The 121,896-nt window shown below is 37.3% G+C and overlaps 1 protein-coding gene across 1 annotated transcript; it reads left to right on the top strand.

The window, feature by feature from the left end:
• Positions 1-1,827: 1,827 nt before the first annotated feature.
• Positions 1,828-69,275, top strand: gabra3 (gamma-aminobutyric acid type A receptor subunit alpha3). Its single transcript, XM_088925088.1, has 6 exons — positions 1,828-2,042; positions 34,415-34,497; positions 41,966-42,109; positions 46,416-46,568; positions 51,305-51,516; positions 63,021-69,275. The coding sequence occupies exons 1-6, from the start codon at positions 1,888-1,890 to the stop codon at positions 63,327-63,329; spliced, it is 1,056 nt and encodes a 351-aa protein (XP_088781214.1). The 5' UTR covers positions 1,828-1,887; the 3' UTR covers positions 63,330-69,275.
• The last annotated feature ends 52,621 nt before the right edge of the window (positions 69,276-121,896 follow it).

Here is a 121,896-nt window from a genome sequence, read left to right as displayed (position 1 = left end):
TGATGAAAATGTTTGAGATTGAGAAAAACATCTATGTGGATAATGGACAAATAATGGAAAAAAAACTTAAAATAATGCTCCATATACCACAAAAAGCTCTGAAATATTTTTCTTTGCATCAAGTACTCCTTGAATTTCATTGAAGTTAGCATATAATTGTATTGAACTTACAATAAACAAGAGCCTGAAGCCTTTTTTGGAGGCATGACAAATAACTTAAGCCTCCTCTCTCAGCTGCAAAGGATAGATGCATTTGTTGCTCAAAAGGAGCCCTAGCATTAGATGCTTCAGATGTGCTTGTCTTTGGCATAACAGCGAACTATGTTTTTTGGCAAACATGTTTATTGTGCTTTAAATCTGCTGGTGTGTGTTTAAATGAGAGAGTTACCAGTTCTTTTTTGACCTTTTAAACAAGCAAAAACATTTGACCTTTTTCAACTGGAGTTCATAATAAAAGGAATGTCAATGGCTTCAATCAACCTCAGCTATGAACAATTTGTAATCATTCCTGATGTCATTTCCTCACTTAGCAAACTATAAGTACTATACATAATCCTCTTCTATACCTTGCTAAATGCCTTTTGCGTCCCTCCTCTGCCCCATCTACTGTAAATCTCTGCAGCTGCCCCTTAGTCACTCCTCATTTCTCATGGGGTCCTGTCCCCCTTGTCCTATGACCAGGAGGCTGGCCCTCAGCCAAGCAAGTTAAGCTAAATTTATTGTAACTTCAACGCTTTATACTGTAAATCTTCCAATCTTTCAATTCTTGGGTGCTCTTATTATGTTAATGGCCAGTTTGGGTGTCTTCCGTTATCAGTACAATTCATCAGCAGTGGTATTTAAAAAGAAGAAAATGGTCCATGAATTTGTCACCACTTTCCCCAAGGGAGAACAGTGTCTACATCTTCCTCTACAAAATCATTGGCAGATATTGCAGAACAAGGCACTTAATTGAAAAAGAACACTTGCAGTCTTCCAATTCATTAAGATCCTTCTTTATTTCTCTGTTTAATAGTCTCTGATTCGTTCTTCCCCTCTCCTCTTGATTTCTTTGTTATTTCTTATTTTTTATTTTAGTCACAGAACTTCAACGTTCTGGTTTTACATGATGCACTAAAACCTCAACAGCCCCAAAAATATTCACAATATTACATTTTAAATTATAATTTCCCAACTGCTCTTAATGGTCCAGGACTGCTATAAGGGAGCTCTACCCTGATGTTGAAAGTGATAACTATTTGATTGAGGAGAACCTTACATTATTTCCTACCGATTATTAAGTAATAACATACTGTATGATGAAGTGTTCAGATACCATGATCTGGCTTTAACAGAGGAGCAATTTGTTTAAATTATTGTTTTGTATTCAGTTAAAATAGCAATAAGTAATGTTGCCACGATTCCTTAAAAAAGAAACATTACAAATTACAATGAAAAAAACAGATTATGGAGTGAAGAAACAAGTCAATTTAAGACTGTTGACTTGCTGTTAGTGTATTTTCATTTTTTAGACACATGGTGAAAAAGAGAATTCTGAAACAAAGATGTATATTACACCACTAGCAATAGGAATACAAATAAACACATTTCAGATTTTTTATTACTCACAAACAGGACAAAACCAATGACAATTTTGCATTGATACAAAAATAAAATAAGCTTTGCAATAAATCCTCTAAAAGAGGAAAACAAGCCTTTAAACATTTTCTCAGTGCTAGAGATGTTGACAAATACAAAACGTTTTATCCCGTTTAAAATAAATATTTTTCTTTTTATTTAATCAAAATCCTAAAAAGTCAATAATTTTTTTCTTCTTTCCAGGAATACACAGTTGATGTCTTCTTCCGTCAGAGTTGGAGAGATGAGCGTCTTAAGTTTCAAGGTCCCATGCAGGTTCTAGCACTGAATAACCTCCTGGCCAGCAAAATCTGGACACCTGATACATTTTTCCACAATGGAAAGAAATCTGTCGCCCATAACATGACCACTCCTAATAAACTCCTGAGACTGGTAGACAATGGAACCCTGCTGTACACCATGAGGTAAGACCTAAAGGCATCACTTCAACTTTCTGATGTCTCATTTTTCAGCTGTAGTACTGTATATTCTGGGCCCTCAGTAATAATAAACCACTGAATTTATTTTTAATGACAATAAGGAAACATATCCTGTATAAAAAATATTGCTGCTAAAGTCTAAATATACAAAGTTATGGCTGGTAGGAGAGCTGGTAGTTAATGCCATGAAAGTGAATATGATTCTTTTATTGAAGAAGTTAAGTACATAACAGACTTAAGGTGATTTGGAAGATCGCTGCAAGTTTGATGAATAATCTAAGGAATAAGTTCTTTCAACTTGCCCAGATGTTAGGATTTATCTGCCTTTTTGGCCTCATCCAGGCCTTGTTCTGTCTTGCAAAGGTTGTTATTCTCAACAGAACCATCAGTCTAACATCCTTGCTTGAGCAATCAAACCAGGGCTTGGAGAGTCTATTCAGAGAATGTTTCTTAGCACAGCTTCCTGACTCTCATACGGTCAGAGCCACCATAGCTAACTTTAGTCGGTTAGTGTAGATTTATTTATGTGAAAAGTACTATTATATTGCACATTCAAATGGCAGAGAAGGAGAGATTAAGAGGCTTTTTAATCATCCTCAAAGCCAACATTTCCATTGCTCCTGCCATTTGAGACCTACTACATCTCCATTAAAACCAATGATTTAGTTAATCCTCAATCAACAAACAGCATGGAGCTGATCAATAACTCCAGTGTCATTACTACAAGTAAACCTCCTAATAATTTAAAGCCGTTGTGTCATAATGGACATATCACACTATATTTCCTTTTTTCTAACCGACGGATTCCATTTGGCTTTCAGCTCCTAGCCTGTGCCCCTATTCTAGCCAGAACCTTTTCCTACTTTTTCTTTTCACTGCTCACCTCCTCAACCCTTGTGTTTGCTGATCTGTACCCGTGGCTTTTGAGAGCTGCTTTCTAAACCCTTTGGTTCCTTTTCATGGGTCTTGCAATTTGGGCTTCATACTTTTCATACTTGAGACTCCCTCCTATGGGCTATATTCAGCAGCGTTTCTTTTTGCCAGGAATGCAGTTAGCTTCTCCCAGGATTGGTGGTTTCCCCCATTACTGGCAAGTCTGGTCTGATTAATTCTCATAATCACCTTTCACTTTCACTCTCTGGTCTCTTGTGTATCCAGCCATAGCACCACAATATATTGTTATTCCTTTTGATGTGGCTCATTCTATCCACACTGATCCAGGCAGGTCAATGCTAAAAGACCCAACACATACTGAGAGGTTACATTTTTACATCTACAGATGCAGCCATTCAAAGTGCGCGTCACAGACACGTACCGCAGGTGGCGTCGCTCAGTGTGACGCAAGATGACGCGTGGCACCGCAGTACGTGATTGGTTGACCAACAGGGGCACTCGTGGTCCGTTGGTCTGTCGTAGAAAGACTTACAGTAAACGTCTTTGCTGTGCCCGTTGTAGATATTGAATTTTACCACTGAAGGGAAATCTTAGTAGCTGAGCATAAAAAGAATAGGAGCATACTGTAACGCGTGTGAAGGCCATAAACGATATTAATTTTGGAACATAAACATACAGTATATAGCTGGTCTTGGTACTTTAAAGAAAAAAATACACACCAGTATTCCATTTCTCCCTAAACATTTTAAGCTTTGAAGTCTTTAACTAACGTGATACCGGAGTCAACAAGCATACTTTTAGAATTTGATTAAAAGGGAATATAATATGGAATCGCGTATCTAAAGAATTTAATAATGGTATTCGTGTGCTGCGACAGGGCTGTGTAGGGCTGTTTCGCCTGCTTGTTCATACGAGCTGTCTCGTAGCCGACTGGTCTAGGTGCGTGACTACCAACTGGCAGGTTGTGTGTTTGAATCCAGCTGGTGCTGGACTTTTCTTTTAACAAACATTTCTTCGAAAAAATAGAATAGCGATATTATGGACAATCAATTGACTTTTATATTTCAAAATATCGCAACATGATCGATATTTGCGATATTTTGAACATATCTTCCCTTCTGACAGCGGTTCCTACTTCTATTGTGTGTGTGTGTGTGCAACAGAGTAAATTTTTATAGAGAAATGGAGGCTGGACAGTATGCGTTACAATATAAACATTTATATTGATTTAAATCGTGTTCTGATTTAAATCGCAAACGCGTGTTTAATTATGTGTTTTTTAATCATAATCAGGCTAATGCATTTCTACATTTTCTGTATGAACCAGCTTAGAGGTTCATACAGAAAGACAGCTTGTGTTTAAATTGAGTGTAAGGTAATTTATGCTTCTAAAGCATGGTCAGCATTTATTATTGTACTGTGCTGTAAACTTTTTCTGTGCCTAGTCACATTATTTTATAGCGTTTTTATTGCGTTATTAAATCCGGTGGCGCTGTGTGTTACAGTAGTTTCCTGACTCCCATGTCACATGGTCTGTGATTGAATCCCATAGAACTATGACTTTATTTTTTAACAAACATTTCTTTGAAAAAATGAAACGTTTCCCTTGGTCAGAGATTAAATAAAACCTCACTCGCACCAAACAAATTTATATTTCTAAATATCACAAAATACGTTCATTGTCTTCCAATCGAGTCGAGTTGACATTGGAAGCCTGCCACACCCGGACTGTTAAACCAACGCATTAGCACGTCAAAGCCCATCGAGGGTATTGAGCCAGTATTGGCTTTAGTATTCCCCCCCTCTCCCCTCAATTCAATTCAATTCAAGGTGTTTTATTTGCATGACAGATGGGTACAAGCAGTGTTGGGTATGTATATTGTAACGCTTACGGCAGACAGGCACTGTGTAAGAGCTGGCGCACCAGAGCAGCGCACCGAGGGAGCGTCTGCATTTCTAACTTAGCTTTTAAAATTAGTCAAGCAATATGAAGCATCTCCTTTTACTTAGTGCCTGAGCATAAAAAGAATAGGAGCATACTGCAACGCGTGTGAAGGCCATAAACGATATTAATTTTGGAACATAAACATACAGTATATGGCTGGTCTTGGTACTTTAAAGAAAAAAATACACACCAGTATTCCATTTCCATTTTCCCTAAACATTTTAAGCATCGAAGTCTTTAACTAACACGATACCAGAATACACCCTGGACATAGCGCCAGTCCATCACAGGACAGACAGACACAAACACACACACACCAGGGCCAGTTTTCCCATAAACCAATTAACTTACCAGTATGTTTTGGAGTGCGAGAGGGAGTCATATCACACATATGGAGAAAAACCATGTAACCCAGAGAGAACATGTAAACCCCACACACACAGGATGGCAGGAATTGAACCTAGGACCCCAGTGCTGCAAGATAGCAATGCTAACCACTTTGCCACCATTATAAATGGATGGATATCTTAGTTATCTTTCTAGTTCACAGGTTTGCATGCATAATTTAATTTTGAAAGCCACTGAGACATCAGGTACTACTGTTGTATTTATGAAAAAGAAACAAAACAAAACACATACTAACAACTGTGCCATCCTACTCCTTAGCTAATACATTTTATTATTCATAAACAGTTAACATTGTTAGCAAAATATTTTGAATTATATTTAACCCTATTTTTTCTTTAGTTTTGTATTTAACTTATTATATGATAGTCAGACTTAATGTATATTTGAACAATGAAAATATATTTTTACAAGATTTTACATTAAGCACTTAAAATTAATATGGTTAATAATAGTAAACTGTAACATGCTGTAACAAGATCGGTTAAACTGCGAAGAAAATGCTTTCAGAGAAAATGTTTCAGGTGTGAAGAACATAGATCTCCAATGCAATTTCAACCAAACCTGTTCCCACACACCCTGCCCACACTACCATTAGAATATACACAAAGCACTCAAATCTTTCGAGCTAATGATCAGATGACCCGAGAGAGAGCGAGAGAAACACCAAGGGGTGCGGAACCAGGGAACTATTTACATGGAAAACGGGCGATCTCCCCAGACTGTCCGCCCGTTTCACTGTTACCTGGATACCTCTTTATTTAGAACTCACAAACACTGATTTTTAGTTTAGAAGGATTCAAGTAGGGTTTTAGATGAAAGGCAGCGACCTTAATCAAGCCCAAATCACAATTGAACCCATTCAGAGCCTACATTACATTTTAGCGTTTCATTCTGAGCAGAAGACCCTCACACCTGAAGAAGGGGGAGGTGTTTTTCGCTGGAAATCTCGCCTGCTTCTACTTTACAACCGGAGTGCTGGCTGTGACGAATTAAACCGGTATTACAGGTTTCAATCACAGACCATGTGACATGGGAGTCAGGAAACTAACAGCACAGTCCCAGCACGAAACGAAACTAAAACGCATACCGTTTCGCGCTTCTTATTAGTTGCTCAAAGTAATTTGACCGTAATTTGACCGTATGAAATGCATAATATAAACCTAGAAACATATACGTGAGCAGTACTTAAGCACTGTAGTATCGGTGTTAAGACATACCTCTCAAATACTGTAAATCAAGTTAAAAATATCTCAAGACAGATTCTGGTCATAATGAAACCATGTTTCGTGTATGTTTTCTTTAAAGTACCGAGACCAGCCATATACTGTATGTTTATGTTCCAAAATTAATATCGTTTATGGCCTTCACACGCGTTGCAGTATGCTCCTATTCTTTTTATGCTCAGCTACTAAGATTTCCCTTCAGTGGTAAAATTAGATATTGTAACGCTTACGGCCAACAGGTACTGTGTAAGAGCCGGCGTACCAGAGCAGGTGACGTCACCGCCCTTCCCTGTGATAGCAGGACTACAGCTACTGGGCTGTAGGGAGATCTCTCTTTAGCTCACGGGGCTAGGTCGCTGCAGAGAGACGCGGAAGTCCCGGGTTCGAGCCTCAGTCGGGATGGGGCCGACCAGATGCGGCAAGGGCGCCCGCCTGAGCCCCCGTTGCGTTACATTGGTGTCAGAAGCGGGGTGGGATAGCCCTTCGCCGGGGACGGCGATTTAAGCGGGGGAGAGTGTAACGCTTACGGCCGACAGGTACTGTGTAAGAGCCGGCGTACCAGAGCAGGTGACGTCACCGCCCTTCCCTGTGATAGCAGGACTACAGCTACTGGGCTGTAGGGAGATCTCTCTTTAGCTCACGGGGCTAGGTCGCTGCAGAGAGACGCGGAAGTCCCGGGTTCGAGCCCCGGACGGTGTGGGGCCGACCTGATGCGGCAAAGGGCGCCCGCCGGAGCCCCCGTTGCGTTACATTGGTGTCAGAAGCGGGGTGGGATAGCCCTTCGCCGGGGACGGCGATTTAAGCGGGGGAGAGTGTAACGCTTACGGCCGACAGGTACTGTGTAAGAGCCGGCGTACCAGAGCAGGTGACGTCACCGCCCTTCCCTGTGATAGCAGGACTACAGCTACTGGGCTGTAGAGAGATCTCTCTTTAGCTCACGGGGCTGGGTCGCTGCAGAGAGACGCGGAAGTCCCGGGTTCGAGCCCCGGACAGTGTGGGGCCGACCTGATGCGGCAAGGGCGCCCGCCTGAGCCCCCGTTGCGTTACAATATGAATAGTCAATACTTAAACGGGCACAGTTAAGACATTAAATATACATATACATACTGTATACAGTACAGTTTGCATACGGTAATATGTTTATGTTCCTAAATCAATCTCTTTTATGAGCATGTGTAAGGCATGGTGAATCGATTCTCAAAAATTACTGTACTTTGCATGATTGGAAAAAAATGTGTGATTGCGAAATGCTGTTGTGTTACTTTTACAAAGACGGTCAATGAAAAAAAGAATGTGGACCAGGGCAATACTTTGAGTTTACAGCTTGTCCAAGGTCATTTATTATTAATACTATTATTAATATCTTCGTTAAAGACTTTGATGGCTACAGCTCAAACATGAGAGGTTGAGCTTTATTAGCTCCACCTTGCGGAAATTCCGGATACTATTATTTTGCTAGCGGTATTTACCGGTAACTTGCGGTATTTACCGGTAACTTGCGGTAGACTGCGTACAGCATACCGGAAAATAATGCGGTATCGCCCGCGCATTTTGAATGGCTGCATCTGTACATTCAGTACAGTATACTTTTCTCTGAGAATATTATTTGTCCCCTCATCACTCAGGGTGACCTGTGTCTTACCTGTGAAGCTCCCTATGCTTTTTCCTCTCTTGCTCTGTTTGAGCAATAACTTAACTGATCATCTCTGAGCCCTTCGCTTAGAGATGTTTAGAGATCTGAACATCAAGTTACACCGCACTTGACGGCACCATATAACTCCTAGTCATATTTTTTCACACCTCGATCCTAGCTTCCCCGACCTTCTTCGAGGTCACGCTCAAGGTCTTACAGCATCTCTTGCTCATTAAGGCTTGTCACTGCCTCTGTCCCTAGCCCTTCACTGGCAGGCTCGTAGCATCAGGACACAAAGCCCGTAACAGTCCAGACAAACATGCCAGCACCTCAATATCTCTGGGCAGGCCAGATCTACTGCAGTACCCCACATGTAGTGGAAGAACTGCTAACAACGTGGCCTCATAACATACTGTTTAGCAGTAACATTCTTCCTTACTTCTCTGTCCTGCACTGGAAACAGACTGCACTCTGTCTGCAGGCGGGCAGATCGTATAAGTAATGCTGCCCGGTGCTGTAAATCCCTGACTCTGTAAAACTGCTGCCCCTTAAAGACACACACCTGGAGAGAAGCACTGCCCCTCGGCGATGCTGCCCTGGGCGGCATTACACTCCCTCCCCTTGGGACAGAGCTTGGGGAGAAGCAAACGCCCTTATAAACCCTGTCTCAGGCAGCATCACAATATATATATAACCTGCATTAAATAAAAATAAATTTTGTCTTTATGCAGCAGATACTTCAATTACAAAAAAAACAAATAAAAAGATAAGCTTGATAGAGCCAAGTTTTATAAATCAGACATTTTCTGTCCTAGGCCTATTATCATTTCATTAAATATGGCATATGTTTCTGAAACTCCTTAGGCTAAGATTAACATTTAAATTCAGATAGATTATTAATGTGCTTCTATCCTGTTGCTTTTATGAATGCCAGTTAACTTGTTCAGTGCCATTTCAGAATTTATAGTCAGGACTGTGCAGTAATATTAAGGGTTGAACTGAAAGTCTTGGATATTTCTCCTATGATTTCAGCTGTTGTATAGTGCCAATGAGTCAGAATGTGCCATGGGAGGTATTGGTTTACCATGCCATTCACAATGTGTGAAATCTACTCTTTTACACTGATTTGTCTGTACCATGAAATATATTGGAAAGCTGCTACAGCTACAGTATATAAACCATTAAGTACTTTATCATATGACCTTGAGCCAAGGGTCCGAGAGAGATAAGGTACTACCTGTTTTCATCCAGTTCCTAAGAATTGTATAAATCATAACTGAGACAGTAATCATTTCATTTAAGTAGACACAAATTCATTTTAAATGAAAACATAAACACCCTATGGCTTTCTAGAATCAGGGCTGAAGACCTGTTTTTGTTTGCTACCATCTTGTAGCCTGATCTCATCAGAACTCAGAACTTAAGCAAAGAAAGTTCTCAAGGGAAAACTTGATTGTAGCTAAAAATGATGTTAGGGGATTAGTAGGTGGCATTTTTCCTTCTGGACTAGAATGCCTGAGCCAGTATGCTGGCAAAGTGTCACTACTACAGGAGGTGACCTTGTCATTTAGGATCCCACAACCATTTGGTTGAGTTGGAATGTTAACTGGATTCCTGGATAAATTCCAATTTAGGCTTGAACAATCCATTAAATAAAGCTTTCTTCAGTTTGAAGTACAGAAGCACCACCAAGAACAAACTATGTTCTGACAATAGAATTAATCACCTCCCTGCATAATTTCTCTGTGCAATGTTAATTAATAATAGGCTAAACATGTTAAATATTTCAGTAATACCCCTACATATTACTTTATTTAATCTATGTCTATCATGTACAAGTGTGAAACATTTTAAGCATTATGTAATAAATAAGTATTATTGTAAAAGGTGCAAAAGGGTATCTAGGGGAACAATTTGTATTTAATTCTGATAAAAATGAATTCCATAAATAAGATAAATTGCTGATAAAGTTTAGTTGGCTCTACAAGAGATGTAAAATAAGCATTACTTTCTGTGCGACCCAACTGCCAGGCAAATTCGATAAAAAATAAACTAATGTATTCAGACCATTAAGATTTTTTTTTCATTGAAAAAGTATAATTCAATTTCATTGAAACTAATTGAAACAGTATCAGACTTATTGTGCAATTAACATTGGAAAATCTTTTTATACTGTATTATTGTATTTAATAAAATATTTTATTTAACACAAATATTTTATTTATTTTATATAGTGATAATTGACTTGAAACATTTTAACAGAGAATCTAAGAAATACAGTGGCAACATGTAGAGAATTGCTTAATGGATAAAAGCAGTGGTTACTAATCAAATTCTCTGAGCCCTGGAAAAATGGAAGAGGTGTACACTTAGATGTATGCATTCACATATTCTGATGACAAAGATAAAGCAAGATGTCTTTGTTATGATGCAGCTATAAGATGGAAAAAAGTTGTGTCTGCTGGAGGCAAAGGAATCTCTATCCCCAAAAGCTGGGAAAGTAGCTGTGTTGGCTAACAGAGATAGCCAAACAGGGCATGTGCTATGCAGGCTGACAAAAATTGCCTAACACGGGATGTGCTGTTAAAGCCGACAGAGATAGCCAAACAGGGAATGCACTGTCCAGCTGGGCTGATCAGTGTGTGAAGGCTTGGCGCAGAGCATGAAAGGGGATCTGCATGGCCAAGCAACGCTGGAGGACCAGGATATTGCACAACGCCACTGGTTTGATTCAGTGCTGAGCTGGAGTAGTGACCAGACATAGAAACAGAGCCAGGTGGCAGCACGGTTCAGAATCATGATTGTGATGAGAGCACATCCCTGGTGTGGAAGGATGCTCAATGACAGAAGACTGGACCAGACATACAGTATCAGGGTTTTAATATCCCAGATCTAATGGGATGATTACCCATTAAGTGAGGACAGGTGGCTGGGACAGCTGCCCCAAACAAGTTCTCATGGCACCTTGAGTTATTCAACTCTGTGTGCAAACGCTGGGCGTAACAGTCTTACATTGATAGCTCAAAGGCCATATTAGTGATATTTGTGTTTCAAATAATAAGCAGATAGATTTGTTAATTAAGTAGACTTGTTTGTTGGGATAACAAAATACTTACAGTAGTTCAAATAATGTGTTTTCTTTAAAAAAATCAAGTAAAAATACCAGTGTGTGTTTCGTGTGTTAATTTTAAATTGCCAATTGAATTGATTCAGAATCTGTATGACTAAGACTGTGAGGGAGAGGATCATAGATGGAATCTACATCAATACAGAATCCCTGTGTTTCCTGAAGATATAAAGAAAATAAATGGACCAGGAAAACCAAATCCCAGAAACAGCATTATAGGTCAGCTGAAACTACACCAGGGTTGAAAAGTATATGAAAGCAGAAAAAAACTGGAAGAAAATTCTACTCCTTTCAAATAGAAGAGTCTCTTGCAGACCAATTGGGAACAAACAGAGAGGCAGTTAGAATTTGAAAATTTTAGAAAGAAGACCCCAGACTTTTTATTGTTATGACATGTTTAAATAAGTACAGGAAGGAAAGTAGTTTGCAGTTTTATTATTCTGAGAACAAACTCTTTATTTAAAGATTAAGACCTCTCCTTTTTAAGAGTCTCAGGTGCCCCTTCCTCCAGAGATAGTACAAGCCATTCAAAAATAACATTTTAATTAATACAAAAACAGCAAAGTCTACTACTATGACCTGCTTGAGTGATGACGATTGCCTGGTGGCAATTAATGTATTTGAAACATGCCTATTACCCAGAGAATAAAATATTCTACTTCAACAATGAGCAAAGCAGCCCAGAGAAACCACTAGCCAAATCTTTGAGCCAAGTGGCTCTATTAGGGACATGTCTTGGCAGGCAGAGGTTAGATAAGAGCCCAAGCAAGAGCAGAAGAGCAGAAGAGCTGTCTGTAGAGGACATTCACTGATATCATTAACAACTGTAAATGAAATCACTATCTTCTATGGAGACACCATAGAACTACTGAGTTTGCAACTCAACTGGTGGAATGTTTTATATAACGGGAGCCAGTCGATCAGAACCCAATGCAGACGGTATAATCCAGAAGTAAGTAAGGAGTCCAAAGAGTCCAGGGGGGAAATCCGGGGCGAAGTTCACAGTCCAAAACCGGTTGATCCATCCATGACGAGACAAAACATGGTTAAAAACCGGAACGGGGTTCGGTACAGGGACAGAGAATAAAAACAGGTTAACGAGGCCAGGCGCTCCGAGACCTGGACCCAGATGGTCAGGACGCCGTGATGAAGCCTCCGTCAGGTCACTCCTGGACCCTTCCAGGCGTCCATCTCCCAATGCTGAGCCAGGAATAGTGAGAGCGCCAGGCTTAAATAAGGAGGGGCAGAACAGGGGGCAGGGGCATGTCATTAGCTAAAATACAAAAGAGCCAGAGCGCCCTTAAGAGGAGCGATTACTGTCATGACTTGTCATGAAGTTTTATTCAGCAACGAATGCTGTTTTTGCCCTTGCAAGACCTCCTGAAAGACAATGTGTCTGGAGATGTCATGGTGAATACTACAGTATATTGACTGCTGCATTGCTCAAGCCAACTGATAGGGCAGTGGAAATATGATGAAGTGGAATGGAGTTTCCTTAACACAACAATGTTTTTGATGCAGCTTGGCATCTGCTTTACAGCACAAAGATACATTGATAAAGACCTTGAGCCAACAGTTTTTTTAATCCTGCAAGTCAAGCCAAAAGTGTTGATTTTTTAGCATGATGAAGCATGACTACACAGCACAGATTACAATGGCAAGGCTTTAATAAAAAATGTTAAGGCCTTGTCATGGCTAGCTGTCTCTCTTGAACAGCTTTCAAAGAAACAGTTGTGGGATTAATTTGCCAATGCCATCAACGGAAGACAATTGTGACGGGCCAACTCTTGCCAGCTGGCTAAAGCTGCATAGAAAGATTGGGAGAGAATCCCACAGCAATCCATCCAGAGACTGATCAGATCTGCCAACACTGCCATGACTGTGGTCATACCCAGTATTAATTGAGTAACATTTTTGTTTTGACATTGTTCCATTTTTAATACTGAAAACACATGACTCTTTAGTTTGAATGTTATTTTCAGTGTTTTGTAAGCTGTTATATACAGTACTGTATATCTTACATATATTATTAAATCCATCAGATGTGTGCTTCAGTGTATATTCACTCCTGATTATTCCATTTATTTCTAATTCCTCATGACTCCTAATATATATTATATTCTCCTTTAGCATAACAAACCCATAATCTTGTGTACAGTAAATACCAGGTCACAGTCAATTAAAAAAGATTAATTTGATTGAAGTAGATAAATTGAGTTACAATTAGAAAGGCCCATGTACCCACTGCTTTAATCAAGGGGAATTTGTGATTTTGTAATTCAGAAAATGAGCAATGAATCACTACACTGAGCATAGAGGATGGTGACTTATTCCTTCCAATGTCTTCCTTAAAATTGGCATTATGGTTAAATACTTATAATAAACTTTGTTTTATATAGCACCTTTAAAAGTAGCTTCTCAAAGTGCTATACATAGAAAAACAGTTAAAATAAAAGAAAACAGTTTACATAGACAGGAGATAACACAATCTGCACAAATAAACACAAGGGCTTAGAAATGTAATAGAAGATACAATGAGCAGACACAAACACTAATTAAATAAAAGTCTTCTGAAGAACAAAGATCTGAGTCTGGATTTGAATGTGTTCAGGGTAGGTGACTATCTTATAATCTTGGGGATGGACTTGTAGGCCCTGTCACCCATATAATGTAAATGAACTGGGGGGACAAACAGAAGACCCGTATGAAAGAAATGAAAGTTAATATAAGATTACTTTATTGGCCATATACAATTTTTTGTATAAGGAATTTGTCTTTTCTCATACCCCACTTGCTCTCCATGAGACACACAGACAGGGGAAGAAGCTTAGGGTCAGAGCGCAGGGTCAGCCATTTATAAATAGCTCCTCTGGAGCAGTTGGGGTTAAGGGCCTTGCTCAGGGGTCCAACAGAGTAGGATTCTTCTGCTGGCCACGGGATACAAACCAGCAACTTTCCAGCCACAGGCACAGATCCTTAGACACAGAGCCACCGCACCGCCCACCATCCAGATGTGAGGTGGGGAGTAGGAAAATAATAAATTAGAATAGTACCGAGGTGCCAAGCCATGTAGAATCTTATAGGTAAGTATAAGATTTTGAAGTCTACACAAAACCTGACAGTGCAATGATCCAGGACATGAGTAATGTGATCACTTGCATGTGACTTGGTCGGGATTCTGGCTGCTGAACATACTGAAGTTTGTTCAGTGTAGATTTAGATACTACAGCAAATAGGGCGTTTCAGTAATCAATTCTAAAGAACATGAATTTGTTGACCTGCTTCTGCGCTACAATCACACACAATATAGGACATAGTATGGTGATATTTCTGAGATGGAAAAATGATGTTTTGACAATATTTTGAACATGTATGCCAAAACTCAAGCCTCTATAAAATATGACCCCTGAATTCTTCCATTTAGATTGAAATTCAAGTACAGTGCAACCAACAGACAGGGTTACTGCATTGGCTTGGGAGATGCCGAGGAGCATGACTTCAGTATTGTCACAGTTTAAATGAAGGTAATTTTGAGTCATCCATGTTTTTATGTCAGAGATGTAATTAGAGAGTGCAGAAACAGCTACTACAGTATCAGTGTATGTATGCGCGTAGATTTGAGTATCATCATTATAGAAATGATAATCCAGACCATGTGTTTTTATGTGACCACGTGGGAATATGTACTGTAAATGCTGCATAGTAGGGGGCCCAGTATCGAGCCCCAAGGGACACCTGACTTAATGAACCCAAACTCAGAACGTAAACCCCCAAGAAAGATCAGAAGGGTAAGAGTTGAACCATTTAAGAGCAATAGTAGAAACTCAATATAAGAAAGTAAGATGTCGTGATTAACAGTGTCAAAAGCAGCACTGAGGTCTAGGAGAATAAGAATAGATAGAGGACAGGAATCAGCAGCCATAAGAAGATAGTTAACTTTAACAAGGGCAGTTTCTGTGCTGTGTAATTGTCTGAAATCAAATTTGAAGTGTTCAAAAAAGTTTTTTTCAGTGAGATGGTTGTTTAATTAAATTGCAACAGCACTGCAACTCTGGACCTGTCAGGTCCCTGGAGTTCTTCTGAACATATTCTGTGTGTACATGAGCATTCGCAATCTTCTTGCCACTTTGAAACACTGGAAATATGACTTTAGTAAAGGTCTGCATATTAACACATATGTATAGTGTTAGAAATAATTCTGATTTTTGATTTGCATATATATGCATAGTAATGAAAAAAGTATATGATTCACCTGCATGAGTAAAGATGAATGTAGTCTTAGTGTGCTGCAGGAAAAATAATTCAGTATTCTGAATACCACATTAAAGTTGAATGCATATTAGATACATAAATGCAATTATTTAAGTGTTTGTTCCTTGATACATGCTTAATATGGAATGTTAATCTGGTGACATGCTTTAGCACAAGACCTGCCAGGCTGATATTGAGACAGCTTTTTCTCTTTTCTTTCTTGGTACAGTGTGGTAAATTCAGTGACTCCTGGGAAAGAATAATACAAAAAGGGCATTAAAAATGCTACAAGTGCTTTTTTTTTCCAATGCTTATTAGGTGTGTTTGTAATGCTTCTCAGTATATCACATGATGAGTCTGTAAAACAAAAGTTTTAGCTAATGAAATCCATTCAATGTGACAGATTACAACCTGCCTCCATATTTCAGCAGATACTGCATGAAAGATGAGGGTACAAGAAACTGGTAATGTTCGTAGTAGGAGCAGTTGAGGCAAACAGAAGCAAAATCAAAATAAATTATATTAAGAGCTTCAGGGTGTTTTCTCTCCATGACAAATGATTTTCCAGTAGAGATCTTGACAGCGATCTTGCCGCAAGTATGAGTGTTGGTGTTACTTCTAGAACAGATTTACAGTATATTAGTTTAAAGTGTTCCCAAAAGAGCTGCAGAATCCATTAACAAGAAGAGATATCCTGGCTGCGTTATGTCTATGCAAAGATACTGCAGTGTGATTCTCTTGAGTAATACAGTAAATGGAATCGTGCAATACAGTATTTTTTCTGCCTTATTATTTCAGCTCTGTTCACTGAGCATTGTGCCTTTGAGCACTGTGTATATTTTTCTGTGTCAGATGTGCTAGAATCCACAAGTATTGTGCCATTGTAATGTTGAGGTTGCAGTCTCTAATGCAACTAAACTGATTCAATCTGCACTGGTAAGCAGGTTTGTAGAATGGGACAAAAAGAAAAATCAATTCTCTATAAGACTCAACTGAGAAAGAGAGCCACAGATTAGTTTTGTTTGTCAAGACAGTGGTAGGCAAACAGAATGCGCCTCCCTGTGAAACTATGCCAGAAAATGCTTGTCAGAAGCACATGCAGATGTTGGATAGCTTAGGTTACACTTTAGGAGGCGTCATACATTATGCGATGTACTAAACTGACAGCACAGGGAATCACAGGTGGCACAGCTACAGCCCTTTTAGTTTTTACACATCTGCTTTAATTTGAATTAAAGAATGTGATTCAGCTGAATAACTGAAGATAAATCAAAGCCTGCTGAAGTGGAGACAAACATCAAATACTTTCATTCAATGAATACCATATTAAATACTGAGCTCATACAGCATAATATATCTTAAAGCAACAACTGTTAAGTGCTCATTTTTGTATACAGACTAAATATTGTTTGTGAATTTAGAGTCTTTCCTTGCATAGGAACTGGCAAAGTAGTTGAGATAGCTCTTGCTTATTGCCTGATTGAGTCAGCAGGGATTGACTATCATTGTCTGAAGTCTGTTTGTGGAAGAAATTTAGCTTGCAGCAATCTGCTGCCCTTGTGTACTGATGATGTGTATGTTAGCTTGTTTATAACAGTAAAAATCATATAACTTTGACAAATTACTCCAGAGTTTTTTATTTTCTGTAAGAATTTCATCTGCATTTTCTTTCGTTCTCCTGTGAGAGGTTTTTATTTTAATTGTGCAGCATTCTAGCCAAACATTCTTTATAAAATGGTGTGCCAGTAGTGATTCAGAAGAAGTGCACAGGGAAAAGGAATTATAGTTTCAGCATCTTGTGACATTCAAATCCAGCTTTGTTCCCAAAAAAACATTTGATTGTTACCCTAAGTTCCCTGGTGGATGTCTATCATGTATCACAAAGCAGTCTCAGGCTTTGGCACATTGATACAAACCTTACTTGGCAGAGACTCAGGACAGTTGAAAAGTATACAGGTTAGATTTTAATTGCACCTTCACAACTATAACTGGAAGGTCTCTTGGTGCCTGATAGCATTGTGCTTTTTTAAGCTAATATTATATTGTGTATCCTTTCATAATGATGAAAGTCACAGACGTAGAAAGGAAAAGCAAACCCATTTAAAATAGTGGTAATTATTTGTTTTAACTATGTCAAATTAAAAAAAAATGTTATAAATTGACAAACCATTATTTTTAATACAATTATTTTGGAGCCACATTCAAGTATGGTTTAAGAATGCCAAATTTGCATTTTACTCTTTTATTACTTTGTATTTCATGACTAATTCCTAACTATAATATCTGATATTATCGACACAACTAATCATTATTTTTTTCTATTGTTTATTATATAGGCTTATTATTATGACTGTTAATATGATGAAGTATTAACCAATTGAAGGCTACCAAACAAACCATAAGATTTGCTGTTTTTTAATTGAACCCACAAGCCACCAGATATGAAACCTGAGATGTACCCACTATACTGTTCTTCCCCTCATGTATAGGTATTATATGATCTAATTCCAAACCAAAGATCGTGTGTGTACATAAATATTATCAAGTGTATGCCAAATTGTACACAAGGCATCAGTGTATAAAGATAATATTTATTTAAACAGAAAAATAACATGAAAAATATCTAAACTGTGGCTAACAGCAGCCTCTAACATACATTTTTTGCTTCCCATCTAAGTAAAACCAAGGTCAGGTTTCGTAACTGGCAAGTGCAGAAGATTGGTAACACACAACCAAGGTCAAATGTGTCATTTGCTCTCTGGATCTGATGTATCATTCTTTTTCATGAGCTGTACTGCACAAAAGATAAAAGCTTATCAATACACGGATGCAACTGCAAAGGGAAAAATGTTTTGTCTTCAAGTTAAATGAGCCTGTTTGTATTCCACTCTCCTTCCAAGTACAGTACATGTTTCTGGTCTCTTTTACAGATACTTTATCTGAGAGTAGGGTGATATTTCAGGTTACACTGTGATTATTGATGCTGAGTCTCCTGTGTTTATGTTTTGTTTCTCAGAGCCTGACCTACTCAAAGATAGCAAAAAACATGAAGCATATGTTGGGAGAAAATATGCGGGAGGCTCTTAAATATAATGTACTTGTATACACATATTTGTGAGATATTCACTTCATCTGCCCCAAATACTGTATGATTCACATCTACTACAGAAAGACATTCAGATGTTTTTGATGCACTCCTTTATTTATTTCGTTATGAATATAGCTTCTGGTTTTCAATTATTTTATTTCTGAGTATAAGAAGATTAATACATGTAATTAGTCCACAAAATAACCGACTAAGAACCGGACATGGCCGTTTCCGGGCCACCCTACACAAGTGAGGTCTCACTGATGACCCAACTTGCGAATGCGGCGATGGCAAGGAGCAGATGGCCGACCACATCCTATACTCCTGCCCTCGCTTCAGATGCCCCGGCAACTTTATCGATTTGGATGATGCAAGCCGCGACTGGCTGAGGCACCTGACTGTGACAATATAACTATGTAACTTCTGCATGTTAAGCTCATACGAATATATATATATAGTCTGCAAAATCATGGCTTGCTCATTAATACTCTAAAAATATATTACATGTTAAACACAGTTACTGTTATACTCAGCTCATTATAGAACTGTTGAAGGTCCCACTTAATTTTCAATAGTAACACTGGTGACATTGACTGCTGGCATCCAAAGCTGTTCAACTCACATTTAATTCCTTCAATATCCTAATTTAGTCCAGTGTACTTGCTGTTTTATGTTCGAGCTTTGATTATTTTCCCCATTTTTGACAAATAGATCAATTAACAAATGTTATTATGCACATTTTGTCTAAAATGTTAAAAACCAAGTTTGGGTGAATACTCATCTCTTAAAAAATATCATAGGTCACAGATCATCATTTAAAATGTATTATTCTAATTCTAAAATGAAGGGGGGTATACCTTTAAAGAATAAATTAAGTTTATTTAGAAATTCTGATTATGAACAGTGATAATGAGGAAATAAACTGATTGAATTTTATGAATCTTGTATTTTTGGTTACCTTGACATATTTTCAAAGAACCTTTATCTCTTCAAAGGCAAATTTAAACAATTTTGCTTACATCCTATGCCCAATCATCTGGATTTATACAGTAGTATATTGAAAAGTAAAAATAACTCTTCTTCATCAGTATCTTTTTCCTTTTCTACTTCTTTTTTGTCTTGTAAAAGATACTATTATTTTTAAAAGCCAGGAAATTAAAAAGTAATTTGAGTTTTCCTTCTGTTATGTTGGAACGCATCAATAGTTTTTGATGAGCTACTGTAAGTCTTTGTAGACCCATATCTTTCTTCACCTTCATTTCACTCTGCAGTTCTTATAGGAATAGACAGTTATTAAAAAAATTAGGTTAGATGGTGTACTCTGCATCACTGTCCTTCTGTTTGCTTAACTATGCACTGTAGGGCACTGTTCCAGTTAGCTATCAACTCTAAGCCATTAACTGAGAAGTCCTTGTCAAGTTTTAGTATCACGGATGTCAGAAGGGCTGAACCGTGGAATGGCTGGAGAGCGAAAAAGACCCAATGCGTAGCGGTGAGACGGGGGTTAGCCCGGGCTCAGCTGTTCAGGAAATGCCGTATAGAAACCTATGCCTTCAGGTAGCGGACATGGGGCAACCTGGTGCTACATTAGGCGGGTTTCAGGACATCCGAACCTCAGTGCTGAGCGAGGAGCAGAGCAGAAGCAGGAAGTAAATAGGCTACACAACAAGACACACAAGAAAGACATGAATAATCACAGGGAACTAGGAACAGGAGAGAAGTAGAGCGCCCTCTAGGTGTACAGGCCGTGACATTTAGTGCAAGACTGCTACCTACGTGACCACAAAGTCCTGACAACAGCCTCCAACATGCCGACTGTTATCTCATATTAACATCCCAGGAAACACCTGCCACCTTCCGCATATTGCCCACCTGGAGGCAAGGATAGAAGAGCAATTCAGGGCATAATATCTTCCGTGGCAAACTGCCACAGTTACTCCCAGACCTACTGTATTGGAAGATTGACTGTGAGTTCTCTTTCCCTGGGACCTCTGGGGTTCAGGGATCTTTGGAATGCTTCAGAGCATGACTGCTACAGTACCAATTAAGTCCCCCAAAAAAGAGCAGAATCTAGTTAAAGCAAAGAAGTATAACAAACTAAAAACATTAAAATATTTGAAAGGCCATGAGAAAGACAGCAATGTTGCAATAAAAGTTAAAAAAAAATAATTTGACACACCTGAAGAAGGTTCCAAGGCCAAAAGATGTTCTTTTGCCTTTTTTTACTTTTTAGTATGGAATTAAACTCTATGTTATAATATACTGTATAAAGTTAAAAAGTTTTTTCTTTCTATATATATAGTATTATCATAGAAGAGGCAGAAGTGTTATGGGTATTAGAAACACTTACTGTATAATAAAAAATAACTAGGAACTGAAAGCATTCTACCCATTGTAATTAAGAAACACGAAATATTATTCATTTGCAATTACCAAAACGTTTTCAATAGTCATGGGTAATGGCCCATTATTAGCCCACTGGAAAATTGCTATTATACTACCCATTCATAACGGATGGCAAAACCAAATGGATTACAGATCAACAATTCTTAACTCCTGTTATGAACTATATAAGGTTATGAAAATGATAACTTAATCGACTTGAGGATCATTTGTATGGATTCTGGGGGATACTCAGCATAGATTTAGAAAAGGTAGGACTGTAATTTACAGCAGTAATGTATAGGCAGAGCTTATGGTATATTTTGATTTTTAGAAAGCTTTATGATAAATTTACTCAAAAGATTGGTTTACCAAAAGATAAGTTCTCAAATTGACGTGATAGATATTCAAAGAGCTGATTCATAAATAGAAAACAGAATAAACAGAATACAGATAAGGAGTGAAATCTCAAATTGGGGTGATGTAGTCACATAGATTTGTATTAGGACCATAGCTCTTCCTATTTTATTTAAAAAGTTCTTAATTCTGTAATAGTTATTCGTCTAGTGAAGTTCACAGTTGATATTAAAATACTGCAGGAAGATTAGCAAATACTATGGCTGCAAAGAGAAGTCAGGAATGTTTAAATAGAATGTGTGACTTGGAAAGCACCTGGACCCAATTCAAATATTCAAAACCCTTCAAGCTATTGACACAGTAAATCCTATGTACTTCTTTAGAATGAACAGTGAAACATGAACCAGGTAGCACAAATGGAAACCAAGAGTAAATTAATTTAAACCTGAAAAGAGGAAGAACATTTTTATGCAAAAGTTTGACTCCTATTGTCAAAGCAGTTATCATCGATTCTTTTGATTCTACAGGAGCAGACTGTTTGATCAATTAGCTACTAAAAAGCAAATGACCTAAATGGATTTAATGGCCTTCTCTTGTTCTTATATTTGTGGCAAAACATCTGAAAAAACAGATGAACCAGCGAGCTGATCTCTAGGTACTTGTTCTGGTTTCACACATTGTAAGTACTATATAAAGCATTTATCCATGTAGATGCCATGAGATTAAGTGACTTCAGTTAAGGTCAGGGAAACTAGGAAATCTTTCAACACAAATTAAAAGAATAACTTTGTCTGACATGATGATAACCTAGTAAGTTCTCAAACTGGAGAGCGGGTCAGAAGCAGCAGGAGAGATGTTAGATCCATTAGAAGACACAGCAACTGGAGTGGTGAGAATTACATATGTAAGTTTGTAAGCTAGGTGAAGTGCAGGCAGCTGCTGTGAAATCCTTTAGCCAAAGAGCAGGATCACAAAATAGTAAAACATCTATTTTAGAGCAGTTCATGTCATAAGACATGTAATTTTGGGTAGGCGTTTGGTAAATTAATTTGGAATAACATCACTCCAAAACGAGTCCAAGGACCCAACAGTGGAGAGAGCAAAACCCACTCAGATGGGAAACCAAATTCAAATATGTAAGACATAATTGATTGCTCAAGGTACTGTAGCTTTAAAAATATACTCCACGCCATTCACTGGATGTGATTAAAAAGATGCTAGTTTAGGGATTTGTTTGAATTGGCACAATTGCAGTTGTTACCGTACTGTAAATTGCATGAGTTTGGTTTTTAGAAGCATCACATGAAATACATTTATTTAAACATAAGTATGTACATAAAAGCAAAGTAAAATCCTGAATGTCTGCCTGGATGCAAACAGCAGCTTGCTATGTGAAGGTTATCAAGCTCTAGCAGATACCAAGAACAGATACAAAGCTAGGATTATGCATTTACCATTAGCCATTGGTCACACAAACTCATTAATCAGTCTCACTAACATATGCAACATTCAGATACATATGCTGTAAGTAAATACTATTATTTAAATGAATTAAATTTATATCGGCATGTATTAATAATAATAATAATTGCTTACACTTATATAGCGGTTTTCTGGATACTCCACTCAAAGCACTTTACAGGTAATGGGGACTCCCCTCCACCACCACCAATGTGCAGCATCCACCAGGATGATGTGACGGCAGCCATAGTGCACCAGAACACTCACCACGCATCAGCTATCCTTGGGGAGGAGAGCAGAGTAATGAAGCCAATTCATAGATGGGGATTATTAGGAGGCCATGATTGGTAAGGGCCAATGGGAAATTACACCCCTACTCTTTTAGAGAAACGCCCTGGGATTTTTAATGACCACAGAGAGTCAGGACCTCGGTTTTACGTCTCATCTGAAGGACAGATTAGGGTAGGGTATTCGGGTAGCAATTGAATTCTTGAGATCAATAATATTGACTATTGAATTAGACTCATCCACATCTGTAGATTCGTAACTCCCGTGCAGAAAGATAAAAGAACCAGCTGCCAAGAACCGTCGCAGCATTGTCCAAGCCATGCTGTGCTGTCTTGATGGCACTCCAGTCCTGATGCAGCTCGAGGCGTCAGGGAAAGAGAGAATAGAAGGATCCCTCTGTAGCCTCGCGCTGACAGTCGATTGTCTCCAGTGGGATATCTAGGTTAGAATTGAGATGAACTAGGACAAAGTCTGGGCAGAGAGGGATGACTGCTTGGACTGCTCACTGGTCGCATTGTCCTTTCTGGCTGCAGGGTAGACCTTGGACAGAATTCTGTCTTTAAGTACAGACTTAAAGACAGAAAGTTTAGACCACAGTTGTGGCAGTGACATGATTCTGTTGTCATCTAGCCAAGTTGGTTCAGCAGAGGAAAGCTTTTTAACTGGGGAAAATATGGTTGTTGATTGATTAAAATGTCACAGGATGTAGTGGGCCCTTACACCCTAGAAGTACCTGGTTGGTTGGTCATCTTGGATGATTGATCAGAACCTGTGACTTTAAGACCATCATATAGATATGACTATGGCTCTGCCAGACACCCTAAATCCAACATGCATCAAAGGGAGTGCTGGTACTGGTTGGTGTCACTGTCCTTGGAGATGCTACTTACAGTATGAAGAACAACTTCATCTCCTTACATTCTAGCACACAAAGATAATTATCTAGTATTTAGTATTGCTAGCTTAGTATTGCTGCTACCCTAGTTAGTTCTCTGACAGTGTTTTGCGTCACAAATCTGGAAAAAAGATATTCCTTCCAGGACTGTCACTTTGCTAGTCTCTTGTGAAATAAAATAAACAGGATATAAAAGAAAATATAAAAAATATATCTTCATTTTAACTATCCATTTTCTAACTGCTGTATTCAATACAGGGTCACGGGGGAATTGGAATTTATCATGGCAAGCAATGGGCACAAGGCAGATTAACACCCTCGATGGGATGCCAATCCATCACAGGGCAGGCAGGCACAAACATACACTGACACCAGGGTCAATTTTCCTTGGAGCCAATTAACCTACTAGTATGTATTTGGGCTGGTAGAGGACCCAAAGGAGCTGGAGCACTGGGGAAAAACCCACATGAATAGTTGGATAGCATACAAACTCTGTGCTGTAACGGGAGCCGGTCCTGACTCCCATGTAGTCCGTATTTAGGACCCTATGCAGATGGTAAAATCCGGAAGAGACGGGAGAAGGGCAACAGGGAAACACGACATGATCAGGATAGGATGACTGACAGGATGGCGTGATGGCAGTGTTCCAGTGCTCGGGGGGCGTGTCCAAAACAATCCAGAAGGGGAAACCAGGTAGCTGTCCAAAGTCCATTCGGGGAGATCCATCAAAACAGACATAGGAACAGGGACGAGGAATCGGGAACACGGAAGTCAAATCATAACGGAGCCAGGTGCTCCGAGCCCTGGACCTAGATGGTCAGGATGCCAGGGAATGAGACCCACCCTCGGGCTACCCGTGAGCCCGGGGAATATGAAAGCCTTGTGGCTTCCATCTTCCAATGCTGAGCACAGAGCTTCAGAGGGTTTAAATAATACACACAAAACCAGGGAAAGGTGAACGTAAAAATGAAACTAAAATATAAAAAGGGTCGGTGCGTCCTCTAGGGGAGGGATGACAATCATGACGTGTGCAGGTAGCACCCCAGGAACTGAACCCAGGGCTCTAGTGCTGTGAGGAAGCAATGCTTCCTGTATGATTCTATTTTCTGCTTCTCTATCCCAAAAGTTACACACTCAACTACTGTACAGGCTAATTTTCTCTATTTAGGGCTCGTCAGTGTAATATACTGTAGTTAAGTTTTGACTTTGCTCTTTTAGATATACTGTCCTTCCTTTGACCTGGGGCTTCAATCATTGTGAAAAGCTGAAAAATAATATATATGTACAGACAGTAAAGACAATCCACAGTGAGAATGTGTGGGATGTCTGACAAAGATAGATAATACTTTTGGTGTCATCAAAGACAACAGTTTTCAAGGAGAGGATATATGTGCAGTAAATAGAGATCTGATGCAGTCTTTACCTCTTGAAGAAGTGCTCTTGTATTTCCAACATATTTGCCTTTTTGCCTGTTGGCAATTTTGTCCCTATTACAGGCCAGATACTGTCTTTTCACTTTGTTAAATTGTCCTTAAGAACTGCAGCCTCATTAAACTCATCACAGTTTTCAGCTTAGAGCTGTCTGTCCCAGTTTGCCAAGTCTGTGGATCTTTTGTGATAAAGCAGGCAGTCTATTGCCTTTCCTGGTCCTCACTCCAGAGCAGAAAACCCCAAAAGAAACAATGTCCTGGTGCCAGGTGGCCACACTGTAGTAGCTGTTGTAGTGGTGTACATTTTTCACCTGCTCACAATTATTCTGCAAAGCCTGCTAAAGATCCAGTGCGGAGCAACCTTTTGAGTCAGATTGGGAGGTCTTTCTTTCTATAATATCAGACAGGATGAATTAAGAACCAACGGGTTCTCACTGCTTCCTTATTCCTGTGTATGGGCACACCATCATGCAGAGAGTCAGTGCCACGGTGTGATCTCCCACTGGTCCTGGAGGCATTGCCACAGCCTTCCCTGGACTCTTTCCTATCTGCAGCCTCACAGGACCTACCCCTGGGGATGGCATTCCTCCTGGCCATCATATTGGCCTAACACACAGGAGAACTCAATATACTCACTGTCAATACCAGACAATCCCTTATGGGCTTCTGACCAGCTCTCTGTATCCTCTGGGGGACAGAGGGCAGATGTGCTGCTGCATCAGATACTACTGGCTAGATTTATCATGGTTTTTACCTAATAAACCTAATAACACTCTAACCTTCACCCTAGTGGTCTAGAGCCATGATGACCCCCTGGGCCTCCAAGCCCAGCAAAAATGATTTAATAATTTTTATTTATTTTAAACATTATTTTATTTTTATCCTCCACTTTCTCCTTTGCATTATTATCATAACCATCATAACATATCATAACAAACTCTAGATTTCTGTCATAATATTTGTTAACACCATGTTCTTGTATATGGTTGTAAATTTTTTTTTTGGCCATTATATTTTTTCCTTCCTTTGTAAGATTTCTTTGTAATAATGAAACAGCAAAGAGCAAAAAGGTTTTGCAATTTTGCCTTGTACATTTAATATTCTATTTAGCCTTCCCCACTATTAGCAGCATCTCTATATCAACTGAATTAAAATCATTATGAAACAATAAGCATTAATGTTGACAGCTGTCTATTACTTACATAATGTAACACTATTCTTCTGGTAGTAGATACATTAACAGAATGCATGCCTTCACGCTTAATGAGAAGTGGCTAGTCTGATGCGGTACAGATTTGCAATCAATTGCAACAAGGACTCTAGGGAACCCAGCCTTCTGATGAAACTCTTAACTAGTTAAGCTATGCTCTTACAGCTTGTGAGATAGGGAAAACAAATCCCTTAGCATGTTTCACTTAAGCCCCAGTAACCTACTGAAATAACAACTGAAATCCAGTCTGGAACGGACAGGTCTCTGAAAGAAGCCAGTGGCAATAAGATTATGCTGAAGTCACCTTCTATGCAACATGCAATATGGTGACTTCAGCATAATCTTTAATAAGGGTCTCCTTTGTGTCTGCCTGTAATAATGGACAGATATTATTCACTTCATATTGTGCTTGTTAAATCATCTGCATCTGTGCATCTTCTTTTATATTTAAGTCTGGAATTTTCAAATAACATATTTTTCTCTACCTTTCTTTATTTTTATTATATTTTTTCTTTAATTTTCAGATAATTTCTTTACATTTCGTATTTGCAATATTTATAGATATTATAAATGTGTATTCCATAAATATATATCTGCACATGTAAATATAATATATCATATACGGTATATACATCTCTAACATACACTTAACTTTAAGTCTATACACTTCATTATTCTTATATGGTAAAGCTTAAATTTTTAATTTGCATGCTAAATTCTGGAATCAGAATTTCATTTCATTTCTTGTTATTGAAGTTAATAAGTTGCAGAATTGCTTGCCTTGAGGATTGCCTTCTCCCTGAGACGGCTCTTTTAAAATGCAAATATAAGGCCCTGATGTTCTATCATCATCAAAATCATTCCACAAGGAAGTGACAATGACAATCCCTCAAAAGCTCTTGCTAGCTGTTGTTGCTGGTTAGTGCTAAAACCTAACACAAACGTATTGTAATGAAAATATGCTTTGCCCTACCTTTGAGCAGAGTAATTCGGCACTAAATCAAAAAATGTGCCCTAACGTTAATGTTTCACTTAGAAATCAGATTCCAGCCCATTCTCTCTTGAAAAGTAGCAGAATGAGAATATTCACAAAACAGAATGGAAATGAACAAACAATTCTCGGTGACCAGATTAGTTCAACCTAATTCATAGGTAACCTTTCATTTTTGTTTTGTAATGGAGCTTCACAATGTAAAACACTCAGGCTGTTTTCTAACTGCACTAAAAATAAGGCTGTTGCCAAGGTTTCTAAGCAACAAGGTCTCATTGCTCAGCTTCTTAGGGCATTGTACAAGTGCCAGCTCTATTCTTGGGGTGGGGTGGTGGCTCTGTGGCTAAGGATCTGCCCTTGCAGCTGGCAGGGGAGTCCTACACCATTGGGCCCCTGAACAAGGCCCTTAACCCCAAGTGCTTCAGGGGTGCTATATAAATGGCTGACCCTGTGCTCTGACCCCAAGTTTCTTTCCCTGTCTGTGTGTCTCATGGAGAGCAATTTGGGGTATGTGAAAGGACAAATTCCTAATACCAAAAATTGTGATCTTATCTTCATAGCACCTCTTCATTAATAATTGTTATTTTTCTTTAGTATTTAATCATCAGGTGGCATCATCAGATTTTTAGGCATTGTATTATCTATCAGATAAGTGCAGATCGTACGTCTGGTAAATTAGGGGAAGCCCCTTAACCAAATCATAATGTGATTTTTTTCTAAACCGCAGTTTGGTTTAATGTATCAGGAAATTAATTGAAATGTGCATCAGTTCTTTGCAGTGCACAACATTTAAGCTTCACTTCCACAAGTCATTTTTAATTACCATAATTACTAGGATACACCCACATTTAATTCCAGTAGGCTGTCTTCACTCCTACACCTTACATTATAACCCAAAGAGGATCAGCTCTGAGAATAATACTAAAATAACTCTTCAGGACAAAACCAGTCACATTAAAGATCTTAACAAGACCTAGAAAAAATATTTAATATCCAATTTGTGGTATACAGTATATGTTTGCATTACATGTAAATCTATACACATTACAGTTGTTCACAAATGTGTTTTAATATAAAAATACTGTAATCTCTTGACCAGCCACTGTTTTAAGTCCAGTGTTTTGATTCAGTGAACATATGAACAGTGTTTCATTCGTAAAAATATGGTATTTTCCTTTTTATTCTATTTTAACCTGCTAGATTTATAATCAAAAAGAGCCAATTTAAGCACCAAATTAAGCTGCTTGAATCAACGAGAAAGCTGAGAGACAGATAATTACGACATCTAGTGGCCTTGTGAATTTGGTTTCTTTGTGTGATTTGCTCATTTGACAATTATTCATTTTAATATAATTACATTAATAGGTATGACTCTTTAATTACAGGGTACTAATATCTCTTCAAAATATGTTTAATTTCTTTTAGAAAGTTTCCATTTGTCCTTAATTGTAATGTTGAAAAGGGCCAAAGAGTATGTGTAGAAATGGAATCACTATAGTATGATATGAACTCTGGCTCATTTGCATTACAGGAACTGAAACTGTGAAGATATATAGCATTGAACAATTTATAAAACGATAACACAGTGAACATTATGGTGTTAGTGGTAACAGTGGCACAGTTTAGATGTACTGTATACAAATATAGAGTGTAATAGATAAAATAAGAAGGCACACAAAATGTTAGAGTATGAACTTAGAATAAGGAGAAATCATGTTAGCCTTTCATTGTTAAAGTACTTATAAAGATTGTGCTGGATTCAAGTGAATGAGAAATGACCTTGTATAATCGTAAAGGGTTTAAAGGGATATCCTATGGTAACAGCTAACTGGAACTGAATATCTGTAAACAGAAGGCAACAACTTGACTGGATTCAAGTATTCAAATTTCTGAATGTTATGGACAAAGTAAACCTAAAAAAAAACTTCAGGCATCATGATCAATATATTGATTTAATTAAACTACTAGGTAGCAGGAGAATGACTTGAGCCTTTTTTAGATGGCTGAGCTCCCCTGCTTGTAGACATGAGGAGCTACATGCACCTTCGGGATATTAATTAATTAATATCAGCTATGAAGTACTCCTTTCCCTAAGAGTGAAGTTAATTTGCAATGCCAAGAACATTATAACCATTATGTTTGAAAATTACCCTAGAGGTAAAATACGTTACTTCATTAAAGACTTCAGGATGTAGTAAAGACTTTTAAATTAAAAATCATTTTAAAGGGTTGTTCTAAATAACAGGAAAGTTTGTCTTTATGTATGTGATGTACTGTATAGCCTTACAAAGTATTTTAGCAACAGACAGCTGAATGCTGACAAAAGCCTTATCTTAACACAAACAAACCCACTTACATTCTTCAGAAGTTCAAAAATTAAAAAAATACTGCAGAATATACAGTATCACTAACACAAAGCTATTAACTATAAATATTGTTAGTTTTTTTAGAGAAAGTTCTCCCTATAGAAAACATTATTATTATTAGAAGTAGTAGTAGTAGTATTAGTTTGAGTTTGAGTCGTACGGTCTTCTTTGAGCTCAAGGTGTCCTGGTAATGAAATTTGTCTGACTAAGCTATTCCAGACTGAAACTTGAAATCTCCTGCCAGGAAGACCAGCAGTCTCAGTGTTCTTTGGTCTCACAGAAAGGAGCTCTCTACAGTGCAAACAGGTTTTCCATAAATGCTCATATGCTTGCACAGCAGCCCATATAGTAATGCCTGCTGATCACCTGCCTTTAGAAAGTGGAATGTTACATCTTCGGAACTGTATGATCTATTCTGACTTTTTTCATTTATGAATTGATTTACATTTTTGTACCTCTATTAGTATTGCCTTTTAACACAACTCAAAGTTGTTATAGCAACACCTGCAGCAGTGTCAGACATTTCATACTGTATATATTGTTTTATACAGTATATCACTATACATCACGTATCAGTGTATTAGTGAATACCCTTACCAATATATTAGAATAGGCGAATCATTTAATAAGATTTGACCATTTTCCAAAAATATGCATTTTTGGAGGCAGTTTTTACATTTACTTTTTTTCAAATTATTTCTATATGAAAACATGACTGTCAATTCAGAAACAAAACAAACTCATTTTTTGATAGAACCCAACCGAGTGAACTTGGTAACAGGTTTTCTGCAGTTAAATCAGATGTAGGAAATTTTCAACAGCTGTTATTTCAGATAATTATTATTTGCTGCCTTCTTTCTATCAGTCTTTGTTTTGGGATTTAAATGTAAAGTTAAAGAATGATAAATGTAATTTAAGAATTACAGCCATTGCTGAGATTAAGGTCTTTGCTTAATCGCTGTGCACAGCAATCAAGTGACGCTAATCAACTGTTCACTCCTTCTGCCACCAATCAGACTGCATAGCTCAGAGTGCATATCTCAATGGAGGTATGAATCTCATCATAAAACTCACTGCAAATTAAGTCAACTTATTTTAAATTAACTGAAAATAAGCACAGTAAAAATAAGACTACAATGTTTTATTTAAATTATTTTATTACATACTGGTAATTAAATAACAATATTCACGTTCAAAAAACACTTCATATTCTTAATATGCATTTGGTCTCAAACTGTCTTGGGGATTATGGGTCAATATAAGGAACAGTTAAATTCCTGTTTTCTATGATTGGATTCCTGCAGCTATTGCTGTTGTATTTTAATTAGAAACTGATTAAGGTAATTGATTACTGATCACCTAAAAGGAATACAGTAGGAGATCTGATTTTTATAAATTAGTCCAATACAATAAAGATTAAATGTGAAAAGAAATTCAAAGGACACTTCAAACTTCCAAACTTGTCCATGTCTTGTCTCTGGCCTACAGGATATGGTAGGTTTGCCACCTGCTCTCATAATTTCAGGACAACTTTATAAAGTTGCCCCTAAAGTGTGTGAACTACGTTTTGGTCTTTTGCTAAATTTATTTATTAAATTATAAATTATAAATTAATAAAATATTGGAGTTCACAATACAGTTAAAGGTAGTGATAATACCATAGTTTGTCATGGAATACAATAAAATTCCTATGGAATTTTTACATTAATTTATTTTTTCATGATTCCTCCTTCAGTTTTTGGCATTCTTCTATTAATTAACAATGAATCATATGAATTTGAATACACACCAATCAAGTGAATAGTAATCATAGTTCTTTCTGCAGCTGATTAGTATTGCTTTTCTGACAAGGGAGAGTCTGAGCAAATCAGGTTATTAATTATTTTATAACAGGATGGAAAACCAAAAAATGAGCTACCTGTAAATGGATGAAATGACATTCTCTTAAAAATAAAGCAAAATTGAAATGTAACTGCAAAATATAAAAATATTGAAGTATATGCAGTATATTGCAATATTTTAGTCATACAAATAGTGCAATATCATTGATGAAACAACAGTCTAGAGCTCAGTTTAGGTTAAAATGTTGATACTGTACATTTAGGGGCAAATTTTCAAACATCAGGCTCTGGGCTACAATCCTGGTACTGGCACCACATTGCCTGTTACAAATACTGGGATGTGCCATTATACATTTGGAGTTATTTACAGTGTAGCACAGGGGTGGCCAAATTAGTCTTGGGAAGCCATAATCATGCATTTTTTTAAAAATTATCCCATTAGATATCAGCTAAAGCACTTTTGAACCATATAACTGACTAAACTGAACAAAACTTGCTTGGTTCCAGGTATTAACAAATGGATGATTTAGGGGTCACTTGTAAGATCTTCTGGCTTATACTGTAATTCTCCAAGAACACTGTTGGCCAACCAGGGTCTAATTACTACTCCTCACCTGTGAATCTTTTGCTTGTAACATGTTGTAAAGGAACTGTGGTTAAAGCCTTTTTATGTCCTTTTTATCCGCTGATGTTAATGTAGTAAAATAAGATTAGAAGATGGAAACACTTTGAAACAGAAGCTCAAACACTCAAATTATGAAGGAACAAGTAAAGGTTTATTGCTTGCTGAAAAGAGAAAAAAATAGAAGAAAAGAAACCCACCTGAAGAAAGCTTTCCAGCCAAAATGTAGTGTTTCTTTTTTTCTCTTTTCAGCATGGAATAAATCTTTACTTGTTCCTTTGCAGAGTGTGCATACTGACGAAGCTACCTGCTTGAACAACTCAAATGATCAAGATGAAATTATTTAAAATTGTACAAGCGAAACTAATATTGAAGCTAATAAACACCCTTCTTTAAAAATCTCTTATTTAAAAAACATGATTAAACTATTTGGTGATTGCATAGAAAATGTAACTGTCAAGGGACTAAGAAATCACCCCTTTTGGAAAAATTGAAGCACATTTAATGATTTTTTTTAAATACATACTTTCTGTAGAACTTTACGTGTTGACACTGCAGTGATGTATATTCTCTTAAATGTCAATTACGTTGTAGTCAACATTTTGATCCACTGCTTTATTATCTCTGGAGAATGAAATATTAACCAGTGCACTTTTCATAATAAATGGAAGATATTAACTGGGTTCAACAAGTCAGTCACACACAGCTGTACTTAATCACTATCATTACGAAATTAGCTACAGTATATATATATATCGACCAAACACCTCTTTTCACATTTGTCTCCCTCCTCCACTCCATCTCCAACTTACAGCTACCCCTTGATTAATTCTGTCTGAATGTTAGATAATTTGCTAATCAATTGTTCAAACCTGATATGCAGAAAAACATCCTTATTAAAAAGGAAAGTTACAGAAACCTCAGGAAGTCTGTGCTCTTTTATTTCTGCATCCAGAAAATGCCTCTTTAACAGAATCAACGAGTCACTGACCATGAAACTGACAAATTACCAGCAGCAGTGTTACAGCAAAAGAAGGAATCTTGAAGCAGGATGACAGGGAACCATGTTCAAGTAGGCGTTTCTTTTTCAGCTAAATAAAAATGCCAGGTCAATCTCATGAATTAAAATGATTTTACAAGCAGATGGGCTGAATGCAGGACTTTCAACTGAGGCATTCCAGGAAAGGAGATATATGTAGTCTTCCTAAAAGTGCCGATATTAACATGGAATTGGGGTTTTGCATTTCCTACAGATGTAGCCCTATGCTTAAGGGACACATTGTGTTTCTCACAAAGCTACAAAAATTCAACTATTTCAAATACCCCTTTTTTTATTTTTCTTTGCCACGTCTATTAATAGACCACAGTATTTAATGTATGTATTACTGTATGTGTTCAACCCTAAGCAACTTTCTGAATTTCATATAATGTGCAACACCATATACACACTAGAAGACCTGGGATTTAAACAAAAAAATGGGACCTCGCTTTGGTATCTGCAACAACAGAAAGGATTCAAGTGTACATTCTATCTTAGGTGACAGCTGTACCACTCAAAATAAAATCTCTCATGTAGCTGTACCACTCAAAATAAAATCTCTCATGTACTGTAAACACTAGATGTGTCACACAACATAATTATTACCTATACCCTATTAGAAATTACTGCAAATTCATAATATCCATCCATTCATCCTTTTTCTAACCACTTTATCCGATACACAGTCCCACACACCATTGCTAATTTTCCCAGAAGCCAATTAACCTACCAGTACTGTATGTCTTTGGGCTGTGGGAGGAAACTGGATGAAAATTCACATGGATATTTGGAGAACATACAAACTCTAGAACTGAATCCAGGCCCCCAGTGCTACGAGGCATCAATGCTAACCACTGCATTGCCATGCCACTCTAATTCATTCTATATATATCTTTTATTTTGCAGGTTAACAATACATGCCGAATGCCCCATGCACCTGGAAGATTTTCCAATGGATGCACATGCATGTCCATTAAAGTTTGGAAGTTGTAAGTTTCTATATTTTAAGCTTGCAGCTTTAGCTAAATACGAATAATGTATGTATGTATGCATACACATTTGAATATTTAGACGCTGCTAAATATAGACTCACACTATCAAATATTCCTGTCATTTTATTAAATTCATGAATACAGTATGTGCATGCATTATCTACAGTAGTTGGTATCAGAGTTTCCTTTCAGGCATGGATTATGACATGATCATAGGAGAGAGTGGGGTGGACTTTCTCTTATACATTGATTTTGGCATTGTCAAAAGATTGCTGATAATGAGTTTTTTTCTGAAATTATATACTGCACATTTAAAAAGCAACACCAATATCCAAACCAGCCAATTCGATTGTATGATAATTTAAAAGAGATACATGCTAATTGCTATAATTTATCAGCTGTTAATTGGCATTTGATGGGAAATGATGGCTCTAATTAATTTAACAAGTTATGTTTCTCACTTTTAATTTGCATTTTGTTCCCTAGACCACTTCTCTTACTTAGAAGGTTGTGTTTGTTAGAAAAGCCTTGCTTCCTGGTAGCTATTTCCCACAACAGCAAATTATGCTAACATTATTGATTGACCTTTTTATAATACTGTATGTTTTGATTAATGGAATACTATTATATGGTAATTTAGACAGTAAGTGACATACTGTACATGATCTGGAACAGATTTTTTTTTTAATTGTGATATAGTAATTCATTAGCAGCCTACTGCCTTAATTTCAGATAATTACTGCATTGGTTTTATTAGCAAATTCTGTTTGAAAATAATTTGTCCATCAAAGAAAAAAACAGTAGTAGTGCATTATACTACAAAATGGTGATGATGAAACATTTTGTAATGAAATTTCAACCTCCAAAACCTACTAAATTAAAAATGTTCTATTTACTTTTAAGTGAAACTGTAATATATTGTACTGAACACTTATATTGTACAAAAGAACTTTGAACCTTAACACTCACCTATGCCATAAGATATTTTTGCACGTTGCACATTGCACAACCCGTTTAATACTTCTTAAAAGTAATACATTTATTTTGGGGCTCCTTGACTTTGTGTCCTAGTCACCAGATGTTATTTACTGTATATGTGCTTAATATTTATATTGTAATTGAGAACCAATCTTGCAACATGGCTTGAATCATAGCCCTTGAGGTACAGTATCTATTCTATTCAATAATGTACAATTTCAAATTTCAGTTCATAGAATGCACTGTGTATTTTCTATTACATTTTAATGTATCTATATTGCAACTGTTTATCACTTTTTCAAAATAATACAAGTCTGTCAGGTAATTAAATAGACATTTTATTCCCTGGGAAGCCTATGATAAAAACATAAATTTCCCAGCACTTTGTCTGTTTTTAAAAGCACCTTTACTGTCCAGAAAGACATCACAGTTAAAAGTGATGTGCATATTAACAGAAACTAAATATCTTCATGCACTGACAATACATTAATTCAAATTCATCATAAAAGGCTATTAATGTAAAAACAAGCACATCAATTGAGTGTAATTGTCTAATAACAGAATTCAAATTCAGTAACAAAAGCAGTGACTGTTATTGTTCATAAAAGTTAATGACAGCAATGACCTTGTTATTATTTTTGTTAAGAGAGGACACGTTAATATCACAGTCTGCAGGAAACAGCAAAACTAAGATAAATGTTTATTCAATAACAAAATAATATACAACCATTCACTGGAAAAATATATGTGAATTATAGTGATAAATCTAGTGTATAATCACATTTGGTTAAGTAAATCACAGCAGAGTGAGACAATAATTTTCATCTGGTTATTAACAATAAATCTCTGCTTTAAGTGTCAAATTAATTATATTTCCCTTAGTACTCCGTCATTACTTAAACAGATGAAAGAAGGCTCACATGTTGTTATTGTTACTACTGTACTGTATGTAAAGATTTTCTCTATTTTGTAATGCACCTTCCCTTTTCATTAAGATATACTGTATGATATCAAAACTAGATTTTTATTTCCCATTTTTATTCATGTAAATCCATCATGTTTTAATTTCCTTAAATTGTTAAAATTAAAATAGAACATCTATCCAAGCAAGTCTCTAAATTGTTATGCCACTGCTAGTATTTGAGAGAAGCAATTCATGAAGATTCAGCAGAAGAGAAAGATTTGCTTTGTCACATCCTTTTTATATAAAACCAATCAACATTACCATTTTAGTGAGCACAAAAGTCATTTTTGTGCTCTTAGAAATCTAATGTTGTTAGTTGTGCTTAAGGTAAGTAAAATATAGGAAGCTCCATATTGCAAATAGATTTTTTACATCCTTGTGTCATACAACAGTGTTTGAAGGATGACTTGATGAGTGTTAAACCTTTTGTTCCCACAGACATAATGTACTGTTGACATCACACAATGTTTATTTCTTACAGTATAGTCCTGAAATACAAAATACTAAACGTTGAAAAGTACCATTACCTTTACAGGGTTTGTAAAACATGTTTGTGCCCTGTGTTGTTATGAGTCAGAGATATAGTAAAGTGGATCCTATGTGAAGTATGGGATAGCATAAACAAAAGAAGAGATGGTTTATCGGGCAAAGCTGCCAAATCCAAAATCCAAGAATCGCAGTCGTATAGAAACAGCGAGTCCAGAAACTAATAAGTCCACAAACCAGGAAAATCACACTGAAAAACCGGAGGTTGAGCTCAACGCCGGGTAAACCCAAATACTGAGCGGAGATGTAAGCCCACGCCAGTCTTTAGTATAGAAAGACTGGAGGTGTGGTGGTGAACAGGTATGGTGAGTGGTTAGGTGATTGGATGAGAAGAACAGTTTCTTAAAGGGGACATGTTTAAATTACTGGAAACCTTTGGGGTGGCTCCTGATGCCCTTGAGGGACAGTTGGGGAAATCACGGCGAAAGTCCTGGATGAGCATCTGGTCCAGAATATCCCTTTCAGGTGCCCAGGAGCGTTCCTCTGGTCCATATCCTTCCCAGTCCAGAAGATTTTGAAGTGTACCACGGTGCCACTGGGAATCCAGTGGTCGAGACAGAGGGGATCCGAGGAAGAGTTTAAGTAGGGAAATGTGAAAGGTGGGGTGAACCCTAAGAGTGGGTGGTAGGGCCAGGTGGTAAGTCACTGGGGTAACTTGGGAAAGAATAAAGAATGGCCCAGTGTAGAAAGGACCCAATTTGTGGGAGGCTTGTCTCAAAGGTAAGTTTTGGGTGGGTTACCAGACAAATTGCCCTTGACGGAAGCGGGGTACAAGTAACCGTGGGTACCTGGGAATCTGGGAATCTGGAATTGAGACAGAGATGAGGCCTGGTTGATATCCTAGGGCACATTGAAAATGACAGATTGATTGCTGTAGTAGAAAGTGAATTATGGGCATATTCAGGCCAGGGAAGAAGTGAGGCCCAATTGTCCTGGGTGGAAGAGACATAAGCACGCAAGAACGTTTGAAGATCTTGGTTAATGTGCTCTGACTGGCCGTTAGCTTGAGGATGAGAGTGACAGGGGCTCCAAGGGGCTTGCAGAAAGCTTTCCAAAATCGTAATGTAAATTGAGGTCCTCAGCCCGAGACTACATCCTTGGGGATGCCATGTAGCCCTAAGACATGGGCAACAAAAAGATCAGCTAGTTCCCATGCTGTTGGTAAAGAAGGGAGAGGAATGAAGTGAGCCGATTTAGAGAACCTGTCCACAATAACCAAAATCGTCATTTGCCCTTGACTTTCAGGTAGGTCTGCGAAAACGTCTACGGAAATATGTGACCAGAGGCGTTCAAGGAATGGACAAGGGTTGTAAGAGGCCAGCCAATATGAGACAGGGGGACTTAATTCTTGCACACACATGACAAGCTCTGACATATTCTGTTACATATTCTTTTATGGTTGGCCACCGAAGATCTGACTGAGTTGGTGACAAACAGTCAAAGGACATTGCGGGGAAATCAAGTGGCCAGTCAACGCACGTCTGACCTCTTCCTCAATATTCCATCGAATTAGAGCTATGAACTTATTAGATGGGAGGGTGGGTCCAGGATCTTGTTCCATCTCAGAAGGGTTGTGAAGGTAGGAAAGGGCATCTGCTTTAGTGTTCTTGGATCCCGGGGTGTAATAAAAAAAGTGGAAGTGAGAGAAAAATAGTGACCATCTGGCTTCATGTGGATTTAATCATCTAGCAGATTACAGGTAGGCTAGGTTTTTATGATCTGTGTATATGATGAATGGGTGTTGAGCCCCCTCGAGCTAGTGTCTCCATTCTTCAAGGGCCAGCTTGATAGCGAGGAGTTCGCGATTTCCCACATCATAATTGATTTCCGCTGGCGATAATTTCCTGGAAAAGAAGGCACAAGGATGAAAGATGCCTTTTTTCCCCATGACGTTGTGAAAGTACAGGTCCCTGTAGTAATGAGGAATCTCAGAGATTTCAGACTGCGAGAGATCAGCTAGAGCTACCTTCACAGGTAAATGGCAGCATGATGATTGACATTGAGGCCCCCAGGCCAGAAGTTCATTTTTTATAACCAGGAGATGTGTGGATTATGTTTATGTAACCAAGGATATCCTAAAAGAATATATCCTAAAAGTGTGAGGGGTATTCCAGGAGAAGTAGTTGTATTTATTGCACCGATCTGAAGTGAGATAGGGATTGTTTGCCAAGCAATCTGCCCAGAGGACACAGGAGAGCCATCAACAGATTGAAATTGGAGCAGTGGCTGGACAGGCAGTAGTGGAATGTTCCAGGCTTTAACAAGGGAAGTTGCCTGCTGCTCCTGAATCAACAAAAGCGAGAAGGGACATCTGATTATTGACCCAAGAGAGTACTGCAGGAAGAAAGAGGCCAGGCAAAGATTTATATGAAGATGCCATTTCACTCACTGGAAAAACGGTCTGAGAGTGTTGATGATGAGAATTTCGGTGTTTGATTGCACAGGATGCCCGGAGATGTCCCAAGTGTCCACAATAGAGGCAGGGGCCTTCTCTTTGATGTTTCCCCTTTTCTTCTGGTAGATGTTGAACATGTGCAATTACCATTGGTTGATCAGATTCCGAGAGATTAGATGGTGCAGAATGTGAGAAAGCGGAAGTTCGTGCTTGTAATTTTTCCTATGTCTCTGTTGGAGCCTGCTGTCTAGTGCCACTACCTGGGTAATCACATCATCCAGTGTCTTTCCTTTAATAGGCACTAGAGTCAGGAATGAAAAATAAGGGCCTCATCATTCCAGGAAGTCTGAACTGCCAGAATACCGAATTCAATGGAATAATCTTGAGCTGGACATATACCCTGTTGTAGTGTTGATAAGGGAGTAACAGCCTGCTCCTCTGAGTCTGGTCGGTCATAAACTGTCTTTAGTTTTTCCTGAAAGAGGTGAATGTCATCTATGTCTGGTGCCCCTTGATCCAATAAATTGGTAGCCCAGTCCCAAAATCCTCCAGGGAATAGAGAAATGATAAAGGCAACTTTTTCCCGTGAAGTATAATTTTTGTATAATTTGTGTAATTGAAGTATAATTTTTGGCATGAAGTTTGAATATTAATTCACATTGTACCAAAAACCCACAACATTTAGCAGTTCTTCCATTGTACCTTTCAGGAGTAACGAGTGGAGAAAAGTACGGGGTGGGGTTAGGAGAAGGAGTAGCAGCAGGGATTGCAGGATCAGACGGTTCCGGTGGGGTTGATGCAGTTGAGAGTTTATCCATACAGTATGTGCAGAGAGCTGTTGCATGGAGGCTTGTAATTGCATTAAAGTTTGTGAGTGTTGTTCCAGGAGGGTTCGCATGGAATTCAACTCTGCAGGGTCCATGATATACGGCTCAATATTAGGTTATGAGTAAGACATATAGTGAAGCGGATCCTATGCGGCATATGGGATAGAGTAAACAAAGGAAGAGATGGTTTACCGGGTAAAGGTGTCAAATCCGAAATCCAAGAATCATAGTCTTATAGAAACAGCGAGTCCAGAAACGTCCACAAACCAGGAAAATCACACTGAAAAACAGGTGGTTGAGCCCAAATACTGAGCGGAAATGTAAGCACATGCCAGTCTTAAGTATGTAAAGGCTGGAGGTGTGGTGGTGAACAGGGATGGATGAGTGGTTATGTGATTGGACGAGAAAAACGGCCTCTCAAAGGGGTTGTGTTCAGATTACGGGAGACCGTGACGCGTATTATTTTATTATGGAGAAGGCAGTTTGCCTGTAGCTTGCCCAAATTGAAAGAAAAGTTCTCTAAAGGAATATGACTGACTCAAATCCCAGAAAGGGCAGTTATTTGATATAAACATTTCTTAGAAGTTGCTTAATGAGAACCTGTGACCAATATGATGCCTCTATCCTACACAGATGTAGATAGCTATGAGGTTTATACGGTATACTTCAAAAATAGAAATAGCAAATGTACTTGCTTTATAGTAGGTGTTCAAGTAGGGAGCTGTTTCAGCTGTAAGGCTGCAAAGGACCAAGTAAAGAAGGAGACTTTTCAGTGTGGAATTTATTTGCTCCTCTTTTATATTTCCAATATACTGGAAATATAAAGATCTTAATCTTATATTAGGCATATTTTTCTATCGCTCAGAACTTTGAGTTATGTTTACTGATCTGTAAAACATGAGAGAAAATAATATTTAGGTATAATAAGGATTTGGTTTAATCCACTTGGTTAAGAAGTAACCTCCTGGCCAAATGAGGAGGAGACTCAACCTCCATTGAGAGAGAGGAGTTAAGCAAGGGCTAGCTGTAAAAGTGAAGTTGAATGTTCAAAGATGTGTGTGCAAGATTTATGTCTATAGAAGAAGTTGGTAATGATTGTGATTTAAAACATCTAGATGAATGTGGCTTGTCTGTCACCATATTCCCAAACGTCAGTTGAGAACTTCCATTGATTCAGTATTTTTTTTCCTCCTGTGTTTTTGAATATTAATGTACAGAAATTAACAATATTTTTTCCAACTAACATCTTCAGCTTTTCTTACTTTGCAGCATAAAGCTAAGTTGTGGTAAGACTTGGACAGAAGTAAATGCAGTTCCTCTTTTTACTGTGATCTGATCTGAACTTTCAGAAAGCTTTGTCTCACAGAAAAATGAAAAAGAACAAAAAAAAAGCTCCATACCCCATTCAAACCCCTGGGAACGTGTAATTCCAAAGTGAATTGGCCATATGGATACTTTATCAAATTTTCATATTTTTAAAAATGTTCTTACACAGCCACATTCCTGATTATTTCTGTCACCTTAATGAGCTTTGATATAAAGAATTCTGATGTGCTTATTTTAATGAGAACTTTTTAAAATGCTTATTTCTGGTTTCACAAGGTAAAGTTATCACAATTTTTTAAATTGTTTTTCTGTTTTCATTAAACATCTACAACATAGCTTGATGTATTTGCAATCAAATATTAGCATGAATGTCACATGAAGGAAGAGGTTTTTTTAAAAATGACTCTCTCCTCTATTTCCTTTCCCCAGATGCTTACACAAACTCTGAGGTGGTTTATATCTGGACGAATGGAGTTGACAATTCTGTGTCAGTGGCTGAGGATGGCTCTCGTTTGAATCAATATGACTTGTTAGGTCATGCTATTGGTACAGAAGTCATCAGCTCCAGCACAGGTACAGTAGCTTCACGTCAAACTTTAAGAAAAAAGTTTTTTCATCTTCTAGTGTCATTGCCTTATTTTTGTGTTAAATCTCACTTTCCTCCAGTTTTGTTGTCACTTCAATTTAAAGTTTCAAATTTCATTTGTGTGCTTTGCAGAGTAATTTAGTTATTCTGCAACTGAGTGTTGTTTCTTTTGCAAATTGCTGACACTGACTGGCTTCTTCAACTGTTATATACTTGGGTCATTGTTGTCTCAACAAAGTTGGAAGAGATGCTGGGTTTTTTAGTAGTTTCTTTAATCTTTTGATGCTCTTAGTTGTCTTCCAGAGAAAAGCTTTTTAGGAAAGTATCATTTGCTTGCTTAGTAGTCAATCAATAAAAGTCAGAGAATGAAAAAATACTGTATAAATGATTATTTGAAATTATTTTATATAAATAATAATCTAAAGATAATTATGTTTCCAGGGCAAGATTATATCCCACCAATTGTACTTGAAACATGAGAGGTTATTCATAAGCCATTGATGCAACTCTTTGATAAATTACTCAAAACAGGGGAAGCATACATGGCCTAGAAAATATTTAATATAATGCCCATTCAAAAAATGGTGACACAACTGAACTAAGTAATAGTTCAGTTGGGTAGCTGCGTCAGCATGCGTAGGCAGCTAAAGAACAAGTAATAGGTTTATTCCATGCTGAAAAGACACCTGAAGAAGGCTTCATGGCCGAAACGTTGTGTTTTCTTTCTTCTCTTTTCAGTATGGAAATATTGTTTCCTCTAAGTAATTACAGACAAATAAGTACGATTTCCAAATTATGAAAACATTTATTACACCTAAACTACAGCTGTAGGGATCTAGGATGTGCAATGTGTCAGTAGGTATACCACAGCAGACACAGATTCAGGAGCAGCATCACTTTTTTTCAATAATAATCTGACTGTACTACTTTGTAAAACTGCAAAAGGTGCAGTGAATTCTTAAAGTACAGCAGGTTTATGTGGTTGTCATACAAACCAGTGCAGTATGAAATGTTTATTAATTAACCTATTATTGCTTTCCTGCACAAATCATACTGTATACATACTAGCAACAAACAATTTCAATTTAAATACAATGATTACATTGTTGAGAGAGGATGTTGTTTCCACATTGCTACCACAACTCCAAATGAGATATATCACCATGCTGTATAACATGTATAACAATAATAGAATTCGTGTTTTTTAATTACATACAGTACATACAGTACTGTAGAATTATTGATAAATGCATATAAAAAGTAATTAGAAAACAGTATTCTTAATTTAATCTTAATTATAAAAATATGTTACACACATTGTGTTTAAAAGCAAATAAACATAAAACAGATCTCACTTTGCACTTTGTTTTGAACGATATATTAAATTGTTAATATTGGAAATTGCCATCATATTTTTGAAGTATGCACCACACAAAAACATATTTTTAATTATCGTTTAGGAAATAGTGATGTAAATAATTGTATCTAGTTTCAGCCAGTCTGATATATAGTTGATATATTGATATTTGTGGATATTATGTCACAGTATTCTTTAACTCGATACTCTTGCTAATTTTGACCTTACTTTGCTCCATCTAACTGATATCATATGCGATAAATGGTATTGTTATGTGTGTGGGACATTGGGAAATGTAGTTTTTTGTCTGTGTTTTTGGCTAATGCACTAAATTAAAAACTAGATGCTGTACTTGGTGAGAGATACACAATGTTCAGCATTAAAGAGATCCTTTACAAAATGAAAACTTAAAACTGGTTTAGAAATGTAAAATTACTAAATACCTATTAAAAATACAAAAGTATTTTAAATATTTGTATTTTGTCTTTGTTCCCTCATGTTAGAGTCAAAATATATAGTAAAAGTCAAAATGTACAGTCTAATAAGGCCTGGGTGGGACCTGCAGGTCAGCATGACTGAAAAGATAAGTACATCTGTGTGAGTAATAATTAGTAATAATAGTAATAATAATTTCTAAAACTTCATAAAACAAATGCCATTGTCACTTGCTGCTGATCACAATTGCTTAGCTGCTGCCCAGTTCACGGAAACGTTCTATTGTGTATCACCATTTAGATGATGGGGATATATTAGATATACAAAGAGAAGAAATTTTAATTAAAATTCTTCAGGTATTTACGACACATTGTGTGGAATGAACTATTCTAATTGATGAAGAAGTATGAACAAGAGACTCTTATTGGAAACTAAACTTTTATTCTTTACATCCCTAGGTGAAGCCTACTGTGCTTCCTGCAGTCACCAAACAGAGAGTACTATACTGTACATACAGTATAGGAACAAAGGATGTGGAATAGGCAGAGGCCTTATTATTTATTTTGACCACTAGCTCTGACATGAAGGGAGAAAGAACGGGAAGTATATTAGAAACCAAATACATGGACAGAAAAACTCCCAAAATTCCACACATGTATACAAACCAATAATAAAGTAATACTAGTATTAAATTACTTCCATTATTACTACCACTACTACTAATAATAACACTCCCTGCACAGAGCTGGACCACAGACGTATCTCAGTGAGAAATTTGAGCTCATTATGGTTGTTTGACCAATGGATCTTTGAATCTCAAACTTTATAATAATTCTTACAATTATAGAGCGCCTTTCTTGACAATCAGACAGTACATTAAAGAAAATGGGGACTCCCCTCCACCAATGTGGGATGCAACGGCACCACACATTACCACACATCAGCTATCAGTGCAGAGGTGAGCAGAGTAATGAAGCCATTTCATATAGGGTGATTATTAGGAGGTCGTTATCGATAAAGTATTTAGCCAGGACAACAGGATAACATCCCTACTCTTTTCATGAAACACCCTGGCATTTTTAATGACCACAGAGAGTCAGGACCTCTGCTTTACATCTCATCCCAAGGATGGCAACTTTTTATTATAGTGTCCCCATCACTCTACTTGAGCAGTAGGACCCAAACAGACCACAGTGAGTGCTCCCTACTGGTCTCACTAACACCTCTTCAACAAGCAACCTTAGCTTTCACAGGAGGTCTCCTCGATCCAGGTACTGACCAGATTCACACCTGCTTACTGTAGTTTCAGTGGTCTGCCAGTTGTGAGTTGCAGGGTGATATAGCTCTAGACTATATCACCCTGTACTCTGATATATACCATTTATCACATACAGTATCAGTTCTATCAAGCAAAAATAATGTCAAAGTTACTGAGTTAAAGAATTCTGTAAAGTAATATATTGTAGGGTTTTTGGCTCCATTTATGGCATGTGATCCTCTTTTCAGAAAAAATCGGCCATCTTACAATTAAAAATGGTATCTATGTATTCTATGTGTTTCTTTAACATATATAGTATAAAATATGTTACATTTTCAAGAAATATGATTATTAGACTAGGGAAAAAAACAGATTAAATGACGCTACCGTTTCAGTAACATCTAACACAACATTAGTGCCACCTAGCGATCTGGTTTGAGTAGTGATGGACTGAAAGCGGTATGCCGGAAAGGGCTGTGGATTACATGAGAATGCTTTCTGCTAACATTTGACACACATTCTAGCTGGCTTCATCTTTACATAGCTACTAGGATATATAGTAATGATATACAGCACAGTTAAAGGCATAGAATTAAAATCAAGAGAGGTTATGTTAAAAGTGTTCAATACACTGTCTTTTTTTCTCGTTTCTGTCTTATACTGTCTTTTTTCATTTCTAAAACAACAGAGAAACCTTTCAAATAGCTTGTGAACATACATAGAGGTATATGTATGACATATACAGCTATTATATGTCACTTTTCATTGGCTAAAAATACTTTGATACACAAAGCCAGTAGCTCATCCTAGTTTGTATATGCAGCAAGTGGGTCTGATAAAGTGCACACATGTCCTCATAAAAAATGAAAAGTCTTAAAGTATGATAAGAAGGTATGCCTTATCCCTTGTGATGCTATCCCTTTGCGTATGAACATATTAACTGTGTAATTGTGCAGGTAATGACTCTGATCAAAATTAATAATGATCGTCCTAGGGAAGTCTCTCTTCTTATTTTTTATTCCTGGAGGTAAAAAAGCTGACCCCAGAAGTGATGACATAGAGTTGTGAATATCTCCCTCCACTAATTGTTATTGCAGTTCTACTGAGAATAATTCCATGTATTAATACTCATAAGCAGAATATTTCAACTCTAAATATTTTAGCTTTGTACTTGTAATTTAAGCATTGTGTCTGGACAGACCATGAGCATGTAAATAATTCATGTGTTTTCTCTTTCCCTCAGGAGAATATATAGTGATGACAACATATTTCCATTTGAAAAGGAAAATTGGCTATTTTGTGATTCAAACTTACCTTCCATGCATCATGACTGTCATCTTGTCTCAGGTTTCCTTCTGGCTAAACAGAGAATCTGTTCCTGCACGCACTGTTTTTGGTGAGCCTAATCTTTCTTTAACCTTGAAACATTTTGAACAAGCAATTCAATCTGGATGTGGGACAGAAATTCATATTCAGCTGCTATTTAAATTATGCAGTTATATCAAGGATGAGTGTAAATTCGGTCTTTCTCTAGAAGTAGCTGTGCCATGATTGTTTTGTTCTTTATTTCAATAATGTATTAATTTGTTTTAGTGCAGCTAGGAAATTTGTAATCAGGAGACATGTTTTAATTGGGACTAAAAAGCATTCTATGGAATTTAGAGTAATACAGCCAGTTACCCTTTTTTGAACAATATATTAAGCACACATTGTAACAAGGTAAAACGTTCTAACACTAGCAGCAGTCTAGAGTAATTCCCTATTGATTCTTCAAATGTGCAGGTTACAACACTGCTTGGAAAACCTACTCTTAGACCTACTGTATAAGCAGCTAAAGACATTCTACCTTATGCTTCTTCTTACCTTGTATGAGTTTAAAGCATGAATGAAAATAGGCCAAAATGATTATTTACACAAATGTATTAACAGAGGTCAGGATGTCCTTTCAACAAGAACAAGCATATTAACACAGGCTATGCTAGGCCATTAATACTTGTAAAGCCAGATTGTTTTATAGAAAAGTGAAATTATTAATGTATTGTACAAAATAAATACATTGAGGAAAAATTGTTTCAATTGATCAACCCTTAGTTAATCTTGGGTTATATACTCATCCATACCTAGGACAAAAATTAAATGTTTTAATAAAACATGAGTATATTTTCCAATGTAAAATGTTCTAGTTTGCACTGAAACTAGTTAAATTACTGTACCTTTGCAAAATAGTGATGTATGCATTGTACGTGAAACCATACATTTATGTTATGTTATCTGAAGTTCAGGTTAAGAAAAACAAATTATTTTTAAAAAACCTTTCAGTCTACAGCCTTTTAAGCTAACGTGTTACTCTATTTGCACTCCCCAGCATTAAAGTTAATCCTAAATCTAATAAATGTTTTTAATTTAAAGTTGCTGAAATAGATATATTTAGCACTCATATTTAGCATCATCATTTCCAACTCAGATATTTCACTATTCATTCTCAGGAATAATGGGTGCCTAAAAGGAATTTTAATATATATTTATAGATGATGCTTATGCCAGCACAAATTCTTTGAAGAGGAGAGTGTGCCGATTCTTAAATGCAACTGTATGCAATATATATCTTGCTTCCAAAATTTAAGAAGAAAAACACATTAAAACAGTCCACAGTACTGTACATTGTCACACGTACATTACAAATAAAATAACACACCATGCAAGAAATAATCTTGCCAAATTCTGTAGGTTTTCATCTTTATTGGGTTGGGTTAGAAGGGTGTCCTAGAACTGGAACTTGTTAGATGGTTGCATTGTCCTTCATGCACCATTTTACAAAACATTATGCAGCTCATCTGTCAGCCAAATATATTTTCCACAACCATTTTGCATGTCTACTGATTCTAGAGTGTCAAGTTGAGACAAGAGGTGTCTGGTTTTCCAAATTCTTTTAGCCTGAAATTCAGATATTTCAAAGAAGCAGGAAAGAAACTAAATTGTAGCTATTTTAGATAAGCAGTATTGACTTTCCATGTCCTTTGGTAAACTGTTATTGCTACATTTCACCTTCAAACAGTGGTCAGATGATGATCTTGTTTTCAGACCATTCTGTCTCTGCTTTTAGTCTTGGTGCTTTTGCTTTTAGGCTGTGGTGTGAAAACGACTAATTTGATCAAGACACAGTAAAGTCAGTCCACAAGACTAAGAAGGTCATGCACTTATCCATGCTATTTGTCTTCACCAACATGCTCTTTTTTTGTGAAACATCACCAATTGGATGCTTTCTGTGTATTTGCCGCATATGATTATTTTCTTAAATGATAAGAGCATATTGCCTTCTTTTTTCCCATAAGACCTCAATTATTTCAGATGAATGTTTAAAATCATGTTTCAAGTGTGTTTCACTAGCAGGCTTGAAAATGTAGGCTAATCAGTGATTTAGAGCGTAACAATGTCTAGCACACAAACATTTACCCAGAAGGAACTTCCATCTACATACTTAATTCTCAGCTGAAGAAACTCCAGAAAGAATTCCCTTGCCGTGAAGGTGACTATGAAAAAAAAACTAGTAAAGCTTGGGGAAAAAACTAGAAATCACACAGAAACTATTCAAAACTGAATTTAATACACTGTAACATCTTTTTCTTCTAATTGACTTATCTAGGGTTGTTTATGTTCCTTATTTTCAATGAATGATGATGATAGAGCTCATTTATGTGAGATCAACAAAAGGATAAAAAAAGAAATTGTATTTATAGGTGGGGTGGTTGAAATAAGAAATTAAACCCATAAACCAGCTGAATTTCTTAAACATTGCACACTCAATGAACTACTCAAAGCCCGGATTTATGTATTACAAACTCCCAAAAGTTGATAATTAATTAATAATTGAATGTAGATTTCTACTTGGAGAAGTGCCAGATCTCTGGAAAGATATTGCAATCCTCGATATGACATGATGTTTCTGCGGAAAATGATTTTTGTAATTTACAGAACATACCCATGTGTATTACATGATTTATGCTTCTAGCTGAAAAAAGTGTACAAGAATGTCTCTCTAGACGCAAGGAAGAATTTTCTACTGTTTATAGCATTAAAACTCATATTTTTGCACAGTTCAGTTTTATTCATGCAGTTATCAATGTTTTCATAATGCCCTTATGTTAGAAGTGTCCTTTTTTGCTTCAGTAATTGCAGTTCACAGGTTAGCTATACCAACAACAAAACAAGAAGAATGCTTCAATGACACATTTATCACACAATAAAAGCATTTTCAATTAAATTACCAAACATTGCACAGCACAGGCTAGCATAATTAATCATTCTTGGTTGCCATTGGTCATTGAAAAGTTGTCATGAACAAGAACAAAGCCATGTCAGTCCTATTTGTGCCTAGGAAGCAGGTGAAAACAACTCAAGTGGCATAATTGCCTACATTTGCTTTGGTGGACAATATTATTTTATTTATTTTGAATGCATTCTTTCCCCAACAAAAATAAATAAATGAAGTGAACTGCACAATGACCTATCATAGATTTTGATTTCTCACTGCATTTATTTTCATTTTATCTATGCTGTGTTTTTTTTCTTCTTGTATTGTATTGTATTGACCACTTGTATTGTGGTCAATCAATGTGGAATTTGTCACTTCAATATCAAATAGATAAGCTGAATAATAACATTTTGTTAACAGACACCTTGTCAAGAAAAATAAAACTTTTATGAAATTTTAGATTTGACTTAAGTCAAAAGGAGCAGTCTAAGTGACACAAACATGAAATATTGACCTGAGAAGTCAGAGTAATTTTTTCTTTTTTTGTTTTTGTAACCTTAAGCTGTCTCTCATTTATTGCATTGCAAATAAGGTTATTGGTGTCAAAATGGTGCGCTCAGGATCTGTTTTTGTCATCATATGCTTCAGACTTCTTCTGCTCCTATTACTTTCACATTGCATTATCAGGTCTATTTGCTGGTTGCAAGATGTTGGAAACATGCAGACCCTATCCAATAATATTGTTCCCTTTGTCGTCCACATCAAGAGTTGTGCTTCACTAAACAGGCATGGTTCGCTGGAATCCATGCTTGATTAATCACACTACTGACATATAAAGTCCAGGCTATCTTAACAGATGGCTAGAATCTGTTACTGTCTCTGTGGGAGAAGTTATGCTACATGCACTTTATCAATAAAAGGATTTTTATGTATTTTTGACATCTGGAACCCAAGTCTCTTTGAGGATACATGTATATGGAAAAGCTAAACCATAGTAATGCATTTAAATCTGTAGCTATTATTAAATATTTTAATGGGCCCAAAACATCAATCAATCATGGTTAACTGTATTTTATATAACAAGGAAACAAGGAAAACAACCCTCGAGGAAGGTGTTTAAAGAAACAGTCCTCACAAGCATTGTACATTACAAACATTTAATATACAATAACATGCAATAGAGAAAAAAAAAAGTATTTCATTCCAGAACACACCTTTGTCCATTAGCCTATCATTAACCGTGATATTTAAGAGGCCTTTGAATATGAACAAAAAAAGGTAGGATAATTACAAAACCAAAAGGAAAATATTTTTAGGGAGAAAGAGCAACAGATCTAAAAGGACATCCGCAAGGAGAAATGTGTTTTGACCTCATAGGTGCACGAACACCATAATCAGCTGTAATGTTACAAAATAAAGTGAGGAGGGACCCAGATACGAATGATAGTCAGGTTCCTAGATGCTAATGAAAAACATGACCTGCAAATACTGTAAATTCAATATCAGTGCCATTGCCATACTGGAATGTGCATCCAGAAATTGCATTACTCTACTTCACATTTAATTCTGTGTTTGTACAAGCTGCTTTTTAACATATTGAACCAACCTTAACTAGCCTTAACAATGAATTTCTGCACATTTTCACACTGAGAGGTCTGGTTTTGAGGACTTGTCTCTGATAGACATAATGACTGTCTAAATGGAGCATCTGAGCTGAGTGTTTGCATGTCTGAGGCAGCACAATAATCCTTTTTTAGGTCATTTTAAATTTTAAAGTTGGGATCTGTATTGTGAAGAGCTGCTTGCTTGAATGAAGCTACTTGCTGTCATGGTTTCTGTATGGTGTCAACTAATTTTTTTATCTTCTGTGTTTCCTACAGGTGTCACCACTGTCCTGACCATGACCACCCTAAGTATCAGTGCAAGAAATTCTTTACCCAAAGTGGCATATGCCACGGCTATGGACTGGTTTATGGCCGTCTGCTATGCCTTTGTGTTTTCGGCCCTTATTGAATTTGCCACAGTGAACTACTTCACCAAACGGAGTTGGGCATGGGATGGAAAGAAAGCTATGGAGGCCCAGGAGCTACGTGTGAGTGCCTTTTTTAATATGGTCCAAGGCACATTAAACTGTCGTGCCTTCAATGAAATATATAAAACCTCAAGTATATCTCAAAATATGTCTGTTATATTAAAACCTGCATTTAGCATGGGGCGGCACAGTGGTGCAGTGCTTAGCATTGCTGACTCCCAGGTCTGGGGACCTGGGTTCAATAGGGTGTTGTTTGAGTGACATTCATATATCAGTTTTCTCCCACAGTCCAAAGCCATACTGGTAAGATAATTGACTTCTGGGAAAATTGACCCTTGTGTGAGTGTGTCTGTGTTTGTGTCTGTGTGCCCTGAGATGGACTGGTATCCCAAAAAGAGTGTATCCAGCCTCGTATTAGATAAAGCGGTTCATAAATGGATGGATGTATTTAGCATGGAAAACAAAAAAGTCCGAACTTATCATCAACTCAGAGCTTCCAAACTGTTAGAATTCAAGTTCTTGAGTGACTTTTTCCATGTTGTTTAAATTCTACAGACAAAGGTTTTATCATCTATTATAGAAGTTATCTGACACTAGAAATTGCATGCAATGTAACATTCAATTAAATACAATTGAAGATGTTGTGTGCCACAAATTTCTTGGTGGAACAGACATTTATGGGAAATATATAAATCTCAAAAGAATATTTTCTTTCTTGAAGCCATGAGTAAACCTATTCAAATTACTTTTTGCATGTTTTTCAGATCTTGCTTGTCTCACATTCAATTATGTATCCTGTGCTCAATTATCTGTTGTTGCTTTTGCTTACTGTAGATCATTTGCTATCTATTCCAGTACAAATAATCTCAGACAAGAGCACTTGAAACTAATTGCTAGGATGTGTGCACATGGTAGCCTGTTTCTAAAGTGCTTTGAAAAAGTATTAAACCTAAACCTAAGAAGCACTGATCTACGATAATTGTTTTTTTACAATGTGCCTTGAGTAAACCACAAACAATAACTATGAACATGCAGAAAATTAGTAAAAGGAGGGGCAAACTTTCATGACCTCTTGAATAAATAATTTTTCACAGAAGGAAATATATGTACTGTTTTATTCAACTTTTTTTTTAAACTGAGTGATCAAAAAATTAAAAAAAAACATGAAGAGGTTAGGAGCTCCAAGATATTACATCAATTACTTAAATTACCTTTCACATTAGAACACCTGTTCAAATTCCAGCATCCATTTGACAGAACTGTATAGTATATAACAGTACACAGTTTCTAGTTTACTGCAAATCTCTTTCACCTAGTTGGTGATCATTTCTATAATGCTTAAGCACCCGTATTTATAGAGAAAAAATATTTTATCTGAAATAGTTTATAGAAAATGTTTACAGTACACTTTTAAGTCCAGACAACCTTTTACATGGTATATTTAAAACATTCCAATTTTTTATTTTTATTTAATGACATTACAATAGCTCATTTTACATTGTATTTTGTGAGCATTTCCATTACTATCAAAATACCATCACAGATGTATGATCCATAGGGTGTTCATTTTCTTTTTTTTTAACGATATTCCAATATAATAGCTCAGCTGCAATTAAACAGAAAGCAAGGGAGGGACTTGAATTTGAATATGGGTTAGGCAAATTAGGGCTGGTGGGAATCAAAAGCTGTACCTTTGCCTTAAAAGCAATTGCTGTGTGATACAAAGTCGACTGTATAGTTTCATATATGGAAATGTACTTCATGTTTAATCTAGAAAATAACTCTTGTTAGGTGTATTGGTAAGGCACATAAACACTGTCTGTGAGACTTGGTACTGTGTGGACTTGAAGTGATGGATGGTAACATACTGTATGTATACCACATACTCCGGGTGACTAGCAACATCCTTGAGAAGGTGTAGAATCGAATACAACAATAGTGTACAGTATATAGCAGTTAATGTATAAAGTCAACAACTTGCTTCTATTGATACTTATGTTACTTCAGATTTCAAAGGTGTCTGTTACACTAGAGATTATCTTTGTTTGAAAATGTTTTAAAATAAATTCAAGTGAATATTTGGAGAACATGTATTTTTTACAATATTTAATATTTGAACATGTCAAATATTGAAACTGCTATAAATGTCTGACTGGCGTTTAAATTCATTGCCCCAGGTACTTTGTTTAAGTTGCTTAATGTGGTCTTCGATTTTTCTTACGGAAGGAGACGAACGAGTAGTGCTATAGAAAGAAAGCTACCACATGAAGGATGAAAATAAGGCAGGACAAAGTCAACTGCATATTTCTTTGGTGACAGGTGTTGTAGAGTGCTAATAAACATGGTAGGTTAATGGACTACAGACATTGATGAATTGTTGATAAATGGATTAGGTCAAAAGGTGCCAGTTATTAAAGGCTGATAAAATTCTGCATAAAAATTAAGGAATAAAAAGCAAGTTGCTGTTGTTGAAAGCACTGAATCTCATCCTGCCCTTTGTTACGATACTGTAAAAGGACCAAAGATGTTCATATAAAATTAGATGTAAACGTAGAAACAACCAAACATTTTCAAGATCATTTTTCAGTGCATTAATGTACAACATCTGTTCCTGATGCAATGAAAACCAGTGAATTCTACTACACTTTTTTCACCATAAAGTTATTTTATGTTACAACTGAGTATGAACAAGGTGAAGATTGTTCTGAATGCAATAAAGATCCCCTCCAGGACTTTTACCAGCAATTCCAATCTGAATGCCCCTTGGGACTCTACCATTCCACAGTGACGATGAGATACAGCAGGTTTATTGTGTATGTTTATTTATTTTTTTTTCTGTCCTTCAAATCAGCATGTTCTTGCCCTCCTCCATTTCCTGTTACTTTGGAGCTGTGCCCCACATAGTCCATCCCACGGTGAAGATAAACTGAGTCATCCAGAGGAACATTGGTGTAAGATGATTTCCTGCTTGGCAAATAACTTGTGGACCTCTGCTGATAATTAATTTTGCCCTTCCGAGCATGGCAATTAGCAATCCAGGCCTTTTGGGCTCTTGGGCAAAGAGCTTGTCAGGGATGTTATTTATGTTTCCTTCCAAGGTCTTGAAAAGTTACTGTTATGAAGTGATTGATTTTTTTGTCATTTTAATGCATATTATTTATTAACTTATTTTTGGCTTGCCTATTTTTGAGAGATGAACTGGGACAGATGAGTATCCAGTTTCGATTTGTAAGATTTTTTGAAACCATAAGAAACTGTACAATAAGAAACCTTTTTGTCATTATGATCTCCAAGGAAAACAACGTTGAAGAAAACAAACTTGTGGGTGCTTTAATCTAGGGTTCTGTCCCAGACAACTCTTGGACCAAAGAGTTCTCACACCTTTTAGCTTAAACTTTTGTGCAGATCTGGATTTTTCTGAAAAGTGTGATTTTATTGCCAGTCATTTACATAATGTAATGATAAAGGCCTTTACATTTGTTTTGAAAAATTAACCAAATGTGTCAGTTTGGTTGACTTTGGAAAGTTTTATTGAGGAACTTCATTCATATACAAGAAAACATTTTGTATATGTATTAAAATATAGCTACTATATTCAAACTCTGCTTGTTTAAGATTTGGGTTTAGGGTGTAATGATGCATTTTTAACATTTTCTATGTACATCATGTTTTTTTTTAAATTGCTCAGAAATGATCTGCGTCTCATGGACTGAAACCTAAATATCGCAGGAAAAGTATTAATACTTCTAGATTTCCAGTCTGTGCTTCATTTATGAAAGTCACATGAAAAAGTTCACATGGAGATCTTTTTAAAACATAAAAATCATTGAATAAAAAATGGCTTAATACAGTTTTTGTTGTAGTGAATAATATACAATTTCCAGCAGCAGGCTAATTTGCAAGCTTCAATACTTAAAAATGTTTAGAAACATAAGAGGAGGCTTCAGTAGTTTATTTGTTCTTAGTTGCTGCAGTAATTAAGTATCTAAAGTATATGACAAGGGTACCGTCTTCAATAACATGGCTGTTTAGTTTGTTCCTAATTATGACAGGTATTAAAAGTACTTCCTGCTCATGCACTTTTGTGTCTTCTGTTTCATGTTTCAATGTTGATTTTGAAGTCCATTTGGAATGATTATCTGTGTGACTCAGATATGTACACTATCTGAGAATTACGAAAATTTGATCCAGGTTCCTCTGTTCAAGTAGAAAGTGAATATGTCTTGTTTGCATGTTACTGGCATTATTTCCTGACATCAACCTGAAGGTGCCACCTTCACAAACAGCAAGGTAATAGTAACATGTACTGTACAGTGTATATCCCCAATAGTGTTTAACCTATTGTAATACCTCTGCTTCCAACTGTTTCCTGTCAAGCCATAGTTATATTATGTGATTTAATGTACATTGGAGCCTAGTTCAAGAACCCAATTTTATTTCACATAAGTAGAATGACATAGAACAGATTACAATAACAATCTTACAGTATACTGTATGTATTAGAAACCCCCTTTTCAATTACTCCTTCTCTAGACAGTGTCCTAATCAGACTGCACTTTTGCTTTCTCTTATCAGAGTATGTGCTCTGAAGCATTTTTGTGCAGCCTATAAGACTACACAGCGGTATTTTAAGAAGTATTAGAAAAGGTTATGTGATCCTTGTTAATAGTCATCCCCGTTACATAGACGTAATCCCTACCCATGATTTAACTGCCCAGAAAGTTCTTTTTATCAGGACAAATCAATAAGCTTTTAAAGCTGCAAGGTATTGGACTTGTGCTAACTGTCACAGCTGAATGATTCTTCTTTCAAGATACTGGCATGAAGATAACAGTGAAACTTATCCTGAATTAAGACTGAAGAGCTCTTACAAAACAGATTTCATCATTGCCATTGACATTGATTAGTGTGTGGTACCTTGAGGCTCTCATATATTTGAAGTGCAGTGCAATTTTTAAAGCAAACATTTTTTTTAAATTAAACAAAGACATTCATTCCCATATCTTGATTTTAAAGAGAAGCTAAACTGTGTTTATGTGGGAGTAGGTACCTGCGTCAGCATGCATAGGCTGCAAAGGAACAGGTAAAGGTTTATCCAATGCTGAAAGGAAAAGAAAAGAGACACAACGTGCCATCTATAGAGTCTTCTTTCCCTTTCACCTTCTTCCACCTGACGAAGGCTTCACAGTTGAAATGTTATGTATTTTTTCTTTTCCTTTCAGTACAGAATAAACCTTTACCTTTTCCTATATTTAAGTGTTCTGTGTCAGTTTACAATGTTAAATACCTTTACAGTGGTATTTAAAGCTTTAACTAAGTACATAAGACTGTATGCTGTATATATATATAATTTACACTGTATGTAAACATTTTTTCTAAATTCCTATGCAAATTCATACTACTGTATCCTAGCACTCACCACAATACCCCCCAACCCCAACACCCCCTTCTCCACCTCCGTTGCAGAATCTTTCTAACCTATTGGTTTATTATGGGCTGGTCTTCTTCCTCATCCTGTATCCAAACCTTAACTGTACATTAATTACTTAACAGTCCTCAGCATCCCCTATAAATAAATGAGTGTTGGCATACAGTGTTCATATTGTGTCCTTTAAAATGGCTTAATCTGGATTTGTGTCTAATTATTTTATTACACAGCTATGATAAAGAATTCAGTTCATGATTTTTTAATAATCAGTGAGCCCATCAGAAATCTTTCAGCGAGCTTAGAAAAAAAATCTGTAACTGCATATGTAGTTAAAAAAAGACTAATGGAGGTATTTGGAGTAATACTAATACAGGTATTACATGGAATTATTTTCTTCTATTATCTTCTGTCTTTTACTGTTTAATAGTTTGGTTTAGTACTATAATTCAGTGGCCATAACAAGTCACTCCAAACCAATAGGAATATCACATATCTAAAACAAAAGGGCTTCCAGAAGACAGATTTGTTATGCTTAGTTTAAGAGGCTTTGAGTCGTTTAAATTCTGAAAATTGGGGAATAAACCTAGAGATTTTTTTTTGCTTTGAAGCTCAGAACCAATTTGTAATGGCATTAAAAGATTTGCATGTTAATATTTTGGTCACAGAGCTGCCATTTAAACTATATTAATTTTCAGTTGTATATTCTCTCCTGGAATCCCTTGATGTTGTTTTATTAGCAAGCAAGAAAAAAGCACTAACAAACCTGTGTTTTCTATTATTTGTCCTGTTTTGTTAATGCTTGTAGAGTTTAATTGGCTTGGGTGGACAGGACTGTTGTCACCCATGTTGTAATTTCTTGTTGGGGGCAAACATTTGTGCATCAATTTATTATTTATTTATTTTTATTCCTGGGCTCTTTACTTAATGTTATAGATTCTGTTGTCTTTCTGTCAATTAAAGAAATATTCTAGGAAGGAAAGTCATTAAAACGTTTTACACAACAGAGAAGAACTTGCAAAGTGTGCTCATGATGTTTATGCCCCATACTGTTCTGCAGAATATAAATATCAGATCTTTAAAGCACATGCTTACACATCATCATTCACACTCCGCCCCCAACCCCATCTTCACACCTGCAGTGACTCCCTGGCTCATTCCTCAAAGGGAAGAACAACCCTTCAGCCCTACAATCAGGTTGTCATTACTTCATTCAGGGTAGGTCAGCCAACAAAGCAATTAGCAGAGATCTGTGGTACTAACTGGTTTTGATAGAAATTTAAAAAAAACAAAACAAAATGAATGGTAAGGAAAGATTTTTTTTTAAGTCTACTGAAAAAACCACCCTTGCTGAGGATTTGAATTTGCCTACACAAAAACTGTTTTTTTTTTTGGCTAGTGATAAATGGAGGGGGCATTTTGCTACGTTGTGCTTTTTGTCACTATTTGGTTAGACAAATTTGAGCTAATAGGGATACTTAAGAATGAGGTCAAATAGGACAAAAAGAAAAAAAATGGCAAAATGGCAAAAATAATACAGTGGTATCGCAATACTGTATGCTACATTTATTTTAAAGTAAACATTCCACAGGCTCAAAAGTAAAAAACAATTTAAGCAGGTGAAAGTTTGTGACATGGCTGCTTCATGTCTACATTGCCATTGATCCGGTGATACTGGTTAGTTCCATTTATTACCTATTCAGGTATCTTCAACTGGTTTATAGTGCTTCATGTGTAGCTCCAGCCTGATGTAAATACCTCATTGTTTTTAGATATTAAATTAATCAACATTGAAGGTGAGAAAAATGCACACCTTTGTGTTTAAATGCTTTACACCTAATATGTTTAATTGACATTCAGACTTTCCAATTATATTCAGATTTTTTTTGTTTTCTATACTATGGCAGTGCCCTGGTGCCACAGTGTAAAAATAGCAAAAAATAAAACTCATAAATAGGGCTTTTTTTCCAAACTATACTATCTTTGACATATGTAGAGCTTAATTCCACACTCATTTTAAATCTTCACAGCCAAAATTTGTATTTTACTCTTTCTTTTTAGTTTTCAGCATGGGATTAACCGCTATTTCTTGCATTTTTCTTGCAATTTCAATATGTTAGAATAAAACTATTCTAACATATTTCAGGATATTGTCCAAATCAATCAGATGGCACATGTGCCCCTAGAGAATGAGCAGAAGCAATACTACAGTATCTAGTATTGATTTTCCCAGTGCAGCCAGAATTAAGCACACTGTGAAAACACCAAGTGAAGGAGGTGATTAACTTCAAGGGTTCAAATTCAAAGTATTTTTCCAAATTAAATATAGAGACTGAAGAGCTGATGCCCTATTGCCACCCTGATTGACAAACTGGGCAAAGTAATGTGACAGTACTTTAGGTTTGGACTTGATGAATAAAGAAATAAAATAACTTTAAAACTGTAAACTTACAGTACAACATCAACCCAAATGGTGCACAGAATTGCAGATAGCTATACAGTAAATGTATTAATTGGATAAGCCCACACAGCTTTGCTGTGTATTTACTGTATCAGTAAAGCACTTATTATATTCATTCTGATATGGCTGATAATTGGTTAAATCTGTTACATACTTCTTATTCAGTCTTTTTCATATTTAACTTCCATTTAATACATTTCATGGCATGAAGCTACAGTATATATTGTTTCCTACATATCAACTTTTGCAGTCTACTGTACATTCCTGCTGGCAAACAGGAATGAGCCCCTTTTTTCTGTAATCTTTATATGGACAGGGACTGTGTATTTATTCAGGGTACTTGCTGCACTTTGCCATGCATCTAATTTCACTTTTTCTGTTGGCTGCCAAGATAAAAAGGTACAGTAATTGTCTTTGCAGCTATCTGCCACCACTAGTAATTAGGTCTAATCTTTTTATATTTTATATGCCTGTTTATTTCTGAATTTCATATGCAGTATGCTCTACACAAATCAGGCTAACTGAAACAGTTAATTTTTACGGAACATTGGCAGAAGCAAACTTTGTTTGCAGCACTCCATTTTTGCTCTTATTTTTGGTTTACAATTAAGAAGAGGTGTATTTGTGATCATGAGATTGATATCAGTGATAAGTACAATATATGTATTAGGTTTATACATAAAGTACTACATGTGGCAAAAACGCAATTGATCGTATAAAAACTCAACACAGTAATTTCAAGTGGGCATAAGTACTGGGACACATTCACCTTTAAATTATGGAATGTAAAAGTCAAGATTTGGTTGCATATCCTTTTGAGGTAGTAACTGCAAAGATGCGACCAGTTAAGCTCACTAAACTCTGTGTAATCAATTTAGATGCTCTACCAAGCCTGTTTTTCTGCCACTATGAGGTCTTGCCTGTTCTTGAGGTGTTCTTACTTTAATCAGCACCTGATCAACAAGGAACAATAACAAATTGTTTTACAGTACTGTGGCTCAACTCTATTAATTTAACAATTAAATTGTCCCAAAAGAGTGGAACTGAATTGCTATTATTCCAAATATTTTTTTAGGGGCTATACTTGTTTGTTATGTTTTGTAAATTTTTAAAGTTGACTTCATTGTCCCAATATTTTTAGTAGATGCTACACGATGTATTGTACTGTATGTCATACACCATATTCCTCAGTTTTAATTTACAGAAATAAAAATGATAAAACAGAGACTTCAAATCCTTTATCAGAGTTTCTTTCAGAGTTGGGAACTGAATAAAATGACATTTAAAATGTAAAAACTAACATGATTGACTCAGCAGCAACAAAAAATACACTGCTGTCATTTCTTGCGTCTTGGGATCAGTATATTAAGTAAGCTATTGTCGTTTGTACATACTGTGTGTCCCACAAACTATAAAAATACTGTACATGTAGTAAGTTTTAGTCATGTACCAATTAATATAAAACTCCAGCTTTCTGAGGAAGTAAGAAGTGACAATGCAATAGATATAAGTATGTAAATAAGCATTAATTAATATCAAACTTTATAGGTCTACTGTTTTTCTGGCTGCTTGCTTTACACTATTGTATAGCAAATATAAAGTTTCTTACAACCATTACCACTATACTCATTTTTTATGTTCCTTCATTAAAAGCCAAGAACAAAACAACTATTAAACACAGATTTTAGTGCTCTTGCCCGTTATTATAATATGCCATTATACAGTGTGGCAAATGTCTGATGGCAATTTTTTTCTAATGCACAGATATAAGAGAGGAAGAAATGGATTATTTTCCTTCTTGTATTAAATTTTTAAAATAGTGTAATGGATTTCAGTAAAGCACCAATAACTTAAAATTTAGTTGATTACAATAACTGACAGAGTACTTTAAAATGTGTTTTGCATAACGTTTTGCTACAAGAGAGGATTATCCTGGAAATTGCATACTGGAAAAAGATGTTAGCTTTTTGGTAGTAAAGAGTTAAACCTCTTAAGCTATATTAGTGATAGGAACATAACAGTATACTTTATTAAAATTAACTTTCAATGCAGGAGAATACAATTACTAATAATGATAATAGTAAGTTGAAGAGGGTGGTAAGGTGGCACAGCAATTTGGATTGCTGCCTTGTATGCTGGGGTCTTGGATTCACTTCCAGACCTGGCATGCTATCCACATGGAGTTTATATGTTCTCCCCGTTTTGGCATGTATTTCCTCCAGGTGCTCTGGTTTCCTCCTAGAGTCCCAAAACATATTGGTAGGTTAGTTGGCTTCTGAGAAACGTAGCCCTAGGTACTGTATTAGTGTGTACATGCTCTTGTCTGTGTTTGTGTTTCAGGCCTGCGATTGATTGGTGTCCCATTCCCAATTCATCCACCGCTAGAGTGCAGCACCCACCTAATGCTATTAGCTAAGTGCTATTATGTGTCAGCAATCCCAACACTAACACCAGAGAGCAATTTATCAAGGACAACAGGATAAACACCATTTACAAATAGTTAATCTTTAATGACAAAGTAGTCTGATACCCCTGATTGGCTTGTCATCCAAATGATGGCATGCCCAAGTACCCTGTGTCTATGATTATCAACTGTTAGTCAGACATTGAGGTCCAGATGGAAGGGTGCCACCTACTGGTGCTGCGCTAACACCACTTGCAGCAGCATTCTGGACTTATATTTTTTCTGATCATTTTTTCCAATGTTTATTTCACTGTCATCTACTTTACATTGGTTTTCTCTGAAGTCAAATGTGTTTTGTTTTTTAAAAAAGAAGAAAAAAACTAGCTTCTTGTTTCCAGTGAAAAAGAACAAATATCTTAACATGGGCTCTTAAATAAACCTACTAAGATCTTTATGGTACTTTACAAATTCATTATTCTTTAACAGTTTCATTCTTAAAAAAAAACAAGTAACCACAGTGTAGTGGCAAATGCACAGTATATAGCCCTAGCTGAGAGCAAACAAACTAACACCAACACATTAATCACATCTTTGATATTTCATCTCTGGTGTCTGAGATTGAGTTAAGTAGGAAGCCACTTAACACAGAGGTTTATGTCCAGAGCATTGTTTGAAAGTGAAAACATAATTTATAGCCTAGTAATTGTGCATTCCTCCCATGTCTTCTTTGGAAATTGAATACAAGAAGAATTTTAGGGTTTTAAAATAACATAGAATAATAAGCTAGATAAGATAAGATATAAACAACTTTTCATAATGCAGTAAAAATAAAATTAAAAGACTATATTAATTTTAATTTTCATTACTACATCTTTTTTTTAATTTTGTGCCAGTCTTATTTTTTTATTTTTGTAGCAGACGAATAGACTAAATTTCAATTATACATGTTGTACCTTTCTTTATGTGTCCAGAAGCTGATAACTGATAGCAACAATACTGTATGGTATATCTTTGTTTAAAAGTATCTATAAGTAATATCATAGAATTATTAAACCTGTTTATTTATTTATTAATTTCACTGAAATAACTTATCTTTTAAAACTATGTAGCTGTTGTTACTTATTGCCAGATTTTACTATAATTCAACCTTGGGCTTTATGTATCATTGTACATAACCATTTTTTCTTATAAAAAAAGAATAGTAATAGACCAAATGATTATGTGACACTGGGTACAAAATGGACATTAACCACAACTGGCTTTTTTATTTTCAGAGAAGGGAATCGGCACCTCTCTCCAAAAAAGCCAACAACACTTTCAATATAGTGGGGACAACCTATGCCATCAACATCGCAAAAGATCCAGGATTATCGACCATCTCAAAGAGTGCTGCAGCTCCTGCAAAAATGCCAAAGTTGGAAGAAAGGATCATTGAAAGCAAGAAAACGTACAACAGCGTCAGTAAAGTGGATAAAATGTCCCGCATTATATTCCCTGTGCTTTTTGCAATTTTTAATTTAGTGTACTGGGCAACGTATGTCAATAGGGAACCCATTATAAAAGGCTCAAACCCCAAAAAGTGAATTAGCCTAACAACTGCCAGCTCAAGAGAATTCAAGACCAAGTGTTGTCAATTAAATGCTATAATATATTTATTTAGGTTTATTTTTCTATATACACAATGAAATGCATGAGTTTTGTTTCTACATTTATTTATTTTATTTACTATATGAAACACTGCAGATTGTTTTCTTCCTCTTTGCGCATATGACCCCAGTCATGTCAAAATTAGACAAGTAGGGAAAGACAAAGCTAGTTATTTCCTAGCATCTTGCTTTGCTCATTGGAAACAATAATTGTTTTGTTTTTTTTTAGATCTGTGAAAGATTCATTATACTATACGAACAAACAGGCACACTACTGTTTATACTCTTAATTGTATGGTGATTTACTTTGGACAATTTAGAACTAATATAACCTTTTCTCAAGAAAAATATAGGAACATTAGTGCAACAGAAGACTCCTAAGCATTGTCTGAGTATTCACACATGATGTTCAGCAGCAATAGCAAGCACATAGAATGCTGGAAAAATATTAATAAATGTTATCCATCTACTGAACTGTCGTTATACAACATCATGACTTCTGGTAGGATATTTTAAATCTGCCTGTACACATTGTAGTTCAGTGTGTACTTTTATAGCCTGAACACATGCAGCTAGAAGAACAAGGTGCCTTTCTTACTTCATCAAGATAGAACATTGGAACATGCTTTTGTCCTAAAGGTATGCATATGGCTGTGTCTTATTGCTTTGAATAATTTGTCAGTCTCTACAGTCTTCTAAGTATCCAGAAAACAAGTGCATAAAACAAATCCAAGTAAATAAAAACAAGCAACGTTTTGTAGCACAACACTCAGAGAAAGTATTGGTTTGGCACTAGCTGGCCTGCCACACAGAAAGAAAGTTTTAAGAGTGATCTTGTACTACAGCTCACTGGCTGCTGTGCTACAGATGCATTTTTAATAAACAATGGCACTTTACTTGGCACTTAAAATGTAAAAAGAGATATCTCTATTGTTACTTTTAATCCATTTTTCTTTTATATACCAATATACCATCGACTGAAAGGATCTCTAAGACATAATTTCATGCATAGATAAACCCTGTTACGTACAGTACTGGTATGTACTGTAAGAACACTGAAAATATAATTTGCTTATTGTTTTCACTTGAATAACTTATTATTTATTTGAAGACAACACTTGACCTTGGCCCATTCTTCCCACTACCGGGAAACTGCAAACAATCCCACACAGTAAATGAACTAGGAGGGCATTTTTGCAGAGAGCTTGCCCATTTGTACTTTAGTATCTTTATTTTTATTTTGTCATATTTTACTGTAACAAAACTGTGATTTCTGTTCAAAAGGAGTGTGCCTGTCCATTGTATGTTCTTTGTCCCTGTATATCTTTTTGTTCATTTTTGTTTTTCTTGTTTTTGGAGGATCATTTTTTTTTTCTAGGTTGCATGTTGTAAAGCTAGTAAAGGACTTAGCTTAACACTGGATACTTTGACCAATGCGCAGCTCTGATTAGACTACAAAATTGTTAGTAGAACAAGATATGTGGTGTGTTATCAACATTGGTTCTGATTCTGGTAACTTATGTTGTGTTTCATAGAATGTGGTTTGCCTTAAATTATTTACAAGTTAGGAAACTGTTGGACAATGATATTGGCACACTTCAAATTTCTTGTGAGAGACTAGCACCAAATTGGTTATAGAGGCACTTAAGATAGCTCTTACAAATGTGAGTGTATTTTTATAGTCTTATTAAATCACACAGGCAGTATGAGCATAACAGCTTCAAGTCATTCAAATAAAGCTGAAGAGGTTGCAACAGCAAACAACATTTGGCTCAATTAAGTTAAAGTATTGTAAATCTGTGAATGTGTCCCAAACTTAGTGTGAAACTTCAAATTGTTTCAGACTTCTAAAGATTTTGACCATTTTGAATAAGACAAGACATGCAGTACAGTATTTCCATACCCACTAGACAATTCATAAATACATCTATCAAATTCATAAAGCAGTAAAAATGCTCAAAAGAGGTCATTATTAAAATTATATTATACAAAATGTTAAGATTTAGTATAAAAACTTAATTTATATAAAATATGAAATGGAAACAAATGCCAGGAAAATGACAGAAATGTTTCATTCAAGTTTCATTCATTTTCAGATTAGTACATGTTGTGATCATAAAAGCCAAAGTATCCAGTTAATGTTATTGTTATTCTTTCCTTTTAATGACAGACAAGAAATGCCTTTTGAGGGCTAAAGAGAATTCTGGGACTGCCTTATTTCAAGACAGGCTTTTTTGTAACCATTTAGATATGTATACAAATATTTTAAAAAAGACAAAAAAGGTACATTAAACAATGAAAACAAAACCATTTTCCCAACGGCTGGTTAATGCATGACAATCCTTATCACTTTTGTATCTGTAAATAGTGCTGTTGTCATGTTCAATATTGAGGCTTGATGTTCTTTGTTCTTGTTCTGCATATTTGTCTTTCCTTCCTTAATACTGGATATGAGTGATCTTTTTAAGCTTGTGACTGGAGCAAAATGAAGTTGTTCTTTTTAATGTTAAAATGCAAGCAACTACAACAGAAATAATAATTGATATATATTAAAGTATCAATACACATTACAGTGCTTTCCTTAAATGGTAGAATATCCTGCTTTGGATAGGTAGACATTAGAGCTAATCATTTTACATATTTACACAAAGGGATTGCTACAATTTACTGTAGTATCATTATGTGGCCACTAGGTAGACCAGGCTACAGGATGTTTGTTATATTTTCATAGTAACAGTACCAAAAATGGAGCTGTGCTATGTTTCTTTCTCTAATATTTAATTATTCCTGTGCCTGGAAAACATATTACTAGTTTCAAACAAACTTTGTGCATATAATCTATGTACTGTAATTCTTATAGAAAACAGTTAATCTTATATAGACCTTAACAGTGATGGCACTTGAAGCATCCCTAAATAAAATAATGTAATTTGAAAATAGTTAGCGACAAAATGAATATTCATATGTATACTTTTAAATGTTTCCAACTCTTTTATAAGGAATAATACATTTGAAAGTCTGCTTTTAAATTTGGAAACTAAAGCTTGAGGGGTGTTTCACTGCAATTTCTGCAATGTATTGCTTAGCCTAATTGTAATGTAAAATCAGCTAATATATCCTTTTACCAACTTAGCCTGTTCATCTGGTTCAAATAAATAAATAGTGGAAACTTATTTTCAAAAGGAATATCAAGCAGGCTTTCTACATCTTCATGTTGGCTGTACCACTGTGCTCCATTTACCTTTTTCAACCATTGATTTTAGGTTGCACCAGAAAACACCTTATTGTTAGAAGTATTTGTGTTCTCTGTCTGCTCTGTATCTTGCTAAGGTTTTGAAACATTGCTAAATGAAAAGTCTAAAATGTCTCCATGTGCTTTGAATGCTCTGTCTTAAAAAACTGTATGTGGCAAGTAAGATATCACTTGGTAGGTGTCATTGTTGTGATTGGTTATGCTAAAAATGAATATTTTCTGCATTTGAACTTTATCTGATTATTCAAGAAATAACCAATGATAGCTGGATTAAAAGGGCATTCCATTTTTAACGCAAGTATAAGTTTAAAAGAAAAAAACTGCCAGTGTTCAGTTATTGTACTTATATACCCATAAGGAAGAGAAATGTAAAAGAGACATACTGTATAGTGAAGAGTATATTTTAGGTATTAATTGTAATGTTAAAATGGCTGGGAAAAATTCACTTGAAAGTATTAAATGCATTCGAAAACATTTCAAAATAATTTTTGTTCAGGCACACATGGCAAAAACAGTCACAATATTTTTATTAGTATTTCTTTTCCAAATGGGTACAACAGGTTAGTTTTTTCATATCAATCTTGTGCCTCTTTGTTGTTTTGTGCAATGTGAATCATGCTTAAGAATATGGTTGAATTTCTCGTTTTGTGGCATTACACTGTGATTCAAAGTGATGTTGGTGGTTGATATACAGTACTGGCAGAACATTAGGGGATAAAAAAGAGTCTGCAGACTACCTTACACTGTAAAAGAAAGGTAATAATTGTGAACCTTAATGTGAAAGTGTTGTGTTGTTCTTGCAATGAAATGAGCAAACTATACAAAAAGTGATGCAACAAAAACATTTATAAACACAGCTTTATATTCAGTGGGATAGTGGCTCAGATAATGTAGAAACTAGCATAAAGCTAAACTGCTTTCATGACATGTCATAGACAACAAAATGCAGTTTTATGTTTGAACTGTTCCTCATGTACTACTTCTACTATGCATCTCAATAAATGCCAAACTCTTTGCAGTGCCAAATGACCTTTGAAATCACTGTAGAATAAAAAATCTTCCCTGAGGACAGATTTATGGACATGTGCTAATTGTCTGTCATTTCTAACCACAGTATTTAGTGTCAAATTATGTAAAAGATTACTCAGAACATTTTTTTATTATTCTAGGCAAAACTACTTGCTACAGGTCATTTCTCTCCTGTTTTGCCAGTTAAATATTAAAAATTAAAAAGGGTTTTGAATTTATATTTTATTTTTTCATAATGTTCTACAAAGGCAATTTAATTGTGCAATTACTTTATTGAATACTCCATTTCTACTGGTGTAAGAATTGCTGGAGTTCAGATGGCTACTTAAGCGAGCTAAAAGATAAATGTACACCGACTAATATTTATGTTATTCTTTTTCTTATAATTTTTCTTCTTTCTTTTAATGACTATGAAAATCTATAGGAGTTATACTTATGTTATAATAATAATAATTACTTAAACTTATATAGCACTTTTCTGGACACTCCACTCAAAACACTTTACAGGTAATGTGGACTCCCCTCCACCACCACCACCACCACCAATGTGCAGCATCCACCTGGATGATGCAACAGCAGCCAAAGTGCACCAGAACGCTCACCACACATCAGCTATCAGTGGGGAGGAAAGCAGAGTAATGAAGCCAGTTCATAGATGGGGATTATTAGGAGGCCATGATTGGTAAGGGCCAATGGGAAATTTGGTCAAGACACCAGGGTAGCACCCCTACTCTTTTCAAGAAACACCCTGGGATTTTTAATGACCACAGAGAGTCAGGACCTTGGTTTTCTGTCTCATCCAAAGGACAACGCCTGTTTACAGTATAATGTCCCCATCACTATACTGGGACATTAGAACCCACATGGACTGCAGGGTGAGCACCCCCTGTTGGCCCCTCTAACACCTTTTCTAGCAGCAACATTAGTTTCTCCCAGGAGGTCTCCCATCCAGGTACTGACCAGGCTTACACCTGCTTAGCTTCAGTGGGTTACCAGTTGTGAGTTGCAGAGTGATATGGCCGCTGGCTAGAGGAAGGTGTTGTCATTTTTTGTAGACCTGGATTACATAACACAATGATAAAAATTTGGGGATGTATATTGCTTTCTTTTGCATTGGTTCCTTATGGTACTTCACCTGCAACTGTCATGTAAAATCCTATTCAGGCTATTATTTTAATGAAAGCAAATCACACTCTGAATCAGAGCTTTTATTACAGTTGTGATTCAAATCAGGCATTGTGCAGCATACTTAGAAACTTAACCTGCTTTAAACTGGACTGTCAGAAGCTTTGATATCCCTTTGGTGTAATTCAGAAAATAAAGAACGCCCACCTCGCCAGCATTTCAGCAGTTGTTTGAATGTTTTATGCAGCCCATTGTAAGTGATGTTTTTGTAATCACGTTGTGTTGCTGTATCAGATTATAATGTTACAATGTCATATTGTCTTAAACAAGTAGCACAGGAGAAACTTTCATTTTAAGTGTCAGTATCTTTAAGGTTTGTGTCTCGTTTCATTTGTGGAGTTAAAGATTGTGTAAAATGTTTTTTTTTCACTCATGTATCACATTTTCAATTTGCTTTCAATAAAATGAAGATACTTTCATTAATTGTATGAGTATGAAATATATAATGCAACTAAATTGTACCTACAGTACATATAACAGTATGTTTCATATTTCATTTGTGCTGTTGGCCAGAAATATTACAAAAAATGAACAATGATGTTTGGAAAAGTAGATTTTCAGAAACTTTAGATTTTGTTTCAAATGATTAATATAGTCTGCATTTAACTTTTTGTAACGGAATTTATTAGCACTACTTTATTTCCCTTAACACATTTCTTTGAAACTAGGCTGTTCTATCCAGTCTCCCTGGCTATCTAGTATATCTTGTATATTGAAGTCAGTCAGAAGATACTGCCAAGCTAGCAAATCCAAGAAATGTGAATCTCAATTATCCATTCCTCTGAATTATGTCTGACAACAAAAAAGTTTGCTTTCTTGCCATTCCCAACAGGCCTGACCAATGTATTATTATTATTCCAAATAGAAAATCTGTCAGAAAAAAAATGGTACATTATGATTATACAAATGAGGCTGCAATTTTACAATTACAAAAAGCAATTTCTTTAAGTGTCTTCCTAATGTCAGGGCACCAATATAAAAATTTCTGACTTCCTCTTTTTAAAGTGTATTTTTAAAATTAAACTCATTTCTCAGTGAAGCATTTTAGTGTAAAGATGTGGGCTGACTAAAAGCGCAAAGGTGATACAAAGAAACCTTTTATACCTGGGTTTTAGGGTGGCCCTAGGCTGCCTCAAGGTCACATTTTCCTGAATGTAAACGCTCCCAAAATGAAAAGGCAGCCCTGGGCCAACCTAAATAGGACTGGAAACACAAGGGTCTGTAGATTAATGGAGCCTGTTAACTTCAACTTTAATTCACCAGTAGCATTAGACCTGCACAGAACAAAGGATTATAAGTTCAAGAGCAACAAGAAGCCAGGAGTGGAGCAGATCTAAAAAAGAACAATGAAAGCAGAAACGATACTTAACCAGTATGCTCTAGTAATAAAGACTGAAGTACTGTAAGTGGCATCCATGAGCGGCTAGTGGTCAACAACTGTGAGTGTTTGAAACATTTAATAATTTAATAATCAAAAAATGTAAATGTTCAAGATCGGGTTGGAGTGCTTTTGAAGAATAACTGTGATGCTAAAGGCACAAGTGGCTTTGTGCTTTAAAGATTTTGACAAATGTGTGCTGCCTGTTCTAACACATGGATATAAATTAGAAACCCTGAAGGTGAAATTGCACAAAACCTACCAATGACTGTAAGGAGCTCCTCATAAATGGGAACACAAAGGCTGAAAAGTATACATATTTGTTTAGGAAAGATGATTTTGTTTTAAAGAGTTCCTTTTAATGGTTAGGGCAAACTCAAAGGAATTTACATTGTCAGAATATAGTAAAGTTACACTAACCAAATACTGTAAAATAGTGGTAAAAAGAGTATTGTAACGCAACGGGGGTTCAGGCAGGCGCCCTTGCTGCATTAGGTCGGCCCCGCACCGTCGGGAGCTCAAACCCGGGACTCCCGCGTCACTCAACAGGGACCCAGCCCGGTGAGCTAAAGAGAGATCTTACCAGAGCAGCTGACGTCACCACCCTTCCCTGTGATAGCAGGACTACAGCTAGTGGGCTGTAGAGAAATCTCTCTTTAGAAAAGAGAACAATTTTCAGCCACCAGTCGAATTGCAATTGGATTTAGCTAATCAAGTTAAGAATATCCACTATAGCTACGGTTATTGTTACAATGCAAAGGACTCCCTTCAGCAGAGCAGAGTATGTTTCCTACAGACAATTGTGTATGGTGTTCAATGGAATTATAACTAAAAGGTATCAGTGAGACTGGTGCAGTTTTATTTTCCCATTTTTCTGCTAATTCTACCATTTCAAAGTATCATTGCATATTTCCATTAAAAGTGGGGTAAGTAATGTTGAAAATCTGTTCCAGTCATTGGAAGGAAGCTCATTTCCTTCTGGCCTTTTTCCATGCCCTCATATTTTAATTGCTTCTTTAATCTTTTTTTTTATATAATCTACCCAGCCACCCCCTTTTCTCTGGAGTCAGTACTAGGAATTTGATTATGTGGAGAGATCCCTGTAATAACTACTTTCATATGTCTCCTTCTGTGGACTTTACAGTGGGTTCCAACATGGGGATTGCAAAAGATTCTCAGGGCCCCACTTCTTATGGCTTATCATAACTATTTCCTTTTCTTGACCCAGTGGATTAAAAACATTTCAAATCCCCATCCTCCCCAATTTGCCCACTGAATATACATTTTTTAAGTTCTGTTTTGCATTGCATTTGATCATGTATTGAAAAAGGACCTTTCATCCTGATATAACATTTGTACATGATTACAGCAGGATGTCAACATGTTTCATTTTTAGATCTCAAAATCTTTTACAGTGTTAAATTTTGTATTCTGAAATCCTTGGAGAAGGTGTACAAGGATACAAAGTGAAGTGAAGATTCAATACCTTTATGAATTTACATAGAGTTATACATATAGTGTATAGTTATTCCATTTAAAGTGCTCTTAATTAAAGCTCGAGACACACAACTAAAAAGAATGGTAACCAATGTCTAACTATGTTGCTAGTTGTATTGCCAATACAAGGTAAGCACAGATAGATATACAGAAAGCTGTAAAATTATATGGTTTCTTTTTTACTCGGATGTTAATTTTAGCATTTGTATTTTAATCCATCAATCCATTTTCTAATCCGCCTGTTACGGAATATTAATGAGGACCCTATACAGAATAATCAGGATGAACTCCAGAGGCATAGTCGATTAAACAGTGCGAGGTCCGAAAGCCGAAGGGAAACAAACCAGTGTGAAAGGACAAAATCAGAAGCGGAGCCATAAACCGTGAGGAAGCCGAGAGTCTAAGCCAGAACAATAGTCAAAGTACCAAAACAAAACCAGGAGATGTAGTCGGAGAACAAACCAGGGTCAGGAAGCCAAAAACCAATACGTACAGTAGTTAATCAGAGGAAGACGGGGGTACTGTAGCTCTAGCCAGGAAAACCTAATACTGAGCGCAGGTGAGAGTGTGAAGCAGCATTAAATAGGCTGGGGTAAAAGGCTAATTGGAAACCATGCTGGAATGCGAGGTGGAATGACGAGTCCTCTGGGGGCGTGGTGTAACACCGCCTTATTCAGTACAGGGTTGCAGGAAACAGGAGCATAACCTGGCAAGCAACAAGAGAAGGCAAGAAACAGTCTGAATGGGATGCCAGTCCATTGCAGGGCACACACAGACACACAAAGATGCACACACTCACACTAGGGCCAATTTACAAAAGCCAATTAACCTATCAGCATGTCTTTCAGCTGTGGGAGGAAACTGGAATATCCGGAGGAAACCCTTGCGAACATGGGTTGAAGATATAAACAGGTCAGGAATTGATCCCATGTCCCAAGCTCTGTGATGCAGCAATGCTAACCACCATGCACCTGTGCATTAGTTAAATATTAATGAAACAAACCAATATCTGTTTTGTTTGCATGATTTTTGACTGAACAATTAAAGGGCAATCAAACTTCCAATGGAGTCTACAGTGTGCTGTATATACATAGAGAGTATGTACAGTATTTATAACCAAAAGGCTTTAAATAAAATGCAATGAAATGTCATACTTGACAGCTTGAGGTTCTGAGATGCTGCAAGGGACTTCATGACTGTTCAAATATAAATTTGTGTGATTTTTCATTCTTTTTGTTTTACTTGGCATAAAACACAGCTCAGTCCCTGAACAAGATGGAATTGCATATGTGCATGTACTGTATGTGTAAGAAGAATTTCTTTTTTACATCTATCATTTAGAAAGTATGGACACCCCAGAATAAAATCCCCTGTTGTACCTTTCAAAGAAAGTTACAAAACATGAAAGCTGCTGCTAACTCCAAATGTATCTGTTCATGTAGCCCATGCTGGTGGAATAATTATTGCAAAAATGTCATCGGCTGGCTTATCAGCAGCTTCACACAGTTATAAAAAAAACTCTAAAGCTGACAAAGGTTTAAATTAACATTTTTAATTAGACTGTCAAAACTGTCTTAATGTACTATAAATTGAATGACCTATTTTTACAATGCTGTGTGGGGTAAGTATTTTTTGAAGTATGTAAGGGAAGTTTGTTTTTTTTTCTTAGTTCTTTAAGCATGAAAAATACATGTATGTCTTAAACAGTGTCTAAATAGAAGATGACCTCAGCTTTTGTAGTTGGGTTGAACTAACATTAAAGTAACACCTTTCATGAATAGGAGATAAAAAGAGATATCAAATATTTTGGAAGCTTGAAACATGGACAGTATGATGAGGTCTCTGCAAAACCTGATATCCATGTCCCTAAATTGTTTGCTCTTGAAAGATGACACTTAACTTTGCAGTAGTCACTAGTCTGGTGATGTGCTTCCTGGGTTGGTGTCACTTATTAATAGCAGAAAAAGATTAAAGGTTATAGAACTATAGTAACTCTAATGTGATAAGATAAGATCTGCTCCAGCCTCAATGACAACAGAATAAGATAACAGATAAGCTAAGACATAAGCTGCCCTATACAGAGTTTTACTTTAAAGAAAGAATGAAAAAGGTTTTCACTTCACTTTCAAATGAAGAAGCATTTTGTAACAACTAACTAAAAAGCAGACTCTCTCTTAATCTCCTGGTCCTAAACATGTACATGTAAGTAAAAAATAAAGCATACATATAGGGATGCAAAGGCAAATGCCTTGATGTGATTTGTGGATTATTCAAGAAATATGCAATATGGAGCAAAGGACTATCATTTATAATTCTTTCTGCTGTATGTTCTTTAGAACTATCAAGCACCATTTCATTGATTTGTCTTAAATGATCTTGCATCAATTATTTTGAATTACTGAGGAGAAGAACACATACTGTACTAAAAGGACACAAGGACTTCTGAACCACTGTCTGCATTTACAGTATTCATATTCATACTATATTATTCACAATATTTCTGTAATTTCTACACAGACAGCAAAAGGTAAGACAGCGTCCTGAAAACAAGATGATATTCTGATGTAGATAAACAATTTTGTGATTCAGATTAGATTGGTCACACCACTGTCAACACATTTTTGATGGAACACCTTATGATGCTTTGTGATTCTGCACGATTGGGGAAGTGCCTTGTCACTATTCTTATGCTTAGTATTATTATCACATTACTTCATCCTGTCCTTTTTCTCCTTTGTCACCAAGTGGGTCAATAGGGTAGCTCTGATCTGTTTGCTGACAAACCCACTTGCTGAGGTCAACTGAGACTGGCCTGGAAGTTGAAATTACCACATTCCTTTCCAGGGAAACCAGGTTATGAGAATAACCCATCATCTCTTTCAGACAGGATTTATTCATTACCTTTTGGGGAACAGCTGAAAAACTTCAAAAAGGAGGGATCCAGGAAACAAGCAATGAGTGTGGTGCCCTGTATCCCACAAAAGGCCATTCTCTGTCCAGAATATTTAAAGAACAATTGTTTCTACCAGAAAAAAAGTATTTCACAGATGCAGCAATGAGATACAAAAAGTGGAATGTACTATAAATTAAATGACCTAATTTTACTGAACCTGTAAGTCGCCAGGCAGTTGATAATGCATAATTTTAGTATCAACAACTACCTAGCTATGTCAAAGCATAGTCTCAATTATTCACTTAGCACGGTGATACTTGAACAGTGCCATCCCTACCAAGGACTGGGCACAGCAGGTGATCAGGCAGTGAAATACCAGTCCCTGAGACACAGGGCCAGAAAGTCTTGAAAGTCATTGCCCAGTTGAGGTGAAACACAAGAAGGACCTTTCAACTGCAACTCCAGCACAACCAGGTTCCATGAGAGTACCATTAGTCTACAGTATGTGGCAGCTAAAGTAAGTATGAGAAACTGTGTGATTAAAAAGTGGGACAGACTGACTCTGCATGCTGTCATGGCAGACCAAAATAAGATAAGAAGTTTTATTAGCCATATACTGTAGAAATTCTTGCATTCAGAATTTGTCTTTCTCACATACCACAGCTTGCTCCCATAAGACACACAGACAGAGAAGTGCTTGGGGTCAGAGTGCAGGGTTAGCCATTGTACAGCACCCCTGGAGCAGTTGGGGTTAAGGGCCTTGCTCAGGAGCCCAACAGAGTAGGATTCCTCTGCCAGCCATAGGATTTGAACCAGCAACCTTCCAACCACACACACAGATCCTTATCTACAGCGCTACCCCACCCCCGCCAGGCTGTCAAGTAGACTCTCCTGTGAACCCCTCCAGTGTTACAGCCTGTAAGCATTTTAATTCGGATTCCATATGTCTTGAGAGACTGGGTTTGTACAGTGTGCGTTAAAACAGTTAATTGTACTATATACCATTCAATAACACCAGTCTTAGGTTTTCTTCACATATTTATGTTGCTTTGGTTTTCTCAGTGGACATACAGTATACAGTATATGACTACAGAAAAAAACAAACATTAATTTCTCTTTTGATGTTGCTGCTTCTCTCTGACAAGACTAACATTTGCTACATGCTGTTTTCTAAAAAATTGTTTTTCTACACTACTGATTTTTCCAGCCACATCAGACTTACAGTGAGCAGCTCCTCCAAACTCCAAACAGTATTATCCCTGGACAAACACAAAAGCTTAATGGTTAAAGAGTTGTCCTCTTTCACCAAAACTCTAATATCTGGATTCAATTCTCATAAAAATGTTCTAGGACCGTAATTTTCTATATAACCACTTCATAAGCTCCCAACAAGCTGCATGTGTGCCCAAAATAAATTTTACAGCAAGTTCCAATTTCTTTTAGGAAGTCATACATCTCCTGTGGAGTCTCTCCATACAAAAAGTCCTTTGCCCTGAAGGTTGTAGTTAATGTCCGGTGCCACATGATCATTAAGGGACTTTCTAGTAGATAGGAATAGCAGAATAATACTGTAATCCAATCTTCTTTAGGCAATTTGTAAGCAGAATATATTCTCTCAAAAGTGATCATGAACTGTAAAATGTTGGCATCCTCTTCAAGATTATTGAATTCAGATACAGTGGTGTGAAAAAGTGTTTGCCCCCTTCCTGATTTCTTATTTTTTTGCATGTTTGTCACACTGAAATGTTTCAGATCATCAAACAAATTGAAATATTAGACAAAGATAACACAAGTAAACACAAAATGCAGTTTTTAAATGAAGGTTTTTATTATTAAGGGAAAAAAAAAATCCAAACCTACATGGCCCTGTGTGAAAAAGTGATTGCCCCCTAAACCTAATAACTGGTTGGGCCACCCTTAGCAGCAACAACTGCAATCAAACGTTTGCGATAACTGGCAATGAGTCTTTTACAGCGCTGTGGAGGAATTTTGGCTCACTCATCTTTGCAGAATTGTTGTAATTCAGCCACATTGGAGGGTTTTCGAGCCTTAACCGCTTTTTTAAGGTCATGCCACAACATCTCAATCGGATTCAGGTCAGGACTTTGACTAGGCCACTCCAAAGTCTTCATTTTGTTTTTCTTAAGCCATTCAGAGGTGGACTTGCTGGTGTGTTTTGGATCATTGTCCTGCTGCAGAACCCAAGTGCGCTTCAGTTTGAGGTCACGAACAGATGGCCGGACATTCTCCTTCAGGATTTTTTGGTAGACAGCAGAATTCATGGTTCCATTTACCACAGCAAGTCTTCCAGGTCCTGAAGCAGCAAAACAGCCCCAGACCATCACACTACCACCACCATATTTTACTGTTGGTATGATGTTCCTTTTCTGAAATGCTGTGTTACTTTTACACCAGACGTAATGGGACACACACCTTCCAAAAAGTTCAACTTTTGTCTCGTCAGTCCACAGAGTATTTTCCCAAAAGTCTTGGGGATCATCAAGATGTTTTTTGGCAAAACTGAGACGAGCCTTTATGTTCTTTTTGCTCAGCAGTGGTTTTCGTCTTGGAACTCTGCCATGCAGGCCATTTTTGCCCAGTCTCTTTCTTATGGTGGAGTCATGAACACTGACCTTAACTGAGGCAAGTGAAGCCTGCAGTTCTTTGGATGTTGTTGTGGGGTTTTTTGTGATCTCTTGGATGAGTCGTCTCTGCGCTCTTGGGGTAATTTTGGTCGGCTGGCCACTCCTGGGAAGGTTCACCACCGTTCCATGTTTTCGCCATTTGTGGATAATGGCTCTCACTGTGGTTCGCTGGAGTCCCAAAGCTTTAGAAATGGCTTTATAACCTTTTCCAGACTGATAAATCTCAATTACTCTGTTTCTCATTTGTTCCTGAATTTGTTTGGATCGCAGCATGATGTCTAGCTTTTGAGGATCTTTTGGTCTACTTCACTTTGTCAGGCAGGTCCTATTTAAGTGATTTCTTGATTGAGAACAGGTGTGGCAGTAATCAGGCCTGGGTGTGGCTAGAGAAATTGAACTCAGCGTTCCAAAGATGTGATAAACCACAGTTGATTTATGTTTTAACAGGGGGGGCAATCACTTTTTCACACAGGGCCATGTAGGTTTGGATTTTTTTTCCCTTAATAATAAAAACCTTCATTTAAAAACTGCATTTTGTGTTTACTTGGTTATCTTTGTCTAATATTTCAATTTGTTTGATGATCTGAAACATTTCAGTGTGACAAACGTGCAAAAAAATAAGAAATCAGGAAGGGGGCAAACACTTTTTCACACCACTGTACCTTCCCTGAGAGTCTTCATACAGTATCTCCTCATCTGGGCTAACTTTGCTATTGTTAGCCTCATGTTCTGATGATTATGCTGAATTAACTTCTGTTTTCGTTTAGTTCAGTCACAGCTGCCAACACTGTACCATCAACACCTGTTGTGTACTCTAGCTCTTCTGGCATCTTATCACTACTTTTTTTGGTCCTGGGTTAATAACTGTTTAGTATCTTTTTCTCTTTCTCCAGATCTTATGCATCTAATGGTCTGACATTTGTCTCATGTTTTGAACAGGAACCAATCCAAACAATTACCACTCTGTTTAACCTCCTGTCGTATGTGCTTTGGCTGTTCAATTCATCCAGTATCAGCAAGGTGCTTATTCTAGTAATTATCATGGTAAGCCTGAGCTTGTCCTGAAATTACAGGTCAGGACAGAAAACAAATGACTGTTCTCATGGATGGGACACTAGTTCTTTGCAGGGATACCGAATAAGGGCCAATTTGGAATAGTTAATCATAGCTAACCAATGTGTTTTGGGAGATGGGAGGAATAGTTCCCTGAGGGAAAGAGTAGCCTAGAGCTGTGAGACAGTAACATTAAGGGGCATACAATGTGCCATCCTAGGTTCTGCACTCGTAAATGTAAAAAAATACCAACACTATACAAACTACAATACCATAAGTTGCCACAGACGTTAAAGTCAGGACAGGTCAAGTTTCTCACTTTAATGTAAAGTTTTCTCATTGCTTTCAAAAAAGTTGCTGCAATGTACCATTCAATTGACCCTTTATAAATCTGTGTTCCAAAAGCTGTCATTCTCTTCACAAGCCTGGCCTTATAGCACATCTGTCATTTGCTGAACCTTGATGGCAATCTCTACCATTTGCTGCACAGCTGGCATGTCCAGCTTCCAGTGGAATATCCAGAGGAGTTATTACGACTGCAGATTGAAGCCATGAAAGGAATTCAGTTCACCTCATTAAAGAAGATCAAATGTGCTGTATGTAATTTTGTTCTGTACTGTATATTGAAATGCAAAGCTGCAGTAGATGTCAGGTATGGTTTTATATTAAATCTTCCTTTCTGAAATCTTTTGAGACTGAAAATGCACAACCTAATAAACTCAACTTTCAAATAATTTTGTAATTTAAGAAAAAAAAGAAAAACAGATGGAAAAAAGTACTAATAATTTTAGAATGACTTTGCTCTTTTTTTCAAATCCTTTCCCCCTGAAATATAACTTGCCTCTGCTGAAACAGAAGATAATAAACTTGTGGAGGTACATTGTAAATGTATATTAGAATGCTAAAATGCCCATAAATTAAAATCAAATGAAAAATTCTGTGAAATTCATATTAAAATGTTATTAACATTTAAATGTATTTCAGGTATATACTTTATTAAAGATCTAAACGTAGGGAGTTATCCCAGTGTCCGGGCCAAATTTCCCCCTTTGTACCGTGGCCTCCAAATTGTCCCCATGTATGATTGTGCTCATTGCTTGCCGGGTAGACACAGGCTTCCCATATGGTATAAAGGTAAATGACATGACATGACTGATATTTATTGATGTGGGGTTATATGACAGAGGTTAACTAAAAATGTTTTAGAAAAGTAATGCAGTGCTTGCCAATTTTCATTTTAAGTTTTATAACAAGTAAGGTTTTTAGGTTTTTCAAAGAATACCCTCAAGGAATATGTATAGGTGGAGTTTTGATTCCAAACATACAGTACATTAAGACATATCTTTGTGGGGGAAGTTTTTTTTAATTACCACACTTTACGTCCTTAAAAAACGTTGAAGACATAACGTTTTTTAGATCTCGCAGTAAAGTCACCTACTTTTCAGCACATGGGGGTTATTTTGTGACAAATTATTCTCTGTATTTGAATTTTCTTGGCCTTTGTAACACCGGGCCTTTGACACACTGACCCCAGGTTTGTCACAGTGATTACTGAACAGCCAATCACTGTGCACTGACAACAAAAAAATGTTTCAAAGGGAAAAGGGTATGTTATCACACACATGGCTTCTTTGCAGTATTGTGTAAAGTACATTGTTGCATAATATTATGGAAAAATCAGTTGAAATGATGGCTTATGATCAGAAACTAGCTGATCAATAATGGTTTTTGTTGGTAAAAAAATGGTGGCCTTCAATCAATCCGCAAATGCCCTTATTCCGGCAGCAGATTTAACGGCATCACATTTGTTGTAATAGATCTGACAAGTCTTTGATTTAGAAGCTCTCAGAGGTCACGGATGGTGTACCATTTCACATAGTTTATGCTGCTAGGGAAAGTGGAAACAGGCTTTCTCTTGCAGCTAGCATGACAATGAATGCAGAGTTCATCAGCTAATTGCAACCAATTGCCATAAAGATGATAAGGTAGAAAAACGTTCTCTAAAACTTGTGTTGTCAAGTAAAACTAATAGCTTGTCTTGTGTCCTTGAACAGTATAATGACTTAGCAGGCCATTTTATAAAATTACAAAGCCTGAGTGGCAGGGCTGCTCTCTCAGGTTTCCTGGTTGAGTGCTGAGCGAAGAGTATTGTCACCTTTGCATGACATTGCTGGAACATATTCTAAGACAGCTAAAAGGACTCAGCAAAATGATTAATATACAACAAGCAAACTCCCCTAAGATTGTAAGAACAATTTGTTTCATTTTCTTTTCCCAGGGGAGATTCTGAAAGGTTGGAAAATTGCTCTGCTGCTGAAGTTTATTGCTTGGTCTAGAAAATCCATCCCCAGCATCAAAATTCAGACATCAAAACCTTCTAATTTTATGCAATGCTTTGACACCCCTTACTGTGAAAAGATGTAGCCTAATTAAAAATTTGATATAAGCCCGGATGTTTAATCAAGAATCACTTTGTCATAGGAGGCATCCTCAATTAATATCCCCCAGCAAAGCCCCCCTTGCACCATTTCAGAGAGCTAATAATAATGTAAATACTATTTCAGTTACAAGAGTACATCCTGCAAAGACTGTGAATTTCAAATCCGAAAATTAGAACATATTAGATGCATGTGCCATTTAGTGATAACACCTCAGTTTAGTAAAAAAACCAAAATGAACACTTGTGTTTGAACTTCTGCTCTTAGAACACTTTCGCCTGCTTTACAAAGACCGAGAAAGATAGAGAATAGTTCTGAGTGTTATGAAATGAAAGGAAGCTGCTATGCAGTATTTTAATATGGTTTCCCCTTAAGATTCGTGTAAGCAGTTCTTTCAGATTAGTCTTGCTATAGGAGTTCCACAGTATTTGCTGCCTGTCACAGGTCTTTGATAAAATGCAGACTCACTTCTGCACGGAATTAAAAAATAACTCCAATAGAGAGTCCAGATAACAGTTTTTTGCATAACACCACAACAGAGGTTATAAAGGGCACAAAGATGGTAATATGAAAACAAGTAAAATGTGGTATTCCCATCATCCAAAAGCAACTACAATGAAGCATGTCAGTACACTGCATTGCTATGCCTATATTACAATGGTCAAGGGTAACTGGGAGCAAGAGAAGGAACTGCAGCCAGAGCTCCAGTGAACTTACATAAGTTTTTATTCATAAAAAGAAGGGGTATGTTCATAATACCTCGTTATCTTTTTGTCTTATGAATAAGACAGTTAAATTATCTGAAGTGTCTATAAAGGAGAGAAAACATATTTTGCACAATACTTGATGAGATTGTCAGTACTGACCATCTCCACATGATTTTGAAAATGTGAGTGAAAAGGCTTTTTTGTCTTTGTGCTCTGTGTGGTGGCCCTTAAGGCAGCTGTCATTGGAACTTGAATTGTAAGCGGACTTTGGTTTGGATCAGGCACCCAGGGAATCCTATGAGGTTTATTCCGTTGTATAAGATAATGGGAGTGATCATGGCAAATGTGTGCACGTGGTTTAAATGCACACATTTGCAAGTGTGAGTAGCACAGCACGCTGGTGCAGCCGATGCTCATTAGTAGTGTCTTTAACAACTGTTGAGACAGAAAAAAGAGAGGCAACACACAGGAAGATCAGAGAAGATCACACAAAAAACACCCACTGCTACATATCGGAAGGGAGAGAGACTGATTTAACAAGAGTATCTGGACAGAGCCACCTGGTAGAAGGTAAAGTAGTAGCACACTTGACTGTGGCTTTGTCAAGGGTGCTGATACAGGGTAGCATTAGCATCCTTGGCCATAACATGATCACCTGCATAGGACTGCAATGCAACTACTAGCTGTTACTAAGTATAGGTTAAATTCCCAGTAGGTAAAATAAGATCCCAGTGGAAGGGGCTAGCTGTTACCTACTCAAAAGACTAATGTACAGTAGGTGAGACGGCAGTGTCCAGTAATTCAAAAGGCTAATGAAGGTGAGGGGAGGAGCTGCTTATCTCCAAAATCCCAAAAGTGATTGAGGAATTCAAAGGGTTAAATACTATTGGTTATCTTTCAGCTTACTATTGGTTCAAGTCCAAAATCATCCAAAATGTTAGGTAGAGATTAAGGGAGAATGACAGAGTATAGTTTTTCTTCTAAAGGGGACTTGCTCAAGGTTTTTCATTATAAACACCAGAAATGGTTTAGGGTTGTCAGAGCACCAGGAAACTGTGGTGACTGACTGTGGTGAATGCACTATATGCAGTGAGGAGGCAGTTAGTGATCCCAGCAGTTTGAAGACGATGAACGAGAGTTGGTGGGGAACTGCAATGTGTAAGCCCCCGGGGTGCATGTGGTGGAAGCAGGGAGGTCTTCTTGGACTGGTCACCTCGAATAAATAGCCATGGCCATAATGGGTTTCTGAGAGTTTCCCCCGGATGGAAAAAACAGTTAACTACGATCCCGGAGGGGGTTATACACTTAAATAAAACATTTGATGGTTTACGATTACAGACTGATTAGTTTTGTTTCCAAGTTACATGGTTACAGGCTGATGGTTATGTATTTATACAGTAGATCGGGTTACACAGTTACACGGGAGATAAGTCATGGTTCACAGGTTATGTTAGTGGGTGTGTTCTTATGTTGTAGTGTGTGACCGCATAGTGTGTGTCCTGCGATGTGCTAATGTCCCATCCAGGGTACATCCTACCTTACATCTATTACATACTGTGAAAGCCCCCGGCTCCCCTATGACTCTGTATTGGAAAAAGAGGTTAGAAAATGGATGGATGGTTGGGTTGGTGGTTTATGGGTTACTGTCCCTGTTCTTTGGTTTATGGCTTAGGATTATGGTTATAACACAACTCCGTATAGGATCCTTTGAATCTCTGGGAGTCACTACTGGCTGGGTCTCCAATACTGGAGTGAGCATGCTCTGGGTATTGATGAAAGGACTACAAGTTACAGTCTCCCCAGAGTAGCAAAACAATGGGGTCATAAATGGAATCCTAGTCTTGGGTCGGCAAAAATGCCACAAAAATTAATTTAATGTAAGTTATGAAACCACATGTCACGGGCCATCATGGCACTCATGCCAGTGATAAGCAAATAAGTTACCATAAGGAACATTTAGAAAATTCCAGCCTATCCCCACATTTTGTATGTGGAATACAAACCACAATTACTCAACTCAATAACTCATTACATTAATGCAGTGGATTCTCTTATTATGATAGTTTTATAATACAGAAGCAGAGTGCTCTTCAGGTATAATATTTTGTTGCAAAAAAAATGTATTTTTGAACCATAGACACAAAGTTGTTGTTTTGTGAAACACTTTTTTTTTTAAATGGCCTAACCTTATTTGTCACCTTTCCCATATATTTGTTCTGCAAAATAGAGGAGATCTTCTACCCAGGTGTTCTGGTCAGTTTTTCATTGCTCGTAGCTAATTGATCAAAAGATGTCATCCACCCATTTCTTGAGAGAACCATGGGCAACAATTTCAATGACATGTAAGGCTCCCTTCTCTGTGGCTGGAGGCCTAGATGGAACCCCAGAAGAAATTGTGTCAGCAGTGAGGGTACAGGAGGGCTCAAGTGCTCCAGTGTTTCTAGCAGTTCCAGAATGGCTATAGAGACCCAGAGATATACCACACAAGTCACTGGAACTGAGACATTTTGCTACATTTGCTACCACTGTGGACACTTCAGCTGCAGGTGGGGACCCCTATGACAGGTGTTACTGGGGCCAATACGACTTTGTTTTCCCTATTTAAGGCATAACGTTATAGCTTCAGAGCCAGATTTTGCAAGCCCTGTGTCATTACTGCCCCCTGAGATTAATGTCCTTTTGGAGTGCATTCTGAGTGAGTGGTGGAGTTTGATGGGGTTGCCTAGACCATCCATCTAAGCATTATAATGGACACTTAGTACTAAAGACAGCGGTTGAAACTGCAGATAAGGGTCATATTGATCTAAATAACATGTACTGTAGGTACAATGTAAGGCCAGGGTTTGTATGATCAGATTAATTCTTACTTGGTCGTCTTTAATTAAGTACTATCTTCCTTTAGAGTTTATACTGCACATCTGTGTATTGGTCAAGGCTAGCTGCTACAATATTATAATATCCTTTGTTCCTGAACAATAAGCTTGTCATCATTTAAATGAACCAGCAGGAGACATTCACAAGTACATATACATTTAAACTAAACACTTGTCAGTAATGCATGACTGTCTTTAATGTATCATTAGAAACAACAGAAGCAAATAGTCCATTGGCTTTAAAAATGACAGTCTTGCTACATCCCTCTAACATGCAATAGAAATACTGTAGGCTGTTGAATCCAATAAACCTTCTACTGAGAGAATTTGACACGTTTAGATAACAGAATCTTTCTCTGATAAAGTTGGATCAGATGAAGAGCCATAGCATTACTGGGACTTAAATTATCATGCCTTGCAGATGTCTTTGGAAAGATACACTTGGTGCTGCAAATGTGTTAATGCAGGACAAGGTTTTTCATGCAGTTTCTTAGCAACTACTTCACTGTATTATGAAAAATATAGAGCAATGCTGATGTTAGAAACCAATTCTTTAGTACTTTGGAGCATATTAAAATAGAAAAGTACATTTTGATTACAGCATTCTCAAGTCATGTTTTTTTTTTCTTCAGAGCTGTATTACATTTCTTGCCAGCACATGTTGTTAGTAAACAGAATTTTCTGTCACTGGGTCAGGATAAACAAAAATGCAGTTGCAAGTATCTAATTAAAAATAACTGGTTATTATTCTGTTAAAAATAGCTCCTTGCGACATGCCGTCAATATAAGATGGCATCATTTAAGAAGCCACAGCTATAGGGAGCTGTTGGTTTGATGATCTACACCTGTGTGCGGTCCTATTGATTCTGTCATCTAAGCGTGTCAAATTCTCTCAGTAGTATGTTCATTGAATTCAACAGCCTACAGTATTTCTGTTGCATGCTACAGGGATGTACAGTAGCAAGACTGTCATTTTTACAGCCTATGCACTATTTACTTCTGTTGTTTCTAATGATACATTAATGACAGCCATGCATTACTGATAAATGTTTAGTTGAAATATATACTGTATGTACTCATGGCTCTGAAAAGACTGCAGTATGTTCCTTGCCAACCATGGAAAGAGAAGGACAATCGCTTTTCCTGAAACTATGCATGTCAATGGAGAATTATCCCAACCTGCATGAATGTTTTGTGTGCATGTGTGCCTTTGTGTGTGCTCATGTTTGTGTGCATGTGTGTCCATATTGGTGTGCCAGAGACGTTGGCAGAGGCAGGGCAGCTGGTGTAGGCCCAGCACTACTAAGGTGCATGGAAGGGCATTTGTGTGCTGCTATAATTCTTGTGATGCTGTCAGCCTGTCAAAGCTGCAAAGCCTGGAAATATACAGTTGGAAGGAGTCCACACCATCCACTGGGGCCAATGTCTGCCGACTTTCATATAGTAGAAGCTGTTGGCTGCAATTGTCTGTGATGCAGTAGGGCTAGACAGCAGGGCGGCTGTAGCCTCTGTCAATCTGTGTGAGTGTGGATGGTGTGTGGGTGCAATGCTGGGTGACACAGTCACCCTGAGAATGTAGTGGAGGAGTAAAATATTTATTTGGCAGGGGCCCAGTCAATCTGTTGGAGCCCAGGGAGCTCTGAGACCCCATATTCTGCAGACTGTATACTGCAGAGAATGTTGGCTACAAATCACCTGTGATGTAGATTGGGTGGACAATGTGGTGGCTGTGGGATATAGAAACCCATGTGTTTGAGTGTTATAATGAATGGTGTTGGAGACTGTAACCCTACATGAAGGGGAACAGTGGCTGTGATCTAGGAGCCCAGAGCGGTTCCATAATAAGGACAAATGGTATGCCATAAAAAGAGGATATGCCAGGGTCCAGTGTAAGGAGTACAGTGAGCCAGCCGTGTGGAATGCATGTCCTGATGGTCAGTTGGACTTCCTGTCCTCTCATGCCCAGGTGAATGCAAATGTGGGTGAAGAGAACATGAAGGGGAACTGAAAGCAGCTCTGTCCTGTACAGCAGTGGTTCTCAAACTTTTTGGACCAAGTACCACCCCTGATCAAACCAAAGCATCCAAGTACCACTTACAAGTCATCTTCTCTTAGGAACCACAGAAAATCTCAAGGACCAACATTAGCGCGTGTGCACACACACTCACACACACACATATATAATAAAAATAGATGGATGGGAAGGATAAAAAGAAAAGTGTGAAATAGTATTTTGAGAGGGATCCAAGAGCTCACATACTGTATACAGTATATTTGCCCACAATGAGCTCACCCAGTGGGGTGGAACCTGTATCTATTACACTTTTATTTCCACAATTTGACTGAGTCTTATTTATTCATACTTGACTGGAAAATAAAATATTGTAACAGTAATATGTTTTTCTTATTTTAAATATGAAAAATGACCTCATTGGTTACATTTAAAGACTTAAGAATTCTGTGATTGAAGGATTTAATCTATGCCAATACTTTGTAAAATATACCCAGTAAAATACATCCTAATTGTGAATTTGTGCAAATGTGTCTTAATTACATTTAGTCAGTACAAATTAATTTTAATAAGGATTTTGTTTATTTACACCTGCTTCATTTAGGATCATTATTTGATACTTCAGTAGAATTTATGTTAAATAAAGGTATTATCATTTAGTTTAGTTTATTTTGAATAAAGCTGTATATGATCAAAATGTTCTATTATCATGCACTTTTTATATAGAAGAAATGAAAAAAGCAAGCTAATCTTAAATACTCATTCACCACACATTTATAATGCAAACTTATATCTTTAATTTGTCCTGATAACGATTGTTCAGTTTAATTCTGCAGAGCACATATTCTAGAACATTAATTACAGAATGAGGCTGTGATTACAAACATTATTTATGTGTTGCAAAAATAATGAGAACAAGAAAATAATCATTGCCCCCAACTGTTACAAAACTGAAGGTGATAGAATTACAAAATAAGTGATAATTAAATATAAAGATCAATTAAGAACTGAGTCCTAACACCAGCTTGCTAGTGTCTTGTTAAATTCAGGGATTGACAAGAGTGATATAGCATGTTTTTTTATCCTCTGGCACAACTTGATAATACAGTAATAGCTAAGATAGTTTAGACAGAAAAAATCAAATATTTATTAAAAAAACATATACAGGAACACAACACACAACAGTTATACTATGAATAGAGATCTACAGGTCTGTGAGTTCTAGAGCTCTTCCTATAGATATATAGATACAATTCCAGAATCCTGCTCCTATAATCTTAATACACAAAATCATCACAAGCCAAAAAGGGAAATAAATCATATTAAATAAAAAATAGACCCTAACCAGAACTAAATCCCCTTCTCTAAACAGGTGCTTACAAGTGGATGGGAGCAAAATTCATTGTTTGAAATAAGGCATCAGTGAAACAGGAGAGGTATTTTTAGCCTGCTGACTCCACCACATAGGAAATCAGAATTTTCTAGAATATACTGCATATAACAGAAAGGTCTCTTAAAGAATAAGGCTCAGAGTCCAGTGTTCTTTTAGCATTCAGATTACCTGTACAGAATCAATTTTCAAGTCTTAAGAGAAAGGTGCTCTCACATAGCACTAGCTTCTGATGATGATGGGTGGTGGTGGTGATGATGATAATGTCTGTTCCTCACTCCTGTCCTCTTCTTATCAGTTGTCTTGCTATAGTTTTCATGTCAAATGACCCATCCCCTTCGAGAAATAGTGACCTCACCAGGATTGTTCTGGTGGAAGTTGAATATTTATGTTTCAATATGGCTGATTTAATGATTCAACAGTGAATCAGTTTTCCCTGAGTTAATTATTTGGAACAAACCTTTGATTATCTGTGTTCTCCCCCATGCTTACTTGCTTCTGGACCCCAAGGATAGATATGTAAATACAACAAAACAATACCCATTGTATTCATATTATTGAACAAGGCAACCAAGATGGGAAGTGCAAACAAGCTAATCCCAGCTAAAACTCAGCTGCCCCCATTTACTGCAATAATAGGATTGTGTCATCACAGGATAAGCATGTAGCGGCGAGGCTTAATAATAAGGCAGAATTAAGTGTTTCTGAGCTTCCTAAATGAGGCCCCATTTCTCTGTTCATCTCTGTGGTGCAGCCACAGAGAGACCATTAGTGCAGGCTGATTTAGGATGTTTTCTTTTGATAAGGTTTCCTAGGACAGCTCCCAAAGGGGGATGCACTTAGCTAAGCCTGGCTATCATGATCAATGGTCATCCATTGGCGCCTATCTGTCTAGGGAGTGCCAGATGGACATCTGGACTGCATTCCTAGGTGTCAGGAGTAAGTGAGTCATATCTCACCTTGATCAACCAATCAGGGACTGGTAGGGCCGAGTAACCCACGTGGGACTCTGATGCCCATGGAACTTTCAGCCAATCGACGAGCTGAAGTTCCTCCAGGTAAAAACAGGCAACACAGAGAGCCTGTAAAATTCGGGAGATTCAGTAAGATTCTGGAGAGGATTCTGTGGACTGTTCTAAAGGGAATTCAAAGGAGAATTCCAGGGCAGGACGGCCCAGGAGCAGAAGGCTCCCAAGGGCAGGACATTCTCGCAGCGCGCCTCCTGACCATCCTGAGACTCAGCCCGGACAACCACGGAACGGCCAGTGTGTCCGAGTGCCAGAACTTTCCTTTGTTCTAAGAGTCTAGAGTGGAGGTTGCCAGAGAGTAACCAGCAGCAGGCCTCGTGAACAGGTCGGAACTGTGGACAGCTGAATCACTATTCAGAACTAGCGCTTCATCAGGAACGAACCGGTCCTCTTCCTGACTTGCTGGGACCCACAGTCATCTTTTCTCCTGTGCACAAACTTTGCTAGTTAAAGCCAACACTAACTAGCCGGTCAGTGAGCAACAGCAGCGCACCGTCGCAAGCCGCACAGCACAGCCTGGCACACAGCCAGAGAGCGCGGATTGGACAGCAACAGCCTGCAACTGTTTCTTTGTGCCCGCAGGAGATCTGAATCCCCAGAGATTGGATGAGTATTCAACTTCAATGCATTACAGCTCGAGAATTCAATTGTTATCCCAACCAGTTGATATCAATTTAATTCCTAAGAGTTATGTACTTGTTTTGAGTATCTAATGTAGAAGTTATAACCAAGTTCATTTACGAAATGGTCTAAATGAATGATATACTGAACGTATGTCCTCTTGATATGTGTAACACTTCGTAACTGATTGAATATATATCTTTTGTATTCTGATAACCCTCTCGATAAGATCTGTTAGGTTTATATGCATATTCTATGTATTAATAAATGTATCCTCGTGTATTAGTACCTGCGTGTGTGCGTTGTTTGAGTTATGTCGCATGGTTGGATTCTAAAGCCATCAAAAGAATCAATTTTGTGATTTACTGCTACAATTGATAATTGTCACAGTAAATGCCCAAACCCTACAGAACTGGTGCCTTCAGAGAGCCACAACGTTACATATTTGGCTTCCCTGAACGGCTATGAAACACTACAAGCACATCAAGAATGTTATGTGTTACAATACTTATTACAGCTATTTTAATAAATGCATTATCCATCATGAAAAAAAACAGCTGTGTGCAGTCTGGTATAAGCATAGGACGTATTTTAATTTAGATACTATTTTGTGCACACAAAATAAATTAAATTTAGGAAATAAAGAACAACTGACCTTTAGTTCAAAACTGGAGATGAGTGATTGTTCATTCACAGATACATTTTGCAGAACACATCAAATTTTACTCACAAAACTAATTTCTGTCAGTCTGGTGTCTTTATGGAAAAAAATCTGTATCAAAATGAAGGATAATTTAATGAAAATCTTAAAATTAAGATCTGTTGTGCAATATATTGGAAATAGCAAAAAAAAAACAGTAATGAACTACTAAGCTTTGTTTATTATACAATGGCATTTAAAATGACAAATGTGTTAGGGAATGATACTGAATTATTAAACTCCACATTATAACCACTTAGACAGGAAATATACCTCCAGGCATTTTTATGGACATTAGAAACCAGAATCTTCAGTGGAGAGTGTTGTAAAAATTAAAAGATAAAGCAGAATCTTTTAATCTTGAAATCATTTCAGTGTGATAACCAATATCTTACAATACATCTCACCTGCAATGAAGCCATTTCCAATTTCATCTATATATGTTGTGACAACCGTTTATCGCTGGCAATGGAGGCACGTTTTTTTTATAAAAGTTTTTTTTAACGTAAAGGCTGTGTCTTCCGCCTTGTACCCTCATAAAAACAGACTCAGCCAAATTATTGTTTTTGACAGGGCTGGGAGAAAGAATTCAATAGTTTAGTACCAGCTTATCTTAACATCAATATTAATGGACATCCTACAGTTATGAAATAAACATTCAAAAACTATTTCATTTGATTTTTATTCTTTATTCATGAGAATACACACTGTGTTGCATTGACCTGTTCAGCGAAATTATTTTTTGGGATGTAGTTCAGCATTAGAGTATACACGATCAAAATATTTGTATTGTGTTTCTGAAAAAGTATTTAATTTAATATCAAAGGGAAACAAATCCTACACATTTACATTGTTTTATAGTAATGCTTTAACAGTTATTTCCAGGCCTCTCCCTACTTTATTTGATCACATTTATTTAATTTTATATACAGTAGTAATATAATTCTTTTTTCATAGAATGCAAGTCTTCTTGTAATTCTTTAAAACAGTCCTTAAGTCAAACAGAAGTATGGGGAACAAACCGCACTGAATCACACAGAAAATGAATTCCACATTTTTTTTTACCAGATATCCACTAAACTAATAGTCCTTATCAACAGTGATTGATACAGCTGCTCCAACTGAGATGGCAGTCTCGTTTGTATTGAACTGTGGCTGTGTCATATAATATTAACAGAAATTGTTATTAAAGGCAAAACTTTTATTCTTTCCAATTATTTTGTCATTTTGCAGTATGCTCATGCTTTCCCCCTCTCTCTTGGTCTGCACACACTATAGCAGAAGCAGAAAAGTGATTCTGTCTTAGATAATACTTGAATAATGCTTGAACTGAAAATCAAACTGGCAGACAAGGCTTACCTTACAGCATAAGACATTTGAAAGGTCTCCAGTGGCTACTCAGCTAACCAAACAGTATTATGCATTATAAAAAACACAAGTTCATAGAGAATCATGATGGCAATTCACATTTGTAGAAGGGATATTATCAAATCATCCTTTAACATCTTGCCACAGCTTCAATATAACATCATCACAGTATTATGCAAACTTCACATGACAGCTTGGAATTTTGTCACATTTTGACATCTTCAAAAAAATGTATAACATCAACAAATAACATATACTAAAAGAAGTAATTCAAGTAAGTAGCTGCATCAGCATGCATAGGCTGCAAAGGAACAAGCTAAAGGTAAAAAAGGCTCCACAGCCGAAATGCTGTGTTTCCTTTCTTGTTTTCAGTATGGAATAAACCTTTAACTTATTCTAAAAGAATATGAACTTCTTATTACTAATATCTTAAGTTCCTGAAATGTGGCTACAGCATTATGTCTTGATATTGTAATGCCCTCGCCCAGTGCGCACCTAGGAGCTCATAGTACTGCGAGTCTGAGGGTCAGCACGATGAGCAGCAGCTGACCCTGCATATGTAAATAGTGTTATAGTAGTTTTAGTGTCCTGTGTAGCCTTATAAGTGTATATAGCCCGTTGTTAACGAATTACCACCCTAACGATGTGTACGTGTTCCGTCAGTCTCCTCATGTGTGTGTATATCCTGTGTTTGGTTTTTGTGTGGTTTCAAGAGGAGAATAAAGCAGTCGCTTGGTTTACTATCCCGTCTCCACTAGTCCTTTGTCCTAAGGGAACCTGAAAACGCTACAATATTATACATAACCAAACTGCACCCTTCCAGTAAAACTGGAAAAAAACTTAACAACAAGATCACAACAGCCTTCCTTAAGATTTTGGATTGGTTGTCAGGATAAGAATTGAGGTATTGAATTGCTGGACTCTTTGATGAGCTCTATTTTTGGTCCCGAGAGCTAAAGTGGGGCTGGTCAGTTAATGCCTAAGTGTTCCCTAGACACCTAAATTGCTGTAGCTGGGAAGACATAATCATTTTTCATGTGGATCCAGTAGTTCAACTACATTGATGCTTCTCTCAGAAGTTGTGTACTTGGGATGTCAGACTGTTTTTTACTTGTTTATCTATAGAATGTGTGTTTGTAATTACATTGTCATTGTAAATAGCATTTAGCCAGGCTACTAGTTTGGGGGAAATTCTATGAATTTGAATGATTATTTTATGAATTTCCTGAAATGAGGATAAGGCTGAGTTAGGTTATCATTAAAAGACTGAATTGTTTAAAAGATGAGAGAGTGTGACTAATCCCCCTTTTTTGGCAGCACAGCTTACAAGGATCTACACATACGAACTCCACTTTTAATAAAGGGACTTAAGTTGAGGTTGGAACAACTCTGATGTAAATACCTCTCCACCCCGAATCTGGTCTATCACTTTGCACTCCTTCCTCCCTCTTGTCCCTTTCAGGAAGCAGCAGTGGAATTTCCCTCAACTGTGTTGCTCCCATTTGGCTGGACCTGCTCTACCGCTTTCGTTACCTTACTGGTGGGCCGACACAACAGCGACCAAGGCTGCTGCTCTTCAAGAGCCCTCAATGACCTACTGTATGAGCCTTTACTAGGAGCCTCTCTGCTTTTTAATGTCTCTTTTCTTTCTTGACGTCTCCCCACTCTTAAACACTATAACCTGAAATCCCGAACATTCCTGTAATAACTAGATGTCTCACTGACACCAATCATTGTCACAAATCACTGTGAGGGCCTATCCCAAGCCTGAGTAGACAACCTCCATCTGCTCTCTGAACCTTTAGGGGATCCAACTTCCAAAAGGTGACACCAGTCATTTAATTTCACAATCTCGTGCACATTTAGATGATTGATTTTCTCCCTTCTTCAGACGTTTTTAACACTCCAGATGTGGCTGCTCTGTTACAGGGAGTTAAATCAAGTAATAATAGTAATAATAATAATTGCTTACACTTAGATAGCACTTTTCTGGACGCTCCACTCAAAACGCTTTACAGGTAATGGGGACTCCCCACCATCACTGTGCAGCATCCACCTGGATGATGCAACGGCAGCCACAGTGTGCCAGAACGCTCAGTGGGAAGGAGAGCAGAATGATGAAGCCAATTCATAGATGGGGATTATTAGGAGGCCAATGGGAAAATTGGCCAGGATGCCGGGGTTACACCCCTACTCTTTTCAAGAAACACCCTGGGATTTTTAATGACTACAGAGAATCAGGACCTTGGTTTTACATCTCATCCGAAGGACAGCGCCCATTCACAGTATAGTGTCCCCATCACTATATTGGGGCATTAGGACCCACATGGACCACAAGGTGAGCACCCCCCGGCTGGCCCTACTAACACCTCTTCCAGCAGCATCCTTAGTTTTCCCAGGAGGTCTCCCATCCAGGTACTGATCAGGCTCACAACTGCTTAGCTTCAGTGGGTTGCCAGTTGTGAGTTGCAGAGTGATATGGCAGCATGAAGCATGTTACACACTCAAACTTCACTGTGAACAGTGTGTAGGTAGACTGGGTTAGAGTACACAGTATCATGTGCCAAACTTTGTATCTGGAATTGTCTGTTGATAGAATGGGCCATTTTATTTTACAATTTTAGACTAATAATTTTATTCACTCTATTAGCAGCCTTGCTGCATCTTGACGTTACGTACATCCTTCTTCAAAGGAAATGGCACATATGAAAACATAATAAATGTGTCATTAACGAATAAAACTCTCTGAAGTCTTTGCTTTCTATAGACATATTTGAGATTCCATTGGGTCTATAGGCTCTTTTTAGAAAAGATTTGCAGTTAGGGCATGGAATTAGGCTAGCCATCATCTTTGCTTTCAGACTAGGTGGATTCCAAGTTTAATTCGTTGTTGTCTGGAGAGAATTGGTGTGACACTCCAAAGCTTGAACTGCTCATGAGAACCCATGACTGATTCCCTAAGGAGCAGAACTGCACTCATCACATGGGTTTTGTGACCCAGGTCATTAAAAGCAGAAGAGTGTAACAGGGCTAATTAAATAATAATAAAATAATAATAATACTTCCTTACAATTATATAGCAGTTTTATGTGACAGCAGCCACAGTGCACCAGAATGCTCACCACACATCAGTTATCAGAGGGGAAGATAAGGGAGTGATGCAGGGGGAAATTTAGCCAGGACACCAGGGTTAACACTCCTATTCTTTTCAAGAAACACACTGCAATTTTTAATGACCCCAGAGAGTTAAGACCTCGGTTTTACGTCTCATCCCAATGAGGAAGGCGCCTTTTTTACAATATAGTGTCCCCATCACTGTACTGGGGCATTAGAACCCACACACACTGCAGGGTGAGCGCCCCCCACTGGCATCTCTAACACCTCTTTCTGCAGCAACCTTAGCTTTGCCAGGAGGTCTCACATCCAGGTATTGACCAGGCTCACACCTGCTTGGCTTCAGTGGGTTGCCAGTGGTAAGTTGCAAAGTTATATGGCTGCTGGGCATTTGAAATGTGGCATAGCCACCTTTGAACCTGGACAGGACAAAATTCCCTCTTGACAGAGGATTTAATATTTTGGCACGGTTCTAATTGTGCATAAGACTGGTGAAATTCATGACCCTGTCACTAGAACTTCTAAAGTTTTTAGCCATAGACAAAGACAGCAGGGTATCCTTTATAATGTATTTTATATTTTGCAAATATTATGCTTAAATTTATTAAATCTTTTAATATACATTAAATTTCTATATAATATGTGTGTTTTATAATAAAGTCATGCAAAAAAGGGCTCTTCTTACACACATGCAGAGATACATACACACAAGTATTTATAGTTGTATTTTTATTATTATTTTAATGGGTACCATCTGTCTCTCCAGCTGTCTTGTTGCAGGCCCCTGGGAATGAGCAAAAAGTCATGTGAAATATGCTTGAATGATACTGGGCCATCAGCAACTGCCAAGTGGTACATGTCCTTGAGAGCTATAATCTTTTATCCAAGTAGTGCATTGACAAGGTGAAGTCCACTGTGATCTTGCTTTTCATTTAAAAAACACCAATCACAGCTGTCCTGTTAGATGAGCGTCCACTCACTTATTAACATCTCTGTCCTGAGCTTTTAAGGAGAAGATGAAAAGTTCCATACAGTACTTTGTACTACAGGTATACAGGAATTAAAACATTACTTTTTTCTCACCTTACCAATTTAAATCATACAATATACAGTTTTTATTTGTTGATGTCTTTCTAACATTCCTACATTAGTACTAATTGAATCTGAAATCTAAAAAATACCAGTGCAAAGATATACTGTATGCTGTGGTACTGCTCAATATTAGATTGTTTAGTTCAACGATTTTGTCACATTTCCATAGCAACAAGCAAACAGCAGCACTAGACCTGAACTCATTTTTTCTAATCAAGCATAGTATCTCTTTTGCAAAAGGGTCAGAGCCATTTCAGGGTACAGAATATGGTATTGTTTTTAAACTGGGCAACTTTTTGCTCCATTTCTTTCCAGGAAAGAACTAAGCATTTTTTCTATACCCCATATAGCCTAGATGACTCATATAGGAGGATTTCCCAAAGGCTACATTCATCTCCAGTTAGAATAGTAGACATTATTATCCATCCATCCATTTTCTAACCAATTCAGGGTCGTGGGGGAGCTGCAGGCTGGATCCTAGATCCTGGATCTCGGCAAGCAACAGGCACAAGATACTATATGCCAGTCCATCACACAGCATACGCACAGACACAGATAGGGATATACACACACCAAAACCACGGTTTCCCAGATACTAATTAACCCTAACAGTATGCTTTTGGACTGTGGGATAAAACCGGAGCACCAGGAGGAAATGCACATGAACATGGGGAAAACATACTGTACAAACTCGACACAGAGAGCACTCCAGGTTCAAAACTGAACCCAGGGCACCAGTGCTGCCAGGTAGCAGTACTAACCACCGTGCCACTTTTCCACTATAGACATTATTATGCTTTCTCCTAATTAAGAAAACCTACTCGTTTCAGTTATATCATTCAACAAAAGTATACATTATATTAGAGGACAACAAAAATGCTGCTATATCCCCTAAATCTATATAAAAAACATTTATACAAATCTGAAACCATAACGAATAATCTTGTGAGTGCCTGAAATGTCTTAAGAATGTAGAACATTGTACTTTTCAGCTGATGGGACTGATACTGCAGAGAACTAAGTGTGTGGAGAAAGCAGAACAAAAATGTAAAAAATGGGAGCTCCCGAGTGGCTCATCCTGTAAAAGCTTCAGCCTGGAGTGCAGAATGAGTCCTGTGTAGCCTACATTGCTGTTCCAAATATAAGTAGTCAGGAGAAGAATCTAAAATGCCATAAAAAGAAGAAATGTCTAACCAGACTCCCAACTGACTCATCCAGTAAAAAGGCTCTCTTCAAAGCAAAGCATGAGCACTGTAGTCAAGCTAGACTAAACCGAAAATAAAGATCCACTGCTGTAAGCTCAAAGAACAATCTCCACCCAGGCACACAGGATGGCAGCATACAAATTCTTCAAAACAGCCAAACCCCCAAACCCCTTTGTGGGCCTGAGGTTATAGAGTGTAGGTTAAACTCATCACCTTCCCCACTACATTAGAATATCTTGGCTACAGCTGGCATTAATAGTGACACAGAATACATGCTACACAGGACCAGGCATATAGGCCACAAAAACTTACAAGAAGAAGCAGGAACCAAGGAACCAATTGATTAATGTCAGTGTCACACTACATGGCTCAACACAAGTCTAGTCGGAGAGCATGTCAAATTTAATTCAGGAGTTGCTGAATCTCGCTGCCTTTACTGTCCAGTGGATCAAAAAGGGTGTCAAATTATATTAGTAGGAATCGCAGGGGGTGACTAATTACACAATTCCCTCACAACTTTTCATCATGGTTGCAAATCTCATATTGCGCTGTGAAATTACTGCGAAGTCGCCTCATTTTGGCAGCCAATCAACGTGGAGCAAACCGGAATAAGAGGAGGAGCACCGCACGAAAGTAAACAAACAACATGGAGATCAAGCAGGTAGTTGTTGCCTTCACTGTAGCCTGTGGAGTAGACCACATTTGTTTGGTTGTGGTACTGTACTTCCAGTTAAGCGCTCATTGGCTGTTGACTGTCGCAGACACCCATGGCGCTCTTAACCACCCCTACGATTTTGTCGAAGTGAGTCTCAGAGAGACTAGTAAGAGCGCTATGAAAGAGAGGCTGGGGGTGTCACACTACACAACTGACAGTAACGGGTATGTGCGCTGCGACTCTCTACAACTCACTGTGATTTTCTTATGCAAATGAGTTAAATCCTAGTAAAAGTCGTGTAGTGTGATGCCGGCATTAGTCAAAATGCAAACTCACATTGGTAAGGCTTTAGGCAGTGATCATCATAAGTGGCTATAGCAATTTCCATCTCTGACCGATTTCCCACTTTTTGGGCTGAATTGGTTTAAAACTGTTGGGATTTTGTAGGTACTGTATCACAAAACAGATACCAAACACAGTCTCAGATTACGGTTTACAACAAAATAGAATATTCTTATATTCTAAATAGTCTTAGAGCTATATTAGAGTGCCTTTGTTTCTCTCAGACCAACACAGGGTTTCAATGACTAGATACGGTATATTGAAAGTTCCAGTATTTGCTAATATAAAATGGGGAACTACAGGGGAAAAAATACATTTTTTTCTAAGGTTTTAACAAAAAATGTCACATTTACTGTAAAACTGGAGGCATGGAAGACTAAAATTTCAGTAGGATATATTTTACTTATTGTTTTATTAACATGCTGCAATATGTGGCTAATTGTCTAGTCTAGACGAGGTCAGTACAGAAAGGAACTAAACTGAGGTGTGATCATTGTTGTCCACAGGATATTTAATAAAGATATAAGACATCACCTCAGTGCTTGAAGTTTGAAGAGAGGTCAAGACATCTGGGGTTATAGAAAAGTGTATAATTATTTTATTACTGACTTACAAGAGTTGAAGCATTTGTGGAATTGATCAGATTTATAGCTTTTCTTTAGAACTTAAAATGATTACATTAAAATATTTTAATTTATCAATGAATCTTCCTCAAATCCTATGTTTTTGTACATACAATGTACTGAAGAATAATAACAAGAAAGAAATTAAAAAAGGGATAGAGCATTCCATGATGTACAGTATAATGTATGCAGTTTGTAAAAAAAATATACATGCCAACAAAACTACAAAAAGTGGATGCTCACTATAAATTAATGAGCAACAGGTGATGTCATATGAATAGACCTTGAATACAATGTGGCTGACAGTGAAGTTCATGTTAATCCCATAGGAAATTCACTATTATTTCAAATGTAATTGCATTCCAAATTCAGAACCTCATTGTCACACGTTGACAAAATTATTTATTAAAAAAATGTATTAAACAGTCTGGATTTTTTCAATACAGTTTAAACTTTAAACTATCGGTAATTTAAAAACAACCCAGCTGTTAACAGGAATATCCAGTAGATGGCAGATATAAGTCATTGAAAGCACAAAAAATATTGAGGCTATGGGACATCAATTACTATTTTTTGTCTTCTATAAAGATATATTGAAACAATGTCTTCTATAAATAGTCATTATAGTCACTATAAATAGTGTTTTTCATGATTTTTTCAGGTAACAAATTAATGACTGCCAGGGTGCTATTTTACACGTGATGATACAGCATTTGGATTTTTTAATACCAATTGAACATGATTGCAGTTAATAATAATAATAAACTTTATTTTATATAGCGCCTTTAAAGGTGGCTTCTCAAAGCGCTTTACAGGATGACAATAACAATAAATAAGAAGAGTATAACAATAAATAAGGAGAATACATATGATAAGACACAATTACAATATATAGGGGAGACCGTGGATGGTGGTACTAAGAAGAGCAGAGGGGTGAAGAATGGAACCAGTTAAGTAAAGGCTTTTCTGAAGGAGAAGGTTTTGAGTCTGGATTTGAAGGAGTTTAGAGAGGGTGACTCTCTGATATCCTTGGGCAAAGAGTTCCAGAGCTTGGGGGCATAGGAGAAGGCCCTGTCACCCATACAATGTAGACGGGCTTTGGGGACAGTAAGGAGGGCAGAATTTGAAGAGCGGAGGTTGCGAGGTGGGGAGTAGGGCGATAATAGTTCAGACAGGTACTGAGGTGCCAAGCCATGCAGAGCCTTATAGGTGAGCATGAGGATTTTAAAGTCTACACGGAATTTGACCGGAAGCCAGTGCAAGGACTCCAGGACAGGAGTAATGTGAACATTTGCACTAGACCTGGTCTAGTTAAAAAGCCTAAAATATTCAAACCAATTTCAAAAACATATCCACATAACCAAAAGCAATATCAACCCTAAATGACCAAAAGGATCAATGCCCTTGCCCAGGAATTTGATTACTCTTGAGAGACTTGGAAAGGTTATTAATGAATTTATACTATGAGAGCCTGTTTTTTATCAAGTTGAACTTTTTTTTTATTACCTTCATCTACATTCCCAAAGTTAAATTGTAGGCACATCCACATTATGCAAAGTGTGCAACAGACATGCTTTAGGAAATCATAATAAAGGACCATAACTGTTTCTTAAGTGCATAACAGGTAGCTGATCTCAAAAAATGCTTTGAAATCAGTGGTATAGATTTAGGAAGATATAACAAAGTTAACGGTTTCTCTGAGCCTTCTGCAATGGTTTGCACTTCAGGGGTGAGACTTGGTCACCCATCAGGGAGAGAAAAAGTGCAGGAATCCACATAGAGATTAATTTTATTGTGGCTACGTTTGATCATTATTTACCTGAAAAAATGCAGTAGAAGGGTCTACTCAGCTAGGGCTAGTCGGGGAATGAGACAAATTTCAGGATTATAGAGAAGCAAATTAGCTTTCCCTTATGCTTACTGGTCAAAGGGGAAAAATGTTAGACTTCTATAAAGGGTTATGTTAAAAGGGAGAAGTACAGTACAGCTCTCCGTTACTTGGAAATTAGGATAACCAGGGAATCTAATGAGGCAAAGTATGACACAGACTGTCAGGGTGGGAATGTTTTTACGCCAGAGTCAGTCTTTTCAGTTTCACAACTTCTCACCGTTTAATAAATTCAGGATACACCAAGTTATACCTCTCTGGTAGGTACAGTACTGAATATCAAGCAAAAGTTTTCAAGACAACTCAAGGATAAAACTGTATAAAGGCAAAGTAAAGGTAAAATTGTACAAAAAGATTTCAAAGGCATTTATTATCTTTTTGAGCATGGAGAAGTTGTGCCTTCAGAAATGGAAGGTAGTCAGACACAACAAACTGAGCAGCACGGCAAGGAGGAAACTGTTCAGGGACATCACTGAGAAACCAACAGCAACTTTGAAAGAGTTACAGTACACAGTTCAGCAGGTGAGATGGGAGTAAATGTCCAAGATGAGCCAAAAATATTCCAGTCTCTCCACAAAGGGAGTGTTACAGGCTGGTGATGTCATACCTGCGCTCGTGGAAATGCTGGTTTGTGCACTCAAAGTACCTCCATCTCCAGGTGAGCCTCAACTCAGCCTTTTAATCCATCAGTTACTATAACAATGAGATCAAGATAGCTGTCTAATCCACTGGTGTCCAGTGATGACCGTACAGTATATCCTACTCAGTCATAGAGGCTTTACTCATGTCTTGAGGTTCCTTGGCTTTGTGCTTCTCTGTTTTGTCTGGCTTTGTTTTTCACATGCTTTTGACCATGATTTCCCCTTGTGCTTCATGTGTATTCTCTTATGTTTTGACCTGGATTGCCTGAACATGCTCTGAACTGCTTTTTGGACTGTGTTTTGGACTTAACTTGTTACTTCAACAGCAATCTCGAATTACCCTCTGTGCTTTTGCCCTGTGAACCACTGGCTCTGGCCCCTGCCTGCTTGGTAATAAATCAGAGTGCATTTTGTTTCACTTTTACCTGCCTCTACACTGCCTGCTCAGCTTCTGCATTGACAACTCGATTTAGCCTTCCATCTCAAGGCCACTGCATTTCACCAGGTGAGTACAGCAGCATTACAGGTGCAAAATATTGACAACACAACTAGGATGTGTATGAAAAGTGGCACATATTTTTCCTTTCACACAAAATACAGACACAAATCTTTTCTTTTGTTGGCTTCTACATCTCAGACAGTTGGTCATTCAGAATCTCTTCTTTCTATCTGGTCTACGTCTTTTGGTATGCAACATTACTAGCCTCCTTGTGTCACAACCTCTGCAGCCAGAGGGCGCTCCTACTCTGTCCTGTCTCTTGTTTCCGGTGCTTTGCTGTCCTTCCGGTGTCTCTCTCTCTGTGGGGCTATATATGTCCTGGTCTTTCATTTGCCTTCGCTCAGCATTGACGTTTGGATGTCCTGAGACCCGCCTAGCACCAGGTCGCCCCACGTCCGCTACCTGAGGGCATAGGTTTCTATACAGCATTTCCTGAACAGCTGAGCCCTGGCTAACCTCCATCTCGCCGCTACGCATAGGGTCTTTTCCGCTCTCTAGCCTCTCCACGGTTCGTCCCTTTCAGACATACGTGATACCTTGACTACCTCACACACCTGCAGAAAAGGAGTAAGCAATTTCAACAGGGACTCAATCTGACTGCCTGTCACGGGGGGCTTGTATATACAGTAACTATAAAAACATTTCAAATCCTGTATGGGCAGGGGAGGATTAAGGTGATCAGAGGCCCCTAGGCTACATGTTGTGTAGCCCCACCCATTCCAATTACCAGAAAAAAGCGAGAGAAAATACTGTAATAATTCAGTGACGCGTTCAGAGTAAGAGCCTGCTACTGTCAATTCAAATGGAATATGAGGCGGCACACACAGGGAACATGCACACACAGTACTATAGCCTGTAATGTAAGTACAGCAATACAACCAATAAATCAGATTCACAGCCAATCTACAAGCTGGCTCGTCATCATGATCAGCGTTGATGTGGTCTGCGCCCAGGCTAGAGCTACTGTAGCTGCAGCTAACCTATCAACTGCAGTTGTTGTAGCACTGGCTGCAACGTTAGCCGTAAAACTCGGGGTCTGGCTCAGGCTGACTGGATAATAAACCAGCAGACTAGAAATAACCAGTCAATATGTGGACTTTTTAAGTAGATCCTGCTCATGCAGCTCTTTTAACCGCTTTTCATTTTTGCGCCCCATTTTCATATTGTAATGAATACGGCCAACATACAGGTCATACAAGCCGGTTGCAGCAGGGTGACGGCACCGCCCTCTACTCCCCTGCGCATAACTGGGATGTTGGCCATCCGGACTACCAAGGGTCTTCTTTAGCTCAGCCAGCAATACCCCTGTTGAGCAACGCTGGAGATCTAGGTTTGAGCCCATGCGGTGAGGGCACATGCCCGAGAACCCAAATTCACTGCAATATTTTCTTTCAGACATTTTGATGCTAGCCACCATAAACTTGCACCAGAGATGACCCACTGAGTGACACAACAGTGATATAAAACCCACCAAAATAAATTTGAACTACGAACCCATTGCATCTAAACAATCATCAATTCACAAAATATTCAACGTTTTTATGGACCAATGGGGGCCCACAGGTCCATTACAAAAATAAAATAAAACAACAATTCTGGCCAATCAAGGGCCCCTGATCAATCTGGGCCCCTAGGCTACAGCCTATGCCAGCCTGTTCGTTAATATACCCCAGTGTACGGGGTTTGCCTCAAAGCATTTAAATGGTACTTCAAACAAATGGCAAAAGGTTTTGTAGTCAGATAACATAAAATTGGACCTTTCTGGTCTAAATGCAAAGCGTTACATGTGACTCAAGCCCCACATTTTTTTCTCATCACTCAGTCAACACCATCCTTACTGTCAAGCATGGTAGTGGCAACATTTTGTTAGAATTATGTTTCTTAAAAGCAGGGACTGGGAAACCTGACAAGACTGATCATCAGTAATAGTAAATCATCTAGGAAAATTTGCTTCAGACCTAAAACTGGGGAAAAATCATCTTTCTGCAGGATAGCGATCTAAAATACAAGTCTGAATATAAACTGGAGTAGTTGAAGTACAGGAAATTGAATGTTCATGAATGAATGGCCCAGTTGAACTCCAAATTGGAATCCTATTGAGACTCCAGAGACTTAAACACTGCAGTCCATAACTGGAGACCTGAGAGAACTTTAGTAAATCTGCCAAGAAGAATGTGCAAAAATTAAACCAAGCCAGCATGCAAAATATAGACTGACCCAAAAAGACTGGCAGCTAATTGTTTGTGAAAGTTGCATCCAACAAATAATGAGTTAATGGGTCTGACTACTTACGCAATGAACATATTCCAGTTTTAGCATTTTTAATGCAATTTGTCTTATCCTTAGAAGTTTTGAGTATTCATGTTTTGAATAAAATATTATCTATATAAATATGAAAGTTTGAAATTTCACAAAATGGGACACCATAGAAAGAGTCTGAGTATTTTTTCAAGCCTTCAGTGCCTTCAGAATGTATTCACCTCCATAGGATTTTTTCCTCAATTTATTATGTTTCAAACTCAAATAAAAATACTGTACATTAGCTTCAATTTAAGTCCTAAACCAGACCTAAACTGTCTATACATACAAAATGTTTAAAGGAACATTATTTCATGTGGAAATTGCCTCTGGAGGTCTATGACATATGGGAGTTTTTGTCATTGATCTACAAACAATACTCTATAATGTCAAAGTAAAATGAAAGTTCTGGAACTTTGAATAGGTAATTTAAAGAACATACTGAATAATCTGGATTTGAAGAGTATTCACCCCCCTTGGTTTTGAAACTCGAAATTAGTCCCAGGGACTTAATTTCCTTGTGAGATTACTCAAAGCTTTAATGGAGTCAAACGTAGTCATTTCAAATTTCTTGAAGAGAACCTGATTCAGTCACTGAAACTGTTTATAGGATTCACATTACAAAAGAACAATGACCCCAAGCATACAGGTAAAGCAATACTGGAGTGGATTCAGTAATATGAGGCAGCCAAAGCCCAGACGTGGATCCCATTGAAAATCTGTGGAAGGACTTGAAGATTGTGGTTCACCAATACTCCCCATCCAATTTGACTGAGTTTGAGCAAATCTGCAGAGAAGAATAGATGAAAATCCCCAAACCCAGATGTGCAAAGTTGATATAAACATACCCAAGAAGGCTCAAAGCTGTAATTGCTGCAAAAGCTGTTACATCAAACTAGTAAACTAGGGGTGAATACATCAGTAATTAATGCTGTATTTCTGTTTCTTCATGTTTGCTCCCTTAAATAGTTGTGTGAATCAAATGGGAAAAAAATAACACAAAATACTTGGAGTTGTTCAGGGTTTAAATACTTTCTGAAGGCACTGTATCTGCAAGATGCATAGGGTTAAGATAGCATGATACTTACTGTTGGTTATGTATATCTGTGCCAGAACTTAAAAATCATAAAAGTCTTCTTATTTAAAGTAATTCAACAGCCTTTTTTTAATACAACTCACACGAAAAATATGATTCTTCTATTTATGCTAGTATTTCTCTTACAGAGCACCAGTCTATCGTACTGTCATTGATGGTAGTATGAAAAGAGCACCAGCATCAGAAAATTCAATCTGAGTCAATTCCTTTACAAAACATGTTTGATTCATGGCAAAATGGCTCTTAGATTTGCTTTTGACATGCCAAATACTGTTCAAAAAACGATCTTACAATTGTTCCTTCTCTTTGCATTGGCTTAGAAAAGCAAATCAGGTCTGTCAAAGTTTGCAAGGCTCTTGCAATGTCAGACAAAGCCCTTTTTGTGACAACCTACTTTTACTGTTCCATCTCTCTTAAAAAAAACATGTGCAAAAAGGTCAATCTGATGCCTATGCTTTTCCTGTCTTAAAACCTAAATATAAATACTTTTAAAAAATGCATTTCCCTTCAGAACTTCCATCTGTCCATGCTTTGACTTCATTCTGTCAGTATACTATCCTGGGATTAAATTATGCCTTCCAAAGACAGACTCACTAATTTTTGGCTTTACTGAACAAATAACATATTGTGCAGTGTTTCTCAAACAAATATGTTAATTATATAGAGACGGCAAGACTATTTATACATTCTTTTCCATATTACGTTTTTAGTCTCATCTGAGATTGTCTGGTGGCTAACAGCCTCATGGGTCTTTGCCCTGTAAGTGACAGGCATCCTCTCCAAGGTTTATATACTGTACAGTACAGTATCTTAATCACTGTCTTTACAAAACAGGCTCCAGCTTCCAGGCTATTCTATGACTCCTCTATGATAGAAATATGACTTCTTTCATATTGATTCAATTTCATTCAGAGTAACATTTATTAAACATGACTGTACTATTTATTATATTCATTTATACACTATTCTACTGCTAGATTTGGCATGTTTGGGATTAGTTAATGAATTTCTTCTGGCTGCCAATATAACAGTCTTGGCTGTGATTTCCAGGTTATTTAAATGAGCTCCTGTATATAGAGTATACAGAGGAATATTTCAAATAGAAATAAAATAATACATTTACAATTAATTATTTATGTTTTATATTATTTATGTTTTATATAAAAAGACTAAAACTATTTAACACGTATGGACAAGTTACCCCCTGACTGAGGAGCATTATTGTAGAATAGTTGTAATTTGTACTCTAGCTGTTATTTTGTCCTTCATTTCAACTGGCAGCTTCAGTAATTTCTCAGGATAAAAATCCCCAAAACAGTTGTAACTAGTAATGAAGTAAGACTATATTTATTAATTGTGTTCAGCTTTAACAGAAGAGCATATCCTTAAACTGTTCTACCATGTATTAAAATGTACCAGGGATAGGCTAAACATCATTAATTATACATATTATATTATTACTTATTAAAAGACACTTAATTAATAGTCATTCTATGCATATATTTTTATTTAGAAAAAATAATTCATTGATTTTTTTATTTTGTTTAATTGATTGCCATTTTGATTAATGATTCATGAATCATGTGATACACTCAAATTATGATATATTTGACTTTGATTGTTGCACAATGCTGTGCTCTATGACTACCTTGAAGATAATTAACCAGAAAAAACTATCACCCTTTGCTCATTTGTATTTAGCCCAACTACAGCTGAACAGACAACTCTAGATACAGTATCTTTTGTTTTGGGGCTTTTTGATAATTACAATTATAATAGTTATACTAATAACTATTATATTAATAATAATGTATTCTTGTACTTTCTGTAATATGTTCAGTGTCAAGATGATTGAGTGCAGGTCCTGAACAGATTGGCAAGTGTAAAGCATGCATAGGACCCTGCTCTGTCTGTCATACACTGAATTCCTCTACCTTCTATCTGTTCATCTACTGCTGATTTCTCAGGTTGAAGGCCAGATCATCTTCTTCACATTGCTGCTGTGAAATAGAAACCCTTTGCCCAGAATCATGAAGAAGGGAGTTTTTCTAATTTCTTCCTTCAAACAATGAAAACTCTTCTAACATTCTTCATGTTACATAGTTGAATGGAGCAATAATGTCTGCAGATGTTGCTGTATTTTTAAAAAAGTATCACCTCAGACATCATCTCTAAACACTCCACCATCAAATAACTGGAAATTCCAATTGGTTCTGATTTATGTTCTGAAAACCCAAGTTTATTGTTGACATTGCATGTCCTGTTTTCATGGGGTTAAGTGTAGTAAAGCCAAAATTATTTTAATCTTAATTGGGTGAATACTTTCTCAATAATGCTATTAAAGATATTTCTAATCTAAACAGAGCGCATTAGAAACTGAACCTGCCATAGACACAGAAGCACTTGGGGGACTTGTGGGCATAAGCCTTTAATAAATTAATTTTATTTTTAAGAGACAAAACCACAAAAAAACTGTTGAAGAGAGAATTGTTTCCTCTCTTTTGTACATTGCAAGAGAAAGAGAAATTTACCTTTTTGCTTACAACAGGAAAAGTTACCCTTTTCCCTGTAGAGTAGAAGAAGTGCTCGTGGAGGTCCACAGTTGGTGCCCTCTGGATGTAGTCTTGTCTTCTTTCCTCTTTATCCTTTTTATTTCTTTTTTTTCCTTGAAAGAGGCACAGGTGGGTTTATATAGCCCAAATGAAGTGAATTTAGTCCACCAATCAAAATTGGCAGCAGTACCACAATATACTGGACATATGTGTTCAACACATAGACACACTGTGCAGTATATCCATTAGGTGTTCACCACTTAAACAGTTGATTATTTTGTCTCTCATGTTTTCCAATACCATAAGACAATCTAACAATCTAACAATCTGAAAATGAATTACAAGTCAAATCCAAAGTAATATCAATTACAATTACAATAAAAAAATAATGACAATAAAAATGTACAACTGTACTACAGTATATACTGTATACTGTATATAGCTAGGAAACAATATTAAGAAATAAATTATAAGTGAAAACAATATTAGTATTATGGGTAAATAATGGTTATTATTTATGAATTAAAATGTAATAATACATTTTAAGCAAACAATCTTAAAACATTGGACAAATACATTTGGACTCATTTGCAGAGTGTATGGCGGTATTCCACAGTACTGTATATACTAATTAAAATAAAAAATATGCTCATACAATTTTCAGCAGCTCACTGCATTGGTACGAATAGAACTCGCATTGCACAGCATTCTGAAATAATTCAGATTTTATAAGCTACAGGCTCTTCAAGATTTGAAGTGATTAAACACAAAAGAAAAAGGAAAAATGTATCATAATATTTTTTCACCTCCATACTTTAGAAGTTTTACTGAAAATGAAGTAACAAACATGGAATGTCAAGTAACAGGTGCTGGCTTATATACAAGAGTTTGAGATCTGCAGATCTAAAACGATTGAATGATATACAATGCTAGTCATCTTCCATCCTTTGTGAGCCATCAGTTTCCTAATCACTTCTTCCAATGCAGGGTTAGGAGGGAGATGGAGCCTATCCCAGCAAGCAATGGACGTAAGGCAGGGTACACCCTGATTGGGACACCTGCCCATTGCAGAGCTGACACACAGACACACATACAGTCACATCTGGAACCAATTTTCCCAGAAACCAATTAACCTCCCAGTATATGTGTGGGAGGAAATCAGAGCCCCCGGAGGTAGCTCATGTGAACACAGGGAGAATATACAAAATATCCGTGGAGGTACTGCAGCAACCCAGGTCAAGAACTGCACAAGAAAACACAGCACTGTTAGCTACAGTACTGTTCCACTGTGCTGCCCCATCGTTTGTCATAAACCTACAAAAAGCAACTATTAATACTCAATGGAGGAGAAACTGTACTGCATGACTTCAAATCATCTTACTTCTAATGTTGTAACTAATGGTCAGAGTCAAATTTCCTTTTACAGAGCAAAACAAGTAGCACCAAACTGACTTCATTTCCATCAAATCCAGGCAACAGTCCAGTTTTTCTTCAGCAGAAAGGACCTATTAGTATCTAGCTTTAAAATTTCAATCTCCAGGCACTTAAGGCCATCCAATCAACTGACTTGACGAGACACACTGCATCCTTGCAAACCATGTCTTTAACTGCATGTTATTCCTTCTCAGTGTTCTGATTGCCCTCTGTGCCTTTCTGCCAGTTAACTTTAGAGCCAACAATGTGGTTATCATGAACTATCACTTGTTCTCAAGAGAACATGTATAACAAAGTCTTCAAGGTGTCCAAAATAGTGAGATAAAGAAACATACTACAAGGAGAAAGAAAGAGCTGTCACTTATATACACTCTTTTAGCAAAAGTGCAAGGCTCCAGCCTGTGTATACAGCAACACGTGTGCAGTCAATTACAACAATCTCAGATGGATAGCCACTGAGCTGATAAAACTCAATTAGTCTGCTGCTGTGAGACAGGAGGCAAAATGAGATTCTGTGCCCCACAAACAACTGGGGTAATGTCTTGACGTCCGGCTGTGAAGACGGCTGAATCACTCTAATCATGTCACTCTCTTTTTGCTGGAATCAGAAAGTGGGTGGAATAACAGGAGGTCAACATGATTTTTACTTGTGGTGGCCATGTAATGAGCTCTGCATCTTCTCAGCACTCAGCAACTGTTTGCTTTCCACCTGACAATGAGAATTAGTTCCAAATCTCAATTTTAGTTAACAATTTCATCATATTGGTTTGTCCATTTTGTATTCTACAATTATACATAGGAGTAACTCTGCATGGGAAATTAATTGGATGTTGTTCCTGTAACACTATGAAAGTGTTTAAGTTTGCATAAACAATTATTAGTCGAAAAAGGACCATGTTTTCACTTTGTAATAAGTTTTTGGATCAACAGTGTAGCGGCGAGGCTTATTAATAAGAAAGAATTAAGTGTTCTGAGCTTTCCCAAAGAGGCCCCATCTCATCCTCCATCTCTGTGGTGCAGCCACAGAGAAAGTATTCATGCAGGCTGATTTAGGATGTTTTCTTTTGATAAGGTTTCCTAGGACAGCTCCCAAAGGGGGATGCACTTAGCTAAGCCTGGCTATCATGATCAATGGTCATCCATTGGCGCCTATCTGTCTAGGGAGTGCCAGATGGACATCTGGACTGCATTCCTAAGTGTCAGGAGTAAGTGACTCATATCTCACCTTGATCAACCAATCAGGGACTGGTAGGGCCGAGTAACCCACGTGGGACTCTGATGCCCATGGAACTTTCAGGCAATGAACGAGCTGAAGTTCCTCCAGGTAAAAACAGGCAACACAGAGAGCCTGTGAGATTCAGTAAGATTCAGGAGTGGACTTCTGTGAACTATTCTAAAGGGAATTCAAAGGAGAATTCCAGGGCAGGACGGCCCAGGAGCAGAAGGCTCCCAAGGGCAGGACATTCTCGCAGCACGCCTCCTGACTATCCTGAGACTCAGCCCGGACAACCACGGAACGGCCAGTGTGTCCGAGTGCCAGAACTTTCCTTTGTTCTAAGAGTCTAGAGTGGAGGTTGCCAGAGAGTAACCAGCAACAGGCCTCGTGAACAGGTCAGAACTGTGGACAGCTGAATCACTATTCAGAACTAGCTCTTCATCAGGAACGAACCGGTCCTCTTCCTGACTTGCTGGGACCCACAGTCATCTTTTCTCCTGTGCACAAACTTTGCTAGTTAAAGCCAACAGTGAGCATCAGCAGCGCACCGTCGCAAGCCGCACAGCACAGCCTGGCACGGAGCCAGAGAGCGCGGATTGGACAGCAACAGCCTGCAACTGTTTCTTTGTGCCCACAGGAGATCTGAATCCCCAGAGATTGGATGAGTATTCAACTTCAATGCATTACAGCTCGAGAATTCAATTGTTATCCCAACCAGTTGATATCAATTTAATTCCTAAGAGTTATGTACTTGTTTTGAGTATCTAATGTAGAAGTTATAACCAAGTTCGTTTACGAAACGGTCTAAATGAATGATATACTGAACGTATGTCCTCTTGATGTGTAACTCTTTGTAACTGAATGAATATATATCTTTTGTATTCTGATAACCCTCTCGATAAGATCTGTTAGGTTTATATGCATATTCTATGTATTAATAAATGTATCCTCGTGTATTAGTACCTGTGTGTGTGCGTTGTTTGAGTTATATCGCATGGTTGGATTCTAAAGCCATCAAAAGAATCAATTTTGTGATTTACTGCTACAATTAATAATTGTCCCAGTAAATGCCCAAACCCTACAGAACTGGTGCCTTCAGAGAGCCACTACATTTACATTTTGGCTATGGCAACATTACAACAGTAAAACCCTTTACAACACTAATAGCAACTTATGTTCCTTTAAATGAATCAGATCAGTGGAAATAATTCAAGTCATAATAACTTCATACATTTATTTATTGGTCTTAATTTTATACCTTAAAAGGTTATTGTTTCACAGAAAATGGACTGATTAACATCAACTGCTCTATGAATAGTATTTATTAAGAGGGATAAATGCCAATTTATAAAGCTCAGCATAAAGGTAAGAAAGTCACTTAATTCCTAGTGCTAATAAATCACTTATTTTGCCTGAGATGACAGACTATCTGTGCACTCCGCTTTAGGTAAAGAAAAAAAGTAAATTCTATTACCGAAAACTGATTAGAATCTGCAGTCTTGCAGCATTGTGATACTTCCATTGCATGTCCCTGTCAGAAAAGCATGATTAATAATTAAAAACAGGAATGAATTTCAAACTTCACTGCAGCCAAAGCAGATGCTATGGAGAAGAAAATAAAAATATTCATGTACTTTTACTGGCAAATGCTACAGTGCCTTTGGGTGAAAATAAATATTGGGTGAAAATATGCTTTAGAAATTCTTTGCTTTAAAGACATTAAGGAGTGAAGACAGTGCTGAGAAAATACTGTATATAACCAACTTTATACAAATTAAAGAACACAAAGCAGAGGTCAGCTCTTTGCCTTAATAATTAAATGATTACTAAAAGTATCATTAGAAATGTAGTACTTACACTAGCTGCAACTAATGAAACAGTATAAGCAAATTTTGTATTCTGAAAAAATCATTGCATGAAACACACACAAACATGTATGTGTAAAACAACTGATTGAACCTTCTAATTAATGTACAATATAATAAAATGTACAGAATATAGTGTACATCCCTACTTACTCAATAGATGTATTTATTAATTGAGCTCTTAAAATAATTCTTAATTGTCATGAAAGTTATTGTTTCTGAACAGATTAACAGAGTACAAGTATTGTTGTGAACTGCAAAGATAGCTTAAATACATTGATCAATTTTCAAAAATGAAAGCTGTTTTGTGAATCTGAAATTGACCTACATTGAAAGAAAATTCTTAACCCCTTCTTTTTTAAAAAAAATTTAGTATATTATTAAACTGAAAATCCTTTTGAGGACTAAAAAAATTTAGATGTGCACAACCTTCCTTTTGATTTATATTCCTCTTGAGGAAATGCAAACTAAAATAACCAAATACTTTAAAACACCCAAAAGGAATGTTTAATACAAATCACCATAACCTTATATTATGAGAAACTACATGTGGTATTCTTTGACTACTTGTACATGGTACAAATAATGTTTCTATGGACACAATGAAACCTTCTACAGTAAGTCAGAGACTATATTTGTGTTTTGTCTTTATTTTTAAATAGGAACTTCTGTAAAAAATGCTTCTTTAGCAAAAAATGTTAATGAAACAGTGTTTCATGGTTTTGATACTGATTAAATTATCTATTACATGTGGGAAGAGTTTTAGAAAAATCTGACCTCCTGAAAATTGAAGTTGCTTCAGATAAATAGATGTAGGAGAGATAGAATACACAATACAACCCTAGTCTTACTTGTGACTCACAGGATAAAACTATAATAACATTATCATTTTCAAATGGATAGTCATTCAAATGCCAGACTTCCAACAATGATCTTATAATCTTAAAATCTATATATTTAAAAAAATACATTTAAACCAGCTTGAATTCGATATTTCGTGTCTGTGATTTCTCATATATTCTCATAACTATTTTATTTTTCAGAATATTTATGGTTTGTTGTTATTTGAATGACAGCCACTGATGAAAGCAGAGCAACATATTTTGCATTACCTTTACTCAGCCTTGAATCAATGAAAAATAACCTTGGGAAATACTCTTTATCAAGCTGCAGTGTGGTTAACACAATACCTGAATCTGAGCCTCTCCCTGCAGTTTAAATTGCTAGGCCTTGAATTTTAAATTGGTTTGCTGAAAAGGCAATAAATTCAGGCTGAGTGGCTGTTCTCTTTATCAGGGCAAGGAGAAGACTGTGAACTGGCATCCTCACATGAAGAACCTATAAATAATTGTTCAGATTAAGCCCTCAAGGCCACATCTTCCATGTACAATTTCTTAACCCCCACCCCTTCTCCCATATCCATTTTGCAGTAAGCATTATTAAATCAAAACTAGATCAACAGGTAATTAAGTACAACAAATAAATCCTGTTTGCATAACCCTAACATGGATTTACACTTGTCCTGGATGATTTCAAGTCATCGAATACATTGCAACATTATTTTTTTCTATAAAACATTCAGTTAACAATCATGCCCATGATTTATATCTGTAGTAAATGGTAGTGAAAATGACTCAATGTGGTCAAACAACTGAAACATTTTGTAGGCCAGTGTCCTGAGCACTGCACACACTAGTTGAACAAAAGATAGAGCTAAACAATCTCTAGTGTGCAGCAGATGGACGTAATGATACTACATTAAATGATCACAAGCTAGTAAAGGAAATATAATGGATAGAATAATACAACAGCAATCTCATCGAAAATCAAACTTCATTCTTGTAAACCGAAATGGAGACACAGCTATCAATATATAAAAGAATCTAATTAGCTTCTTCTCAGAGTAGGCTTTTGATTTGGCATTTCTGTGTAATCTAATCTGAGTGTAATCTAATATGCACAGAACTATTTTATAGTATTTTTACAAAATACATTCGTCCATCTTTATTCTACCAAACCTACTCCAAGGCCATAGAATGAACACTGAGTAATTCTAGAGACATTGCAGTTGTTAAATGGAAATTGTGAAAAATATCTACATTCACCCCAGCTGTAAAAATATAATCTGTCACACTTAGACTCTCATTTCCATTTTGGTTACAATATTGTTTAACATTTGCAAATGTTTCCAGTTAATAGGGAATAATTTGCCTGTATTACCATATGTTATATTCTAAAAGTGTATTTTTTTAGAAATGAGTTGGTCGTGCATAATGCATTTACTTTTATTGCAATAGTTTATGTGCATTGAATGTCAGGGTACTTCGGATTAATATCTAGGTCATGGATATAATTATTTTTGGAAGCAGTTTAAACCGTTGGTTTTAATTAAAGGGTAAAAATGAGACTACATGACATTCACAATCTAACAGGAATTATTCTGCTGTATTTTAAATACCACATCGATGCATTATTCATCTATTAACTTATTACCAGAAACTCAAAGATGAAAAGATGCATAGGGATTTAAACACAAGAAAAATGAAAATTTCTTCCTTGTGGTAATGTACAGTAATTCACACTAAGGGCATATGGAACTGGTCATGTTTAACACCTTAGCATTCCTTAAAAAGAAACCTGAGATTAGGATTGCATTGTTTTAAAAAAAATACAATATTTACTGAAAAATGATACATTTGTGCAACATCCTTAAATTCAAGGAAATCTAAAACTAAAGACTAAGGAGAATTTTAACTTTAGTCAGGAGTATGCCTACAAATGAAACAGATATTAAACAAATAGGTGTTATAAATGCATCATTGGCCTTTGGTCCCATTCTCTCGTGCACATTAAGTAAAAGGGGCCAGTATACCAGGGGGTTGAAACATATTCCAAAGCAACATAAAACAGATCAATACTGATACTGTAAAAAATGCCTTCTTTGCTATCCATCACAATGATAATGGAATGAGTACATCTTGTAAAATAAGGTGATATAGTTCTGGACTTGTGCAAATGTGGTATAGGTGCAATTGATAACACTGATAGTTACAGGAACAAAGGAGTTTAAGAGTTTTAAAAGAGATATTTTATGCTAGTATATGCAGTGTGGCAATACAGTTAACAAATTAATAATATTAGTGTAACTACTGCACACCATCCCTCTGACTCAGGTTGAAGACTTTTGGGAAGAGGTCACATTGTAATCTCTCACTTTTGCTCTCTTACTTATGAATACTCATCTCCTGTCCACAACTCTGCACACATCTTTTCTAGAAGCTCTATCTCTTCACCTTGACCTCTTGACCACCCTTGCAGCTGTCTCCTTGGTTTATTTCTCGTAAGTGGGGGGGTTGTTACACATCTGACCTTCAGCCAGTGCTGTCCTTTCCTCAACCCGGTGAGTTAAAGCCAGAAATACTGAAGTATTAAGCATGCTATCACTTTACATTCATCAGCTTGTTACGCTGTAATTAGAAAATTTTCCGAAGTACTGAAATCTAATATGCACAATTTTATTACAAGTCCATTCAATACCATTTATTTGGATTTAAGACGTAATTATGGACACCTACTGTAGAATGGTTAAATACAAAATATGGATGTAGGGGGTGAAACAGTTTTATTTTGAAGAATTAGGAAATAAGGTTGCAGCTAACCATTCAAAGAATCAGTTTTTACTGGGTGTGCACTGCTTGCTGAGACCTTTGGCTGTAATGAGTGACTTTGCTCAGGCTTAATGTTCTTTCAGAATCATAGTTTATGAAATATGTGGTGACACAGGTCAAAGTCAGTTCATTCCTTATCAAAGTGTAATCATAGCCAAAATGTAAATGTAGTGGCTCTCTGAAGGCACCAGTTCTGTAGGGTTTGGGCATTTACTGAGACAATTATTAATTGTAGCAGTAAATCACAAAGTTGATTCTTTTGATGGCTTTAGAATCCAACCATGCGGCATAACTCAAACAACGCACACACACAGGTACTAATACACGAGGATACATTTATTAATACATAGAATATGCATATAAACCTAACAGATCTTATCGAGAGGGTTATCAGAATACAAAAAATATATATTCAGTCAGTTACGAAGTGTTACACATATCAAGAGGACATACGTTCAGTATATCATTCATTAAGACCGTTTCGTAAATGAACTTGGTTATAACTTCTACATTAGATACTCAAAACAAGTACATAACTCTTAGGAATTAAATTGATATCAACTGGTTGGGATAACAATTGAATTCTCGAGCTGTAATGCAGTGAAGTTGAATACTCATCCAATCTCTGGGGATTCAGATCTCCTGCGGGCACAAAGAAACAGTTGCAGGCTGTTGCTGTCCAATCCGCGCTCTCTGGCTGTGTGCCAGGCTGTGCTGTGCGGCTTGCGACGGTGCGCTGCAGATGCTCACTGACCGGCTAGTTAGTGTTGGCTTTAACTAGCAAAGTTTGCGCACAGGAGAAAAGATGACTGTGGGTCCCAGCAAGTCAGGAAGAGGACCGGTTCGTTCCCGATGAAGAGCTAGTTCTGAATAGTGATTCAGCTGTCCACAGTTCTGACCTGTTCACGAGGCCTGCTGCTGGTGCTAACCTCGGGTGGATCCTCTGGTTATTCTCTGGCAACCTCCGCTCTAGACTCTTAGAACAAAGGAAAGTTCTGGCACTCGGACACACTGGCCGTTCCGTGGTTGTCCGGGCTGAGTCTCAGGATGGTCAGGAGGTGCGCTGCGAGAATGTCCTGCCCTTGGGAGCCTTCTGCTCCTGGGCCGTCCTGCCCTGGAATTCTCCTTTGAATTCCCTTTAGAAAAGTCTCAGAAGTCCACTCCTGAATCTTCTGAATCTCTCTGAATCTCCCAGGCTCTCTGTGTTGCCTGTTTTTACCTGGAGGAACTTCAGCTCGTCGATTGGCTGAAAGTTCCATGGGCATCAGAGTCCCACGTGGGTTACTCGGCCCTACCAGTCCCTGATTGGTTGATCAAGGTGAGATATGAGTCACTTACTCCTGACACTTAGGAATGCAGTCCAGATGTCCATCTGGCACTCCCTAGACAGATAGGCACCAATGGATGACCATTGATCATGATAGCCAGGCTTAGCTAAGTGCATCCCCCTTTGGGAGCTGTCCTAGGAAACCTTATCAAAAGAAACCTTAAATCAGCCTGCATGAATAGTTTCTCTGTGGCTGCACCACAGAGATGAACAGAGAGATGAGGCCTAATTTGGGAAAGCTCAGAAACACTTAATTCTGCCTTATTAATAAGCCTCGCCGCTACAAAAGCAATAATTTGTAATCTAAGTACAGCCTATTTCACGAGAGAAATATATTCATCCCAGAAGGTTTCTTTTATTGTATAGATAAATACAAAACCCAATTTAAAAAGGATATATTTGATTTGAGACCATATCTTTTTGAAGTGACATTGGTTTGTTTTGGGCCTTAAGGTTATTTATAAGGTAAAGGCAGCACATTTTCCTGCTGAACAAACTTTACCACAATGAATGTGTGATTATCATGGATTTTTTTATATTTTATACTAACTTATCATCCTTTACCTTTTCATGTTTATGGTGTTATCATAATAATGTAAAGGTGATGTTCTAAATTATTTGGTTGTACACTGTATATTGCTATCCAAGGCATGGGAACACTTGGGTGAGAGGTTGTGTGCCCACATCTGAAGGCAGTCTCTATTCTAATAAGACACAGCTATGGGAGGTTCTATAAGCTATAAGAGCAGAATGGATACTACCCTACTAGAAGAACAAACCAGGCTGTCAGTCCTGAGCTAGCCTCAGTACTCGAGAGGTAGTAAGATTGAGAGTCTCTCATTTAATATGCACAGTAGTGAATAGTAGACCTGGCAAAATGGGATGAGGCACAAGAGCTAGATGAGCCATAGCATATATGGTGCCAAAGTGTAAATAAGTGACCATGCCGAAGATGAGAGAGAAAGGAAACAAGTTGGTGTCTGTCTGTATGGTAAGAGCGTGTTTGAGATGCTGACGTTGACAGTGGTTGGAGAACAGGCTCTGTGCTGAGAATGGGCCAAGAGAGATTGTGTACAAATATAATAGAAGCTCTTACATCAGCTGGTTGAATGCTGTACATTGCAAGCGAGCTGATCAGTCCTGAATATAGGCGCCTCTGTGCCGTCAGCAAGCTGAGTTGGCTTTTGAGTAATGATCACGTATGATAAGAAGTTAAACAGAAGGCTAGCTGCTGTGTATAAGACAGAAGGAAAAGAAGAAACAGCAAATGATGAAGGCTGCAGTTCTAACACCCCCATGAGGGAACAGCTGAGAGCAACAATTGCAGAGGGGATTGAGGATTTAGAGAAACCTGTTATATATAAACAGACAGCCTTTTCTAAGGTAGAGAGGGAACAGGGCTGTCTGTGTGAAAGTGAAATAGCTTCTCCTGTTATTACAAACAGGCAGTGTGTAATAATGAAAGATCCCAAGGGGACTGCCAGTTCTGAAGAATGATAAAAAACAGGGCCAGTGGAATAGAGAAACGTCCACTGTGAGAGGTTTTTTTTTAATGTGTGAGCATTTAGTTGAGTTAAATGAGTGTAAGTGTGTGAGCCAGAGAGTAGGGAGTGGTAGAGGATCCCTCACTCTAGAAATGCAAGGCATGGCAAGGTGAATAGGGCTTATCTAGCTGCTGACTTCTGGTGGTAGCAGTGCAACAGAATTGAGGGCAGCACTGATATGTATGAGTTGAGAGTGAGACAGCAAGGGCAACCCAAGAGTTGAGTGTGTAGAGACAAGGTCTATTATTTCACTTAAAATTAAATGTTATTAAAGATTTCTAATAATCATTGTGTGTTTTGACCAAGCATTCTATTGCCTGTCACTGGAATGTAGTTAAAAGTGCCCTTCTTTGTGATCTCTGCCACAGGATGACCTAGTGGCCTTTGTGTGTAAGAGAGTAAGGGAGATGAGCTTGTTTGGATAAGGAGCTTTCCTAGGATAGCACAGATCAATACTCCCTAAGATGGATGTTCACTATTGGCATCTGGATGTCTTGAAGAGTGCCATATACATCTGAATATAATCTTTAAAAAGTCACAGGTCATGGTCAATCATCCAAAACAGTGACCAACTCATAAGGGACCAGGGACATCAGGGTGTGGGAATCCACTCTTGACCAATATCCAGCCGTTTTTCCTCCAGTTAAAAAGTGGTGCACATCAGTTCCAACTCTGCCTCTCACTACTGAAACAACTTGGCTGACTGGCAACATAGCCACGTGCCTGCCACACTTATTGTCTGAATCTTGGGGATTAAACTTTTTTCCAAAGTTAGAAAATGAGCCCTACGTAAATCCAAAATTCTGCCCAAGGTCTAGCTTGTAGCAGGACCTCATGACCAGCTAGTTACACTGTGCATCCACTTGATTACCAGAGCAATACGGCTGGACTTTCATCAATATGCCTGAATAAAGCATTATTCAGCAGCAGTTTTTTTGTGTGACTCACACTGACTAAGCAGTCATGACCATGTGTGCAGACTTTGTCTCAGTTCAGCTCAATGCTAACCTGGACAACTGTCAGCATGAGACTACAGCAGGATCCTTCTCTCCCTCACCAATGCATCTTTGCCAGAAGCTATATTGTAACGAACAGTTCTATCCGGACCCTATGCGGACGACACGATTCAGGGAAAAGTGAAGAAAATACAGGGGAAAAAGTCATGCAGGATACAGGGATGAAAACAGGGGGCATGTCCTTGGTGCGCTGGTGTTCGGGGGAGGTGTGGACGAGGCAAACAATCCAGGAAGAAGTCCAAAGGAGAATCCAAAAACAGAGTGTAAGTCCAAAGCCGGGCAGTCCATCCTAGACAGACGATTAAAAACAGGAACCGGATCGGAACTGGTGGGGAACAGGAACAGAAAATAAAACCTTAATGGGACCAAGCGCTTCCAGGTCCCGGACTCGCCTGGTGCGGAAACCAGAGCAGAGCCCAGATTAACGTCAGCGTCTGGCTTTTAAGGGGGGCTGGAAGGAGGCTACAACAAGGGGCAGGTGCACAAAATCAGGTCAGAAGTGAAAGAGCTGGAGCGCCCTTAAGGGGGAGGGACTGCAATCGTGACAATATTACCCCTCAGCTCCCCAACTGGCAAGCCACTGAAGGTAAGCAGGTGTGAGCCTATCCAGTACCTGGATGAGAGACCTCCTGGGAAAGCTAAGGTTGCTGCTGAAAGAGGTATTAGTAGGACCACTAGAGGGCACTCAGCCTGCTGTGTGTGTGGGTCTTAATGCCCCAGTATAGTGACGGTGACACCGTAAAAAGGCACCATCCTTCAGATGAGAGTCCTGACTTTCTATGGTCATTAAAAATGTCTTGGAAAGAGTAGGAGTGTTGCCCCGGCATCCTGGCCAAAATTCCCATTTGCCTTTACCAATCATGGCCTCCTAATAATCCTCATCTATGAATTGGCTTCATTCTGTTCTCCTCCCCACTGATAGCTGATGTGTTTTGAGCGTACTGGCACACAATGGCTGCTGTCGCATCATCCAGGTGGATGCTGCACATTGGTGGTGGTGGACAGGAGTTCCTATTGCCTGTAAAGCTCTTTGAGTGGAGTGTCCAGTGTAAGGAAATTATTATTATCAAGTATGATTTCAAATACACTGTAAACCCTGACACTTTAGATAAATATTATTTACTAGTCATGAATTTAAATTAATATTATAGAGCAACTTTTGTTTCTCTAGTCTGCCATTTTGCACAGTTTATTACAATCATATTAAGAGGTGTCATTTCTTCCCACATGAACTGGCCACCTATTCCTGTGATGGGAATTGAATAAAAACCTTGTTCCTCAGAACTCACAGATTTTAAAACAAATACTTGGGGAAAAAAAATAAAAAGGTTATTGCCAAGAAAACTTGCCATTAAGTACTCAGTTCGAATTTTTAAGTGGTGTCCATGTTATCATCAGACCCTGGAGATAAGTTATCTTAAGTATTTCTGGCACCTTTAATGTTTCCGTCTCTTAAATTAATTTAGTATAAGACTTTGTCTTTCCTCAGTTGGAGACATGTTGATTTCTTTTCTTGATGAACACCAAAAGTGGAAATTTAAGTGGGAAATTAATTTAATGCCTTAGTCATATCCTTTTTATCATCCAAATATTTCCCATTTTTATCTCTGAGACTTTATCTTTTGTAGAAAAAGCCTGTACTCCAAAATCCTTTTCATTCTCTCTTAGCCTTTTAATATGCCTTTTTGCCCATGCTTGCAGTTCATTACACTTCTCCTCTTTAACTGGTCCCTTCTCTTTTCTTTTCATTTCTCTTTTGTTTTCTTTCTATATTATTCTTAACTGGATTCTAATTGACGTAAATACCTGAAATGAAGCTCTTGTCAATGAAATCTAACAACACATAATACTCTTTCTTGCAATATGCAAAGAAAAAAACAAGAAAGTACTGTTAAGCAAGGATTTGGTTCAATTTTAAAAACAAAGAGAAAAGCCAGTGATCAACTTACCCATTGCCTTTTCTGAAGTTAATTAGCTGATACTCACTTCATAATTAAGTCCAATTTGCAAGTATCAGAGCATGGGCAGAAATATCTTATAATATTCAGCAAGGAGGACATCATCCTATTTGCTCAGGTCAATACTGCCAACTATTGACTCTGTCAATAATTCAGTTTTTAGTTGAGGTAAGATGTTATTTAACTGGGTTGGAAACAGTAAAGATTTAATGCAGGTGAAGAGAGGCTTATCTGCGACATGACAAAGTAAGATATGCTTTTCCTTTAGAGTTCTGTTACAGAAGTGCAATATGCTGCCAAGGGGGTTTTATGTTTTATTTCTCTTTTTATAAGCCCCAAGAAAGAAGTTTTAGCTGTATAAGTGAGCTGCAATAAATGAAAGTAATTTTGATATCAGCTCTG

The sequence above is a fragment of the Atractosteus spatula genome, chromosome 9 (assembly GCF_055471065.1).
Source record: "Atractosteus spatula isolate fAtrSpa1 chromosome 9, fAtrSpa1.hap1, whole genome shotgun sequence".
NCBI classification, from domain to species: Eukaryota; Metazoa; Chordata; class Actinopteri; order Semionotiformes; family Lepisosteidae; genus Atractosteus; species Atractosteus spatula.
This window is presented reverse-complemented; position numbering and strand designations above follow the sequence as displayed.

Coding starts and splice junctions, on each gene's coding strand:
- gabra3 (XM_088925088.1), top strand. CDS start 1,888: ATGCAGGTTCTAGCACTGAATAACCTCCTGGCCAGCAAAATCTGGACA. Junction 2,043..34,414: donor ACCCTGCTGTACACCATGAG/GTAAGACCTAAA, acceptor TTTATTTTGCAG/GTTAACAATACATGCCGAAT. Junction 51,517..63,020: donor TGGAGGCCCAGGAGCTACGT/GTGAGTGCCTTT, acceptor TTTTATTTTCAG/AGAAGGGAATCGGCACCTCT.